This window comes from Phyllostomus discolor, chromosome 1, assembly GCF_004126475.2.
Source record: "Phyllostomus discolor isolate MPI-MPIP mPhyDis1 chromosome 1, mPhyDis1.pri.v3, whole genome shotgun sequence".
NCBI classification, from domain to species: Eukaryota; Metazoa; Chordata; class Mammalia; order Chiroptera; family Phyllostomidae; genus Phyllostomus; species Phyllostomus discolor.
In genome coordinates, this window is record NC_040903.2 from 23,390,499 (window position 1) to 23,534,677 (window position 144,179).

At 45.0% G+C, this 144,179-nt stretch overlaps 1 protein-coding gene and 3 long non-coding RNA genes across 7 annotated transcripts; 1 reads left to right on the forward strand and 3 right to left on the reverse strand.

Moving 5' to 3' along the window:
• Positions 1-27,981: 27,981 nt before the first annotated feature.
• Positions 27,982-34,424, reverse strand: LOC118499204. Its single transcript, XR_004901728.1, has 2 exons — positions 33,440-34,424; positions 27,982-29,390 (listed from the first exon to the last, which is right to left on the reverse strand). It is a non-coding gene; the product is annotated as an uncharacterized LOC118499204 (long non-coding RNA).
• A 35,762-nt stretch (positions 34,425-70,186) lies between these two features.
• LOC114491836 lies at positions 70,187-74,552 on the reverse strand. 2 transcript variants are annotated; one of them, XR_004901732.1, is made up of 2 exons: positions 72,256-74,552; positions 70,187-71,091 (listed from the first exon to the last, which is right to left on the reverse strand). It is a non-coding gene; the product is annotated as an uncharacterized LOC114491836 (long non-coding RNA). The 2 variants fall into 2 exon arrangements; XR_004901731.1 differs by having other exon boundaries at positions 71,216-74,552.
• A 96-nt stretch (positions 74,553-74,648) lies between these two features.
• Positions 74,649-108,305, forward strand: KLF3 (Kruppel like factor 3). 3 transcript variants are annotated; one of them, XM_028505786.2, is made up of 6 exons: positions 74,649-75,093; positions 89,177-89,272; positions 96,624-97,110; positions 97,788-97,938; positions 101,754-101,914; positions 104,651-108,305. In XM_028505786.2, exons 2-6 carry the CDS (start codon positions 89,216-89,218, stop codon positions 104,830-104,832), a joined length of 1,038 nt encoding a protein of 345 aa, XP_028361587.1. In that variant the 5' UTR covers positions 74,649-75,093; positions 89,177-89,215; the 3' UTR covers positions 104,833-108,305. The 3 variants fall into 3 exon arrangements, with proteins under 3 accessions (XP_028361587.1, XP_035875644.1, XP_035875639.1); XM_036019751.1 differs by lacking the exon at positions 74,649-75,093 and adding an exon at positions 75,630-76,491; XM_036019746.1 differs by lacking the exon at positions 74,649-75,093 and adding an exon at positions 83,801-84,477.
• Positions 81,294-102,383, reverse strand: LOC118499209. Its single transcript, XR_004901734.1, has 3 exons — positions 102,190-102,383; positions 91,499-91,502; positions 81,294-81,305 (listed from the first exon to the last, which is right to left on the reverse strand). It is a non-coding gene; the product is annotated as an uncharacterized LOC118499209 (long non-coding RNA).
• Positions 108,306-144,179: the final 35,874 nt, after the last annotated feature.

Genomic DNA, 144,179 nt, shown 5'->3' on the forward strand with positions numbered 1-144,179 from the left:
ACGAGGAACGAAGGGCCACGGGCAGGATTGTGGTTAGACTTTTAATTAGATTGGACATTTTAAATTAGGTCCGGCAAAGTTTTTTTCAAAGAGGTGAAAGCATTGTCTCCTCCAGTGAGTACCTCTCTGTCCTCTTTAGCTTCCTTGATTTAAAAGTTGGTCCCTCTTGAAATGTTTCTCTTGCACTTTGTTTATTTGAGGTTGATGGACTGGGCACTGGGCCCAGTGCAATGTAATTTCAGCTATCGCATCCCCATTCTATTGAGAAGGTTATCATCATGTTGTCTGAGACACCTTACTATGACAATTACCAGGCCAGGTGCACACCCATACTCACCTGACCCCACCCAACCCTCCCCACCCCTTTCTACTTCAAATTTCAGAAAGGAAGCTGATGCTCCCTCCCATTGCATTGACACAAGAGTTTGTGACTCTATAGCATAGCAAAGTAGGTAGTTGGCGAGTATCTAGATAATTTGATTGGGATAGGCAAAAGATATATAATTGAGTACTACAGTAAATTTGTGGGTCTTAAGAACATGAAAAACACCTCAATTGCTTATAATTGCTCCTGAGTTCTATAAACATAGGCTGCTTTTGCAGCAAATTTGCAGCCCTAATTATGTTTTACATAATCTAATGCATTCATATTAGTTTGTATTCTATAAGCTTATACCAGCCCAAAAGTATGTTGCCTGGTAGGCCAGAGAGGACAACTGACCACAGGTGATCATCAGGGTAGAGTTGAAAGTTGGCAATAAGAAGACTTCTGGCCAAGATGGAGGCATAGGTAGATATGCCTTGCTTCCTTGCACAACCAAAAGAAGGATAATAACAAATTTAAAAACAAAAACAACCATAATTGCCAGAAAATCAAAGTGTATGGAAGCCTGACAATCAAGGAATTTAAGAAGAAACATTCATTCAGACTGGTAGGAGGGGCGGGGACAGGCAGCTGGGGCAGAGAGGACACAGGGCAAGGAGGTGGCTGGAGGACCAAGATATCCCACATTCACACACGGATAAACTGAGAGTAACAACTGGGGAGTTAGAGAGACCATGTAACCTTGGGAGCCAGCACGGGGAAATAAAGCCCCAACACCTCTGACTGGAAAAGCCTGTGGGGGTTGTCGCAGCAGTGGGAAAATCTCCTGGCCTCACAGGAGAGTCCACTGAAGGGACCCACAGGATCCTAGAATGCACGCAGGCCCACCCACCAAGGAATCAGCACCAGAAGGGCCCAATTTGCTTGCAGGTGGCGGGGGAAGTGACTGAAAGCCAGCCGAGAGCTGAGCAAGTGACATTGTTCCCTCTGTGACCCCTCCCCCACATACAGCACCACAACCCAGCAAAGTGGGTTGTACCGACCTGGAGAAGACCTAAGCCTCTGCCCCTTACAACACAATAGGTGTGCCGAGACAAAGAAATATAGCACAAAAGAAAGAACAGATCAAAGCTCCAGAAAAAGAAATAAGCGAGGAGGAGATAGCCAACTAATCAGATGCAGAGTTCAAAACCCTGGTAGTCAGGATACTCACAGAAATGATTGAGTACAGACACAAAACAGAGGAAGAAGAGATGGCTACACAAAGTGAAATAAAGAAAAATATACAGGGAACCAACAGTGAAGGGAAGAAAATGGGACTTGAATCAACAATTTGAAAGGGAAGATATAAGCATTCAATCAGAACAAAATGAAGAAATTAGAATTTTAAAAAATGAAGAGAGGCTTAGGAACCTCTGGGAAAACTTTAAATGTTCAACACCCAAATCATAGGGGTGGCAGAAGGAGAAGAAGAGCAAGAAATTGAAAACTTACTTGAACAAATAATGAAGGAGAACTTCCCCAATCTGGCAAAGGAAATAGACTTCCAGGACGTCCAGGAAGCTCAGAGAGTCCCAAAGAAATTAAACCCAAGAAGGAACACACTGAGACACATCATAGTTAAGTTACCCAAGATTAAAGATAATAAGAAAATCTTAAAAGCAGCAAGAGAAAAGCAGAGAGTTACCTACAAAGGAGTTCCCATAAGACTTGCAGCTGATTTCTCAAAAGAAACCTTGGAGGCAAGAAGGGACTGGAAAGAAGTATTCAAAGTGATGAAAGGCAAGGACCTACATCCAAGATCACTCTATCCAGCAAAGCTATCATTTAGAATGAAAAGGTAGATAAAGTGCCTCCCAGATAAGGTAAAGTTAAGGAGTTCATCATCACCAAGCCCTTGTTGTATAAAATGTTAAAGGGACTTATCTAAGGAAAAGAAGGTGATCAAAACTATGAACAGTAAAATGACAACGAACTCACAACTATCAACAACTGAACCTACAAACAAAAACAAAAACAGCCCCGGCTGGTGTGACTCAGTGGATTGAGCACCGGCCTGCAAACCAAAGAGTTGCTGATTCAATTCCCAGTCAGGGCACACACCTGGGTTACTGGTCAGGTTCCCAATAGGGCATGCGTGAGAGGCAACCACACGTTGATGTTTCTCTCCCTCTCTTTCTCCCTCCCTTCCCTTCTGCCTAAAAATAAATAAATAAAATCTTTTTTAAAAAATCAAGCAAACAACTAGAACAGGAGAACGGCAGGCAGGGAGATACAGGGCATAAATGGTAGGCACAAAATAGACAGAGGGAGGTTAAAAATAGTATAGGAAATGGAGAAGCCAAAGAACTTACTTGTACAACCCATGGATGCACCACCCATGGACATGAACTAAGGTGGGGGCAGGGGAACACTGGTGGGATGGGGGTGGCAGGGCAGAAAGAATAAAGGGGAGAAAAGAGTGGGATAACAATAATAGCATAACCAATAAAATATACTTTAAAAAACAGGATAAAAAAAGAGAAAAGTTGGCAATAATAATAAAGATCCACCACTGACAAAATAAAAGGGAAATTGCAGCATTGGTTTGGAAAACAGTGTGTGTGTACCTAAGCTGCATTCCTGGTTTCAGGGAAGAGTGTGGTCAGACCCTTAGCCTGACTTTAGAAGGCAGGCCTTGGAGGTGAGCGATGGTAATGACACACTGCAGGGGCATGGACATTAGCCAACAGACATGCACCTCTGGCTCCACACCAAGACCTGAGGTGGAGCCGGCGCCTGGACTTGTCCAGGAGGTTAATACCTTCAGCAGATAGAGTCTTGCTACAGAATTGTATCACACTAACAATGAAACTTACTAGGGGAAAAAAAAACAAACAAATAAAATGCTTTAAATGTTTAAACGCATTTCCAAGTATTCATCCCCCAAATATTTAGACTCTGAGCTGACTGGGCCAAGAGGCCAAGCTTCCTGTGCATGCTGGACGGTGCCAACAATCTTTGCAAAATCAGCAAACATGTAACAACTTAAAATATCGTCCTCTTGGAGCCAAAAAAATAATTCCCCAGGTACTGCTCCTGGAAATCAGCTAAGTGCCTCTGTGCAACACCCTCCTTCACAAGGTCTACAAGATTAACTTTTTAATGTGTGATAAATTCTTACAGAGGCACCCATCAGAGCAGGGTCTGTGTCCACCGAGAGGCTACAACGTAAACAGGACTGGGAATGGCGATTCAGGAGTAGGAATGGGTAGGAGGAAAAGAAGGAAGCGGGAGAGAGATGTAGAAAGAGCAACAAACAACAGCCTACTGAGGGAACTGGCAGGCACAGAGGGCTTCGATGCCTACACCAAGTCTCAAAGAGGATGTCTGAGGGGGTTTACTTTTGTTTGTTCGGGAACGAGGAGAAGGGGGCAGTAGTGACAGAGATCAATTTCCTTTTGCACTTAAATTTCCCTAGATTCCGTAGTCCTATAATTTGTACTCCGTTTCCCAGGCATTTCCATACCAAAACTTCCTCTTTTTTAAGCCTCCACAGCAAAAACAATCCATAGCACTGCCAGCTAGCTCCTCTAATTCTAGAGTTTAGAGTTTGGCCATCTCGTCTTCATCTAAAAGTGTCACCAAAGAAAATAAACACATTTAATGTGAATTTTGAGTTTAGAACACTTTGTCAGTACTTAGTTCAGTCTTCCCATGACTAGGGAAGCAGTGAAGTCAAATCTTACATGCATTTAACTTTTGTAAGTTCAGTTACATGACAGAGGGGGGAGAGAGGGAGAAAAAGAGAGAGAGAGAAGATACTGGTTTTAAAAAGCAAGTGCCCCAGAGTGAGCAAGAGACGCAAGCAATGAATCTATTCTGCTGGGTTTTTCTCTATACCCACAAACCATCCACTGTGCAGTCTTTTACTTAAAATACACATTTTTCAAATACTTGACCCCAAAATTCAAGCTAGCTGCTTCACTGGTATTCAGACAAGAAAACAGCCATGTGCTTCCCCTGATGGAGGGAAAAGTGGCTGAGAAACAGCATGCGGTCTCTGGCCTGGTGCCTCCTTAACAGAAGTTCAAGGGCAGTTTTGATTTTCTGTGACCTTCATCTTGTGGCTGATTTAGAACCTAGCCCTCGCATCAGGCATACCTCTGCTGAATGACTGTCCCTTGGCAAATGGGAAATATTTTTAAAGTGAGGTCGTGTTTCGGATGTCTGAGTTTGTACCACAACGAGGAGCTCTGCTGTCGCCCTCTCAGTGTTCAACTGTAAGACACACCACAATTTCTTTCACCTTCTTCTGAATCTGGGGCACAAAATGGTCCACAAACAAAAGGTATGAGAGACAGAGCCATTCATTCATTCATTCATTCTTCCATCCATCAAATATTTACAGAGTGTCAACAATGTATCAGGCACAGGATTCCACACCGGCTAACTGTTGAATGGAAAAGGGAGTCAAAGACCTAGTCCAGGCTTAGTTATGTTTTAACTCACCTTGCAACATGGGAGGAATGGCAGACATATTGGTCTCAGTTGCTTATTTGGTCAAAGAGCTGAAAAAGTTGTGTCCGATAAGTTATAAAAGTCCTCAGTGATGGTATTTTGTGCAATCGAGTTAGAAAATTCGTATTTTCTAAAGACTAAAAAAATATGTCTATAACAAACTTTCTTTGAGCTACTTTATTCCTTGCAAGCACTTTGCCCTACACAGCCCTTGTCCTCCATCTTCGCCCTTCCCCCTCACCATCAGTTCCCCCCCACACCTCCACACACACCCCTCCCCCGCCCCCTTCCCACAGCACAGGGCAGCCCCGCCTCCCCGCTGGTCCTGGAGCACCCGAGCAAGGACCTACCGACAACAACGTGGGGGATTTCCTCCTTGTCTGTGCTCCCCCTCAGGCCTTGTTGTTCAGGCCCACTCAAGGTGATTCAGGCGTCAGTGTTTTGATTAAAAGTGAGATAACCGTGTTGTGCACAAAAGATATGGAAATAGATCTCTGGGAAGATTAATCATACTTTCGGATTGTGCAAATGCATCATTTTCAGTGACTGCAGCATTTGTCACGCAGCAGCCTGCACGGAGACCCGACCGCACCGAGTGGCTGCAGGCGGCAGGATCGCGGCTCCGGCACCACACCGGTTGCCTCCACTCGGTGGAACCTAAACACTAACGCGGAAGCACGTGGTTACTCTAAGGGGAGAACATACTCCTATACGATGCTGGCATATCCGTGATATTACATCAGGGAATGCCAACTACATATTATTTTATGCAATACCTACCTCTTGGCTGTTCTAGTCTGTCAATAAATGCGTATTTGGAGAAGGCCTGTTCAATAAATAGTTGTGCTTAATTCACTCCCTGAGCATTAAGGAGAAGAGTAAAAGTGTCACGTTTCCTGACATTTGGGGAAATCTGGTGGGAAACCAGAACACCTGAATTTGAGTCCCACCTTCGTCACTTGCTGTGTACTTGATTCCAGGCCAAGAGCACAGTCGTTCCGAACTCTCTGCTCCCACGGGGACGTTGGAGACTCCTGCTCCGTCTTCCTCGCGGATTGTAAGTGAGGAGAAACCGACAGTGTCTAAGAAAAGGAAGACTGTCATACACTTATTTGATGCTTAATTACCAAGCACTTCACATATATTTACTCATTAAATTCTCACAGTAGCCCCATTTTACAGAAAACTAAAGCACTGAGAGGTGAAGGGACGCTGTAGGGAGAGGTGGAACCGGCGTCAAACGGAGGGAGGAGCCGTGCATCTTCCCCTTGCCGGGATCAATCACACGAAAGCAGCTGCTAAGACTGCTCAATGCCTGGGGGTGTGAGGGGGGGGTCAATTAAGCACGGGGAGGTGGGGGAAGATAAATGTCTGCAATATTTTTAATGTGCGTTAATATGATTAAGATGACTTTGCTAGGTTAATAGCATTAAAGATCACATTTTGTGGTTTTCTTATAAAGCTGTATGTTTTTTTGACATATTAGGCTTACAAACATCTTGTACTTATACAACACTCCCACATTTCCCTCTTGAATTTGCATTCCCACTAATTAAGATCATCCTTTAACGTCCTGACACCACAAATTGGGGGACCCGAGGGAATCCAGCATCGCTTGCTTTCTGCCTGCTTCTATGACGCAGGCGAGAGCTTGAGAACCGAAGACACCAGCAACCTCCCAGCAAACAAAGGCAGGCATTATGTTTTCCGCACTCAAGAGCTTTTGCTCTGCCAGGCAGATACAGAGAACACTCATCTCCTTCCAACTCCCAACGCTCTCGACTTCCTCTTTCTCCTTCTCTGTTTGGGGCCTTTTCAGTGAAATGGCCAATAAGCCCCTTGTTTCAAACCTCTGCAGGAAGAAGTGGATGCTACTCTCAGTGTCCGTGAACTCTGAGTCCTTTGAGGATACAGGAAGACGTCCACCGATCTCAAGATCGGAATGCAACAGGAGGAAGTCTGCAGGCCAAGAAGGGGCCGCCCACCAGCGCTTTCTCTCTCACACACACAAAAGGCAGAAAACCTCTGGGGATGGTAAGGAAGCAAGCATTTCATTCTTGCCTGGTGTCTATATTGATACTTGCAAAAGGTTCAAGAATAGTGTCTTTACTTAGATTTACTTTCTGAAATGTTTCCGTTGCACAGTAAGCTTCACCATTAGGGGTGGGAGACTTGGATACATAGTCTCTGTCTGAACCTTATACTGATCCTTCTATCCGCATTAGCAGTGGCCAGTGATAGGATTTGAACCCAGGCCCAGCAGACTCCAGGGCTCCTGACTTCCTCCACCACAGACTGCCCCTGAATGGATGGATTCCAGGGACCAGAGAGTAGCCACTTATGATCATGGTTTCTTAATTATATTATTCAACATTCTAAATGATGTATAAGTCTACATTTTCAGAAAAAAAAAAAAACAACACAAAGAGACCTAAAAAGAACAGGAGGACTTTTCCCCCCTGAATTTTCCAGTTTTAATCTTAAAAAGTAACACATACACTCCAAGTACCACTCTCCCTCTTTGATTTTTATTATTATTATTATTCCTGTAATGTTTCCCTGGCCCCTACTGCTAGAAAGGGGCAACTGAGTAAACCCAGGGGGAGTTAACGACAGCACACCAAATCAACAGGAAAGAGCAGTTTGGAAATAAAATGGTTCAAATGAAATCGACCACTGGGAAACCAGAGCAGCCACCTTTCATTCCACATGTCAGCACACGTCCCAAATGGAGTTCTCCAGCCTACAATGTGCCTGCGTTGTCCAACAAAGGAGTGCCCGGAAAACAGGACCCTGCCACCTCTCTTGCTAATTCCCGTGCCTGCCCCTCCCCCCCTCCCACTGACAATCCCAACAGAATTTAGTCCCAAAGGTAGGACTCCAGTCTTGATACCTGTGGACTAGCCCTGGGCCATCCCACCTACCCTGGCATTTTCTTCAGAACTCCTCTCCACATGGCTCTGTTAAGACAAAAAACCACACTCCTAATCAATCATCCAGCAGCAACTGGGTCATCACAACCAACTGCCCACAGGTTGAAAGGATGAACTCCGGAGACAAGCCTTCTCTTCCAAACGTGAGGAAGGCTTGACGGCGACGTAGCGTGAAGCGTCCACAGTCACATTCTTCCCCCACAGGGAGGTGGTGGGGCGGGGTGCACCATCCCCAGGAAACTCCATCAGAAAAAGGGGAAGGCCCATTTAAAGAGCCTTAAAAGCATTTAATGCCGTCTGACAAGTCCAACTTCAGCCAGGAGTAGCCAATACTTGTAGGCGTAATATCTGTCATTAGTTATTCAGGAAAGCCACGTGGAAAGTCACTGCCAGGTCAGGTGGCCCAAAGCACGCGAGGCAATTAAGCAGACTGCTGAAGGTGACACGAGGCATGAGTGACGCCCCAAGAAGGTGACACACCCAGTACGGCTGGATCTAAAGCAAGCCACCTATAGGTGAACATGTTCTGAAACACTGGAAACTCCTTGGGTAAGCACCTCTTTGTGGTAAGTAGGAGCAACCAAAGGAAAATGTGCTGGGCCACGCAGCCAAAATACAAACTGATGAGGAATGGCAACATCCACAGTGCCGGACGGCCTCGGAGGCTCTTTGATCTGTGCGTTTCGATGTTTGGCGCAGGGCCTCATTAAAGCCAAGGAGTTTATTATGTTTGGGCCCATACGTAGAGCTAATAAAAGTTACCCTTGGCCTGGGCCTCTTTGCATGGGTGGAACGTGGGTCCCTTGCGGGGTTTGGGGACTGTGAGGGCACTACTGCCCAGGACGTGCGGTTCCCTTTCCTCCCTAGATGAGAAGGGCCTGCAGCACCTGCGAGAGTAAAGCCACAGCGAAGGCTACCCCAAGCTCCGGCCTTGAAATTTCCTTTGACGAATACTCATGGAGGGGTCGCTAGGTGCCAGCGTTGAGGCAGGAAGTGCACACATTTGAATAAGATATGGTCCCGTCTGCGAGACTCCAGACTAGGAAGAAGGCCCTCAGGTCGTCACGTACCCCCAGCAATGACACAGGTCGGACTGTGATGACGGGGGCTGAGCAGAGGGAAGGGCAATGGGTTCTGCGTGGGGAGATCCTGGAAGGCCTTACAGAGGAAGTGCTGTTTAGCTGAACCATAAAGAACCAGTAAAAAAAAGCAACAGTTAGAAAAGGGTGGTGTTCTGGGCAGGGGGTACAAACGAAGGATAAATGTTCTTAGCTAATCCTTTCACTTTCTTTCATCCAGTCCCCCCTTCATGATCGCCTCTGACAGCTGTCAGTCTGTTCCACATATCCATGCCTGTTTCTACTTTGTTCATCAGGTTCCACATATAAGTGAGGTCATATGGCATTTATCTCTCTCTGACTGGCTTATTTCACTCAGTCTAATAATCTCCTGGTCCATCCATGCTGTCACAAAAGGTAAGATTTCCTTCTTTTTTATGGTCACACAGCATTGCATTGTGTAAATGTACTATAGTTTTTTTATCTATTTATCTATTCATGGGCACTTGGGCTGTTTGCAGATCTTGGCTATTTTAAATAATGCAAAAGACCTGTATTTGGAAAACTATAGGGCATTTAAGAAAGAAATTGAGGAGGATACAAATAAGTGGAAGCATATACCATGTTCATGGACTGGAAGAATTAACATCATTAAAACGTCCATACTACCCAAAACAATCTATAGATTCAGTGCAATTCTTATTAAAATAACAAAGGCATATTTCACAGATCTAGGACAAATATTCCAAAACTTTATGTGAAACCAAAAAAAAGACCCCAAATAGCCTCAGCAATCTTGAGAAAGAAAAACAAAGTAGGAGGGATAACAATACCTGATATCAAACTATACTACAAGGCCAGTGTAATCAAAACAGCATGGTATTGGCATAAGAACAGACACCTAGATCAATGGAACAGAACAGAGAGCCCAGAAATCAATGCATACTTCTACAGTCAATAATACCTTTTTTAACAGCAGACCTGGAACACTCAGGATAATCTTCAATTAAATTTGTGCCGAAGTCTGACAGTAGGCCAAAAGTTTGAGTAAGAGAAAATTCTACTTCAAAGTGTAAGTACATAAACCGTGAAGAAGCTCCTCTGCTGAGATAAGTGTTCACTGGGAAAATGGTTTTCAAATACTTCTGTAGTACATGATAGGAAGTTCAACAACACCACTTTTTTAAAAGCTCAGATATCTCCGTAACCATGGCTCAAAAGTTTGAATACCGCAAAGTAAATGTTTTGTGATTTGACTCACAGTTTTGTTTCAACTTAACTGCTGGCATATTCTCAGCAAGTGTCAGCATGTGACACTGCAACCCCACATTGCCAAGTTCAGCTCATCCAGCTTCTTCTAAAACATCAGCCAGCTGATGTAACTCTTGTTATATCAAAGCTCTGTTTTGCTCAGTATCCTTTTGGAAAAAATACTGAGTGATTTCTTGCCTCAATTGAAATAGTGATAACAACACCTGGCCTTCAGAAGTGGATGAATGTTAGCAGGAAAAAAAAGTAAATTCTGGAGCTCAAAACCTATTACATTCCAAATGACTTGGAAAAGTCTGAAGTTTGAAGATCATGCTCTATGAAACTAACAATGTGGAGTATCGTTAACCGCCGTTTTAAAAGATGTTGCTATCTCCTTAATAGCTGGAGCTTTTCTCTGCAACTTGCCAGCATCTTTTCTGAAATCACACTTCAGCAACCCAGGTCCACAGCTCTTCGCACCCCTGTAGCCATTCTACACGGTTTTGTTTGTTTTGGGCGGATGACACGCTCCCTTTCCTGCACTGAGAGCCCTGTGAGGTGTGGGGCTCTGCCTCGCCCTGTGCTTTCTCCGCACACTCCTAGTATAGTGTATACCAGGAGCTTAGTACAATGTTTGATAGGAGGCAGGACTCAATCAATGTTTGGTCAATTACGTATTTTTTAATTTGTTTTATTTACAACAAAACTAAAGGGGAATTGTTTCAAATAAAATTCACGAGATTAAAAGGTTTTATGCCCTTTATTCACAGCAAATGAAATGAAAGACCAAAGAGTTGGTTCCTTTAGAGAAAAAATTTTCTGACTGAGCTCTCTGTGTTTCGATAGCTGGGCTACAAGCACACTTGTGCTGGTCACCGGTTAGTCATTCATCAAACAATGATTAAGTACCTACTATGTGTTAATGCACTGTCTCAGTTGTTGGGGGGTATTTTCCAAAAGGCATTGGACAGAATCCTTGACCTCAAGGAGCCTAGTCACGGAGAATCATAAAAACAAATCATCATAATGCCACCTGACACGTGGCAGAATAGAGATATGAATATTACATGGTGTTGATTAGGCTCCTCCGGGTTGCCAGGAAGAGAGAGGTGCTCTGGTTACTTGGGTTCGTGTGGTTCGCTGTAAGGATACCCGAGGAAGTAGGGAGAAGAAGGAAGCAGTTCTAGCAGCTGCCTGGCGGAGCCGGGAATGTCATTCAGGACATGGGATACCTCCAGCCACCTGTTTTTCTTGACACTGCTTCAGCAGGAGGCATGTGTTGCTCCCTCTCGAGTGCTCTGCCAGTGGAGTGACTCAGCGACACTCCGCCTCTGCTCTCCCTGCTCCCGCAGCCCAATCCTCTCTGCATTTTTTCCTTGGCTTCCTTGCCTCCTGCCTTTTGTGGCCATGTGGACAGGGCTATCTGACGTCTCTTGGGACATCTACCCATTTCTGCTCAACCTCTTGACTGAGACCCCCTGACCGGTCTCAAATTATGTGAAAGAGGCTTTGTTCGATTGGCCAGTCATCACTCAGGACACAGTGACCATGTTGGGTGAAGCCCTTGCATCAGCCCATTTCATTGGCTACTGGACATCCCATTTATGGCTGCCTTTGGGTCTGGCGTCAGTTTTCAGTTCAATCTGCCGTAGCCAGGGAAGCAGGGCTCCGGTTTCCACCCTGCGAACTCGAGCATAGAGCGCAGTCTGCAGCAGCTTCTGTCACGAGAGGGACGCGGTTCTCGCTGGCGGATCGACTTCGCTCCAGGGCAGGGTCCCACTGCATTGTCGCCGTACTGAGTGTGGCTGGGACCACTGCTCAGCCTCACTGCACATCATGTCAGAGTTTTGATAGATGTTTTTTAAAAAATGTGTTTAAAAGTTATTTTAATAAAGAAAATTAAAAGCAACTTGAATGCCCTTATAAGAGGAAAATAGGTGAACAAATTCTATTTATGAGAAGGAATATTACAGAGCCTTCTGAAGGGATCATGATCCGGAGAATATATCGTGACAAGGGGACGTGCTCACTAACATAATGTTAAGTAAAAACCAGACACAGGTTATATAGTCTCTTAGTGAATGAATTAGACACTCATCTGTGGAATTAAGGGAGAGGATAAAAACTGGAAAAATAACGTGGCGGGGACTCTGGATAGTTGGGCGATGTGTGAGTTTTATGTTCTTTATTATGCATTTTTTTGTATTTCTCAACCTTCCAAAGGTTAAAAAGTGATCAATTATAAGATAGATAAAGCAGTATAAAAGACCATCCTTTCTCAGTAGGCAAAACCCACTACAATTTGACAAAAATACAAGATACTTTGGATCTCACGTCCAGTACAAAAGCGAAGAAAAGGAAGGTGACAAGTGACAACAAAATCAAAAGCGTGACAGGAAAAGCAGGATACACAGTGGCTGATGGCATGGCCTGTGCTGTATAATCTTAGGAGGATGTCTTGGTTGTCAGAATACCGCTCCTGCTTGTCCCAGTCATGGATTCATAGACCAAATGGGAAGGGGTTCAGAGAGGACAAAATGGGAGACAGCCTGTGAACCACGGTAATCCCCCCCAAAAAGTACTAACAGGGTAAGGAAGGACTGTGGAAGCCTAGGAGAGAAGGCTAATGCTGCCTGCGAGCGTCAGGGAAGAATGTAGACAGTTGCTGACATTTGAGCTGAGCCTTAAGTGATATTAATTGAATTTTCCGAGGAACTCGGAAAAGGGCACCTTTCTTCCATTCCTGAATTCTAAGCTAATTGAGAAATGAGATAGAAGGAGAGGGCCGATGAGAGAACAAATTAGCGTCGTCGATATTGAAGAATAAGGCTTTATGGCTGCAGGTAAGCGGATTCCCAATTCTGAGCCCAGAACTGCACCGATTTATATACGCAGTCACAGAGATTGTGTGGCTGTGGCAGGGGTCCTGAAGGAGGGCGAGACTCCCGTGAAACCTCCAACAGGAGAATCAGGGCAGAATTCGTACTCTGTGCAGGCAGGCTACCCCAAGAAGAAAAAGGAAAGGAGGAGGCTAGAATACACACAGGTGGTGCCGTGAGTTGAATAGTAGCCCCCCAAAGACATGCTCACCCAGCATCTGTGACTGTGACGTGATTTGGGGGAGGAAGTGGTGTAGCTTCTTTGCAGATGTAATTAACTCAAGGATATTGAGGCAGCCCTACATCAAACGGTAAATGTTCTCAGAAGGAAAGGGCAGAAGACAGAGAAGAAAAAGCCACGCGAAGCTGTAGGCACAGGAGGAGAGACTAGAGTAAGGAGTCTACAAACCGAGGACCAACAAAAATCACAGGCAGCCACCAGGAGCCAGGAGAGAGGCGTGGGACAGAGTCTTCCTCAGAGACCCTGTCCAAACCTTGATTCAGACTTCTGGTCCCGGAACTGCAACAGAATCAGTTTCTACGGTGTTACTCACCCAGTGTGTGCTCACATGTTACAGCAGCCCTGAGAGACTAATACACTCTGTTTCTTCTTCTAAACTCAGCCATCTGCGAACAGAGAGAGGAGGGAAAGGCCAGATCACTCCCCTTGTGGGGCTTCCTCCACATAAAAGGAAACATAACAAATGGGGAAGACACATCTTCCCCTAAAATAACAGTAAAAGCTGCTAACATTTTTAAGTGCTCATCATACCAGCCACTGTTCTGAGTGGCTTCATGAAGAATACAGCAGGGCACTAGTCTGGGAAGGGAATTCCAGGCCCCGGAGAAAGCCCGGGGGGTTTTCCCGACACACACACTTCCCCCTCCACCCCAAGCCACTTTCACCCATCCCGCCAACTTGGGTCCGGGGCTGCTGTGGTTTACAGCTTCAGGTCTTCAGGTTCCCCACATCCGCTACTTACAAAAACAAGGTATGTTTTTGATTACAGAATTTCTGGAAATACGGTATACTGTTTATGACAAATATGGGTGCATGTTTTCAGACAATTAGAACCAAAGATCACTAATTTAAATGTTAATTGGATAAAAAAAAATATCTTTACAGCAATAGCTAGATGGGCAATTGACCAAACAATTGGTATTCTCATCTAATCAGTTGACACATAAAATTAACCCTCATGATGAGTTTAAAAAAAATTCATGGCTTTTAAAACTGTGGTGAAATATACATGACATAAATTTTACCATTTTAACCATTTGTAATTGAATAGTTCAGCAACATTAAGTACATATATATATTGTTGTGCAGAACTTTTTTCATCTTGCAAAACCGAAACTTTGTATCCACTAAAGAATAACTCCCAATTTTCCCCTCTTTCTTGCCCCTGGCAACCACCATATAATGTTCTACTTTCTATCTACTTCGTGTCTCTGTGAATTTGACTAAGTAACTCGCATGAGTGAAATTATACATGAATTGTCTTTTTGTGACTGTCTTATTTCACTTCAAGGTGTCTTCAAGGTTCATCCATGTTTTAGCATATATCAGGCTTCAAGGCCGAATCATATTCCACGTATGTTATTACATGGAATATTACACATAACACATTTCATTTCTGCATTCATCTGTCAATAAACGTTTCCCTTGCGTCTACCTTTGGGCTTCTGTGAAAAATGCTGTTATGAACTCGAGCGTGCAAACGTTTGTTCAAGCCCCTGCTTTCAGTTCTTCAGGGTGCATACCTAGGAGTGGAATTCCTGATTCTTATGGTGATTCTGTTTAATTTTTTGAGGACACCACACTGTTTCCCACACTGGCATCACAGATATACTTTGATGTAGCCAGCATTTTAAACCTGGAGTGAGAAGATAAGACTGACAGTGGCCTAAGAAAACACACTGTGCACACGAATATTCAGGCTGTGGCCACTCACCCAGAAGTGAACGACAGCACTCGGCAAGCAACCGAAATGGATTATGGGCCCTGCACACTGACCCCCAGCCCTACCCCACCTTCCTTCTTTGCTAGGAGAAGGCCAGTGTGATTCAGCTACCCTCCTCGCCTGGGCAGTGTCGTGCACCTCAGCGGAACTGATCTCAGCTCAGACCTGAGGAGAACTTGGCCCTTGTCACGACTAGGCCGTGCTTAGGCATGTGACCCAATTTTGGCCAATAAAATGAGAGTGTAGTCTGTAATGGGGCTCCTGGTAAATTCTTCCTCATTCTTAAAAAGGCTCATAGGAAGAGACCCTTTCCTCTAGACGGTTTCCTCTAGACGTTGTCATTTCTGTGTGTAACGCTGGGAATGGCTCAGCCAGGCTGCCACTGACCTGAGGGTAAAGATCAACCATGGAAGGGCGGAAAGAGGGAAAGAACCTAGGTCATTGATGTCAATGTCACTGAATTACTGAATGAACTCAGTCTGGAGCCCACCCTGAAGACTCTGGTCTGCTTGGTGACAGATGACAGTTGGTAAAAATATTTGGCCTTTCAGGAGAGCACAACCTGCTTATAAATATGTGAAAAGTGAAAACACAGGAAAGGATGAAGGAGAACAAACATAAATTGCTCAGAATGCCATTAGTCAGGGTTCTTGGTTGTGAGGAGCAGTAACCAACTATGTGTGGGCAGGTTTATCAAGGAAAGGGGCTGACAAAGCCAACGGCAGGAGAATGAGGAGGCTTGGCATCGGAACCAAAGGCAAGCTCATGCCACCATCGAAATCAGCAGCACCACAGCCACCACCGCCAACACCACCGCCCCTGCTGTCATTAGCGCCACCCCTGCCATCCCTCCACCTGCATCACCTCCACCCCCACTATGATGACCTGGCGAGTCACTGTTCAAGTGTCACCCTTTAGCTGGGAGTTGGGGAAGCAAGCCAGGAGCCTAAGGCACAAAATTTAAGGAGGCACTTACTTTCAGGATCATACAAATGCATGTGGTCACTAGCATCTTAGGACTCTGAGAATGAGTGCCTCCTTAAAGTTTACACCTGAACACCCTAGATGCCGCACCTTAGTCCAGGTCCTGGGTCACACACCCAAGTTTTGGGTTGCAGGTGGAAGCGTCAGTGTCTAAGCCTACTTCATGTGACCACACCCTAGTTATTAGGGTGAGCAAGGAGGGGGATCCCCTTTCAGCCCACAAGGACTAGGACAAGGCCCTCTACCAACACTAAGCACAATGGGGAAATTCCCCCAAGAAGGAGCCCCTCAGAGATCATCAGTGAGCACAGTTTGGGGTCAGTTCCTTCACGCCTTCTTCCATGCCTGCGTACTGAGAGTAGGTGCAAAACATGATTTTATGCTCCTTACTACAGTTTTTGTGTTCTTGGAAAATAAAGGTGAAATTTACCCCCAATTTTTTTACTAACCAGCCTTATACCTTGATGTCTGAACTACAGCACCTCTGCAATATGTGAGTCAAGAAGAGTATATTTTGTCCACTGTATTTTAAATGTATATATTCATTACCACCATGTGAGCATTGACCAACTTCCATATTGTTCATTCTTTTCTAAAATCGTGCAGTTTGCCTTTGAAAGTCCTGTCCTAGATGTGGAAGGTATTCTAGGCAAGAGGATTTGCAGCCCCCCAAGCCCCCAGAGCATGCTGATGACAAAATCTCACCGAAGGTTCAAGAATCTATCCAAGACATCCAGAGTGGGGCATTCTCGACGCACTTACCGCCTGATACCCCTTTAAGGGTGACACTTATAGAAAGAGGAAAAGGGATTGAAGTGTAAGCAGTTTAACGGGGAGAGAACACAGACACTCGAACGAGCCACGAGTGGGAGGAAGCCCGGACACCGCGGTGCTCGCGCCGGCCTTCCAGGGCCACTTCTCCTTTTTGAATTTAAACTGCGTACACTTTACGTCTGCACGGTCGGATCTCCAGTCATGGTGAAAAGTCACTTTTTAGAAAAATTTTTCTTTCTTGAATGGAAAAAAAATCGCTCAGGCCCCATCAGCAGCGTCGCTTGCAGTGTTCCTTTGTCTTCACGAAGCTGACTCACTGGCCAAGGCGACGGCCTTTTTGTAAGACGTTTTGTTGACGGAGAACGGTTAAAGCAGGGGCACATTCTACTTGAGACTTTCTAGAAAAACAATACTTCCATATATGTCACTCCAGGTCAAATTTTAAAGAGGAGAGAACTAATAGAGCTTGTGAGACAATTAAATTAAGGAGAAATGTCCTCTGAAAACAAAAGCTTAAAGTTTCCTAGCTGGTGGCTGTTTTTTTTATCCCTTTAACTCTTTATTTAATTGTTTAAGACGGTTAAACTCAGACCTCCTTAATGGCCTTTAAGATTTCAAGAAATGTGCTTTCTATTCTGTAGCTGAAGAAGCAAATGTAGGTACTTAAAATAAGAATCACATAACAGGAGATTTTTAAAAATTGTATGTTCTAACTTACTTGGAATTCCATGACCCGAGCACATCACCATCTACCCACTGAATTAGTTTCATGTTTGCATCGATATTTACCATCCATTGTTGCTGTTACTGCTTTTGTTACTATTAAAGAAATTACTGCAAATGGTAGAAATACCCAGAAGGATATACCCAAAGCTACTCTCTGGGTAGAAACTACTCATCCTACATTCAACATTCCTAAGCTATATTTCTTGAGGGAAATGTATCCATAACTCACCATCTCCAATTCCCACCTTCCTACCTCACAAGCTAGTAGCAGGAAGGTATGGAGCATTTCGGTCTGTTTAGCCTCAGGCACATATGTGTGACCTGGTGAGACCAATGGGAAGGCTACAAGGGCTTCTGAGTGGATTCCCCTCCTTTCTAAAAGGAGATAGAAGACAGAGACATTCCAGTTTTCTCCTCTGGACTTCATCACCTATAAATAAAGCCTGAAACTTTATGGACATCATGTTAAAATGTGAACAAAAAGGAACACGCTAGGAATGACAGAGCGGAAAGTCAAATATGAGAAAACCAAGGACCGTGATGGCATGCCAAGCAGTTGATATATCCCAGAAATCACCTTTCCTCCATAGTTCTTATTTTCTGAGATAACGTGTCTTTATTGCTGAAGCAACTTAGAGTTGAATTTGCTGTTACTTAAGCTAAAAAGCATTCTAATTGTGCCAGACTGCAAAGATGACCACAACTTTTCACGCCTCCCTGTATCGGCAGCCTGTGCAGTGCAACTTTGCCTCAACTTCCATCTTCCATCACGAGGCAATTGCTCCACCCCTTGAATAGGAGCTGACCTTCTAACCTGCTTTGGGCAATAGAATGTGGCAGGTGCAATTTTGAAAATTACAGAGCTTGTACCTCAAGAGGTTTTGCTTAATTACTTTCTTATTTGTGGAATCCTGCTACCACCATATAAAGAAACCCAGGCTAACCTAAGGAGGAGGGGAGACCCTGGGGAGAGTGACTTAGTTTTCCCAGGCACCTCTACTGAGCCATCAAACCTTTCAGCCCTAACCAACCCACCAGCTGATCACAGACACATAAGCGAACTCAGGCAAGATCAGCCAAGCCAGACCAGTTCAGACCTCCCTGGCTACTCCACCCCAAACTGCCAAACTACAAAATTAAGAATTGAATTAGTGGTTGTTATTTTAAACTACTATCTTGTGGGATTATGTGTCATGTAGCAAAACCTGGTGCATGGATAAAAGTAAAGATACAGATTATTGCTAGAACAATAACTTACCTTAATTGCATGTTTCATTAAGCAATCTTTGAATGTGTGTCTATCTTGGCATTGGAAATAGATACATATGTGTGCTGCCAAAATTAGGTCGTTAACTACATGATGCACGTGAGACTCTTGCACAGTTGTGGAAATGGAATAATTGAAGGCAATACTGCATCTTGGCATTCTGCCATCATTTCCTGCCATTGACCTGTTGTAAGGTCGTCTTTATTAAATGGAGAGGGGAGCGGGTAGAAAGAAAGAGCGGGTAGTTGTGTAAGGCTACACACAATCTGAAACCATTTATATTTGGCATCAGAAAACCATCTCTGTCTGTATCTACAAACCCAACGTTTCCTTCCTAATGAAAGTGTTCCTGGGGCTGGCGTGGAAGGTAGATTACGGTCTCCGTGCATTCCCCAGTCAAGTGCAGGACGTGGCACTTAGGGCGGTGGGGACGACTAACGTGCCATCCAACAAACCGCGAAATCTTAGAGCAGAAACTGGCCTTAGAGAACGCCTGGCTCAACTCCCCTACTCAACAATGTCTTCCCCGGAACACTGAACATCATTCACCCATCGTTCCCTGGGCGCCTCCTACGTCCAAGTCGCTATGCGTCAGAGAATTCAAAAAGAGGAATGCACACCTCTGCCTTCAGGAGATGAGCATCAGGTAGGAAAGACCAGGCAGTAAGCTGAATGAAGTCCGAGGTAAACCATTGAAGAGACTTAAACAGCAGCCTCAGTGGAGTCCGAGGGAAGAGAGACCTCTCCCGTGGTGGAGGCAGAGAAGAGTGACACTGAAGATGGGCCGCGAAGGGGAGATATGAACTGAGCCCTGGAAGCAGAGTGGGCGGAGGAAGTCCCAGACGGAAGATACCAGCATAGACAGAGAGACAGGATATAACAATGGGTCAGTGTGTCAGGAGCAGCAGATACTGATAATAATCCTTCAGCATTTATTAGGTGAACATTCTGGATCGTTACCTTCCAAACCTGTCCTCTGTCTTTTTCAGGGAAGTAAATGGCATGTCCATTCACCCAGCTGCTCCAGCCCAAACCCAGGAGACAGCCTTGATTCGTTTCCTTCCCTGAAACCCTACATCCAAACCTTCGCAAAGCCGCCAGGCAGCTCCAACCACCCAGGCGTGTCTAGAATCTAACTCCTCACTTCCTCCGTCACCACCGGCTAAGGCTAGTCCATGCTTTTTCCTGCTCCCCTCCTACATTTGGCTTGTTGCTTCCACTCTTTACCCCTTTCTGGTTTACTCCCGGCACAGCAGTCTGCGTGAGCTTTGTAAGTGGTAAGTCAGTTCAAATCACCTCTCTTCAGCTGTTCTTTTCCAGTGGTTTCCTATCACAGTGGGAATAAAACCCAAACTTCTTATCATAACGTCTGAACTCCAAGGGTTTGTGGGGTTTGACTTCTGTCGCCTGGTGTCATCTACTACTTTCCCGCGTGCCTACTGTCCCTTAGCCACATGGACCCTCCTTCAGCTCTGCAAGGCTTTTCTCTCCTCATGGTCACTGTGGGCCCTATTCCCCCTGCCTGGAATGCAAACCTGTGGTTGGTCCTCTTGTTTCATTCAAGCCTCTTTCTTCTCAAACGTCATCTCCCCAGAAATGGCCTCACTGACCAGCTAAAAGCGCCCCCCACCTCCATCATCTCTATCCCTTTATCCTGTTCACAGTCTTCCTAGTACTTACTACCTAAAAGTATGTCATAGATTCATTTGTTGACTTATTTCCTGCCTGCATTAGTATTAGCTCGCTACTGCTGTTGTGACAAATGATTACGAACTGGGTGGCTTAAGCAACACAAACTTATCATCTCACAGCTCTGGAGGCCTCTCGCGTCTGAATGGGCCTCGCTGGGCAGACGAAGGCATCAGCAGGGCTGTGTTCCTCCTGGAGGCTCTAGGGGGAGAGTCATGTCCTGGTCTTTCCCATTCTGTAGAGGCCGCCTGCAGTCCTTGGTGCACGCCCTCTGCCCCCGCCCCCCCGCCCCTCTCATCTTCCAAGTCCACAGCACCCGTCAAGCTCTTCTCACGTGCTATCACTCCGGCATGCACTCTCGTGCCCCCTCCTCCCTATCGTAAGAACCCTCAGGATGACACCGGGCCCACCTGGGCATTCCAGGACACTCTCCTTATTTTAAAGTCAGTGGATTAGCAACAGTAATTCCATCTGCAACTTAAATCCCCCCTTGCCGTGTAACATAACATATTCACCAGTTCCAGGAATTAAACAATGGACCTCTTAGGGTGGGGCATGATTCTGCCCCCCACCCCAAATATACTGGGACATAAGTTTCGTGGGGGCCAGAACCAGGTCTTCCTCACCATTCTCTTGCCCTTGGCACATAGCAATATACTCATCGTATATTGTTCCATGTAAGTTTTTAAAATGAATTCTCAAATGCAACACACTGTTCTAAGAGCTTTACATGTGTAAGGTCAAGATCACTTACACAACTACTCTATGGAATAAGAGCTATTACTATCCCCATTTCACATTTGAGAAAATGGAGGCACAGAGACGTTAAGTAACTTGCCTAATGTCCCACAGCAGGTGTCAGAGGCTAGGGCATAAGCTGAAGCAAACTCTGAGGCCTTTGCTCTTCACCAGTGTGCTCGGACCCCCTCATACGGGAGACACAGAAAAGGAAAGGGGGGCCCCAGGTGAGTAACTCTGGCCTGACTGGTAAGCACGGGGCAGATGCCATTCTCGTTGACACATGGCTACTCCGTATCTGTCTGGATACTGTCTGTCTAGAAGCTCACGAGGGTGAGGGGAAATTTATGTCAGTCTTTCAGCCAGATCTGGTGTGAGTCCAACTAAACACAGCTCCCCACAGGTTCCGGAAGATACTTTCAAGCTCAATGCAAACCCTTTCATTTTTCTTGCGTCCACCTCCTGCGTAGAATCTCTCTGTGCTTCCCTGCTCTGGTGAACTGGGCTGGGCCTTGAAGAATCTCAGGGACCACCACCACCTCAGGTTCAAGGCCAGATCAGAGCCAGCCTCAGCAGCCGACTTCTGCAGCTGCTCCCCTGGATCTCACCCTGATCTCATTCAACGATCCAAAACGTTCCCACACAAACAGCCCCCCTTGCCCCCACACTCAGCACCCAGAATGCATCACACGAAGGACAGTAAGTGAGAGCCTGTTATAACCATTTCCCTCTATTCCCCCAAATTTCCACCTCCCAGGCCAAGAGAGGGGGTGGGTAAGGCATTGTTCTAAGAGGACTGCATTGTATGATGAATACCAGGGCCCCCCCTCAGGAGACTGGGAAGGAGAATGGAGAGTGGGTGGCCAACAGACAGTACTTTTCTCTTTCTGGCAAATAATCCAGAAAATGGATAATTCCCAGAAATATAATCAAGTTAGCAATCCATGTGTAATTTGGCAATGTGCTTGCTAGTCCAATAATGACTTAAATTGCTTGTGGGATTTTTAAAGAAAAATTTACTTCGTCATATTAATAAGGACATTCCCTGGAGACAAATTTTGCAATGAATTTGAGGCAAATAAGAGTAAGGTCAAAGTATTATCTCTAGGTCTGTGTCATTCCAGCTGCTCAGAGTGCATTATTTACCCTTTAATGGTTCAGCTACCATACCCACTCATTCCCTCTCTCCCTTTCTCTCTCTCTCTCCCTCTTTCTCTCTCTCCCCCCTCTCCCTCTCACTCCCCTTTCTCTCTCTCTCCCTCCCATCTCAATGATATACACACATCCATTTATCCAGACACTTTCATACTTCCTCCTAGAATTTCCCAATCTCCTAGGAATTCTCCCAGCCCTTCTCCCGCATGCTGTCCCACTCTCCACTTAGACATATTATTCCGCTTCCACATGGCAGCATTGGGAGCACTGAATGCTATTGTGTAGACTGTTGACATCAGTCCTTATGCACAACATGGCACCCCGGCCACGATACTTGTTACCTGTGTGACTTGGGGCAAATTATTTCACTTCTCTGAGCCGTTGCTTCTGCATATGAAGCTGGCATAATAATAGTACCTAATGCATGCACAATACTGACCATCAACTATGCACCTGGAATTGTTCCAGGCATTGAGGGTACAGCAATAAAAATGTTGAACTCCCTGCTCTCAGGAAACATATTTTCTCGGGGAGCACCCTGGTGAGGTGGTGATGGAGGAAGCCTCTTGTCAACAGCCAGCGCCAACTTCGTCCGTAGCCAACAGTGACCTGCCAAGCTGAAAGCGATGACTGTGGCCCCAGCACATTCATAAAGGACCCCAAACTATAACCAGCCAGCCAAGATGCTCTAGAATCCCTGACCCACAGAAACTACGAGACTGTCGATGGTTATTGTTGTTTTAAGACAGTACGATTTGAAGTCATCTGTCACACTTGGATAGACGGCTGACACAGGGAGCTGTAGACAGGACGATCGGGGAAGGCTTCAGGGAGCGTCTCTGAGTTTAAGTATTGTGAGGGTGAAATAAACGAAGTGTACAAAGTGGTCAGCCCAGGGTCAGGCTTTCAGTACATGCTCAGTAAACATTAGTTATGGCTATTTTTATTGTTTGTGATGATATCAGTCTTCACCCAGCCCCTCATGTTACGGAGGAGGACCTTGGGACCTAGAGGATTTCAGACATTTGCCCGTATCACACAAAGCAAGTGTTGCCCGAGCCAAGCCTGAGAGCCCGATCTCCTAGCTCCTACCAGCACTTAAGCCAAACCTTTCTTCTGAGACACTCTGTCGCATTCCTTCTTGCACAAAATCTACTGGAGTGAGGATGTGGCAAGTCTGCCCACAAATGAAGACTATTGAATCTGCTCTACTGCTCTTGGTAAACAGAGCAGGGGACAGAGAGAGAGTGGGTGTGGTGTGTTCGAGAGAAGCTGTTCCATGGTTTCCCCATTTTCCCATGAGGAAACCCTTCAGAAAGCAACGGTCATGGCCAGTGAGCATTTCCAAAGTTATATGAAATGCTCTCTTCTTTGCTAATCCAGCAGCTGTTTTTAATATTTTGATACTAATCACCTGAAAGGCAATGGAGAGAAAGAAAAAGAAAAGAGGCAGATTGTGTGCAAAACCCCTGAGTCTATCTGTGCCTCAGCCTAAGAGATATTCTTAGAACAGGATGGCTTCCCAAATTCTGCTCTTCTCCTTCTGCAGGGTCAAGGATGCGACCCATGTTCCTCTCTCAATGGCTACCACACCCATCCTCTCCCTAGGCCTTTTGTCTTCTCCACCCCCATAACCAGCTGTGGAGTAGCACATGACCCCCACACTTCCCTCTTTCCTTGTATCCTTCAAAAATAAGTTCACAGGCCCCGCCTATGATAAAGAATCCACTGTTAGCCCTGACCAGTACAGCTCAGTTGGCTGGAGTGTTGGCCCATACACCAAAAAGTTGAGGGTTCAGTCCATGGTCAGGGTACATACTGAGGTTGCTAGTTTGATCCTCAGGCAGGGTAGGTATAGAAGGCAACCAATCAATGTCTCTCTCACACAGATATTTCTCTCTTTCTCTTTTTCCCCTCTCCTCTCCCTAAAATTAATAAACATATTTTTTAAAATTTTTTTGAAAAAGGAATATATGAAGTCTGTCCAGAAAAAGTCCAGCCATTGTTAATATAACAAGAAGAGTCTGCATGACATCGATGTAACCTGACAGCCAAGGAGAGTGGACTGGAATGCACATGTGTGAACAATAACGACTTCAGTGTACTACACAGTGGGAGTGGTAGATGCATTTGCGTGAGCGTGTGTACTGTGTGGCCGTCACATTCAAAATGACTGCGCAAGTAGAGCAACGAGTCTGCATCAAATTTAGCGTTAAGCTCAAACATTCCTCCACAGAAACTATTTGGATGATTCAGAAGGCCACAGCTATGGGCAACTGGTGATTGGCAGCTTTATCATGACAGTGTGCCCACTCATGCATCACATCTCATGCAGTTTTTTTGTGAAACATGAAATCACCTAAATGACTCAACCCCTCTACAGCCCAGATTTGGTGCCCTGTGACTTGTGACTTTTCCCAAAACTAAAATCACCTTTGAAAGGGAAGAGATTTCAGACCATCAGTGAGAATCAGGAAAATATAATAGGGCAGCTGATGGCAACTGGGAGAACTGTGTGAGGTCCCAAGGTGTCTACTTTGAAGGGGACTGAGAGATCATTGTCCTATGTATAATGTTTCTTGTGTATTGTACCTTCTTCAATAGATGTCTCTACTTTTCCAAGATCAGATGAGACCGGGTGTGCTCAGGGTGGTATGGCTATAAACAAAAATACCTCTTCTCTTCATACCACACGGCTGGACCCCTTCTGGACAGACCTCACATGTGTGTGTTTTGATTATCCATAACAGCCATTTTATTTATTAACAATTCTATGGGTCAAGAATTTAGGCAAGGATGGACTTGGCAGTGCTTCTGCTCAGTTTGGCGTCAGCTGAGATTACTCGCTCAGCTCATTCAGCTAGTTGCTCAGCCAAGGAGAAGGCTCCACTCAGTGGACTGCTTCAGTGCCTCTCTTATGCTCTCACTGCGTGTTGCTAGCTTGGGCTGCCTTCACAGCACGGTAGTCTTAGGGTGGCCAGGCTCCTTACATGGTGGCTGCCTTCCAAGAAGAGATAGTCTAAAAGTGACCAAAGCCAAAGCTGTAGATCTCCTAGGGCCCAGTCTGGAAAGTTACACAACATTGCTCCCACCACAACCTACTAGTCCAAGCTAGTGGCAGGACAAGCCAAAGTTCAAGGGAAGAAGTAAAAATAATGCATAGCCATACTGAAGACACCACCACAGGTCCCTATCCCAATAATATTCTGACCTCCTTGAAGGCAAGAAGAGAATTTTATTAGCCTTCCTATCCCTAAGACCTAATTGGGAAGAGTGCCTGGTCTGGAGGAGGTGCTTTGCAAGCTGTTGTGAACTGAACTCCCACACAAACACAGGAAGGCTCTAGGGGAGGACGAGCAAGCCTAACAAAGCCCTCGAGGCGGCTCCTCTGGGAGCTGCCAAGCCTCCCACCCACAACCTCTGCATTTTGTCAAATACATCTTTGGTTCATTCCTGGCACAGCAGCTGAGGTGTGCAAGCAATGCCAAAGTCACTAATCAAGTACCAGTGTCTTTCACTGGCTTTCACATGGATAAAGGGCAGATGTGAAAGAAGTTAGGGTGGTTGAAATGTTCTACATGCCTATCTAAAAAAACCAGATAAAATATGAAGTGTATCTGCGTAAACATGTGCAGTCCTAGTGCTGTAGGGATCCAGAGCATCCCCATCCAAGAGCGCTCTCAAGTCTCCTTATTTGGGAAAGACTCTCCCCCAAAACTCAGGCAATCGGCAGTAAAAGCCAGTGGCTACACCATGAATCTCTCTCCTGAACTGCCTAGAAAAATCCTTGTTGTTGTTGGCCACAGCTCATGGCATCAGCCTGAGATTGCTGCAAGAATGCCAGCCTCCCAAGACCAGATGCCAGGGGCAGAGCCATGTGGAGGTGTGGATAGAGGTGAGTCAGCTCAGACCACCAGCAATTGTCTGTAGAGAGAATGTCCAGGTCTTGTCTACACCCAGCATTGGCACAGGCACTCGGTGTTTAATAAGCAAACCATTAGGAGTGAAACAAATACAACTTTAAAATGCCTGAGTAAACAGGTTTGTTTCTTTCTTCACCCTAGTGGCCCATGTCCTCGCCAAGGAGATGGATGATGTCCAATCTTAACCTGAGAGCCCACACAGCTGGAGGCACCTGGGGGAAACAGCCACAGACAAAGCCCACCTGGCACACAACAGAGATGGAAAGCAGCTCTTCTTCCCTCACTGTTGCTGAGAACAACTTGGCAGATGCTAGCCACCCTGAAGAGAATCACTTATACAATTTAGGAGTGCTCTGGATGCATGAAAAACTGACCCATTTAGCAACTCTCTGGAATCCCTGAGAGTGAAAAGTATTGCCTAAGTCACCATCTTGTCTTGTTATGAGGCAACCGAGGCTATGGAAGACACTGCAGAGGCAGGGAAAATGCAAACCCCTGTCCTTCCCATCGCAAGCTGGGCAGGAGTCTGGCAGCTGTAACATGTGGGAAGGCAGGTAGGGGAGGGCCATATGCTATGGTTCTCTTTCAGTGTTCATTTCCCTTCAGAAACTAGGTTATAAAGTAAGATACCCATGTCAAACACCAGTGTTTCCAACCAACAGTGAGAACCTAGATTAGAATTTTCCAACAAGCAGATTCAAAGGCAACTCCACGTTATGGTAAGTCACATGAAAAGAATGAATTAGAAGAGTGGGAACTGTCATCGAAAATGGGTTCTTTAGGTGGAGAACATCTCTCTGGAAAGGTGACATTTGGAATTGGGCCTGCAGTGATGACACAGAGAGAGCCACAGTCTGAGAGGAGAGCCCTAGGCAGAGGGAACAGCAAGTGCAGCCTTGAAACCGAAATGGGCTGGGTGCCTGAGGAACAGAACAGAAGCCAATGTAAAAATAAGAAGCATAGTGCAAGATGAAGCAGATGAGATAAACAGGGGCCACATCAGGCCAGGCCTTGCATCACAGCCAAACACTGGATTGTATTTTACTCCATATTTTGCTTAAATATTATGACTTTTGATTTCTTAGCATTATAATTCTTTATTTACCAGAGACACGAGTATTCCAAAGCACGAGTTCTCAAAATGTGGTCCCCAGTCCAACCCATTGGTACCACCTTGGGAACTTGTTAAAAAAGTCATAGGCCCAGCCACAAACCTGCTGAATCAAAAACTCTGGGGCTGGGGTCCAAAGGTATGGAAGACACTGCTGAGAGCAGGGAAGAGTGCAAACCCCTTTCCTTCATACTGCAAGCATCTGAACACACACATACACACATGCACAGAACAAGGAAACAAGACCATATGAATAAAAATCAAGAAAACACAGAGTACGGGCCCTTGGATATAGAGGTTTTAGATACTGACTTTAAACATCTATACTAAATTTGTTGAAAGAAATAAAAATCAACCTTCAAATTTTTGACAGAGAACTGGAAACTCTTTTTTTAAAAAAGAGCCAATGAAAATGCTAGAAGAAAAATAATACTAATAAACTAATAATAAAATCATAATAACCGTATGTTAAACATACATACAAGTGGACACAACTAAAGAGAGATTTGCCACATGGAAGAAAATATCCAGCAGGAAGCATGGATGGAGATAAAAACAAAAGGAAAAATTAGAAGAGAATATGAGAAGCATAGAAAAGCACTTCTTTAATGAGTTTTTAAAATTTAAATGTCACAAACTGATACTTTTGTAAAATAAAATTTAAATAAATTGGACAGGTAAAATAAAAAAGGACATACTGAATATAAGACCAAAATTTTATTAGAGTCATAACACATAAAATTATGCTGCCAATTGCTACAAGACTTTAAAATGCTTACTCACAGTTTTTGTATTTACCTTTTTTCAGACCATGGCACTGACATAAAAGAGCCATAAAAAAATTGAATGTGTGGTGGATTGAAGTCTCCGAAGGTGAGGACAGAGACAATGGAACAGAATTGCAAATTGATAGAGTTAATAGCTGAGAATTTTCCAAAAATAATTAAATATGTAAATCAACAGATTCAAGAAACCCAACAATGGTAGATAAAAGGAAACTTAGGCACTTTATATTAAATCTGTTAAAGATCATAAACAAAGAAAATATCTTAAAGGCAGCCAGAGGAAAATACACAGATTAGCATCAAAGGAGCAATCGTTAGACTTACAGCTAATTTCTCAACACCAATACTGGGAGGCAAAAAATGATGGAATTATAGCTTCAAAATGCTGAAAGAAAATAATTGCCAACTCTGAATATATATATATATATATATATATATATATATATGAAATTTTCAGACAAACTGAAATAGGGGACATTCATCTTTAACATATCTGAACTAATATATTATGGCCTTCAGGCAAAAGGAAATGATTCTAGACAGAAGACCAAACATGCAAGAAGGAATGATAAATATGAGTATCAATTGTATAAAACAATAACAATAATGTAGAGAATTACATAGAAAATTATAATACATTGCAAGTGAAACAGAGGTATGTGTTTTCAGGTCCAGCACTGTCCAGGAAGAGAGGGAAGAACCAATTAATATTGTATTTTTTATAAATCAAGTGTGCATATTGCAATATTTAGTGTAACCATTACAAGAATTTACAGGATTGGAATAACTTTTTAAAAGCCTTCATGCATGCAAATGAAAACAAGAAATGAAAATACAGAACAAGCAGTATACATTGCAAAGCTAAAGTGGTAGATTTCAACCCCCAAATATCAGAAATTGGATTAGGTGTAAATACTTAAATTCCCAGATGAAAAGATAAAGATTGTCATGCTGAATCACATTAAGTTGCATGTGATGTTTATAAAAGACAAATCTAAAACATAATAATTCCCAAAGATACAACAATATCAATATCATTTGTACTTTGCCACAATCGACTTCTTCCCAGTCCTGCAGGGAGAAGCCTGGAGCCTGAGGACACTTTCTATGGCTTCTCGTTCTTCATCCGAAACACTCCATCGGCTGGCTGATATTAACCAGAACACATCGCTTCCGTTTTCTTCTCCACATCTGGATGAAACAAGATTCTTGACAGTGACCGTGACAACATTATGTTGCTGTCCTCAAGGCCTGCCTCTGCCTCCATTCATTGCTTCTGGACCAGACTGGGAGTCGGTGCCGAGGCAGCCCAAGTGGAGAAACACCGCCTGACTCAGAAGGAAACCTCCTCAGAAAGAGTCACAAGGCTTGGCTGAGACGTATCAACATGAACAAGGGAAACACGTGAGAGGGATTTCAAGGATGATACACAGGAGGAAAGGAGGGGAGCAAAATACGAAGGGGAGGGAGGGGTTCCTGACTTGGGACCCCCCTCAGAGTTAGTATTAGTGTGTTTGTGACTGACTCTTTGAAGTTTGGACACGATGACGCCTTCCAGTAAATTATAGGGAGGGGCTGCAGTACCATGGCAGAAAATTGAGAAAAGGGGTCAGAATGTCCACGGAGACAGGCATGCTAGAACAAATTGATCATGTGGGACTTACGATTCCTAGGAGGGTCCGGAGGACATTCCTCTCACTGGGCCACGGGGAGCATATCAGTGAGAGGCAACCACATCTTTGAGAAGCTCAGTGACGACTGTCCACCGTAGACCAGAGTGAGAATAAGGGACTCTGCCACATCACTGGGCTTCCTGGTCTCAGTGGGAATGATCATGGGGTTCCGGGACAGCAAGGGCCAGATGTCCGTGCTGACCCATCAGAGTCCAAAGGGACATAAATCACAACAGGCAGCATGGCTGGAAGCATAATCAGAGTGCCTCCAATGACAGAAGTTTTTATGGTGGCCAGTAGACCATGGTGGTCCTAGGAGTGAGTGGATGAGCAGCCAATAAGGATACTACATGCATGACTTTTATAATAAGAACAAAAAATCAAGAGCTAACAAGGAGAAGGCTGATGTGCCCACAATCTCCAGATCTAAGCCAGTTCTCAGCCCCAAAGCCTGGGTCCCCTTGTTGAAGGACCCTGCAGGGCCTCCCCACACTAGTGATGTTTCCAGGAGTTCGGTGATCTGAGGTCAGAACATCCCCTGTGAGGTCAAGAACAAGCTATTACACCCTTGTTGAGCACCACCGGGGTTTTTCTTGTTTTTTAACTTTTATTTATTTGTTTTTAGAGAGGGGAGAAGGGCGGGAGAAACAGAGGGAGAGAAACATTGAGGTGAGACGGAAGCATCAATCACTTGCCTCTTGCCTGCACCCCAGCCAGGGGCCAGGCCCGCAACCCATGCGTGTGCCCTGGCCAGGAATCAAACGGGCTGCCTTTCACTTTGCGTTAGCCACACCAGTCAGGGCGAGCCCTGCTGGATTTTGGAGAAACATAACTATGACAGGGAATGCTGCTCAAACCTACGTATTGGGTGATTTAAGAGATTCATAATTTTGAGGGGGCTCTGCAGTAGATCCAGGCTGTCATAAAATGCCCTTAGCTCCTATGAAATGGCAGATCTGATGATGCTAGGGGTACCTGTGACAGATAAGGATGCTATGTAGAGTCCTGGGCAAGTCTCAATAAGACAGACACAGTGTTGCCTCCTAGGGTTTGTCTGGGACTGCCCTCTTCAAAGGAGGATGACCCACTGTTTGAAAAGCAGCTCCCAGGGTGCTGTTGAGCCATGTTAGACGCTGGCATTTCTCCTGCCAGCGACGGTCTCAACCTGTTCTGCTTCCCCTCACAACAAACTTTCTTGAAAGAATCATCTACATATTCACAATCTCCACTTACATTTTTTCCATTCTGTTTTAAAACAGCCTTTTATCTCCTCAATTCCACTAAAACTGCTTTTGTGAAACACCAATGACCTCCATGTTCCAAACCCAATGGCTAGTCTTCAGCCCCCTTTGAACTTGATCAGTCAGCGGCACCTGACCCAATCAGACACTTCCGTCTTAAAATACCTTTTCCCTTTGCTCCCCAGGACCTCACTCTCTCTTCCTCTCACTGGTTGCTCCTCATCGCCTTAACTGGTTCTTCCCACATCCATCCCCTAACCATTAATGCTGGAGTCTCCAAGGCTCAGACATGGATTGCTTTTGCCCTCCACCTATAAACTCTCTTCCTAGCAGACCTCGTCCCATCAGTAGCTTTAATTTTCTATGTGCTTTCCATTCCCGAATCCCCAATCTCTCCTCTGAACTTCGGGCTATCATACCCAACAGTCTGTGGACCTCTCTGCTAGTTGTCTACCTGAGACTTAAAATTTCCCAGACCAAATTATGGACCCCCTACCTCCAAAGCTGTTTCTCCACCAGCCTTCCCCTCTTCAGTAAACAACAGGGATGTTCCTCCGGCTGCTCAGGCCCCAGACCCTGACTCATCTGTGTGTCTCTCATTCCAAACTCACGTTCCATTCATCGGGAAATCTTGCCAGCTATTCCTTCAAAATACTTAGAATCAGGTACATCCTTAGTTCATCCGCTCTCGTCTCTCGGTTAGATTATTTCACCCTGTTTCCCTGCTTCCACCTTTGCCCTCTTCAATGAATTTTCAAACCAGCAGCTGGAATCCTACCTCACTTCAGCTGAAAACCCCCCACAAGCTTCCCTTGCAAATCCGCAGGACCTGCAGTGACCCAGGATGTCCCACAGGCGCTGCTCAGCCCGGGCTTCCATCTGACTCCCCTCCCACCACTTTCCCTGCACTGTCTCTGGACACACTTCTCTGTCTCGGATGGAGTCAGCCTCAGGGCTCCCTCACTTCTGCTCCAAACTGCACTTCCCCAGCAATGCTGGCTCCTCCCTGTCTCCTGTGCCTTTCTTTATTGTGCTTCATAGTATGTGTCCCCACTTGCTATGTTATATAATATACTAATTTTTATTGTCCGCCCCAACCCAGTAGATTATAAATTCTAAGAGAGCAAGAGCTTGTTTAATTTCTCTGTCTCCAGACTTCACGACAATGGCTGGAATAATTAAATAATTAAATGCTCAAAAGATTTTTGTTGAGTGCATGCACAAATATCAGGTCCTTTGCTAAACCTAGAGTTTAGGAAGGGAAGTATAGATCAAAAGTGATTCACACCTTGTCCTGGCCAGTGTGGCTCGGCTGGCTAGAGCACTGAAGGTCGCAAGTTTGATTCCCAGTCAAGGCATACCCACGTTGTGGGTCCCATCTCCGGTGGAGGCACACAGGAGGAGGCAGCTGGCAACCAATCGATGTTTCTCTCTGGCATCTATGCTTTTCTCTCTCCTTTCCTCCCTCCCACCCTCTCTCTCTAAAAAGCAATGCAAAAATGTCCTCCAGTGAGGATTAAAAAAAGAAAAGATTCATAGTTGAAATGCCAAAGGTCAAAGATAAAGAGATAGGAGGGTGGGTGTGGGAGAATGGGTGAAAGGTGAGGGGATTAAGAAGTACAAATAGGTGGTTACAGAATAGCCATGGGAATGTAAAATACAGCATACTGAATAAAGTAGCCAAAGACCTTACACGCATGACCTGCGGACATGAACAAGGGTGGGAGGGTTGTCCAAGGGCATGCTGGGTGCTGAGTGGAGGGGGGCAAAGGGGGGAAAATGAGCATAACTGTAATGGCATAAGCAGTGAAATACAATGTTTTGTTTTTTGTTTTTTTTTAAAGAGAAACAGCATGACCCCTTAGAGAGTCGTGTTTGGGAAAGAGAACTACCAACAGGGTGCATTTACAATTCTATTGGTGAAGCAGCACCACAAAAAAAAATTGCAGAACTTAAATATCAAAATAAGTGTGGATGATTGTTCACTTAAAGACGACTTAAATTTATTTACTGATGTCACCACAATACATTCAATAATTTTTTTTTAATGATTCAGACCTTTAGAAGCTTCCAGTTTGCTATACCTCCCCACCGCACAGGGTATATACTTCACAGACTATAAGAAATAGTTATAACCGGGGAAGTGTAACCAAGCATAGCAAATAACCGGTGTTACTCCTCTTACTCCTTACTGTTGCTATTGCTTCTGTACTTAGGACATTACCTTATATTGAAGACTTAACATGGGTCCATTGCTACAGCAAATTCAGACACGGTCACGCTAGTCTACCTCCCTATGGTGACATGGGAGAATTCCACACGGCCAGGTCTGGTTTTAGACAGACGGCAAGAGTCTCCAGAAGCCTGAGTGACACATCCACGCTTCTCCCGCCAGCTCCCTCAAGAGGCTCCCGTTCCCTGGTTCAGCAGAACCTGGAATTACACAATGTAGAATCCACTGACCTCTGAGAAAAGCAAGTCACGCCCCAAGGAGAGCTGCAAACAGAAGCGTTCCTAAGCCTGAGTGAGTCTTTGTTGACACTGGTCTCTGGTTACACCCCAAGCAGAAAAAGGAGGAAATTCAGTCTTCAAAGCCAGTGCTTCCCCACTTGGGTCTGACCCCAGCCGAATCCCTTCCCCCACTCCACCCTGCGCACAAGGCACACACTGTGAGGTCACGGACACAAATGCTGGTGTGGGGGGAGGCATTTGCAGGTGACACACTATATATATAGCTAAAGTAACTTATAGGTTCCATCTCATGTTACGCGCCTTAGGGAGAGCTGAAAACTTTGAATGGTTTCTCTCAAGCATGCCATGTCGTGAATTCCCTCTCCTGTCTAAAACCCTTCCTTGGCCCAGACCTCGGGAGTCACCTTGCAGGAGAATCTGGCCATTCCCAGCACACCCTCTGTCAGCCTCCTGGTGAAGCAGACTTACCTGGAGGGCCCAGGTCTGCCCCGAAGAGGCGAGGCCACAGGGCTGACATCTCACGAACAATCACCTTGGCTCCAGAATTCCAGAGAGGCCTTTCCTCAGACCCTTCAAAGTTTCCTGGAGTGTGAGTCTCCTGTTTCTCCAAGCCAGGGCCAGGGGAGACAAGGGCTGGGCCTGGGTGCCGCACCGCCCCACCACACATCACCAGCAGATTTCATAAGTCCACCCGACATCTGTTCTCTTGGCCTCACCACCCTTCTCAGCATGACGCTCCACACGGCCCTGGCCCCGCGATGAGCCATACTTGTCATTCCCGGCTTGGACTGTCGGGCTCACCTATGCCAACCAACGGCATCATTTCTGCAAAGGAAGACTGAGGGCCCGAGAGTGGAGGCCGTGTGCTAAAGGTCAAAGAACCTGCTAGGGTCAGAGGGGGCAGGAATTTCCGACTCACGGTCCCCCGCACTGGGCGCTTCCAAGGAATCAACCTCCTCACTCACATCCCTCAGAGTCTTCCTCTTCCCATTTCTTTCCCTTGCCCTACCTTTTGATTCTTCTTAGGAGGTATTTCTTTCAGGGTCCCCAACAGATCCAGCCCACAGGTGCGTCTCAGTACTGTCCCCCTCGTTCCACTGAAAAAGCTCAGAGCTCTGTTCCCCTGCGCCCTCGGCCCCCTTGCTGGGCTCAGACCCCCACTGCTCCCCTCTTGCCTTCAGCATACTGTAAAGAGCCTCTGAGTCCTTAAAGCGTGTTTATGTGCATCACCTCGCTGGTGATCACTGCGGATCTTGTGAAGTTGTCTGAGAAAATGGGTTCTTTACTTCATTTTCACAGATGGGAGGCCAGCTGAGGGGCTCGTCTGCACTATCTGGTGGATAGGTCACAGAGTCCCGGGGTAGGGTTTTCACCCCCCATCTCTGCTTTTAAGGGGCTTCCATTCTCAGTGGCTTCTCCCCGCTATGGAGTGGCCCCCGGGGCCCCACCCTCACCCAGTTTCCTTCTGCACATTCATGCCCTTGGCCCCAGTCATCTGTCACCTTCCAAGTTTTCAAATGCACATATTTCTGTTTTTTTTCCTAGACATCTCCATACTTGGGTGATACCTCAGGAGCTGCCAGAATAATGTGGCACATAGTAAGTACTCAGTTAAATAGTGACCAGCAACAACATCGCCAGTACCTGGATGGCAGTGGTTTCCTACCTACACCCTAAGCACGCCCCTCCCCACTGTCCAGGCCATCTACAAGTCACCTCTCACAGACACACGAGCCCAGAAGAAAAATCTCGGAACGATGTTGCCTCCATACAAATAGAAGCAAAGGAATTTTTTTTAAAACCACTGAAATCCCATCTATACATTCATGCCCTTCACCCCAAAAATAAAACCCAGTTGTAAGTTCTGACCACGTTTCTCATTAAGAAAATTATCACTCCCCAGATAAAAATCCAACAGTCTCCTGCCATGCCTCTGCGAAGCAAGCTGGGCTCTAATTCTATCCAGCCACTCAATGTTCCCCAAACAGAGCAGATCCTTTGTGTGAAGAGGTTAAGAGCCTGCACTTAGGGGTTCAAATCCTGGCTCTTCCACTCACTAGCTGTGCACCTGTGGGCCAGTCACATAATCTTGCTTGGCTTCAATTTCCTCTTGATTAAAAAAGGAAGAAAATCTGCTCCACAGGTTTTATGTGAGAATCAAATGAGATGATCCATGTAGAATAGTTAGCAGGTGGCTGCACGTAATAAACTCTCGCCAAGCGCTAGGCACTCGATGTTATTATTAGAGTTCATACGCTTTTTCTCTTTGCCCAAACTAGTTCCACAGGATGTCATCACCACCACTCCCTCCTCACTTCCTGTCGATCTAGTCATCTGCAAGATGCCTCCTCCATGAAGCCCTTCTGGATTGACGTTTCTAAGTTCCCTCTGGGGCAGGTGCATACCCTTTCTGTCTGCAGCGCTTTGCCTGGAGCCTCCTGTACTGCATCAGGAGCATCCTGAAGACTTGTCTGCTGCCCATTGCAGGGGAGGGGGTGGGGGAGAGGGAAGGTGGAAAGAAGTGCTGATGTCTGGCTGTAAACTCGCCAACCTTAACCTTAACCTTAACCAAAACGTAATGTTAAAAAAAAAAAGCATTATATTGACACATAGATCCTTCCTACAAGTGTTCTTAAATATTTAAGAACCCTCATTTACATCATATCACATGTACCTCCAAGCCCACCCCTCAGTCTCTTTGAGGAAGGGTATTGTTTGAGCCACCCCCTTTCCTGACATTCTCTTTTTGAATGATTTGTTAAAGAAATTAAATTGTAAACTGCTATGAATTGATCGGATCCAGCTTTATTTACTCAAAGATGCTCCTCTGTCAGCAAGCCACTTGACCTTGGAGGAGCGGACTGTGGAGCGGGGAGCGCACAAGATTGCATGTAGAGGCTGCAGGACGGGTAACACACGTCCCCCCACACACAGAGTCTTGGCCCCGAGACCAGGACGTTTTATTTACTACTACGGACGTTCTCACCAGGAATTAAATGCCTCCTGGTAAATGAGAAAGAAGTCATTTTACCACATCCCCCCTGTCTTCTGCCACCAGTCCCACCAAGTTCATACTTTCTACACAACTGTTAAAAATAGGAGCTACATAAACACTTAGAGTAAAGGAAGAAACCTCAACATCTCCTAGAATGGACATTTCTGCATTTTGCAAAAGAATTAATGTATCTCATATCCTCTTTTGTCTGTCAAGGCACACAAAAAAAATATGGAAAACAACTAGATGCTGGTCGTTTCAATCCGGAAGGCACCAGCCTTCCCATCTACAATGAGCGCCTCAGAGAAATGGTGGTGTGCCAGGGGTACAGGCAGAGCTGTTTTTAGAGAAGCAAAACAAAACTGCAGAAACTGGTAGGCCCAAATGTGTGCAGTATCTAAACTGGCCAAGAAACCGTGGCGTGAAAGCCTGCAGCCCACACCTGCAGGGACCTGGGCGGCCCAGAGGCGCAGAGCGATCTGCACTGGGTCCTGTGAAAGGCAGGTGCAGTTTGCAGACGGGAGGCCTGGCCGTGGGATTGTGCCAAGGACGTCACAAAGCCCAGTTGATGGAAGCCAAGTTTAAGATCAGAGCTCAGAGTTAAATACAGGAGACAGCAATCACCATAGGATTTAGGTATAAAAGGAGAATTGTCATATTTTTTTTCCTATGAGTTTAATACTGAGTGGGGAAAAGTTGCATTATGTTTTCTTTTTCACGGAGTACATTTCCATGATAGAGTCCGCTCCTTAGAAACAAAACGATATTTTTTCTCATATCATTGAGTTATCCAGACACATCAGAATCAATCCTATCTTTGTCAAAATAAAAACATACTAGTTTTGTTTAAAGAATGTCTACAGATCCCTGGCTGGTATGGCTCAGCGGATTGAGTGCCAGACTGTGAACCAAAGGATAGCCAGTTCAATTCCCAGTCAGGGCACATGCCTGGGCTACAGGCCAGATTTCCAACTGGGGGAGCTCAAGAGGCAACCACACATTGATGTTTCTCTCCCTGTCTTTTTCCCTCCTTCCCCCTCTCTAAAAATAAATAAATAAGATCTTTAAAAAAAAAAGATTGTCTATAGAAACATGTATATTTAAAGTCCAAGTGTAAAATGAAGCAGCCAGAAATATCCTAACATTAAAACAACACAGTCCTAACTTAAATTACAGTGTTGCCTATTTGAATCTCCAGATTGACTTGTACTGCTGGAATGGCCTGGGAAAAATGAGAAAAGTATTTTCTTTGCCTTATAGTATGCTAGGCACTGTTGAGGTTCCTCACAGACATGTGAGCGAGGTATCATTATTGCTGTTTTACAGATGGGGACTCTGAAGCTCAGGGAGGTGAAATAGCTTCCCTGAGATCACACAGCTGATGAATGGCAAGATTCAAATGGTTAAAATTAGGGTTTTCCCTTGACACGGTTAGAGAGAGTTCTTGTACACCACTGAGTGTTGCAGAGGTTATAAGGTACTAACAGAAACACTGTTAAAGTGAGGTGGTCTGTGGTCAAATTTTACTACTTAATAGAGAATAATTTCTGGGAAAATGTTCATGTATTGATTGAACTTGGAATTTACAATAAAATTTGCAACACTTAAAAATACTACCTGCTTTAATTTGAAGGACATTTTCATGTTTTCCTTTTTTTAAATATTTTATGGCATAGTTCTGGAATTGAAAGTGAAAAAAGAACTTCTATTTTAGCCTGTTCTCTGCACCTCCAAAGTTTCTTAGCTATTACTAGTAGCTCCTATAAAAACAAACATGTAAGAAATTCGCTAAAGTGAAAATTCAGTTTTGAAAAACAACTAAACACATCAAAAAGGTAAGCACTGGATGATACTTTCTAGAAGACAACATTAATATATAACTACTTTAGTAAAAATTATGAATCTGTTTAAAGCAAAAAAAGCAAAACAAAAAAAGTTAAGTAACCTAATCAGATCACTTAGAGAAATGAGTATTTTTCTCTGCCCTACCCTGAGATCATATTGCTATTTAACCTGCTTTTAAACAAACAATAATTTCTAAGCATTTTTTCTATCCTGTAAGCAAATGTTCTTTGCTTCGCTAAATGACAATGTTCAAGAAATGCCTATCACAGAGGCGTAAAAAAACCCTTGGCAACATTCCAGAAGAAATTCACTCTGTGTAATGTGTTCCAGCAAAAGTTCAACAGCTTTCTGGTGAGCCTGCTGGCTCACTGTGCACTTGAACAGGATCTGGAAAAAAACAAAAGAAAAACTGATAGACATTTTCCTCTCTGTTAGTCTGGCAAAGTAGCCCTCAGCTCCTTTTAGCTAACTTCCCAAGCTTGGAAAAATGAACGCGTGTATGGTTAACTTGCAAATCCTGCCCTGGGCTCTGGTGTAAACTTTGTTTTACTACCTTCGATTCCCTGAAATTCAAGTGTAATTATACTGTTTGTCTTTTCATCCAATAAAATGTGCATTAGCATTTCGTTCACTTTGGAGTGTTTGTCTGGATGAATGTATGCTTTCAAACAGCTAGTGCTGCTGTCATAATGAGAATGCTTTAGATAATACACAAACTCTTAATATAATATTGAAAAGAGAGAGACTGGAGGGACAAACTTCTTCAAAACATTTCAAAAGTGTGTTCGTGATTGGCTGCTAAATTCTCCGGATATTTATATAAGAATTTCCCAAAGTGCAAAAGTAAAGACTTTAAAATGCAATCCATGTCCCATCTACAAAGTGACAGAGACACACATTTTAATGTTCTGTGCAACTCTTCCCTAGGATGAGCATTTCCCACTTGAGAAAGAAAACGGTTGGACACATTACAGGTCTGTGAAACTGCCGTGGTGCGTTTGGCCCCAGCTCTCCCTGGGGGTGGGGGAGGCAGGGCTGGGCTGGGCTAGGCGGGGCGGGGCTGGGCACAGGGTGTGCACCGAGGGCCTGTTTGACCTCAAATGTCCTGAAGGGAGGAAGGGGAGGATGGTTGGAAAGGTAAAATTTTCTCTATTTGATGTTGTAGGACCACTGCTTCGTGCTGAAACCACACCCACTTTGCAAAAGAGACACTGCAGATCCAAACGCCACGCCTGCGAGAGAACTTGAACCCGATGAAAGGACCAAAGGTGCCAGGACTTGCCTTCACAGGCCCTTCCACTGCCAGTCCCTCAGCCTGTCTCGAGCAGGGCTTTTTCCGGTTCCCTGGGCCTCTTACAGGAGTAGGACAGAAAGGCCACCGGCTCAAGACCGAAAATGTAGACGTTTGAAGGTGTCACAGAGATGCACCGACAGGATTAAAGAGAAAGGACTCGCATCACACAACTTTAATGCCTAAATATATACATTTAAAATATGCCATCCTGGTGGTAACATTCTTTTGGCATGTCTTCACTTATACTGTGCTGGAAGTCTCAAAAAAAAAAAAAAAAAATAGAGAGACCCAGCTCTCAGAACGCCTGCGAGGCCCTGGAAACCAGGAAGCTGTGTGGTGCATTAGGACAAGGCTGGCTGCTGCAGCTGGGCCCCCAGACTCGCGGAGCAAGTCACCAAAAGCAAAACCAGCACAACACAGATGAAACCAAAGATATCTGTGACTGACACCCTTATCCTGATCTCCTTTCCGTCCCCAAAGGTAGCCCTGATTATGAGTTCAATATGTTTCCTTCCAGATCTTTAAACAGACACACACACATACACACACTCAAACACAAACAGAATAAGTGAAGCTATTTCATGTGGCTTTTGTTTTTACATATTGGATACAAGGCTATCCATGTCCTAAAAATGCTTTATTCGTTTCACAATATCTGAGGCGTATCCGTGCGGCTACATAGAGATTTGTTTCACTACTTTTGGCTGCTGAATAGTACTCCATCATCTGAAACCACGGCCTTGACGTAACCACTCCCCTGTTGAAGGACATTCAGTATTTGTCTGCCGATGATCTGGTGCATTCTCCCAGCCCGCTTGATCTTTCTTTTCTCAGAAGTCTGACTACACGTTATTTTCCTTAGCTGTTTCATGTATGTGAGGCCTATCTCCAAACTAGGAGATAAAATTCTAGAGAGCAACCACTATGTCCGGCATCGAATAGGCATTAGATAATAATTTGGTAGAGAGATGAACAGCAGCTTTGAATTCACAGAGGCTCGACAAATTCTATTTATTTATTTCCTTCCCTTTCTTAAAGGAGAAGTTACGTATGTCAAATAAGGTTCAACTAAAATTCACTTCCTTTCCTATCCCAGACTTATGGTAGGGGTGTCAAACTCATTTTCACCGGGGGCCACATCAGCCTCGCAGTTGCCTTCAAAGGGCCGAATGTAATTTCAACTCCTTAACAGCTAAGGAGTCGTTACATGTACACAATCCTAAAAGTATTCCGGCCCTTTGAGGGCAACCTCGAGGCTGATGGGCCCACAGTGAAAATGAGTTTGACACCCCTGACTTCCAGTGTCCTACATGTCCTAAAGATGCTCTAAATCCCAACGTTGGTGACACTACAAAGGTTATACCTTTTAAAGATGAAGGCACACGTGTGTGTGAGAGAGAGAAGTGAGGAGAGAGAGAAGGAGAGGAAGAAAGAGGAGGCGGAAGAAGAGGAGGAGGTAGGGAAGGAGGAGGAAAGGAGTGAAGGAAGCCAAAACCTGCCTTGAGATGTGGCCCCGTGGCCCCTTCCGGCCTGGAGGCCAGGCCACACACAAAGGACTGATTCCCTTTGCAAATGAAGTCTGGAAGACAAGCACTGTTCCTTCTTTTCTTTCAAAAAATCTCATCCTGCCACTTTTACTTTACACTTTGAGGTTGTTGATATTGACACTGGTTTTCATTTCTTTCCATGGCAACCTTATTCTTCACACTTTAGCCTTCCTTCAAAAAATAAAAGAGTAATGCCCTTTCTAGGGATAATGAAAAGCACACAAAGTGTCTAACTAAACAGAGATTCTCCAGGCCATTCGATCAGACCCTGGCATTTGTCACAGAGAGCTACTCGGAAACGATGAGATTCAGCCATTCCATTGTCAGGGTGAAGGGGAAGATGTGGAAGTATTAAACCTGCAGGAGCAAAGAGGTCCTAGGGACCACTCCGTGTTTGTGTTGTGCCATTCTTTCTTTCATCTTGTGAAGACATCCCAATTCTTTCCTAGTCCACAACATCTGTAGCAGTAGTTTTGGGCTTTTCCAAATCTGATCACTTTGCTCTTCGTCCCCTCAAAATGTACATATGCTCATATACATGCAATTCCACAAAGAGTTCTGAGGATATTAAAATCCCCTAAGACCTAGCGAGCCCAAGATTAAGAAGATCTAAACTAAGGTGGAATTGTCAAGAAGCCAGATGTTTGCAGAAACAGTAAAAGTGGCAGGTGGGACAGACTTTGACAGTAGCTGTAAAATAAAGCCAATCTCCCTGGCTGGCATAGCTCAGTGGATTGAGCGTGGGCTGGGAACCAGTGTCCCAGGTTCGATTCCCAGCCAGTGTACATGCCTGGGTTGCAGGCCATAACCCCCAGCAACCGCACATTGTTGTTTCTCTCTCTCTCTCTCTCTCCATCTCCCTCCCTTCCCTCTCTAAAAATAAATAAATAAAATCTTTTTAAAAAAATAAAAATAAAAAATAAAGCCAATCTCCACATTTGGTTACTGGAGAAAAAACGGCTGATGCTGAGTTGGTTTTTTCAGACACACCCACATCTTTTGTGGATAACAAGAGTAACCATATATCATCAATATACTATCATCTTTGAATGTTAAGAATGACTCCATGTCTGGAAGAGAAAATGCTGGACAAGGCACAAGACTAAACTGAAAAGGGGGAGCTTTTCTCCTCAAAAATATCTAAACCCGTAACTAGTGCTAGAAATAAGTGAATAAATGAGCTGGTCCATCTGAGCCTTTCCCCTCAATTTCTTATTACATTCGCTGCATCCTTTCTTTCAGTGGGGTAGCCTGTTCTCAAAGTCATTCTTAGTCCCTCAGCTGCAAAGGCTTCTTCACATGTTGTCTTCCTTAGATGCACTCTATTGGAAACCCGTAGCTATTCCAAAACCCACAGACAGCGGGTTCCCCCATAACACCATTTCGTTGAAATCACTCTTTCATATGTCGATGAGATGCCATAGGAACTAGTTCTTGTTTATATCAATTAGCCAATGATAAATCAGTTTTGTCATACGTCATTTTGCTTAAAGTTGCAGAACCTATCAACAACGATTTTAAGTGAGAACCTACTGTATAATATTACTGTCCTCAGAGTCATCAGACTAACTCTCACTATTCACAGGGTGACTGACGCATCAGCTATGCATGCAGCCCTTAAAATGTACTACGTGTATGTATTAAAGCCTTACAACAACCCTGCCGCATAGTAGCATTTTCATTTTAAAGATAAGAAAACTAAGATGCAGGGAGAACTGATTTACTAAAGGTAACTGCAAGGAATTGGCAGAACTGGGTTCAGCCTTAATTCCATTGACGGCAAGCTCTATCTCAGTCCTGTCGACTGGCGCCAGAGTTCCATTTTTCCAGATGATTCGTAAAATCCCAGAATGTGCGGTGTATGTGTGTCCTTAGTCTTCTTTGGCTCACAGGCTATTCAGGCAGAAAAGGGTGGTAAAGGCAGACAGGTCTGACCCTCCCACCTGACAAACAAGGACACTGACATCCAGTTAGGAGGGTTCCAGGTCCGACTATGGCCTTCCCTTCTCTGGTTCTGACAGGGCAGGCACCATGTTCTCCGAGAAGTCACTTCCTGCCTCTTCTGGTGCAGCTCCAAGTGCACCGAAAGTCTTAGCAGGAATTGAAGTCCAGAACACCTGACCGACCAGAGCAAAGCAGGGCCGAACTCAGATGGCATCTACTGGTACTTCAAAGGGAACAGAACAGTCCAAGGTGTACCCTTCCCACTCCCCTCACAGGAAGCCAAGGATGTGGCCTGGTCTACAGAGCCAGGGTAGCAATAAAAACAGGCATGTAAAATCACAGCAAAGGAAGCCCAAGAAGCCAACACCTGCATCCTAAAGCCACTTCTACAGACAGCAGTGACAGGCAGCTCAGTCAAGCAGACAACTCAAAGCCCTTCGCTTTAAGACAGTGTGAGCTGGAACGAGAAGTGAAAGGACAAGTCGGTGCTTGAGAGCTTGCCTGTAGGTTTGTTATCAAGCTAGAATAACAAATGTGTTTAAAAAGCCCCAAATCAGATAACTACTGTGCCTTGCATTGTCCTTGAAAATGCAAGAATGGAAAAGGAAGAAATTATCTAAGGGCAATAAACCAGGGAAACAGAGCCGAGGCAGGGGTGTGGGCTGTGGATGATAATTACTAATGCTTATAAACACTTACTGTTGACAATAGCTGGCCGGCCCTGTTAAGGACAGAGAAGTGAACACAGTTCCAGTCTCTCCCCAGGAGAGACAGTTAACAATACAGCAAAAGAATAAAACATGGAACTGTCTAACTGACATGTTAGCTTCTAAAGGAAGGCAGTTCAGGTGACCCTAATGCCTTTAACATTAATTTTTGTCACTTCACTGTGTTGTTAGGGGACATCAAAACCCCAGAGTACTATGTTTAGTAGATCACATGTAAAAAAGAGGAAATATGCTGGTTGGATCAATGACCTAGGCTTGCCTGAATTAGTTTCAGTTGATTCCTTTACCATGTCTAAGCCTACCTGGGTTGTTCTGTGAGCAAGTATGACTGAATACAAGGTGCTACATACATGTTCAATGTAAGTATATACATATGTATATACACACATGCACACATACATTGAATATGTATCTGCATGTATAGTACATATGTGTATACACATATATATATTTGAATGTACTGTGACCACCTGAGACATCCAGGTGACAAGCCTGCTGTCCAGCTGAAGGAACTAGTCCACTGGGCTCTCAAAGTACAAATCCTGAGCCCTTTCAGGGCATATGCACTGTTTGCTCAATCTGTAAACACGTAATTATTTAACTTGCCTTCTAAAGTAACACCACACCCTGGATATGATGCAAAACCCAGCATTACAAGATAAGCTCTGTCTCAAGTTTCTGCTCGTTATAAGTGCCTGAAGTATTTGCTCATATGCTCAGGGACTGAAGCAGAAGTAAACAGTCAGGCCAGTATTGTAGGGACACCTGCGTTACAAAACCGACTTTCTTACATTGTGAAAGCCATGAATGAAGTTCAGCCGGACTCCCGTAAGAATGCCAGTTCGTCCCACATCACGGTTGGGCAGACAGGACTCCGACCTTATCGCCTACCTGCCCAACCACCCGGGACAGTCTGCTTTCCTCGGGTATCAGATCTAAGCTCCCAGTCGTGGGCCCCAGCTGCCACACCTCACCTCCTGCTTGTCTTCCGTCTGCATCCTCATTTGGCTCTGCCAGCCTCGCCCATTGTCCATTCGCACAGCTCTCAGATCTCCAACAAGGCCTTCGTACAGGGCATTCGGCATGCCTGGACTCATACCTCTTTTTTTGTTGAAAACTCTATAAAGTCACCCCTTTTGTGAAGTCTTCTCTAATTAGGCAGAACACAGTTTCCTGGACAAGAGGCTGTGGCACAACTTTGCATTGTGGTTAAGTATGATTTTTGATATCCTCCCCTCCCCACTGAGATGCGATATAGTTGAGTGATTAAGAACAAGAATTTGGAAGCCAGATGGCCAGGATTTGCATCTTTGATCCACCACAAACTAACTATGCTTCGGTTTCCTTACCTGTAAGATAGACAGATAGACAGATGGAAAACCCAAAGAGCTTAGATAGTGCCTGGTGTCTGGCAAATGCTACATAATAAGTGCATGCATAATAAACATGGTAATAAGTGGCAGCTCCTATCTGATTGGTGCCTGGGTGACACCAGTGGTGGTGGGTGCTGTCTCCATGGTGAGCTGTCAAGGGCACGCCTGAAACTGTGGAGGCTGCATTGGTCAGTTGTCCAGTGGAGGGACCTGGCCTGGACTGACCAGCTCTGCATGATTTCAAGAGAAGGTAAATCCATACCTCTGGATTTTAAATGATTGGCTTACACTTAAAAATTAAAATTTGAACCAAAGAGAGCATGTCTCAAGGCAGATTTATCTCTTAAGTCCGGGGTCCCCAACCTCCAGGCTATGGACGCGTATTGGTCCAGACCTGTTGGGAACCGGGCCACACAGCTGGAGGTGATCTTGGATGTGATGCAGTTGAATCATCCTGAAACCATTGCCCCCGCCCTGGTCTATGGAAAAATTGTCTGCCACAAAACCGGCCCTTGGTGCCAAAAAAGTTGGGGACCACAGCCTTCAGTCACTGTTTCATGACCTCTGACATTATGACTCTGCAATGGCGTGTGTGTGCTTCCATTTTTCTGTGTTCATCTTCTCTGCTTCTCCCTCACTGAGTATCCTGGGGGCAGGAGGGAGCACCAAAGAGGTGTTCGGTGAAGACCAGCTCACAAAGGAAGGTTTGTTAATGCAGAGTTTCTGAAAGAAAACAATGAATAACTGAGCATCACCACATTGAGTGGCCCTGCATCTGTCTTCAGTGCACGCCAGCAAACCAGGCCTCGGGGACGCTAATATGAATAGGACGTAGTCCCTGACATTGAGCAATATACGGAGCAGGCTGGTAAGGGGCACAGAAATGCGGACAGCTATAATGTCTACAAAACTCAGGGACCTGTATTTTCTCGGGGTTTTTATACCCAGTGTATAGAAGGGCAACTGAGAGGTTAGGTGTCTAGTCCAAGATCACTCCACAGGTAAGTAGATTTGTAACGAGGACCCAGTTCCACTGACCCCAAGCCCCAGGCCCGTCCTGCTGCATGCAGTGTTCTAGCATAACACGCCTGTCTCCCGGGCCCATGACACTGCAGAAATCATGCTCATTAAATTAAAGGTCCATGTTTGGTGAGTTAGGAGGGGGCATTGGTGGCATCATGGAACGCATCTGTAAAGCACCTGTGTGTGGTTAGGGGACTATTTTTCTTCCCATTAATTATAATTCTCCATCTACCAAGGAGAATTTGATACCACTTTCAACAACACATAATGCCATAATTTTTTAAGGGTTAAAAGAACAAGGTAAAGAAGGGAAACAGAGACGAAAAGCATATTTCAGAAAATTGAGGGTAAGAATAGGAAGCACAAAAGGGCACCAACCCCAGCTCGGAGCTCCCTGAGAGACCAGGCAAACCGGGAAGGGACCGAGTTCTTGTTTGTAAAAGGACGCATACTCATTTTAAGTTTAGCATCTACGATCACCATTGGTCCTCTGATTTCTGAGTCCCATAGAAAAAAATCAGTATTCTTATGGAAAACATTGATTTGAAAGTACAGAATGTTATAAAAAGAAAAGCTGGTTTGTTATATTTGTAAAGTCTGTGATGGATCAGATTTGGAAATTTATAACAACACACTGTGAAAATTAAGAAACAAAAGCCTCGTTAAAAATGGTGTCAGGAGACTTGGAGAGGGAAGACACACACACACACACACACACATCACTCACCACTACGACCGACCCCAGTGGGAGGAGCCCTACCTGGCACCTCCACAGGAGGTGATGCCACTTCACTCCCCTGGAGGGAGGAAGAACGGGTTCCCCCGACCAGTAACAGCTCAGCCAGTGAAAAGTCACTGTACAACCAATGAGCTTTTGGTCTTCTCCAGTGCGCATCAGCCCCTCCCAAGTCTATGAATGAACCTTCCCCTCCTTAGTTTTTCTACGGTTTTCACATGGTTCGCCATGAGGTCACATGGCCCAAACGTAATTCTTTTTTGCTACAAAAAAAAAATGATTTTGCTGGAGAAATATCTGGCTCTTTGTCAGGTGTCAACCATACAGTCTAGCACATGCAACAATATCAATGGTCTGGCCTGTTCTATAAAAGAAAGCGGGAGAGCTAGCGTCCAGGGTAGAAGGGTTGTGTGGCAAGGTATTGCAACGGTAATTTGGAGAAGAGGGTGAGCAGAGAGTTGCTCTCTTCATAGACAGTACGCACTTTAAGTTCCTAGCTGGGTGAACTGCAGCCAAAATGGCACATCAAACACAAGATGATATTCGACAGCCGTGAGGACATTTCAGCCTTCATTCACACAGTTGGACAAGTTGTTCCTGAGTGTCCTCAGGGTGGGCATTCATGCCCTGTCCTGAGGGATGGAGACAGAACAGAGAGCAAAACAGACAAACATCTCTGCCTCCACCGGGCTCTCCCGAGGCCGAGCGCAGAGGGCTGCACAAAGTAAAGATGGATGGAGATACCGTTCATGGCAGAGCTGGGGTTCTCACTGCTGGTCTGCATTCTAAAGCAGTCCTCCTAAAAAGTCTACAGCCCTGTGGTACTATAGACTTTGAAACAGATGCTTGGCTTTTGTCACAAAACTATCCAGAGCACAGGAGCAGCTAGAAAAGGCAGGAGCAGACACCAACCCTAACAGCCACAGAGCAGGGCTGAGGCCTGGGCCTCACCTTGGAGCTCACAGCAAATGGAGGGCAGACCTACCTTCCGCTGCAGGAGGAGCCAGCAAGCTCCTTCTTCAGTTTGATAAAATGGTCCTCTTCTGTTCTAGAAATGGCTTTAAGGAGTAGCTGGAGGGAGAAAGGAAGTTAGAGCGGCCAGAGGAAAAGCTGTTAGACAAAAGTGAAAAAAAGAAGAAGGGTTTTGAAGACCCATACAGGCATTTATTCAACCCATGTTTATTAAATCCTCACTACCGATGCAAAAGCATTGTGCAAGGCTCCGGGGAAATGGGGTGTGGGGAGTGAGGACTGGGGGCAGGGAGTCCAGTCTCGTGTCTTCCACACTTTAGAAAGAGTCAGACATTAAACAATTAGTGAACTAATTAAAATGAGAACAACTACTACGAAGAATGATTGGAGGCTATAAGAACTATAAAAGGGCAAATTTACCCAGTGCCAAAGGTACCAAAAACCCATCTGACACACTCCCTCTCACCTCTCTCTCAGTTTCTCCTCTCTCAGACACACACAGACACACACACACGCGTGCACACACAGGCTTACATAGCTATGACGTGATTGAGTGCCTCTTGTCTCCCTCGCTCAGAGAGACCACTTTGGGGCTGGAAATGCTAAGGAGGCTCTTCCTACTGGTTTTTAGGCCAAAATGCTGCAGCCCTGACAAGTCTCATGGCCAACATCCCTACTGCCAGCCAAGACACAGTCGCGTCTAGAGGAAAAATGAATACTTAGACTGGTTACAGCTTCAAATGTCTTCTAGACCTTCCAGTTTACGGTTGTGCTTGTCCCCACACACGCTGAGTGAGAGTGTACAGACCTCATACACGAACTCGCCAGAGAACGCACGGTCTAAAACGAAGACAACAGCTCTCCGCTGGTTGTGTGCTTCTCTGCAGCAGCTCAGGGGCAGGCGTCAACGTTAGGCTTAGCTACAGAATGACGGAAAATGTAAAAGCTAAGACTGAAAAGTTAAAACACAGTTCTTGCCTATGCTGAACTTTGGCTATCAAAGTGTATTCATAATGTAAAATTGGAAAACAAAGCGTTAAAAAAACAAAGAACATTATTTGGGATGAAGCAGTGAGGTAGGCTTAATTACCTAAGCACATGTTTGTGGCAGATAAAAAATGAAAAATGACAGACAAGTATATAAAAAATAAAAATATGTCCATTTTAAATAACCAAAGTACCTTCAGTGGAATGACTACTTCAAAATGTATTGAGCCAATTCTCTATTCTGGGGCATTTATTTTTTTTCTAGTCTTTATTATCACAAACATTTTAATAAACACCTCTCCATATACATCTCTGCACATACCTCTCATTGTTTTCTTATGAACAATTCTCAGAAGCGGAATTTCTTAGTTGGATGGTACTCAGATGCTTAAAATTAGAATTAAAGCAAATAGCAACTTCAAAGCCACTTTACATTCTTTTTAAAAAGTGCTTATAACACCTGTGAGCTCAGGAAGCAAACCAAAAGTAAAAGAAACTAGAAAGTAAAAGTAAAAGAAACTCAGTCTTCATTTCCATGTCCAAGTCAATAATAATATTACATGTATGTCATTCTGGACTGTAGCATGCCCTACACCCGCACCCGACACCGACAGCAATACCGCGTGGCTACAGGCGCCTCTCAGAGAGCAGGCCTCTTTCTGGCAATAACACGACACATGTGCTAATTGACTGTCTCATTGCTGAATTTAAAGTGCTGAAGAGAAAACCAGTCACACCAAATGTACAGAATATTTTTGTCTGTACACAGTTGCATCACACACAACGAAAGAAGGATACTGTACTGAAAATTGTTTTCTTTGGCCACGTGCAAAGCTCTAATCTCTGGTCTTAGTTCTGAGTGGACAGTCACAGGAGTGGGGGTTTCCAGATTTTTTTTAATAGACCAATTATTAAACAAAGCCTACTGGCACATTATTCATAAATAACCTTAAAATGGGAGGGAGACACAATCTCTGAATGAGAAAGTATCAATAAACTGAATGCATTTAACCTGATTTTTTTAAACCTGCTCCATTGCTCATAGTTTTCTTATTTTGTATTAGGCTGTGAAAATTCACACTAATGTGCAGACTCTTGATTGAAAATAACTCCTCTTGATAACGCCTAATCCTTTCCAATTCTGAAGTGCTACGATTTTGTGATTCTAAATTTTAGGTTCTATGTTTTTTTCGTAAGTGATCTGCGAGGAATTTAAAAATTCAGTCTCTGATATTTCTTGGAGGCTGCTAACGAGTAGCCCCAGAAAGAGGGTGTGAGCATTTTGCCCTCCAACAGCCGCTGGTGAGGGTCTCCTATGGCCAGCACTAGGGCGTATGCAATGCGGACACGGAAACACAAATCACAGCTTCTGCCCTCAGGGGGTTTTCACCTGGACACAAACATCAAGTGGCAGCAGGGTACACGGAGTTATGTAGTACAGGAAGTATGCCTGAGGACACGGAACACTCAGGACCAGTGAGCGCCCTGTCTGGGGTGGACAGAGCTGGGGGGCCGGACCCTCCTGAGGAGGCGGTGCTTAAATGAGTCTTGACGGACAGGACAGAACGAGTGTTGGGCAGCTAAGGATATCTTTACAAGAAATGAGCAGCCTGCACAGAGCTAAGGTGAATCGGAAAGCATGGTGAATTCCAGGAACTCCACATCCCAGTGAGTTACAGTTGAGGACAGGGTCTGAGTTGGACGGTTGTTGACGACACTGTACAGACGGGCGAGTGGCCAAATCAAAGAGAACCTGTTAATGACTTTGAACTTGATCCCCAGAACATTGAAATGTCACTGAAATATTTTAGGGGGAGGGGCGGGGACTGAGGCATATCTTACTGTTTGCCGCTTCCCCCATCTCCAATTTAAAGTAGAGTTGTACCACTGAAAAGTACCTCAAGGTGAGAAATTCCTATACTACCTTTATTTTTTTTTAGAATAAAAAATAATGCAATTTGGATTATTAAAAACAAATTCAAACAGTACAGAAATGCATTAAATAGAAGAGGAAAGTTTTGAGCTTCCCCCACGCCCATCCCTTCAGTTAAACCCCACTCCTCAGCTTTGCCCCCAGGAGGCGGGATTTTGGCCACAGTCGCTATGGGGCTCACATCTGGGATATATCTCAGGACTTGAGCATCGGTGTCTCAGGGGAGGCCACCTCCTCTGTGCTGTCACCCAGGCAGTGGTCTGTGCTTCCTCGCTGCCAGGATTTCCTGGAAGAAAGACCAGAAGGGAGGCCCTTGTTGGCAGTCGCAGGAGAACATGCTAGTGAGGGAGCTGACCTTGCTTCCCTCCCCCTCCGCACCGCCCCCACCTGTCCCGAGAGTAGAGAGGTATCTGAAGCCCCAGGTGTTGGGGGCCAGAGCTCATTGCCTTCACAGAGGGCTTTGTGGCCAGGGCTTGGAGAAGGAAGCAGCATTCAACGCGAAGGAGTGGGAGAGAGTGGGAGGCAGGTCTGAGCTCCACGAGCTTGAAGGACGAATTGAAAATCAGATCAAAAGAAATGTGCAGACGACACCGGGTTAGCAGTCTGGGCCAGCTGTAATAGAGCAGTTGCGTGGGTTGCATTGCCTGGGTGGCAGCCTCTCTGGCCCGAGGCTGCTTTTGACCCCTGGTTGGTGGGCTTCTCCGCTCTTAATGTGGCATATACCCATCCACTGCCTTCATGGGGTGCTGCCCCATGTCCCTCAGATTACTTGGGCTAGAGCTGGCCACACCACAGCTGAGCCCAGTGACCACTCTGCACCAGCCCATGGAGTCCCCAGACCACTAAATCTGTGGGAGTTCTAGCCCATCCACAGGCCAGGAGCTGTCTGCCCGTCCAGATCAGAGCCTGCAAGGGGCACCACCAGGGCCATCTCCATGGCCTGCTTCCCTTAGTGTTTCTGTAGCTGTCCACGGGGTTGGCGGTGAGCAGTAACAACTTGCAATGTTACTTGAACAGGAAGATCCCAGTCCTGCTTGCAAACACCAATTACACAAGATCCCCAGCACTGACAGCCCTGCTGCTGAGAACGAGGGGTCCTGTGAAGCCTTGCTGGGGGACGCCAGTGACACAGAAGTGCCTGTGGGTATTCAGGAGTTTGCGTTGGGGAGCGGCAGGGGAGGGGCCAGTGGACTTTTTGAAAGCTTTCCACTCATTATGGAAAAATAAAATAAAATAAAAACTTTAAAAAATAATACATCCTACTCCTCAGGGTTAATCACAATTATGAGTTTCATGTAAATCCATATATACAAAAATCTATACAAAACTATTTCCACGTAACATATATTTTTGTGAAATCTCTAATAGAGAATATATTGTACTACATAAGTTGGTCTGCGACTTGCCCTCTTCACTTAATTTAGTGTCAGTACAGATGAATCTCGTTTTTCTGGACTGCATAGTATTCCTCTGTGTGGTATGATTATGTGTCTTCTTTTTTAGATTTTATTTCTTTATCTTTAGAGAGAAGGGAAGAGAGGGAGAAAGAGAGGGGGAGAAACATCAATGTATGAGAGAAACATCAATCAGTTGCTTCTCATGTCCCCCCAACTGGGGACAGGGGCCACAACCCAGGCATGTGCCCTGACCAGGAATTGGACCGGCGACCTTTTCATTGGTGGGAGGGCACCCAACCCACTGAGCTATACCAGTCAGAGCAGGTTATGGGTATGTTTCAAATGTATTTAACTATTTCCCTATTGGTAGTCATTTATACAGTTTCTAATTTTCTTAGTTATTGCTGCAATGAACATCCTTGGCTATTTGCACACCTGTTTATTTTCCTGAAGGAGAATTTCTCAGATTGGAATCACTAGGTTAAAGGAATTTTGAAAGCTACTTCTTAGTTGCTTTCTAAAAAGTTTTTGTGTTTTATGCTTATCCAGTCTCTAAGAGTGTTCATTTCCCTTCATGATGGCCAAGTTGGGTTTTATCAAGCTTTTGAATCTTTGCCAGTCTGGTAGATGAAAGGTTGTATCTCAGTTTCCTCAACTGATTGTTAGTGAGCTTGACTGTCTTGCACCTATTATATTTGTTGGCTAAATATGTTTGTTTTGTCTATGAACTGCCTTTTTACAAACTCTGCAGTTCAGAGATTCTTAATCTGGGGTCCAGGGCCTCTGTTATATAATATGAAATTTTCTGCGTGTATTAAATGTGCATTCTCAGGATAAGACCCAAGGAACATGAAGAGTCACTGATCTTAAACTCTGTTGCTGAAAGAAGCCTGTGGAAAGAAAGAAGCAGGGCTAGAAAGGAGTGAAGAGAGAGGGCAGAGTTCTGTCACACACACACACACACACACTCACACACACTCACACCTTTTACAGTCTTACCTCTGTCTGTGCAGTACCTTTCCAACAGCACTCCCTCAGCCCCATCGGAGCTACTAGACCATTATAGACTAGGCTCATTCCTTACTAATATTTGTATACATATCACAGCTAATGCTTTCAAACAACTCCAGGTCACGTCTTTATTTATATTTTGGTTCATAGAAACATTCAAAACTTTATACAAACAAGCTATAACCTATTTGTTTGAAAGCCCATTAACTTCAATTTCATCTTCTAAATATTTCTCTAACTTACCCATGTCTCTCCGTCTCCCTCCATCCACCATGTCTTGCTGTGACCACTGCAGCGCTCTCCTAACTTAACCTCCTGTACCCCTCTGCCGTGTTCCCTAATCCACTCTCCACGCTTTAGCCTGAGCTGGTTTTTCAACACCCCCAGCTTACAACACGCTCAGGGCTCACCTCTGCTCTTGGGCTAAAGAGCCAACCAACCGTTTCGCTTGAGCGCCCACCTGGAGCTACCTGATCTACTCCGCCTACCGGCTCCCCACCTACCTCTTCTGTCAAGCTAAGTGCCTCTTTCCTCTCCGCTGCTCCGGCCACACCTGGAACACCTAGGCATTCTCTCTCCCACTCTGTGGCCTTTGTAATTTTTTTTTAATTTTAGAACACTATGTTTTAATTAAAAAATAAAAATAGACTCAACTGCAATATTAGACCAGGTTTACTTGATGGATATTTATAGAGCATTGCATTTAAACGTTCAGGGTACACATTTTTCTCTAGTTTACATGCAAAAATTTCCAAGATAGTTCTTGTGTAATTCTTTTTCTTCTGCTTGAATGCTTTCTATCCCACTCCTCTCTTTCTCTGAATTAATTTCTACTCGGCTTAAAAATAACTTCCCTAGCTTCCCAGGCCAAGAAATGTGCTACCGTTTTACGCTTTTTTTGTTTTAGCAGTTATCCCAATTTATAATTACATAGTCCATTAACATCTGCATCCACGCCAGCAGGTGAGCTCCATGAAGATAGAAATAGGATCTGTTTACCCTTCTCCGAAATCCCGGTGCTCAGAGGAGGGCTGACCCAGAGCAGGTGATCAATAAATACTGTTGAAGGGAGGGAGAAAAAGGATACTACTATAAATGGTCCCGTGTAGGCCTTTATTTTCCTTCAAATACGAGCAGATATTAATTATGTCCTGGATACAGAAATTCGCTAACTTATTCAGGTCACTCCAATTACTTACCAGGAACCTATTGTGTATATACTAGGCACTTTTCCAAGAGCTGGGGGCACATCAGAGGGAACAAAATAGACCAATCCCATCCTTCCTGAGCATACTTCTGGGAGGAGGAAGCAGATCATAAACACAATAAATAAGTAAATTATATAATATTTGGAAGGTGTAAAGTGCTGTGGAAAAAAATAAAACAGAGTAAGTTGGATGGGAAGAGAGGAGAAAAGGGAGCTAGCCTCCACTCATTGTATGTTAAAAATTTAGGTTGGGGAGACTGAAATCGAGGGGGTGTGAGCACTCTCATGAGGTTTAAAATAAATCCGAATGGGCAAAAACTTAGAGCTTTCCCATTAAGATCAGGAACAAGACAAGGGTGTCCGCTTTCACCACTCCTATTAAATATAGTATTGGAAGTCCTAGCCACAGCAATCAGACAAAAAAAAAAAAAAAAAAGAAATAAAAGGCATCCAAATTAGAAAGGAGGAAGCAAAACTGTCACTGTTTGCAGATGACATGATAGTGTACATAGAAAATCCTATAGACTCCACCAAAAAACTGCTCAACCTAATAAGTGAATCTGGCAGAAGAGCGGGATAAAATAAACCTGAGAAATATGTAGACACTGCTACATTGTCAGTGTTGGGATTGAGGAGACCCACGTGAGTGAGCTGCACTGAGCAGGTCCGCAGGGGCATTCTGTTTGCAGTAGCTCCTCCCACTCCCTGAGTGCTTCAACATCTTCCCCCAAAACTTCACATGCTGAAATTCGACTCTTTTCCTCCAAACCCTCTCCTCCTCCCTGGCAACGTTAGCGGATCTTTCTTCCCTGTTCCTACGACCATTTGATCAACTCTGTCCTATGTCACCCTTCTTCCTGTTCTGTAATGCCTTACTTTTGTGTGCATCGGCCCTAAGAGAATGCAAGAACCCTTCAAGGGCAGGGATCATATCCCAGCACCCAGTATTGGATCGTTTCCAACACTTGGTAATGTAGAAAATGCTCAAAGTATTTGAATGAAAGACTGGATGGTAAATGAATGAACAGAAACAGAGTTGGAACAAGGGTGGCTATGACAATTAGAATGCATCTTACTGACCACCTGAGTTCTCCGGAAAATCTCTGCATTTGTGTATGATACTCTTCAACTTCTGGCTCCTAGGAATATTGGAATGGTCAGATAAGTCATAGTATATCTTTTTCCATTCTTTGTGTTTTAACCTATCTGGTGTATATATTTAAAGTGGTTTTCTTGTACACAGCATGCAATAGGATCTTAATTTTTATCTACTCTGACAATCTTTGAATTTAATGGGGGTCTTTAGACCATTTACATTTAATACAATTATAAGTGTGATTGAGTTAAATCTACCTTTTACTATTTTGCTCTATTTGTCTTATCCTTTCTTGTTACTTTCTTCTTCTTCTTCTTCTTCTCCTTCTCCTTCTTCTCCTTCTTCTCTTCTTCTTCTTCTTTTCTTCTTCTGTTTTTTTAAGGTAATTGGTACTTTTTACTATTTCATTTTGTGTCCACTACTTCTAGCCCCCTCAGACTCCCCAGACTCCAACCTCCACCTCCTCAGTTCAGGAAGGCGGCCAGGATCTGTTCGGGTTGTCACTTTCTGGGTCTGCAGTCTAGAGATTGCTTCCAAGCAGAAAGCCAGGGCAATTATCAAACTCATTTTGCTTCTCTTCTTTCAGGGGTCACAGTCCTGTGAAGGCTGTTGTTCCATATTTTATCCAGCTTTCTAATTATTTTTCATGGGTTGTTAAGTGTGATCCTTCTTCCCCAACATGCCTTGAAGGGGAAACTCCTCCTATTTACCTTTTGATAGGTGGGATTTTCCAGATAGTATACTCTGGCTCTTCAGACTTTCCAAAGGAGATTTGTTAGATTTGACTGGCTGGGTGGAGATAGAAATAAGTATAAAAACTTTCCTGGTGAGTTTGTCTATGTAGCTGATGATACATTATATTTTTGCTGACCTGGATTTTTCATGTCCAGGTTACGACAGGAAGGGCAGGCTATGACAGAAGGGACAGAGATGACTTTATAAGAAAATCTGCAAGTAAGTTAGTCTTACCCTATTATGTACTTCTGAATGCATTTGTGCATTTACACCAGGGGCACAATAAACATATTAGTAAGCACAGAAAGGATGTGCCACCTTTAAAAACATGTAAAAAGTTTATGAAGTGATTACTACCAGCTCCAGATACTATGGTAAGTAAAACAGAGAACTGTCTCCCTCCAGGAGCTTGTAGTTAAAAGAAAGAACTGATCAAAATATAAATAGGTGGTTGGTAGGTAGGAAGAAAGAAAGAAAAAAAAGAAAGAAAGGATTTATATTCATGACATTTCTTTACTGAGAGATGAAAGCAAAAAAAATCATTAATTTTCTTGTACCTGATTAGAAAAATTTCAGAAACATGGGGCGTAAGAATCTATTTGTTGAAAATAGGGTGAGAAATGATAGTTTAGCCAAAGGTGTGAGAAGTGACAGAAAGGGCTGGAAGTGCATTACATTGAAGATGTGAGTCAAAAATAAGAGATTCAAGAATCAGATAAAGGGGCAAAAAAATTAAAGCAGTCATAGGTGACAAAACGAGAGAAGAGAGGAAATGAAAAAGCAAAAGATTTGGGGCACAGTAGTGCCAGGTTCATAGTAGTTGCTTAATGAACGTTACAAGGATGATGAGGGAGGATGGATGGATTAAATGCCTGGATGGATGAATGGATGGATGGATAGACAGACAGAAGAATATAATAGAAAAGGATAAATGCAGTGGCCAAGGGTGAGAATTCAATCTTGTTATAGACAAAGACATAATAGAAATAGAGGGAATTGTAGCGGTGGGTTTTGCAGGATGACAGTCTGTAACTATTTTAAGTGCAAATAAGGTTTCCTAGCTAACCAATGCTTTAGGCCTCAAACCAAAGCTCACTTCCTAAAAAGAAGTCTTCTCTGATCATTCATGTCAATTAATTTACCTTTTTTTCCCCTTCTCATAGCCCTATATTTTTGCTTTATAACACTTATCACAGTTTGTAAACAAATATTTTGGGTAATTATTTGCTTAATATCTGTTCTCCCACTAGACTGTGGGCTCCATGAAGGAAAGAATTATGCTTTTTTTTTTTTTTAACTAACCACTGTGTCTTCAGAACCTGGGATAAAGCCTAACCCATCTTAAGCTCCCAATTAATATTGTTGAACAAATAAGTGCGTGAATCCATGAATGAATGAGGCTGGGACCTGTGGAAATGTAGAGCCGTGAGTGAGTCCTCTCCAGCCTGACAAGGATTAAGCCTGTTCATCCGTTCATCCCAGGAGTGGCTGGGCCGAGCTGCAGAAATGCACAAAGCCCTGGAACTGGAGTCAGAAAGTCTGAGTTGAACGCCTGCCTCTGCTGTTTACTTGCTGTGTTAACTGGGGCAACATAATTTACCCAGGCTCCTATTTTCTGATCTCATATGGTTATTAGGAAGTTAGACTTTAAAAAGTGTACAGAACTTCTCCAAGTTTTCCTCCCTAGAACCGGTCAGGAAGGAGCAGGGCGTGGTCCGCATCTCTGTGGAACTGAAGGCACACTCAAAACAAAAGCAGCTTCTTTGAAATAGGTTTCATCCTGAAAATTCATGCGAATTTTGCATTTGGTACCCTAGCTATATACCTATATTGTTTCAATATTTAAATTATGTTTTAAATTATTCAAGGGTAATTTACTTAACTTTTTGCCATAATTGAATACAACTGATGCTCGTAAAAAAGCACATTATCCTTTGGCATTCCACACTCATGAGAAGCAGAAACTGATGCAAACAGGCCTGCCACACGGCACAGGGTCTCCACAATGTTTGCTGGGCCTGAGTCTGTCCACCAGAGGAGCAGCGGGATGGAATCAATGGGTAACACAGACAACACGGGGAGGATTCCCCCCCATGGGAGCGGAGGAAAGCAGGCTTGCTAGTCTGGAGGTGGATCAAGGGCACAGGCCCGAAACAACCTGCAGCTTTATTTGAATCTCCATAATCAAAGGGAACATCACTGCTAGGTCAAATGCAGGGTTTACGTAATAATTAGATATTCATTATAAATAATTATAGTTATTTATAATAATGTGTTATTACATATGTTATGACATAATATATTGGACTATCTACAGAGAACAAAAGATGCTTAATTATCAAAGATTACTCCTATCTGTGGTTTTATTCTTAGAACCTAATGTAAGAAACAAAAACACAAAAATCTTTCCACCGTCTATATTAACATCCAGATATTGGTGGGTTCTGTATCCGAATTAACCATCAATGTATGCCCCACAGGCCTATACATTTCAATTTCAGAGGCTTCAACCCAATAAACACATTAAACTCAGAATCACTAAGGCAAACCCCCTGAGCCACTAATGTGTTCTGCCCTCAGTGTCCACACTGTCAAGCAGGGATAACAATCCTCAGCTCAGGGACTGGCAGGGGCATTAAATGCAATGATTCACATGATGGGCGTGTTTGGTACTGGGCCTGGCACATTGCAGCCAGGACCACCCAAGTTCCAGGCCTCATGCACTGCTCTATCATTAATGCTCACTTGTTATGGGTTGGATTATGCACACCCCACCCCACCTCAAAATTCATATATGAAGGTCCTAACCTCCAGTATCTCATAGAGGCAACCATATTTGGAGATAGGTTCTTTACCGAAGTAATTTAAAATGAGAATTAGGGTGGTCCTTCACCCAATACGACTTGTGTTCTTACAACAAGAGCACATTGGGACACAGACCAGGACAGAGGGGAGACACTGTGAAGACAGGGAGAAACGGCGACGAGCCGGGGAGAGAGGTCTGGAACAGACCTTCCTTCACAGCCCTAACAAGGAACCGATTCTGCTGACTGCTTCATCTCAGACTTCCAGCCTCCAGGTCTGGGAGAAGGTAAATCTCTGTTGATCATGACACGTACTCTGGGGCAGTCCTAGCAAACGAATATATCGCTAGAATGAAAGCTCCATGAGGGCAGAGATTTTTCTTCTTATTCAGTGGTGAAGCAACCTCAAGGTCTTAGAACAGAGCCCGATGCACAGTGAGTACCTGATACTTGTTCAACTGTTACAGACATGTCTAGTCCTATACTTGGTGCAAGATATTCAACAAACGTTTGAGGACTACATAAATGATTCTACTTCCCAAATACCAAATCAGGACATAATCTGAAAAAAAAAGTTATATAAATGTATTTATACAAGCAATGTAACACTTCAAATATGAAATCGCATTTAACAAATCATCTTGACTGTAAAGGGCAAAATGTCATGAAATTCAAGTGGGTGTTAGAAAACTCAGCTTTGGTAGAGTAAGTTGCCAGTCATCTGGTGTCCCACATGGCTCTCGCTCGCCTCTCCAACCTCACTTGCCCAGGTCCTCCACAAGAACACTCTGCTGGAAGGAACCACAGGGGTCTTTGCATCGCCCCCAGCCATACCATCCTTCTAGGCTCAGCTCAAAGCTCTCCTCCCACGTGAAGCCTTTCCTGACCTTCCGAAGCCAAACTGATGCCTCTCTTAATTTGGAGTACGTTTATATACGTGGGGTCTGTCCAGAAAACATCCAGCCACTGTTAATATAACAAGAACAGTTTGCGCACTGTAAATGTAACCTGGCAACCAGGGAGAGGGGACTGGGATGCACATGTGTAAACAATGATGACTTCACTGCACTAGTCAGTGGGGGTGGTAGACACTGTTGAGCGAGCACGTGTACTGTGTGGCCATCGCATTCAAAATGACTGAGCATGTAGAGCAGCAAATCTGTATCAAACTTATTTGCATTAAGCTTGAAGATTCCTCCGCAGAAACTACTCAGATGATTCAGAAGGCTGCAAGTATGGGCAACTGGTGACTGGCAGCTTCATCACAACAATGTGCCTGCTCACACATCACATCTCGTGCAGAGTTTTTTGGTGAAACATCAAATCACCCAAGTGACTCAGCCCTACAGCCACGGTTTGGTGTCCTGCAACTTCTGGTTTTTCCCCAAACTAAAATCACCTTTGAAAGGGAAAGGATTTCAGACCATCGATGAGATTCAGGAAATTATGGTGGAGCAGCTGATGGCAACTAGAGAACTGTGTGAGGTCCCAAGGTGCTTACTTTGAAGGGGACTGTGGGCTCATTGTCCTGTGTGCAATGTTTCTTGTATCGTGTATCTTCTTCAGTAAATGTCTCTGTTTTTCATAGTACATGGCTAGATACCTTCTCAACAGACCTCATACAGATCACTTACTACTTCATACTCTTGGTTATCTTTGTGTGAAGATATGGGTCTGGTCTCCATTTTAGATTGAAAGTTCTCTAAGGAAAAAAAACTTAAAATTATTTAAGTCTACTCCTATCTAAGTAGGGGGTCCAGAAAATAAAATAGATTTTTAATTAACTCATTGGAAAATAGCACAGTCAACACCCACACCCAACCTCAGCCCTGACCGTACAAAGAGCCATAAAAGGTACTGGCCAATCCAAGTTTCCTTAAAAACATAGGCACAAGTCCTACGAAGAGTGGAAAATGGAAAATTGTAATTAACATAGTTAGCCTGCGCTGTGGCATCCAAAAGGTATAGCACCACCATTAACATCAGTCTAATAAACATAACATCATGCCCTATTTTTAAATAATGCCTATTTGATTAATGCTGGGAGTTCCTTTCCAAGAATTCTTACTATTCTTTCCTCTGGCTATTTTTGATTAAATAGCCACTCACCTCTGATAACCAAATCAGCAGCAGAATTCAGAAATATGTTTGAGCTCTGCCTCCTTGGGCCTTGGCAAACAGCTTGAGTGTGTTTATGCAATCATAGGTTTAAAAAAATACTGTATAAAGTTAATTACAATGGTCAATGATTTTCCTGATCCCCTTGATTTAATGAAAAGCCTTCAGGAAAAATGAGTGTGGTATTCCTCAAGTTGCTTTCTGGCCACTTGTCTTCATATGACCTTTTAAAAATACCTTTTTTATGCTTCCTTTCATTTCATTGGATCCAAGCAATAATGACAAAGATAATCGGAGGGGCAGGGTCCTAACCTCACACATAAGCCTAGATGTCACCACCTTTGACTATTTCAGTAAGCATTCCTCATTTAATCCCCAGTCTAACTTTCCATTCTCAAGTAGGTAAGGAGACATTTTGAATGGAAATTTTAATTATAATATTTTAAATATAATATTTTATTATAATATTTTCCTTGGGAAATTAGGCTCTAATAACAGTATTTTAAGTAAAGCTTATATTTTTAGGCATATAACTCAGAGATACTAAAGCAAGTGATATGCAATAAAGTATAAAATATTAAAAAACAAATCAATACTATATAAATCAGAGTAAGGCATCCTTTCATACATAAAATCAAATTTAAAAAGTCATTTACAGCCCTGGCTGGTGTAGCTCAGTGGATTGAGTGCGGGCTGCGAACCAAAGTGTCGCAGGTTCAATTCCCAGTCAGGGTACATGCCTGGGTTGCAGGCCACAGCCCCCAGCAACCGCACATTGATGTTTCTCTCTCTCTCTTTCTCCCTCCCTTCCCTCTCTAAAAAAAATAAATAAGTAAATAAAATCTTTTTTAAAATTCTAAAAAAAAATTAATAAAAAGTCATTTACATGGTCATGGAAATTAGTTGTTGGAATAATAGAAAACTCTCTATTATCTATAAAGAGTCATATCAGGAATTATAAAAATATAAAGCCCTTACCATAAAGTACTTACAAACAACTGCTGGAATTCAAGCTAAGTAGAAATATAAATTGTACTGGGGGCTGAGAGAGGAGCTAATTCTAGTGTAGAAAAACAAATTTTAAAAATTTATTAGAAAATTTCTTTTTTAGATTCAAAAATAATATGTGAATTATACACTTAAAAAGAAAAAAACCCCAGTGATACGAGTGAGGTTTTCTTTCAAGTGAACCAAACAAACTTTGCTTTCCTTCCCTAGTTTCTGAAGACTATAGAATAGAAAGATCGTTATCTGGAACTGAAGTAACACAATCAACAGCTCGATGAGGGGCATCTGACACAGCCGTCACCGTCTGAACCAGACAGTGCAGCTTTGTCGGGCCATCGACACCAAGCAGTCTACATTAAATTAACCAGGGTTGTTTTTGTCGTTTTTTTAAGGATCGAAATGTACTTTTGCTTCAAGAACAGAAGAGAGTAAAGGGAACTACAGCAAGGCAAACTTTGTCATCCAAGTGGTACTACTCCTTTGGCAGCACTACCACCTAATCACAACCACAAAGTTCTGAGGGCTGGACTTGAGGAAGGTACTTCCAAATGCAACAGAACAGGGTATACTGCGAAATATCTGATATTTGGTGAGGGAAAGCGAACTAAGATTCTACCAAGAGTATCTCTCTGGGGACATGGTCATAACAGGTTAAGGCGGAAAATAAGCCTCATAGACACAGACAACAGTGTGGTGACAACCAGAGGGAAAGGGGGCGGGGGAGGTAGAAGAGGGTGAAGCAGGGGCACGTGGTGACAGAAGGAGACTTGACTTTGGGTGATGAACACACAATACAACACACAGTTGATATACAATAGAACTGCACACTTGAAACCCATATAATTTTATTAACCAATATCACCCCAATAAATTCAATTAAAAACATTTTTTGAAAGACTTTTCCTGTCTCTTCCTGAACCTTGGGGGCTTTAAGACGCTTGCATCTTCTCAGCACCAAGTGAAAGTGAACTGTATTTGAAAAATTTGTCAAATGAACAAACTTATGGAAAAGGAGAGAAACTCTCATTTTTCAGACATTCACAAAGTAGAAAGATAAACAAGTGTAGGATTCTGCTTCTTTTGCACCTTCATTTTTCTTACCTTTGGCACAGAAAGGAAACTGATTAGATAAACGGCCAGCCATGTAGCAAAAGTTACATTTAATGAGTTTTGAAAGTGTTTTCCTCCTTCTTTTAGAAAATGAATTTTTTCTCCTATGAAGATACCATGACTACTAGGCAGAAGTATGTATCCAGCGGTAATACTGATTTCTTTTATTATAGTGTTCTAGAGTTTTAAAAAGTATTTCTCATAGGCCTACTAAATCTCTTCAAGAGATGCCACAATGCTTAATAACTAATAGAACCATTTGCTACAATAGTGAACAAAATTGAAATGTAAGTCTAAACAGTCCATATAAAATTGATGGGCTAAAATATTCTTTAAAATATAATAAAGATTATAATGATGTGAGCATAAACACAATATACGTTGTAGATATTGTTGCTATCATAACAGAGTAACGTTAAATAGGCAAAAATCACCAAAAAAGTCCTGTACATGGTCCAAAGTTCCCCATATTTTCCTTTAACAGCTCCTGGAAATACAGTGTCTTCAAGAAAAGTGAAGGGGGGGACAAACACTGGAATATACATAATTTGGAGGAATTAACAAGACAAGAAAGCACAAATCAATACATAAAAATGTAATATGCAGCATGCCTCCTTTGGTGTGACAACACTTATACAAAATAGAAATGTAACATGAACTAAGCGAGGGAAGAAACACATGGCTGAAGGAACTGGTGGCTGAGTGGGGGTGGGGATGGGGCGGGGGCCAGAGGCAGGGAGACAAACAGGATGCTGGGAGGTGAGAAATAAGGGTGGGGAGTAGTGGGCAATCTCAAGAGGAACTAACAAGGTCTGTTGCTTATAGTTACCCAGAAAACCTTAAGAACAATAACAGACAAACATGTAGCTTAGAAAGAAACATGCGACAAGCTGGAACCCCACTAGTCGACACGTGGCAGCCCCCACCCCGTATTATTGGCACTTTCAGGAGGCTGAAGGTGATCTCCCACTGTGTTCACATCCAGCACCAGTGCTCACGCTTCTGCTTCCCGTTGAATCAACAGATCCTGGCGAAAGACCACGGGAAGAGGGTGAGTGGACCTTGTGCTCCAGGAAGTATTATTTCTATCTCTTGAGAAATAGGAACTTCGGCTCTATTCAGTCCAGTTTACTGGTTTTTCTGTTGGCGTGTTTTTTTTTCTTTTTTTTTTTTTGAACTTTTCTTCCCTTGGAGTGGTTTTTAAAGTAAACACACATTGTTTTGAGGAAGAATTCCAGTTCCAAGACCCTGCACAGATCCAGCTGCTCAGGCAGCAGTGAAAAGCCAAAGAGTCACTAAAGGAGGGTGTTGCCCTCTCCCACCTCCCTTCCTTCCCAGAGCCCCTCCCTTCCCACCCTGCCCCCCTTCAAAACTCACAAGCGTAGAGCTACACCTCCGAGTCCAGGGTGCTTTCGAAAGGGGCCACCTTGCAAAACTGTGCTTGAGGTCCCACATTTAATTATCCACGGTGTGTACATTTATTCTTAGATGGTTTTAAAAGCACATTTCTTTCTTATTACAAAAGTAATATAAGCTCATTCAAGAAAAAGAAAAACAGAAGCGTGTTGAAAGGCAAAGAAAAATGTCACCCTCACTCCCATCACTATGGTACAACCATTCTTGTGATTTTAACATTGTCTGATGTTAGCAAGTCTTTTTGAATTATAAGAGCAATGAATAACTCTACTGTTCAGATGATCCAACCACATGCTTTTTTTTTTCTTTGTGAATGACATATTAGCAGAAGTTCTAAAGCATTTGTGAGTGTGGACTGACTTGCCAGGTCAGGAAGCGAAGGAATGAAAAAGGCCGAAGTCCTCTTCCCAGGCAAGTACCAGGGAAACCTGTGCAACCGAACTTTGGCACAGAGGGAGGGAGGCTCCTCAAAGACCAGGGTTTGGGGCGCAGACATGAGACATACTTGGAATGAGCAGAAAAAGGAAGGTGGCAAGGCCACTTCCCTAGAGCATAAGTCACACACTGTTCCTTTGCTGGCTCAGTTACTGAGCTGGGGTATGTGTAGTGTTTAAGAGAGTGTGTGTGTACAGGGTGAGAGAGAGAGAGATGATGCGAGTATATACACATCTAGTATACACGTATTTACCTGGACCATAGTTACTGCCTCCTGTACTGCACTGCTGGAGCTTTATATTAGGGTTATGTTTCATGTCATTTCATACACTGTCATGCAACTGACTTGTTCAGAAACCTTCCATGGTTTCCCAATATCTGCTGAAAAAATTTGCATCTCACCAGCAGCTCCACAACACAGCCACAGCTGACCTGGCCTCCCTTACCTCCCACCTCCCAAGAGGTTCATGTCCCCGCCGGACCCCTTGCCCTGTTCTCTTTCCAGATCCCAAAATGTGGCATAGAGCCCCCTCTCGCTCTAGCAGTGAAGTGCTAGCACTGGTATCACCTCTCTCCGTGAAGACTTTGGTTTTCCTGACCTGATGTGATTTCTTTTGCAAAACAGTAAGGTCCCCTGGCTGGCGTAGCTCAGTGGATTGAGCGCAGGCTGGGAACCAAAGTGCCCCAGGTTCCATTCCCAGCCAGGGTACATTCCTGGGTTGCAGGCCAGAACCCCCAGCAACCGCACATTGATGTTTCTCTCTCTCTCTCTCCCTCTCTCTCTCTCTCCCTCTCTCTCTCTCTCTCTCCCCCCCCTTCCCTTCCCTCTCTAAAAAACAAAAACAAAAACAAAAAAACACACAAAAAAACAGTAAGGTCCTTGAAGACAAGGACCAAACCGCCCAAGAATACCCATAGTTTTCAAATGAATCAATTTACCTTTTCAATTCCTTTAACTCCCATACCATAGCCCTTTCCTAAATTTTACTCATTATATTCTGCATTGTGCAATAATTAATCAAGCAATTATAATATACATATATATCCTCTCCAGTTCTTTGAATGTAAGGATCACATGGCATATATTTCTTGTACTTCTACACCCACCCCAGATCTATGGTGAATGTTCAATCAACATTTACTGAACATTTACACTAAATCCAGGATTTAAATGCCAATAATTTTTCTGTAACACAGAGGAGAGGGTTGAAAATATAAGTTAGCCTCATCCCAAAACAAACTGAAAAGCGGTGAGTAGTTCATCTTACTCTGTGGGTCTCCCATTCTCTACTCTGCCGCCCAGCACAGGAGAAATCTAGGTAGTCCTCAATTTAGCAGTAAGTTTCATTCTCCATCTTTATATGTATACGTCATTGATTTAAAAATTACAATTTATTTCCCTTTGGAAAAATATTATAAATAATGTTTAAGATCCCTGACAAGACCCCAAAAGCTGATTTGAACTCTCAGTGAAGCAGAAATGGTATATTTGCAATGAAAAGTAGGAAATATAACTACTGACATATTTTCCTAGTAAAAGAACCAATAAGCAACCAACTACAAGTGATTATTTTTAACTTGAATCATCACGCCCCGAGGAAAATCAGATTTAACCATAGAAAAAGAAAGCTGTATCTACCCATTCTCTCCCAGTTGCTGTCATCATCAGTTTTTTGGAGACTTTCTCTTACGAAATGAAGATGTGGCCTGAGAGCCTCAGTCTTCCTCTTGACCTCAAGGCCCGCCACAGCTCTGAGTAACTTCAGGATCCTCAGGGGACCACATTCAATATTTCAGTCATTCTTTTCCTTCATCTCCTCATCTTCGAGGATCTTCACCACCCCCCTGTAGTTTCATCCTCCCACGGGCACACCCCAAACCATACTATCCCCAAGGCTGCATCATCTTTAAATGTTGAGCTCACATGTGGAACCCGCTGTCTGGCTGCTTACCTCCTCCCCTTCCAGGTCATTTACTACATTAGTCCCAACATGCCAGCTCTTCAGCCTGTTTGAAACGTCCAGTTTGCTGTTCCTGGCTAGATCTCTAGAGTCTCCTGTTTCAGGTCTCCAAATTAAATTCCAAGATCCAACATTTCAACTCTTTTTGTACCACTGTCCTTCAACTGCATTGTTCCGTCAAACACAATCCAGGACAATTACAGTGTTCATCTAGTGCACTAGGAATTGTACTAGAAATTCTAAGAGCTCCTGAGAGGCTGGGGGGCAGGGAAGACCAGTCATACATCCAGTTTGGCCTTTATTGTAACTCTTGGTCACCTAACTCAACCTTAATCTTTCCTGGCAATCCTAAACTGGATGGACAAATGGATAGATGGAGGATGGATTATATGTGGACATGTAAAAATGCTGAAGAGAATCTCTGAGTCCTTTGTAATGCTTTCAAGGTGAATGGCACTTAGTCTAGCATTTCTAATTTTACTTCCAATCATATGGCTTTGCAATTCTGAAAAGGAACAAAGTTGGAGGTATCACACTTGTTGATTTCAAACTATATTACAAAGCTATAGCAATCAAAAGAGTATGGTATTGGCATAAAACAGACATATAGACCAATGGAACAGAACTGAAAGCCCAGAAATAAACCCACACATATAAAGTCAACTAGTATTTAATAAAATAGCCAAGAATACTCAGTGGGGAAAAGAGAATATCTTTAATAAAAATGATGTTGGGATAACTGGATATTCACATGAAAAAGAATGAAATTGGACCCTTACATCACTCATACAAATTAACTTGAAATGGATGAAAGATTTAAATGTAAGGCCTAAAGCTGTAAAACTACCAAAAGAAAACATAGGGGAAAAGCTCCTTGATGTTGGTCTTGGCAACAGTATTTGGATATGACACCGAAAGCACAAGCAACAAAAACAAGTGGAACTACATCAAACTAAAAGAATTTGCACAGGAAAATAAATAATCAGCAAAATAAAAAAGCAACCTACAAAATGGAAGAAAATATTTGCAAACCATCTATCTGATAAGGAGTTCATATCCAAAATATAAAAGAAACTCATACAGTTGAATAGCAAAAACAAAACAAAAACAAAAAACATCCAACTTAAGATTTGGCAAAGGGCTTGAATACAAAGAAGACATCCAAAAGCCGAAAGGTGTATGAAGATGTTCAACATCACTAACAATCAGGGCAATGCAAATCAAAGCCACATGAGATATCACTTCATACCCTTCATACCTGTTAGAATAGCTATTATTTAAAAAGGCAAGAGACAAGAGTTGGCAATGACGTAGAGAAAAGAAAACCCTGTTGCACTGTTGATGGGAATTTAAGTTGGTAGTCACTATGCAAAAAAGTATAAAAGTTCCTCAGAAAATTAAAAATAGATCTACCACATGACCCAGCAATCCCACCGCTGTGTGTATGTCCAAAGAAAATGAAATCGCTGTCTCAAAGAGGCACCTGTAGCCCCATGTCCATTACAGCAGTGTGGACAATAGCCAAGACATGGAGACAGCCTGAGTGACCATCAGTGAATGAACAGGCAAAGAAAATTTAACATATATAAATATTATTCAGCCATTACAAAAGGAAATCTGCCTTTTGCAACATCATGTATGGACTTGAAGGGCATTGTGCTACATGAAACAAGTGAGACAGAGAAAGACAAATACTGTACGATCTCCTTATCTGTGAAATCTTAAGAGCCAAACTCATAGAAACAGAGAGTAGAATGGTGGTTGCCCGGTGGTTGGGGGGGGGGGGGCGGCTGGGGAGGGAAGTGGGGAGGTGTTGGTCAAGAGCACAAGCTTCCAGCTGTACGATGAGTAAGGTCTGGTATCTAATGTACAGCACGGTGGATACAATTAATAGTACTCTATTAGATACTTGAGAGCTGTTAAGAGAGAAGATCACAGGTGGCAAACACAAGGCCCACGAACCAAATCTGGCCCTCTGCCTTGTTTTATCTGGCCCGGCACCTTGTTTCTACCAGAGGCAGCGCTGAGCTCTCACTTAACTGTTAAGAAGTAGTTACGTGGATTGAGTGCGGGCTGCGAACCAAAGTGTCGCAGGTTCAATTCCCAGCCAGGGTACATGCCTGGGTTGCAGGCCATAACCCCCAGGAACCGCACACTGATGTTTCTCTCTCTCTCTATCTCCCTCCCTTCCCTCTCTAAAAATAAAATAAATAAAATCTTTAAAAAAGAGTATATTTTTTTCTAAAAAACAAAAAGAAGTAGTTACACGTATACAGTCCTAAAATTACATTCGGCCTTTTGAAGGCAGCCTCTGGGCTGATGCGGCCCCCGGGGAAAACGAATTTGACACCCTGGAGTAGACTGTAAATATTACAGCCACACACAAAAAATGGTAATTATATAAGGGGGTGGCGATGTTAACTAACCTTACTGCCATATATATACATGTACCTAATCATCATGTTGCACACCTTAAACTTGCATATGTTATAGGTCGACGATATCTCGCTAAAACTGGAAGAAAATAAAATCATATGGCTTTGTGTTTTCTTTAAGGTAAATGTACCTGTGTGGCTCATAACTTCACAAGCATGTGACGTTTTTCTGCTTTCATAACTTCTTTGTCCATGATCACAGAGGAGGAGACACATTCCTGGGGAAGGAAAAGAAAAGCCCGAAAGAGAGTGCAGGAGGAAGAAGGGACGTCAAGACTATGCTCTGTGTTGTGCATCAGAGAGAGACAGCCTAAAACAGAACTGTGATATAAGCCACAAAAGAGAAAATAGGGGTTTGTAGTGGTTTGTGTCTCCTAGGCCCTGTGTCAGCCTCAACGCAGTGTTATTTTTTAGCTGTTGCCCATCGACCAACAAGTGTTTTTTGGAACACCTTGTATTCACCAGGCACTACTCAAGGAGCTCGGGAAATAGGGATGAAGAAGACAATATTCCCGCTGTCACGGAGCACAGGTTTCAGTTGAAGGGAAAGGGTGACAAAAAAAATGAGCAAAGATGACTAGACATTGAATGGGGAAGGGAGAAATATTTTATTTTTATTTATTTTTTTCTCCTGCAAAAAGCTTTATGGTTTCCATTTGGTCCAAGGCACGGGGGAGGGCTCCGGGTGGTTAAAAGCCGGCCTAGTGGTCGCAGGGAGAGGCTCCGGGCAGAAGTCAGACACCAGGGGGGTGCAGGGGGACCCTCAAAGGCCTCTGGGCTCCAAAGACTCCTAGCCGGGCTTGCAGGTGAGCTTTTGGACGAGTTACTCACCCAGCCCAGCCTGGGACCGGCCAACCTGCTGATGGTAGTCAGGTGGTCGCCCATCTTCTTGATGGGTTTCACCTGCTCTTCCAGGAAGTGGTTCTCCAGGAAGTCACAAGGTGAGGGTCTGTGCAGGTAGACCCCAGGGCCTGCAGGTCCCAGAGGGCCTGGTCCAGGTTCTCCAGCACCGTGGCAGACTCCCTGGCATCCTGCGTTTTATTTATTGCCTCACTCATCATGGGAGGCTTCTGCAAATCCTAGAAGAGGGTGCGGCTGCTGCACTGGTTTTGCACCCTCAAGAGACACCAGGTGCCCTGCCTCTGCTCCTCTGCCAGCTTGGTGAAGAAGGGGCCCACACCCTCCAGAGCCACACTGTCTCAGTCAAAACAGAAGCCCAGGCAGAGGTAGGGGTAGGAGGCCCACAGGTGCAGAGTGATCAGGCAGTTGATGGTGGCCTTCACCTTAGCGGAATAATTCTAACAAATCTGGGAGCTCATGGTTGCTCAGCAATAAGGAATTAAGTCGTCCCCACCCCCCCACCCCCCCCCCAAAAAAAGGTGTTGGCTGGTCTTAGAGGCCCAGGGTGGCTGAAACGGTTCTCAAAGTGGAGACTTGAGATGAGGCTGGAGAGGGGTCAGAGGCTGGTGAAAGGCGGGTCCCTGGGTCCCTTCTGTCCAAACGCTGTTGAAGTGAGACAGATCACCGAGAGCACTGCAAGGGGAGGGATAGTTTAGATTGCGCGGTCAAGGAAGTCATCCCTGAAGAGGTAATAGTTGAACTAAAAACTAATGATGAAAAGAGAGCTACCCATGTGGAAATGCGAAACCTTGCTTACCTCTCATGACGGCAAGATGGCTGCCAACGCTTCAAGCACCACATGCTCACATAACTTCAAAGCAGGTCCGGGGGGTTATCTTCGTAAGAGTTTCCTTTTATTGGGAAGAAAAATATTTCCCATAAGTCCCAGCACACTTCCCTTCAGGTCCCCCTGGCCAGAACCCTGTCACATATCTACTCTCCTCCCAGTCGGGGCAGAAGGGACTGGGACTGCAGAGACTGGTTAGGAGGGGTGTCCTTTCCCGAGCATCTGCTCCCCAAAACCTCAAGCAGACCGGCCTCCTGTCCTCGAAGAACAGGAGCAGAGCAGTTCCAAAGACCAAGCTGGAGATATTTCATTTACCCAGGATTTACCACACACTGCACGTGCGCCAGGCACTGTGTGAGTGTCATGGATAAAAAGGAGACCTAGGCGCCCCTCTCACCATTGCATTCTACCGCTTAAAAACCTTCAGTGAGGGGAGCTCCCTCTTTCCTCCTCTTCACCATTTCAAAGGTCTAGTTCATGGTCGCTTGCCACCCTGAAGCTTCCTCTCTTCTTTTTAGATGTGAAGGACTTCTCAATTTGCAGCTCGCATTTATTTATTTTACCAATATTCATTGAACACCTGGGTCATGGGAATACAATTTGGCTGAAAAGACAAGGGCCATGCACAGAGTTTATATTTCAGTGCCATAGAGAGTAGTAGCCAGTTACAAGAAAAAAATAAATAATGGCACAAGAGGTGAACCATGGGAGCCATCGGAGTACCGAGAAGGAGGGCCTCTAGTCATCCAAAGGTGAGGTGAGGGATGGTAATAAAAGAAGCTATATTTCGTTGAAAATATCATTTCACACAGCATTTCAACAATGAATAGAATTTAGGGAAATGAGGGTGGCGGTCAGGAGTTGGGGGAGAAGGCAAGGCTAGCCCACCTAGAAAAATGAACATGAGCAAAGAAGGGTCAGAGGTGGGAAGACAGAGTTGGAAAAAGCAAAGGAAAGCTCTGTGTTGCTGGAGAAGAGTGGGCGGGGAGAACAGGGAGAGAGGAACCTACCACGACAGCACAAGGCCAGGTCAGCTCAGTGGTACACTCTTGGGCTCTGTCTGGAGGGAAGTCATGGACGGGATTGACGTGGTCAGTTTGCATTTTAGAGAAGGTATTCTTGTTCCTTTGCTGCGATTCCCACACTTCAGCCATGCTACAAACAGGATGACCAACAAGTCACTGTGGCAACAGGCTGGACCAGGACAGCAGCCGAGGAGTGGGCAGTGACAGGGGAGGTCCAAGACTCAGGGCATAACAGGGCTGTGACTGCTTGGAGCGGGGAGGAGGCCAGGGCGACTTCGGGTGGCTCTGGATGGGCACTGGGGGTACCCTTCCCTGGATGGCTTCCTTTCTGTACGAGTTGTTTGAGCAGCCTCCCACAGGGCCCTGAACACAAACTGTGTTCGTTAATTCACCTTTTGGATGACTTTTCTCCTCCTCCTCCTCCGCTTCCTTCATGCCAAAACCACTGCCACTTTTCTCAGACAGACCCATTTCAAGCTTCTCCTTTGGATCCACACCCTCAGGAACCACGTAGAAAACATGGCTTCTGTGCTTCAGGTTTCTATCATTCTGTCCCTTGAGCAAAGCCTGTATTTTTTGAGCCCCTACTGTGAGGCAGGCACCAAAATGTGAAGTGATTCCAGCAGTCAAAAGTTAGATTCCAGCTAACAAAAGTTTTCCAGCTAATACAAATGTAAGACATCCGATCAGACATTTCAAGAAGTCAGCGATCAATGAACTGCAATTAGTAATTGACACGAATTCAACTCCCCCCCTTGCATTTGTATTTTATTCGTTAAAAAAAAAAAAAAAACCCTCATGTCTTTCCATTTAAAGATTACTCTTGAGAGACAGCAGGATAGCACACGAACCAGTGTCAGTTCTGGGTGTTCTCCATGTGGTCTTTCATGTGCCTTTTGTACCATCTGCAATTCTACTACTTGAGGTTACCGGTAGTAATTTTACGTCACCGTATAGCTACATGATGAGGTTCCGAATATGCTCTATCTCTATGTGTTAAGTAGTCCCACGCCTGGATGGAGCATCAAAGTGAGAATGGTGAGCTTAAAGGGCCTTTAACACATCTTGAAGCAATAACGAGCCATAGACTGAAGCAGGGGCGTTTTTAAACATTGCACAGGACTAAAACAATTGAACCAATTTGTCTTTTGTTCTTTTTTTATTGCATTATTACATTAATCCTGTTTAAAAAAAAACTCGAAAAGCATTGAACTCGGGTGCCACGCTATATACAAAGTCCTCCACAGGGCCCGGCTTGGCCCGAACGCGGGTTTCCGCCGCCCGGCGCGGAGCGCTGTGAAGGCCATCGCCCTGTGGCCATCGCGCACCCTTGCGCTCGGTCCCAGGGAAGCGGCGAGAAACGAAAGGCTGCGGGACAGAACCCTCAGCTCACCCGGAGTTCTCCCTCCGGGCGGGAGGATCCGGAGCGAAGTTTGCCAAGTTTTCAGGCAGGCCCGGCTCAGCAAACGCCGCTGCTACCGGCCGCCTTCTCGCTCCAGTGGCAGGCCAGGCCCGTGGGAAGTTTGCTTCGGGGGTCTCGGGCCTTCAAAGAAAAACCCTGGGAGGCGGGGTGCGCCACTCAGGCCATCCCTCCGGGGGCGGGGGGGGCGACGAAGGGGACCCTGCGCCCCGGGGACAAAGAAGCTTGCTCACAGAAAGTGGGATGACCTTGGAAACTCGGGACCTCTGTAGGGTTTCAGTCACCCCAAGTGCCCTCCCTTTCCCCGCGGCTCCTTCCTTCCCGAATCTGCCCAGGTCCGCCCGCCCCTTCGCCACCCGTGCTTTTTCCTGCTTTTTCTTTAAGAGAGTTCTATGCACTAGGTGCAGGAGGGGCCGCGCTGGCTGCGGGGCCCAGCCCTTCCCGCCGCGCCCAGGGCCGCCCTCCCCGCCGGTGCCGGCTGATTGATGGCCCCGGCCGGCCCCGGTCCCCTCTCCCCACCCCCGCCCCGCCTCGGCTCGCCCGCGAGCCCGGCTGTGTGTTTTGGAAGCGGCGCAGCGGGCTGCAGCCCTGTGACGCCCGGAGCGGGCAGCGCCGCCCTTCCTTCCCCCCGGGCTCGGGCGGCGGCGCGGCGGCGGGGCCGGGGGCGGGCGGGGCGCGGGCTCCCGGGCGGAGGGTGCAGGGAGGGGGTGCCGTGCCGGGCGCCCCGGGCCGGGCGGGGGCCAGAGGGCGGGGGCTCCGGGGCGGGGGCCGCGCCGGGCCCGCCCAGCCCCACGGCCGCGCCGCGCCTCGCGGGACAGGTTCGGCCGGCGGGGCGGCGCCCGGCTCCGGGGGAATAATGAGTGTCTGTCAGGCCGTCCCCGGGTGACTGGGCGGGGCGGGGCGGAGGCGGCGCGGGAGGCGGGGGTGGCGGGGGAAGGGCGCAGGGCGGGGTGCGTGTTTGCGCGAGTGACTCGGTCGACCCCTCCGGCGGCTGCCTCCACCCAAGTGGGTGGGGACCCGCCCAGCCCGGGCGGCCGCCGCGGCCCCATCTCCCCTCCCTGACCCTCCCACCCTGGGTCCCAGCCTCTACTTACCCCGCCAGCCCCGGGAGGCTCGCAGAGCGAGCGGCGCCGGCGTCATGTGACTGCCCAGAGTTGGTGCCAGGAGCCAGAGGGGAGCCAGGAGCGAAGCCGCGCGGAGCAGCGCGCAGCCGGGGCCCGAGCCGGAGCGCAGGGCGAGCGTCCGCAGCACGCGCGCCCGTCTCCGTCCCCGTCCCCTGCGACCGCCGCCACCGCCGGCGCCCGGACTGGAGCGCTGACACTACTGCATTCGCGGGGTTCGAGGCAGCCCGGGGCCAGGCCTTTTATTTCTCGTCTGCAGCGCTCAGCACCGCTCCTCGAAAAGTAAGTCCCCTCTCCCTCACATTTCCTTCTCGCCCGACTCCCGCGGCCCCCCTCTTTGGCTTGTCCACTTTTCATTTTTTGTGGGGGTTGCTCCTTGAATGGGTTGGGGTGCAGCGTGGGGGTGGGGGTGCCTTGTGGGCTTGGGAAAGTGCAACAGCTCTTTGCAGCCAGGGGTGGCGGCGGAGAGGGAGGCTAGGGGGAGGAAGCCCCCGGGTTCAGCGGTTGAAAGTGTGGGATTGGGGGGAGCCACCGTGCGGATCCGGGGGTGTGGGGGGGGGGCGAGGCTGGCAGCGCCCGCCGCGGCCTCGGCGAGGGCGCGAGCGGGGGCTCACCTGTGTGGTCGCCCGGCCGCCGCCCGCCCGCTTTTTCGCGATTCTCTCCGAAGCCCCCAAAATCTCAGTGCTCTCCGCGTGTGGCAACGTTGTTTGGAGAAAGGTAGCGTCGAGGCCGCGCTCCTGCTCCTCCCCCTCCGGGTCCCCCACCCTCCTCTCCCGCGCCCTCCCCCTCTCCGCCCTCCGCCTGCGCCCCCCACCGCCCCCCTTCTCGGATGGGGCGCGCGGCTGCTCGCCCGTCCAAGCAAACTTGGAACAGCCTCCTAGTCCCTCTGGGAAGAAACTTGGGGCATTTGGGACTGGAGGCAGCATCCCATTCACAGTCCTGGAGCCCAGGAGCCGTCAGGGTATCCGGATCCCCGAGGGCTGGCCGGATTTGGAGCGTCCTTCTCGGGGACACGGGGAGAACCTGCCGCAGTGCCTGGAGCAAGGATTGCAGCTGGGCTGGAGGCTGAGACCGCTTGAGGCAGCTGCCCGCAGTTAGGGACCAGAGGCGGGCGGGGACGGAGGGACTGATTCCGAGCGGCTTTCCTGGAGATGGCAGATAATACTAGGAATTGTCATAGCCACTTCTTTGGCAGATAACAGGGAGAATCTTTTCTGCTTTAAATTTTGCAGCAACGTGGGAGAAAAAACATGTGAATGGGGCTATCTTTTCTGTCAGGTTGAAAGGAAATTGCCAATTGCTCACCTTCTTGTATTTCACTCAAATAAATATTTTGCACTGAATTTCTTACTAACTCAGAATGTATTTTTCCACTAAGATCACCAAGACACTTAAGAGATATATTGATTGTATTACAAGAGGAGAAAGAGTCTGTAATTATTTATTTAGACCTAGTACCTGTAATTATAAGAAAAATCCAGCGAGGCATGGGGCAGCTGTGCATTACAGGTTTTCCCACAGAGCAGTGTGGTAACGTCCTTTCGGGAGTGCTTTGTGTGTGGGTCTGAGGAGCATTTTATTTTTAAGAGAACTCCATCCGGATGGTAATCTGCCTGACCTGAGGGAAGACTTCCAGGGAAGCAACAATCTGATAGCATTAACGTCTGCAAAATTTTGCAAGTGGGTATTTTTTTAAAACAAGAGTGGAGGAATACGTTTCTTCTGGCTTGCAACATGGAGTGTGTGTTAGTTGACCTTAGGCTGTTAACAGAAACCTGAAATGAGATGTTTGATTAATTTAAACTCTCTAGAGAAACATCTCAATTTCTACAGTCAGTGGGCTTTGCTGCAGAACCATTAGGAGGAAAAAACCTAATGTACTATTAGTGAGTTCAATGAAGAGATACTGTCTGTAAGGGACATTTGGCTTGCAAGAAGGGGAATGCAAGTCTAAAAACTTTACTGTGACAATAACAAAGAAAAGTAGCTGCTTAGACCACAAAATCTTGTCAGATATGAAACAGCAAAATAGCTTTGAGAAAGGTGTCTTTTTTGTTTTTTTTCACTGCAAAGTTTCTAAATTAAAATCCAATCTTCCGGTTGCTATAGGCCCTGTGATGTCTTCTCCTTTCTTTTCTTTCCTTTTTAACCTGGAGTTATGTCTACACACAGATTCTTCAATCCCTGATCATGGAAACCTGCGTTTAACAGCCCTAACAAAATTAAGAGAAATAATGAGAAAAGGAATATGCATGGATTTTACTTCCTTAAAAACAACTAGAGGAAACAATTTAGCATGTTAAACTAAATGTCAGGGGCAGGATCATACTCCCGAAAGGTGGATTTCTGTAGGTGTGTGTACGGATGTGCAGCTGTGTGCAAATATGTTTGTAATCATGCAGTTAAAGAGGACTGAAAATTTGAGGGGACTCTAGCTGTCCCACCCTCTCATGTCTTAGCTTTAGTTCTGTGGCTAAGGGACACTTAAAAATGGTCCAATTTTCAGTTGTGTTGAATAACCCAATAATAATCTGAATTCTTAACTGCAGTGTTTTGTCTTTATTTTCCTACTGATGCTCTGAGGCTGAGCAGTAATTATTCCCCTAACCCAGAATTTGATCATGGCTGGAGACCAGCCACTGGGGTGGGGGATGAAGAGACAAAAGAAATCGGTAGGGAGGCTGCTGTTAATGAGGAAGGTCTCTGCTGCTTGAATATGATAAAATCCCATGTTCACTTACGATGTTTACTGGATGTGGAAGCTCCTATTTGTAAATAGGGCAGGTCCCTTGTATAAAGCTGGTGTTATTATTCACACCCATAGAACAAACACCTCCACCCCCCTGTTGTTGTCTTTAAAAACTCCAGCTGCTCATGAATATAGGGTCAGGGAGGGCCGGCTAAATGTTTCTCTGTGCTTTCTCTCCAGCACAGCCAGCAGAGCTGTTTCCTGTTCTTTGTTTCAAGGCTGGGGTTTGCGTCATACATTCCAAGTGGCATATGTGTGCTCTTTCCTGTTTCAGGCTGTTTTCTGGTAGATCAGTAGCCCGGACCAGGCCTCGGTCCCTGCCCCTAAATTCCCTAACTCCACCCAGGGGGTTATCATGTCTCTACACACTTGCTGTTGCTTAAGACGCCCATGTTATGTCATAATGAGAAGTCAGTTAACCTTTTTCCACACACCCTTTGCTCCAGTGTGTTTCTATGGGTGAATGAAGACTTTTTACCTTTGCAAGTTCATCATTGCCCATTGTGATTTTGAGAAATTGATGTGTGTACTGGCTGGAAGTCTAAAGGAGGTTGCTTTTGTTTGGGAGGTTGGTTTTTGTTTTGAGGTGCACAGGGTGTTTGTTTTGAGGTGGGCATTTTGCCCCGAAATGGTGGGTTGTGGACCAGGATTACCACCTTACAGTGTAGAAGACCTAGTGTTGTCTGAAAGGTGTGGCCTGTCCTTGCGCATTCAACAGGGGCGCCCAAGGCATGGGGAGCTTCCTAGGATGGAGAACTTCAGCCGTCTTGGCAGCCTGGGCTGACTTGAAAGTCTTATTATGTTAAGGAAGAAATCTTCAGAAAAAGTGTCAAAACAAAACAAGATCTACTAGGGGGGAAAAATCCCAGTTTCTTTTTTTTTTTTTTTTTTTTTTTAAGACAAAAACTTGAGCACTAGGATAATTTTTTAAGGACAAAGATTTTACTGTCTTCTACACCTGATTTCCAAACTGAAAATAGTTAGAATAAAAAGATCAAACAAAAGGAGAACTGAAGATAAAAAATTCATCTAATGATAGCTTGGAAAATTTTAATCTTGTATTTTGAAAACAAGAAGAAGAATGCTGTTATTTTTATTGTTTTACAATAACTTTTTCATAATGCCCCCCCTTTTTGTGGGGGGGGGTATTCTGTCAGTTGTGGGTTAACAAATTTCTGGGTTAACTATTTAAAACCTACTTTAATAAGTTATTTTTCTCTTGGTTCTCCAGAGACTAAGATTGAGAGAAATGGTTGGAAAAGAAAACTTTTGGCAAGTTTCTATTTTAAAGTTCTTATTTATCTAAAGGAATTATTTACAATGTACTCTAATGGAATTAATTGAAAGAGTTGCTGAGGCAGCAAGTGAGGCCCTGGCCTTCCAAAAATTGATAATAGTATCTGGTTTTAATGTCCTGTTCCACCACATTTTTCTTTATGGACAAATAAATACACAATATGATGTTAAGAAAACCTCTAGGATCAAATAGTAGACTACTGATAACTTTCCTTGAAAAAAAGATGGGAGTTTTGGAAAGTTTCAGTAAGGGTTTTTTTTCTTCTTCTTCTTTGGAGAAGAAGAAAAAACTTGAAATATTAATCTGACTTTTAGGACAAGAAGCCTTTAAACTAAAATTTGTAAGTAAGCCAAATTGAAGCAAGTTTTTTGTCTTGTTTGAGTTCCAAAGTTGTTAGCAAGCCAGATAGATTTGGTAGACTGAGGTTTGTTTTTTGTTTTTGGTTTTTTTTTTTTTTTGGCTTACCACAAATCCTTTCTCCCTCCTCATTTGTGAGAAGAGGGAGATAGGTGTTTAATAGAGATGATTAGGATCTAATACAGTCTATCAGAAAAAAAAAAATTCTGCAAGTTTCTAAATGCTAGGCTAAACAATAGTGAAAAATGATAACAGTCTGAAAGCTATTATAGTTAGAAAAATGGGAACAATAGTTTTGATCTCTTGACCATTTAAGTCATCATTCCTAATTCAATAACATTTTATCTCCACCCCCTTTTAGATACTTGCCATCTTACTGTTTCCAAAGCAACATTTTTGCTATAAAATGAACAGCTTTAAGTGGTATTTCTTACTCTATTTTCACACTCAGTCATGTTCAAGGATGGATAGATAGGTAGGTAGATGGATAAAGACACACGACCCCCCTCCTCCTTTCACTGCTAGGAATTACACTGTTCTGGAAACTGGCTTTCTTTCTGAAGTGCTTCATTTATCATTGGTTCAAGCTCAAAAAAAAAAACAAACCCCTTAGAGTCATAAAACAATGGTTACCTGCTTTGCTAATAATGTAATAAATACTTGAATCGAAATTCAGCTTGGAGTGAGGTGGAAGGGAAGGATTATAATGGGTTTTGGCATTCTCATTTCCCAGCCAGGTCTGTGCTTTTCTCAGACGGGGTCTGCTGTCCGGAGCAGAGCCGGAGGCAGGAAACCAGACCACAGTCTGCCCCACAGGGGAGAGCCTTGTCCAAAGGGGGTGGTAGCCCTGCTCCTCCCCCCACCCCCAGCCACCCCTTCCTTGAAATTTAGCAGTAATGAAAGAGACACCATGCTAGAGAGAGAGTTTCTGAACCAGAAGTAGGACTGTTTTCCTCCAAAGCAAAAAAAAAAATCTTAACTGGCTCTCTGCTTTTTCTGGAAGGTCACCGTAGTTCAATGGAACATTTAAAAAACTATCAGTATATTTTGTATCCCTCAGTCAGAGTGTTTAATAGTAAAGTTCTTTCTCTAGCAAAACAGGTTCCTGGAGCTGTTTGAAACTCACTCCATTGTGTTGGCAGGTGGAATACATTATCATTTCCCCCATCTAATTATTAGGGGAGCTGGAGACACAATGTAGCAAGTTCAGTGGCCCTTCAGCCAATGTATCCCTGGTAACCCTGGGACTGGCTCTTACCCTCATTTCCATGAAGCGGGTGTTTCCTGAGGCTGCCCCCTTCCAGGAGGACCCTGAAGAACCCAGATGAGCCTGAGACACGCTCAAGAAGGTTAACAATCTCTGGCAGGCCCGAGGATCTCCAGGGATGGCCTGGAGCGAGTCTCAACCCAGATCAGTGGAGTTTGGCCAAATCTAGACACAGGAGATCAAATGGACACTGAGGTCAGCGCGTCTACCCTGGAGAACAACCTGTGAATCAGGTGTGGGTTTTTCTCCTTTGGCCTATATGCTCCTCTTTCTACTAACTACTGTTCTTTGAGCCTAATCACTGAAACCCACTCCTTTATCTGCTCCTGCACGCTACACCCTGGTACCTTCCAAAGGGTTGCACCCTAAAACTACTTAACATTAGTCAGTTCAAGTTCCTGTTCCACTTAGTTCTCCAAACAAGGGATTATTTCTCTCCAGAGCCTCCGAAAGTTTTCACATTTATTTTATGGCTTGGGTTTTAAAAGATGATTTTTCACGCTCGTTTCACTGCCTCCCCTTTCGCCATCCCCACCTTGCCCACTATCCCCCCTCCCAGGCAAATTCTGCGTGTGCGACACTTGGTAGAAAGAAGGTCATTCTGAGGCTCTTGCCCTTCATTTTATCCTCGCATGTGAGAAGTGTAGACTGACATCCATTCATTTATTCACCCCACAAGTATTCATCTGAGCACCTACTCATTAGAGCTAATCTCAAATTATGTGCAGTCATTCTTCTTAGTTATGCCACAGGATGGAGCTGGTCCAGAGCTCTGTAACCTGAAAAGGCGTTTTGAAATCTTAATTGCCCGCTGGAACCTCCCCCTGGCCCTGCCTAGCATGGGCCGGTGTGGCACTGCCCCGGCTCACACCCTCCGTCCCAGGGAGGGACCCTAGCGTGGGACGGTTTTCCTTCGCAGCACAGGCTGCAGCCGGGCTGCAGCACAGGCCGAAGCAGAACAGAAAGAGCCCTGGTCAGCAGGCAGACGCCCTTTTGCTCTTGGCTGCAGCTCCAACCAGCTCTGCGAATCGGGGCACGTCGCGTCACCTCTGTTCCTTCATTTCCTCATTTCTAAAACGGGGATGAGGACCTGACCCTTCCACCTTTGTGCAGTTATTATGTGATTTCCGTATTTATTTGAGTCAAGCTGCCAATTTTTCTCAGCAGTTTTATGGACCAGTTGCAGGTGTGTTGGCTAGGAAGAATCATGGCCTAATTTGGGGCCTTCAGAATGTCTTTTGATCTTGTGTCCAAGCATGCACTCCGAGAGAGAGGGTAGGCATCAGGGGCCGGCCAGGAGGGGCTGAAATCGCAGCTACTGTAAATACAGAGTCCCCAGTTCCGCAGGATGCTCACAGAAACTGCTGTCCCACTATGGCTGTTTGTGGTGTGATGGTGTCCTCTGCCCCTGGGGGGGGGGGGGAGGGGCAGTAGAGTGGGGTGCCGAGTCCACCAGCCTTGAAGTCGGACTACTTTGAGTTCAAATCGCCGCTCTAGAATTCAGCAGCTGTGTGATCTTGGGCAGATCACTTTGCCTCTCTGTTCTAGTGTTGTCATCAGTAAAATGGGAAGGTAGTACCGACTTCATGGGCTTTAAATGACACTGTCCACGTAAAGAACAGCACCTAGAGATTGGCAGTCATAAAGGTTGTAAGGAGCAACAGGAATCTCCTGGCTTTCCTTGGTCAAGGGGAGTACCCTTTAAAAAATAAACAACTACTGTTCTTTTTGTTAAGCATACCTTCCCTCCCTCCTTGTGCAGTTGCTGGTTCTCTCTCTCTGTCTCTCCCTCTCTTCTATTTTAGGCTATAAAACAGGGTAGAGACCTTTAGAAGGTCTTCCTGGATGGGTAATAAAAAATTCTTTGAGGATGACACTGATAAAGTCTCTGGAGGACCCCTAACAGGCAAGGTTAAGGTTAGGGGCAACCTAACCTTTTGTTTTTTTTTTTTAAGAGGAGTTTAGTTGTCCTTCAGGGTTAGGTCCCCTTTACCTCCATTAATTACTTAAGGAAGATTTCAAGTGCATTCAAAGGGAAGGGGAAATGACTGTGAAACTCCTGCCATGGACTAAGTTCTCTTATATTAGCTGCTTCTGCCTGACCCAAAAAATGTCATTTAGTGAACAAGCCAGATCTCCTTTAGGGAGTGGGGAGGGGGAATAATGCACTCCTGTCCCTTAGGTGCTCAGGTGCTAGGCTGAGACAAACCTTTGGCAAGTTGAAAGGCCCAGCCTATCTAGGTAAGGAGGCCGCCTCAGAACTAGCAGGGCGCAATCAGCCTGCTGCACAAGAGTGGGGAGGGCCTTGAGCTGGTCTTTGAAGAATTAGGAGGATTTAGATAAGCCGGAAGGGGAGGGGGCATTCCTTGCTGGTTGCCCAGCATCGGGGCCAAAAATGAACAAAGGCGTTGGGGGTGGGGGGCAGGGCACCTAGCATGAAGGGCGCTTGTTGGAGCAGGGGGCAGCTGGTTAGGAGCGGGGTGCCCGAAGCCCTGGGGATCCCGTTGGAGGGAGGGAGGTTTGTGAGCTTAGGCAAGGCTGGGTGAGAAGAGAGGGCTTAGAGAAATATAGATGGCGAGGGGACCAGGATGGACTGGAGGGGCCTAGGGCTTGGGGTGGGGCGGCCAGAGGAGGAACGCCCAGCAACGGAGTGGTGACGCACTGAGGGGACCTGGCCCTCAATGGCAAGAGCAGAAATGGAAAGAAAAGTTGGGCAAGGAGGCTTAAAAGGTTTCCAAGCTGAGTGACCAGAAAATAAGGCAAATGGGAGGTGGGGGGCAGCCTGGCAGGCAGCCCTTCTGAGGCAGGAGCGAGGAGGAGGATTTGGATCTGGGACATGTTGAATTAATTCTCATACAGAGCAGTGGTTCAAGTGCATTTCTGTTTCCTTTTTGTTTGGTTTTGAAGGGAGAGGGCAGTGTTAGCTCATGGTTCACATCTAAAGGGTCTGGGGTGCTATGAGATAAACTTTTAATGGAGAATCCTCAGGAGTCCAGTGAATTCACCGCCACCCTGGCGATTCTTGCTGGTTATTTTTAAGGTTCCAGCCATCGCTGCTGAGGCCAGAGTTTCCAGGAACTGGCTGCTGACTGGAGCCAACTGGTCCCTCCCAGCCTCCCACTCCCTCCAGGGTGGAGCCCCATGGGTGGAGGCCCCTCAGGGTGGGGTGGGGTGGGTCTCCAGTGATAGGGCACCAGTGGAGAGGCGGCCTGGCCTCACACAGCCCTTCTGGATTTGATTATATAACACTCCACAGAAGGGAACTGCAAGGGCTTAGGCAGGCCTTGTGAGATGTGTGCACAGCAGGATTATGCATCGTGGGGATTTCTCAGCTGATCTTGGGTTGCTTGCCCTTAAAACTGAAATACACAATTTTCAACCTAAAGAAGGAAAACAAGTGTGTAACTTAACTTAGTAGGGAAAATGATGACAGTTTGCTAAAAATTTCTTTTAAGAAAAGTATGGAATGTCACTAACCAGGTGGCTATGAACTTGAGAGTTTACCTTCTGGGTATGGGTTGGGTTTTCCCACCCCCACCCCCACCCCTGCTTTGCTGGGCCTCCTGCAAAAGCGTAGGGATTCTGCTGGGTTGTTACCTTTGCACCTGTCCTTATTTACATGCAAAATCAATTGCTTCACTTGGTCTTTCCGAAGTACAGGGTGTGGGCAGAATCTTATCTGAAGCCATGTCCTGTTTGGACAAGTTGGACTCGCCTTGGCAATTCTCCATAGGGTGGAGCAGATGGGTGGAGGCAGGAAAGTAAAATTGGGTGGCTTGCTAGCCGGGAGAGGAGAGAGGGCGGATTGTTTGCTCACTGGATCATTATATTTAATCTGAAACTAAATAATTAACTTCTTTCCCATTTACAAAACGTTTTAATACAAAATAACTAATTTATGAGGGTCAAAGACTTAGAAATACCCCATGGATTTTTTTTTCTTTCGAACCGACTAGAGAAGACCGAAGGGATACGAAAACGGGACGCAGTTTCCAGGTAGGTGCCAGCAGCATTCGGCTGCTCTGGGAAGAGCCTCCGACTTCAAATGCCTGCTTCCATCTGTTGCCTGGCCCCTTGTATTTCTGGCCAGGGCAACTGCCATTAAACATTCAGCTCCTCGGGAGCCTGAGGAGTTTGGGTACAGAAGTGAAGAAAGAAAAGTTTCTTTGGAAAGGAAGTTCAGCTACAGGGATGTTGCCTGCCTGCCCTGGTCCTCTTCCTGGCCAAGAATTACACACACACACACACACACACATCAGGTTGGGGTTTGTTTGTTTTTTTTTCTTTCTCTCTTTCTTTCTTTCTTTTTTTTTTTTTTCTTTTTCCCTGAAGTTCTTTTGGGAGTCAAGAGTGGGGGGAGGTAGCATGCTTCCTCCTTTAACATCCAAACACTTGGGAAAGTAAAACGCTGGGAGGCAGGGGAGGGAGCACTTGCAGGTGGTGTATGTTCGTTCGGTCCTGCTGTTTTCCACCTTACACCTGGCTGAGGTCAGCTAGGAGACAGGTTTGCTTTGAGGGAGGCAGGTAATTTGGAGCCTTAGGGTCAGGTCAGGCTGGATAACACAGGAACCCTTTGAGGCTATAAGTAAAGAAATAAAGATCTGGAGGAAAAGGCAAAGTAGTTGAGTGGTGAGAAGGTCCGAAGCAAATCGTGCCGTGTTACCGGGAAACTTTGCTTCAGACACACATGCTCTTCACATCCATGTTCTCCCTGCCCCCACCCCTGCAAAGGAAGGGGCAGCCATTTATAAAGTTGTTTTTATAGTAAACATGTTCCAGCTTAAAAACAAGCCACTATCAAAGGAGATTTGGTAAATCACAACCTCCTAACATGAAGGGCCACATGCATTTCCAAGCTCTGGAGCACATCTGTGCTCCCCCGGCGCATGGAGGGACTGGAGGGGATGGTGACAGGCAGCTATGCTACTCTTGAAACTTCGTGTGCATGATTCACTCGCTGGAGCTTTTTTAATACATAATCACGCAGTTTTCCGTCTTGGCAAAAATCTGACCCTTATTTCAACATCTGAAAAGTCAGAAGTATGAGTGGGGAGAGTGTGAAGGGAAATGTGTTTCTTCCTTTTGGAGGAGAATTCAGCTGTCTTGGCCCTTCCCAGCAAAATAACATAGTTGGGAAAGATGACATTTGCTCCAGTTACGGAAAATTATTTTGGCAGTGATGATGTTTCTGTATTTTTGCTTTCAAGCACCTTGATAATTTAGAGGATTTTTAAAACCAGTTTTGCAAACACCCACCCTCTCTGCACGTGCCTTTTTTTTTTTCTCTTTCAAATGCAGTTTTGTTGTCTTGGAATTGCTTAGTTTCGAATATAGGTCTTGCAGGCTACATATAAGTAAGATGTAAATGTGTTTATGATTGGAAAATAGTTGTAAGGAAAAGCAGAACCACATTTGGGGCCTCCTCGTGTCTGTGGTACCCACATAAAATGATTAACAGAATTCCTGAGCCTGCCTAAAACCCACTAGGTTTAAAGACCCTGATGTTGGCAAACTCTTTCACTTGCCAGGGTCCTACTCTCTTAATACCTGTTTTAGCGCGCCACCTACCGGTGGCGCTGAAGATTGCTGTCAGTGTTGTGTAACCTTTTCTACAGCATCTGTAGTTTTTAGCATTCCTTAAAAATGATGGTAACGTCCCCAGAGAACCGAGTTGCTCGTGGAGAACTGAAGCCACTAACTTAAGAGGCCCTGTTTCTTCCATGGCTTCGGTTACTTCACATTTATACGGAAGGTACTGTGGAGACATTGCAGCCTCTTTTTCAGGACCCACAGTCCAAACTAGTGGCAGAAGTGGTCTGTCCAGAGATCAGCACAGCAAGTAGAGAGTATACAGTTTTTTTGGAAGTAAATAGAATCCCAATTTGTGATAATATGTTGATTCTCTTCCTGAATTTGGTTCCTTTCTAGCTTCGCTTCCTTTGCATGTTTTTATTGGAAGTTTGTGTTGCAGAATTCATTTAAAAACTGGCATACATGTGGACAAAACTGCGCCGCCCCCACCTCCTTTCCCGAAGTGCTCTAGTTAACAGATTATTTCGCTGGTCCTGTGTTTTGTTCCTTATCCTGTGATTATCACCAAAAGTATCACTGATCACCTAGGGGCTACCGGGTTGGGAACAACGTGATGTCAGGCGTGTGAATTTGATTCTGTTCCTAGTGATGATTTTTATTGTCCAATTTCCTTAAATTTAGGTAAGACATAACAATTACGGAATGAAAAGCAACTTAAGGTCTTAAAATGATACAAGAAATAGCAGCTTAATGTGTAATTTACTTCTAAATGAATTCAGTGGTCATTAGGGAAATTCATTGAAGGCTTTATGAGCTAAATGGTGACATTAGCATTTGAACCAAAATGAACCTCGGAGCCGGTCGTCTTAATCCCACTGTGCTGCCCTTCCTGGTGGAGAAGGGTGCATGGTGAGGTAAGGAGATGCCAGGAAGCTATCTTGGTGGTACAGTTGTAAAGTGACAAGGCACTAGATGAGATCTGATAGCAGACACAGATAGCTGTTGACTTTTAAACTGACTTTAATCTGAGGAGTGTTTGGTTTTCTTAAGGGTGGAGGTAAGGCTAGGTCTGTTAGCAAAGAGGCAAATCCCTGACTTTGCTCCAGAAGTTGGAACCAACGAATTTAGCGCTCTGTATATGGGGTGCGTATCCAAAAGTTATGTTCATATCTGTTGGTATAAACTATTTAGAGGGCAAAGGAGCTTTTTGTTGTCAGTTTTTTTTTTAATTCTAATTGTATCTTTCTAAAACATTGTGGTTAAAGATTCTAGGAAGTAGATAAAAGAGGTGTCATCTCACTTTCCATGAGAAAAGAGTTGCCTTATGGCAGGGCTGGGATGCAGTTCTTGCTGGGCCCTTTCCTTAAACACCTGAGAGTATGAGTGCTTTTATTTAGAAGGGTTTGCATCACGGTACTGTCAGTGGGGTAGGTGGATCTGTTAGAGTTAATTCCATGTGAAGGCCTTGGGGGAGGGGTGGCCAGCAGGGAGTCCGGGCTGCTGAATTCTCTGACCTCCTTGATACAAGCACATCTCACATCTTTTGTTGAGGGTCCACTCTAGGGCACTGGGCAGCAATTTTTAGAACCATATCCATCTGTACAACTGCTGGGCTGGGAACTGGTTAATAGATCTCAAGGCACAAAAGAGGTTTTCATCCTTCGTTATGAAATCATCCATTTTTCACTGATTGTTGGCGTTTGTCCTTGCTGGAACACAGAAGAGGGTGGCACCGCCGTTGATTTAGCACACTGGCATCAGATTGTGCTCACACATTGCATATAATGCAGCCCGTGATGTAGGAAAATAGGATTTTGGAGTCGGAGCCTTGTGTTAGTTAATGATGATAGTCACATGTTGTCATGAGACCCAGAACTACACGGAGATCTCTTGGTGTGAGCACAAAGTGTGGGCAGAACAAACTACAGGGTTACTGTCATGGAGGTGGCATGGGCTGGGGAGTTCTTGTGCTGAAAAACAGGCAGTAGTCTAGAACCCCCGGGACTTGTACAGCTTTTTCAGGTACAACTCAATCTGGAACCTGTTCACTTTTCCACCCCAACCAAAGTGATCTGTAAAGACCTCACCTAACCAAAACACTGATCACTGAAATCCGATTTGGAGAGTAAGTGCCTGAGGCAGGTTGTTGGAGATGTGAGTGGCAGAGCTGGGCAGGGAGTCCATCCCATGGGAGACGCAGCTGAGTGTCGAGCGGACGGGATATGTTGTCCCGTGAGGAAGCAGTTGGCTTTGTGCAGGCTAGCGCTGGACATGGTCTAGGATTAGAACAGAAGAAAATGCATGGAGAATGTGAGCAGAATAATAGAAGCAGAGAAGAGAAAGAGCAAACAAGACCAAGATGCATCCAGCTAAAGAATGGCTGATTTCCTAATGAGAAATGTGAAAGGATGGGAGTGAAGACAAATACTCCTCATATATAGAAAGCACTCAGAAAACAATAAGAGATGGGGTGGGGGGAGCTAAAGACTCAAATAGGCGTTTCTTAAAACAAGAAATGGAAACAGTAAATAGAGACGAGAATTTTGTTCAGTAATTTAGAATAAAAAGAGCTTGCCATGTTGATACTTAACATATTGGTAAAGTTTTTTTGTTTGTTTTTTAAGTGATAATACACATTGCTGATTGATGGGAAACAGGCCCTATTTTATTGATGGAGATAATTATTTTAAAAGCTTAGACGGATATAAACGAAGATCAATGATGGTTGGTTCTAGGTTTTCTTTTTGCTCTTCTTCCTCCGGCCCCTTGCCCCCCTGCGCCCCCCCCCCACCCCCGATTGTTCTGTGAGGAGAAGTGTTTCGCGTTCATGCACAGCGTGCACTTGTGTTGAGCGGTGCTCCGGTCCGGAGGAAGCTGTGCTACTTGGAAGGAGCTGCACACGCCGTTCCGGGGCTGTTGGGGTTTCTGTGTGTGAGCTAGGAATGCCCGTTGGCTCTCCTCGGGCTGTGACTATGGGGTCTGGTTTTAATTATACAAAATGGTGTCTTTCATAGGTAAGGGAAACAATTCCCAGCCATTCTGGGGGCGGGGGAGAGGAAGGTGTCAGGGAAGGGGGGTGAGGGGACATTATATTTTATTTTTATGAGTTGGCATTTAAAGTAACCTCGGGGTTTTTAGATGGACACCTTGTTTTGTCTTCTAGGCCCAACACCAGAGCACCCTAGAAAGTTCAACTAGAAGAATGCTCATGTTCGACCCGGTCCCTGTCAAGCAAGAGGCCATGGACCCTGTCTCGGTGGTAAGTTTCCCAGAATCGAGCATTTTCTTATCTATTCTAAGCGGTAATAACATGTCATGTGTTGTGTTTTTTCTTAAAGTTACTCATCACTTAACAGGCATTGGACAGGCAAATCTGTCCAAGTTCCCAGTAGTCAGGGAGGGTGATACCTTACCAGCAACTGTGTATCCTTTAGTAAATGGGATCCAGTTTCCGTAAGGCCTGCGCCCCATACCCCTCCGGGTGCGATCAGCACAGAACTTGGGCCACAGGTGCATCTTGTCACCCCAGAAGTAGGTTTGCAAAACTCCTCAGCTACCAGTTTTTTAGTTTGAGCTCTCAGAATTATTGGTGTTGGCCAAAAAAAGAAAAAAAAAACTTGAGCTAGACTGGTGGGGTTTTTTTTTTTTTTTTTTTTTTTAATTAATGTGCACCCAGGGACATGTTTTTAAAAAAAAAAAAATCTGTGCACAGCATCTGTCATGGTTAGGAAGCAATTTCCAAATGTACTTACCAGAAATCTGTGTCAAGAACTTGATGACTGAGAGATTTTTTATTTCACTTAAGATCACCACCCTCATTGTCTAGAACAGTTTTATGTAAAAGTAAATATATTCGGAATAATATGATTTGCTTAAAAAACGATGGCAACAGCTCTGTGGAGCTATGACTGTGGGAGATGGCTGAGGAGAAGCCGGTGAAAGAGAGAACTTGGCGGCGAGGAGTAATCCCACCTCACTTGGAACGGTCTGGGTGGGTGGGGACTGCGTTCGCTGCCTTTTCAACACCTAGTGCTGCGCTGGCCCCTCTGTGAGCCCGGCCCCTCTGGATGCTCTTCAGCCACCAGGAGACGAGTGAGTAGTCCAGGTGTGCACAGAGGTGCCGTGCCAGTGCTGTGGAGGTGAGGCCTGGGTGAGAGAGAGCAGGAGGGCGCGTCCCACTGCGGACGGAACGTTTTAGGCGAGAGGGGATCTGGTTTAGTGCACAGGAAGCAACGGGGCAGCGCTCACTCCATCTTGCTCTTTTCTTCCACGGGCTTGGAAAATACTCACAAGGGGGAAAACTTGGCTGGAGCTGTACATGAGAAGGTTGGTAATGACACGCTTGCAAAATTAGATCATCCTCATGCCTTGGCTGTGGAGGTTCCTGCCAAAAACATTTATACAAGACACGGGGGTCACTCGAAGGCCCTTGGAACTGGGTTGCCATGGATATTACTAAGCCAGTGAAGTGTTTATCGCTGTGTGCAGTGAAAAGTTGTCAGAGTAGCTTTAAGGAAAAAACATTTACATCCCAGCATAATAACCAGGTAACCGCATATCTGAGTAGGATAACTGAGCGACGAGAGTCTTACTGATCAAAAAAGTGAATGGACTTCTGATGCTGTCCGGTGCTGTCGTCGGGTTTGTCAGCCCCTCTCCCCCAACTACGGAGTGATCACGTTGGAGGAAAATTAAGGTTTAAAATTTCTCCATTAATTACATCCTTGAACTATGAATAGGTTTTTGGTGCTGGAGATTATGATTAGTTCTATAAATGATGCAGCACCATCAACGATGCATTTTACTATTCAGTGTACTTTCAGTGCTTTTAATCAAGCATGAAAATAGGAGGGCTCAAGAGCCTAATTTAAAGCTAAAAACGGAGATCCACGTGGCTAAGTTAGAATACAAGGAAATGCACTTAACTAGAAAGAAGGAAGTATTTCATTTGAAGTAACAGTTATGCTTGTAATGCTGTGACTTGCATTAATACATAAACTTAAAATACATAGAATTTTTTTTTGCAATTAATAGTCTTTTTCTCCTTCATGCTTGAATTTTCAACTTCAGTTAATGCTTATAGAAATGTATTAGATTGTTTCACCAAAGGGAGTGCCAGTCCTTACAACAAAGTTTCTTTTTACTTCAGTGAAATCTCAGTTAACTGAGAAATTGGGAAAGTAGGGTGTGATTATTTTCTTAACAAAACTTTAAACATTTTTTTACTTTTAAATTTTCAAATTTCCTTTTTCCTACCTTCATAGGTAGAGTGTATTATAAACCTATTGTAATTTCTCATTTAATTCCTTTTTTCTTTTTAACTCCATCTTTGAGCTGAAGGTTGAAGTCTCTGACTGTTCACGTCCGAGTTCTAAGAGTTCTACACTGACATTAAGTCAGGATTGGATCATTTATAAGAGGATTTTTGTTTTAATTCCACATACGAATAAAAATATCTTACAGCGACTTAACCCTCCCTCCCTACTCCCCTTTCTTAAAATGAGAGCATGGCAGAAGCAGTGTGCCTCTTTGGTGTTTTGCTGTAGTTTAGAGAAAGTGAGGAAAAGTCATTTCTTACCCAAATGTAAGCCCTCAGGCCTTCCTGTGCTTTGAGGAGAAGGGTAAGTCTTTGTGTCGTCTTGTTACGGTTTGCAAGAACAGGGCTGCAGCGTGCACCCTGCCTGCTCAGGTCTGCGGCCAGGTCTGCGCTCCTAACTCTCCCTGCAGTGTCGGCAAAACCACCGGCGGCTCTCTGTGCCTTCGCTTTTATTTTATTTTTTCTTTAATTTGTAAAATTGGAGATTATATTTGTAAACTGTGGATAGCATGTGAACATAAAATGTACATGTAAAGGAATCACTTTTACCCATACATTTTCAAAGACAGTTGAAAATTAAAGAATTTAACTCGGGAAGTGAAAAAGAAAATAACTTATAAAATGTACCCTTTTTTACTCTATTCTTTCTCATTATTTTTAAGATTTTATTTATTTATTTTTAGAGAGCTGGGAAGGGAAGGAGAGAGGGAGAGAAACATCACTATGTGAGAGATTCATCGTCCAGTTGCCTCTCACACGCCCCAACCAGGGACCTGGCCCGCAACCCTGGTGTGTGCCCTGAGTGGGAATCGAACCAGTGACCCTTTGGTTCGCAGGCCGGTGCTCAGTCCACTGAGCCACACCAGCCAGGGCCTTATTCTGTTTTTCTAAAAGATTATTTTTGAGGAAAGTGCATTCCCTTTTTCTTTCTTTTTTTATAATGAAAATTATTATCCAACAACAGACTTCTTACAGACTGAGAAGTGCTTAATCAATAGTTCCTCTGCTCTGTTCCAGCAGGAACTTTTCGTGGCTCTTCTGAGCCTGGTAGAAAGAGAGCTTTCTACTGCTGTTTGCATGGAGGGACACACACGGGCTGTTTCCAGAGCGTTTGTTTACAAATGCACCACGCCTTCCTGCTCCGGGAACCCCGCCCTGGGCACGCAGACTCCTTTGCCTTGCCACCGCCCTGTCACGGATGTTCACTCCCCCCCCCCCCCCCCCGCATTAATGAAGAGTGAAATAGAGACTTCATCCACTTAAACTGTCTTGTAATGGAAAACTCATCAAAAAGTATTCCCAGTAAAATAAGGAAACTGTTGAAATTCTCACTTGATGATAAAGTGACAGCTTTGGAAAATGATGCAGACCAAAAAAGTCTTTTTCAAAAAGTAAACCCAGTGCCACCCCCAGTGCGGGGGTTGGGGGGAGGGCTAGTTGGAGCCTTGTCTTCAGGCTGCTGTGCTCTGGCCCCCAGAGTAAGCAGTACAGAAAGTGTGTGGCAGGGGGTTGGGGGGGGTTGGCATTGGATGTCCAGCAGTGGCCAGGGGTGCTTTTTTGGCTTCATCAACGCTCGCCTCTGGTGTGAATTAGGGGCCAGTGTGACCTTGCTTATTTGCATTGCCCAGATAGATAGAGGAGAGGAATGGTCTGGAACGGAAAAGAAGCAGCTCTTTACCACGGCATACGCACCCCCGGGCACACACCCCGCGCAAACCCTGCATCAGGCCCCACACTGTAGCTAGCCAGATTGTTGCAGGCCGATGGCAGTGGCTGGTGCACGCCACCCAAATAATTAAACATGTCTTATAGACGGTTCTGATAAACACTGCTAGGGAATTGGCTAGTGAAGTTTGTGGAGCCACATTTCTTCACCTTTTGTGAGGCCGTTGGACTGGAGACAGTGAATGCTGTCCTCGGCTTTGTGCCTACCTGTGTCTCCTTGCTCAGAGCCCTGTGGCCTTAGGAACACCGCGTGTCACTCTGGGGTACCCACTCCAGGGCACCACAGTCATGCACTCACTCCAGCAAACTCACAGCAAAACTGCATCGTGCTTAGAGAACTTGGCTTTCTGTGTGGCTCTCCCTTGATGGCTTAAGAAACCTGGGACTGGTGTTAAATTTGCAGTTCTCCCAGGTTCTGAGTCCCTCCTTTCCTTAAACTCACCCACGGACAGAAGAATCCAGCAATGACAGCAATAACAGTGTGTCCTCATTTTGCTTCCTATTCAGCTGCCAATAACTTGGTGTTAAAATCTAGGTCATAGGGAGCTCTTTGAAGAACAGGGCTGAAAATGAGGGAGAACTACATTTTGGCGAGTAGGGACAGCCAATGCTGCTTCTCAGTTCCTGCAGGTGTCGTGTCTAGTACCAGAACTTTTGCACTTTAGAGAATTACATGTAAAACAGGTTAAACCTTAGAACCAGGGGGAGTTCTTCCCCCTGTGTCTAATTACTTCCTTAGACCCTCATTGTACATAATTTGTAATTCGTCCTTTTGGTTAGTGAGCCTTGTGCCTCTTTCAGTATTTAAATGTGAGTATACTTAATGCTGCTGTGTGTTGGGGGCCTTCACATCCTTTGGGGTGCCCCTGTGTGCTGATTCTAGAGGGAGTTAGAAATAGTCTTGTCTTCAATTGATTCTCTGTGCATAACTCAACGCTGTTTTTAAAAACAGCAGTTTATATAGTTTTGTATTTCCCGATTTTGTATCCTTCATGTCCTTGTTTTTGAGCAGTATTCACGGTGAAAAATCTTCCCTCCCCCCTTTAAATTGTATGTAAGTGATTTACCAGATTGTAATACTAAAAATTAGTGGTTTTTATTCTATATTTCTGTCACTGAGAGCTGAGCTGTGCAGAAGGCGGGCTGTGCCCATTGGGCCACTCCCCAGTCGCTCAGAATCCACAGTCTAACGGGATCCCCAGGTGAGCACGTGTGCACGGGGAAGCTGGAGGAGCTCAGATCGGGAGGGTCAGAGCCCACGGAGCCTCTCGTGTGAGAAGCAGGAAGGGAGTCCTAGGGCTGCAGTGTGTGTTTAAGCCCATTACAAAGGTTTCCTCCTCAAATCCAATTTTAATTTTAACCTCACAACCTTCTAGGAGGAATTTTGCCATGTCCTGATGGGACCTGTACTTCTAATATTTAGTTAGTAATTTTTCTTGCCCTTTTTTATAGAACTGCTTTTGTTAACATAATAAACTTATTTTAACAGGAAACATATCCTTACTATTTCTTAGGCATTTAAATAAACGCCTAACTATGTTAGAGCGCTGGGTGTTCACCATGTACCATCCGCAGCAAGGGTGTCAGACTTATTTTCACCGGGGGCCACATCAGCCTCGCGGTTGTCTTCAAAGCGCTGAATGTAAGTTCAACTCCTTAACAGTCAAGGAGTGGTTACATTTATCCAGTCCTAAAATGATTTCGGCCCTTTGAAGGCAACCGCAAGGCTGATGTGGCCGCCAGTGAAAATGAGTTTGACACCCCTGATCTGTAAGTGTCTTCAGTACCCCCAGAGAGAGATGCCCCAGACTCCAGGCCTCACTGTTCTAGGAGACCATGAAGATCATGGTGATACGGATAAAGAAAGAAAGGACAGAAGAATACAATATCTTAATGATGAGAAACTGACCACCAAACAGATGGAGATAAAAGCCCCTGTTCTCGGATTCTCTGATGCTCAGTGGGCCTGGAGTGGAGACCAGGCATCTGAGTAATAGGAGCAGCACAAGTGAGTCTGGTACGCAGCCAGGTGGGGCGGCGCCAAGCAAGGCCCAGGGAGGCAAGGCTGTGCTCCCCGTCGCAATCCCGGTCAAAGCCACTGCTGCCTCACAATCCCTTACAACCCACCATAGTGGCCACTGCAGGGTCCGGGGAGTCTGAGAAATTAACAGCGCATTTATAACGTTTAATTTTTTGTAAGGCCCCATTGGTGGATTTTCTCAGTTGCATCAAGAGCTAGTATTGCCTCAGAACCATAAACATAGGGTGTAAGAGCTGGAAGAGAGGCACAGCGTGTTGCTTATCATTTTGACTGTAAAACATTCCAATGTGAGTAATTTTCTGCAGGAGGACTTGACATGTTATCACTAAAATTTTCCCTAAAATTCCTACATTTCAAGATAAGGGTTTATATTTAACTTCTAAAAGAGCATTCTACAGCAAAGTTTTTTTTTTTAATTTCCGTTAAGGAATAGAGTCATTTTAGTGAATGCTATGGCCAAGGACATTAACCAGAGTATGAAATTATTATGATTGATCTATATTTAAAGCTGGTAGTGAGGGTTAAGATAGCCTTATATTAGAAGAGAGAGGCGTATGTGTAAACAAATTAGATCATTTGTAGAATAGATCTTAGATTTGGGAGGAAACAAATCTTATTTCATCAATCTCTTCCAGTATCGTGGTAGCTTATTTTCCAGCTTCTTTTGATCATTTCTTTTGATGGTTTGGCGGGGGGCTGGCCAGATGTAGGGAAGAGAAAACGGCCTCAAATTTTGTGCAAGTTGTTTTGAGCATCAAGTGGCCTGCTTTGAGTCATATTGTATTCGTTGTTCCTTAGTTCTGTGTCATCCACATATTGGGAAATCAAGTCACCTTCTAAAGCTTGGTTCACACTGAGTAAGACCACAGGCGGGTAGGGTGGCTGACCATCCTGGTTTGCCTGAGGCTGAGGCATGTGTTAGGTTGTGGGGCTTCAGTGCTAAAGCCAAGTCCATCCCGGGCACATCAGGGCTGCCGGACATCCCGGGCCAGGGCCCGTCAGCGGTCAAGCCCACCCAGAGGTGATGCCGTGCAGCCCGGTTTCTTCACACTAACCCGAGTGCATCACGAGAAATGCCCAGTGCCCTGCTGCTGAGTAAAACCCTGAAGCCAGAGAGGGCATCTCCTGCCAGTTAAGAAACCACTTGAGAAAAGCGACAAGGTTACCTGGATTGGCTGGTTCTTGGTGAACCCCCCAAGGCCAACTCTGAGACTTTGGTTTTAGAATCTGGTTTAGAACTTCACCAGGTATCCACCTCAGCCTTCAGATTCCACATGAGTATCGTCTTAGAATTAAATGTGAGATTTTTCATGTGACACGGCTATCACATTAACCTTCGTTCTTAATGTTTATTAGACCAACTCTGTCATAGCGTTTTTTTTGGGTCCAGCATCTATCTGAACCCACACCACTTATTCCAGTCCGTGTAACTAAAAGCGCCTTCTTGTGTATTCTCATCATAATTCATGTTAGAAGCAAATGTACTTATGTGGCCGTTTCCACACTTCTGTTTTTCCTTTCCAATAGTCGTACCCGTCTAATTACATGGAGTCCATAAAGCCCAGCAAGTACGGAGTCATTTACTCCCCGCCATTGCCGGACAAGTTCTTCCAGACCCCGGAGGTCCTGTCGCACGGGATGCAGATGGAGCCGGTGGACCTCACGGTGAACAAGCGGAGCTCACCGCCCTCGGCTGGGAGCTCTCCTTCCTCGCTGAAGTTCCAGTCCTCGCACCGGAGAGCCTCACCCGGGCTGAGCATGCCGTCTCCCAGCCCGCCGATGAAGAAGTACTCCCCGCCTCCCCCGGGCGTGCAGCCCTTCAGCATGCCGCTGTCCATGCCGCCGGTGATGGCCGCTGCCCTGTCCCGGCACGGCATCCGCAGCCCAGGGATACTGCCGGTCATACAGCCGGTCGTGGTGCAGCCCGTCCCCTTCATGTACACCAGTCACCTCCAGCAGCCGCTCATGGTGTCCTTGTCCGAGGAGATGGAAAACTCAAACAGCAGCATGCAAGGTAAATCCCGGCGCTGACCCACCCGCCCTGCCGCTCTCTGCTCAGTGCGGCCAGGGTCTTCCCAGACAGCCCGGCGAGGGCAGAGGCAGCGGAGAGCCGGGGCCCTTCGAAGGAGCACTCCGTGTCCAGTCCGCCTAAGGCATTTCCTTCTGGGTTCTTTTCCCCCTTTAAAGTGTGGGTCCTGGAAGAGCTCCCCAAAATCAGGCTGTCTGTTTAAAGCTGTGAAATGATTACTTTCACAGTATCATTGTCAACTTTGAGATAACAAGATTCTTGACTTTGTATTTTGCTTCATGGAATGCCTACACGGTTCTCGGTGCAAAGAGGCATTTAGTAAATACCTTTATATCGTGCTCATCATTAATGGCTAACAAAAGCACCTTGGTCATTGGCTAGTCGTAGGCAGAAGACTGGGGTTAACAGGAGATAACCAAAAAATCATAGGAAGAACATTTGGGGGCTGATGTCTTTAAAGTCGCGTTTCCTATGCTTACTGGCAAAATAATGGTCCAGAGAAACTCGAATCCCTCCACAGATTCATTGCTGCTGTAATTTTGCCAAAGGCAGACAGTCACACGTTTTATAGGGAGTGTTACAGATAGGATCTGTGCGTTAAGATTTTAAAGGCTGAATTGGTAAATTGTGCGTAACGTGGCTTTTCTGTTTTTATTTTTTAGTACCTGTAATTGAATCGTATGAGAAGCCTATATTACAGAAAAAAATTAAAGTAGAACCTGGGATCGAACCACAGAGGACAGATTATTATCCTGAAGAAATGTCACCCCCTTTAATGAACTCAGTGTCCCCCCCGCAAGCCTTGTTGCAAGAGTAAGTATACTTAGGCCTGCCCGGCATTTGCGTGGCCCCGTGCACCTTGGGACCTGGAATGGAGGAAGCGCAGGCTTCCAGCGTATGACGCATGGAATACATGTGGCAGCCACGGAGCAAGATGAGAGCATCTCTCCAAAAACAATGCTGTTAACACGGACAGCATCATAACAGTGACCTCAAGCCTCCGTGTTTTTGCCAGCTTACAACATACATCATTTTCATCTTGTTTTTTCCCGCCACTCTTCCAGACTGGGCATACATAGTCCTTCCATAATCTTAAAGTGGACCCGTGAGCACACTGGTCTTGGATCCCCGCTGTGCTCTCTACCATGTGTATGACCTTGGGCCAACCATTGAAACTTGCTGCCTCTGTTGCCTCTTAATTTTCATTACTAGTTGCAGTTATTTTTCTTGCTGTAATTGACTTGTGTTATGGTGCTTTCGACATTGGATTCAGCGGCCAGCTTCCTAGTCCTGAGGCAGCAGCTGTGGTCTCCTCGGGTCTCCTCAGGGTCCCTTCTTCCATCATCTGCTCCCCATGTCACCTTTTCTGCAACTTAAGCAAATGATCTGCCTGCACTTGTACTTTATCATCTCCATCCCTTCCCCTTAAACAGTTAATGCTGTAACAGAATGTGAATTCTCTGGTTTCAGAATAGCTATTTTCTGGAAACTCCAAATATTCTAGTTGAATCCACATTCAACCTGAGTAGGTGCCATCATAGTATCTCACATATTAATTGCGCATTGCACCAAACCATAGTCATTTTTTGTAGTTTTCATATACCCCCTGATAGCTGGAGAATGACTTTTCTTATGGCTCCTACTGGGAACCTGGCCCACAACCCAGGCATGTGCCCTGACTGGGAATCAAACTGGCAATTAGGTTCACAGCTGATGCTCAATCCACTGAGCTACACCAGCCAGGGCTACCTGTTATTTATGATGACAGACGTCTCTGGCAAGGTGACTGACAACATGACTTGGTGGACTTGAAATTGTTCCTGCACGGATGATGGAAAAGATGCTATGAAGCCAACTGCTCACATAGGGAGGGACCCATTGACTGAAAGGGGTTACTCCAGCGTCTAGGTTATTATGAACTACAGTGTAAAACATTATAGAAGAGTATTTAAAGGCAATATGCTATGCTCTGAATGCTGGTGAGGAGAAAATATCTTTCTCCTTTCTCATTTTGAGTAATGTTCTTTTGATGATCTCAAGCTGGATAGCTTTTAATGATTAATGAGCAATATGCTTAGTCTAATGCTGTGACCTAAGAATGCATTTTGCTTCTCAAAAAAATTCGACAGATTAGCCACAACTGGGACATATACTCTTCAAGAAATTTTCTCACAGATGCGATTAAGTAATGTCTTGGTGTGCGGCCAGTCGCAGCCCACATAGGAAGCCAGCTAGCCAGGAAGGGATCGCTTGAAACCAACCACCCAATACCGTTGTGAGAATGCAGTCCCAGTATTTGCCTTAGGAAACCCTTCCTTTAGAAGCGGACTTTAAAATACAGCTTTGAAATCCATTTGCTTGATCATAGGGCTACTGCTCTGGAATGATTTGTAAAGGCACTCAAATGTATATCGAATTCCTTTTGCTGTATGTATGTATGCCTGTGTGAAAATATCACAGAACGCTTAAGGATCGGATTTCCCTATTTACTTGTGTATGTGAATGGTAGCAAACTTGAGCGGTCAGCTTAGCTCAAAACGATGACCAGGTCTCTGATATTTAACAGCTGTTCTAACTTTTTGGTTGTGATGATCCCAGACAACCTCTTTAAAAATGAGCAGTTGAGGAGACTGGGAAGGGTGCGATCCCGAGGTCCTGATCTCTAGCCTCGGCTGTACTAACATCTGGCTCTTTAGAGATGGGGGCGCTAAGCACCCTCAGCATGAGGCTGCCCTTCGAGGTAGATGTTAGCTGGTATAGAGATTTCCTGATACGGTGTTGGGATGTCCCCAGAAAACTCCTCATGAAATTAAACAATGTAGGGGCAAAATTAGCAAATAAAGTTCTGAACCTCAACTTATGAACAGCTACCATTGAGAAAGATGTACATCTGGAACAGATCCTGTTCTTAAATGCTTTGTGTACGCGACCATCACCTTCCAGATCATACCGTCAGTCCCGTTTCCCAGAGAGGATAAACCCCTTGCCCAGGCTCACAGAGACTGTCAGCCTCAGAGCTGGGGTTTAAAGCTGGAGCACATATAAGAACTTTACCTGTCTGTAAACCTCTCACGTCTTATTTTCTTCACTGTTTGTACGTTTATAAAGTGTAAGTTCTTGTCTTTCCTCCACCTCACTAGTTCGTGTTTACTTTCCATGGATCCAAACTTGGCCGTCTTATTTTCCTGCATCGCCCCCCTAAGTATCAGGGTAGGAAGGTAAAGTGAGATTCAAAACCGACAGTTTTCTTTGGTAATAAAAGTGAGAAATAAGTATGGTCATTTAAATACACCTTTTATTCTCTTTTTAGTCACTTCCTAGCATGTCTAAACATGTACTGATACAGGATATGTGATTATCTTTTCACCAAGATAAAAAACCAACTTTTATGTCAGAGACTCCTTTTTGATTTATCTCAAGTTTGGGTGTTTACCCTCATTAAATTCTTTTTCTTTTTTCCTTCTCATCCATCTTTGTTCTCCCAATCATATAGTTGTCTAAACATTCTATATGTTATCTGTAACACCTTAAGAACTTTAGGTTCAAATTGTTTTTTTAAAGAAGTCTTCTGTTACAGTTGGAGGCCAACTACATAAGCTTGTGATGTATCGAGTAATTAGTCGTTAGGAAAGCAAGGGAATGGATTAGAATGAATGAATGAATGAGAACTTTTAATTACTTAACATGAATTAGCAGAGGAAGTCCGAGAAACCTACAGACCCTTCCCAGGCTGTCCCCATCTGCCTTTACTCCCCAACCACCTTTCTGAAAGAGAGAGAAAGTCCCTAGGACTGAGGTTTTACCCATTTGGGTTTGTGCAGCTGCAGGCAGGTGAGACCGGGTGAGAGCCGTCGAACGGATGTTGGGGTCCCCAAGGGAGTTCCTGCACCACAGTGTCTAGGGCACAGCCTCCTCTCCTCACCTGACTGCTGGCCCTGACCCTCTGGCAGGAAGGATGGTAACAGGAAAGGGTTGAATTGTGAAAGCAGCAGGGCCAGTTTGCTTGCTTGCTTGCTTGGCTTTTGGAAGAGCCAGCATTTGAAAATCAAATGTGAACTGTCAATTTTTAGAAGACTCCCACTGAAGGCCAGTTATGGGAAGCATAAAATGTAGGGACCTCCCATCGTGTGTGTGCCTGGCACGCAGGAACTTGACCTTTCCCTAAGGAACAGTAAATGAAAAGAGGACGGCCCGTGAACCATAGTGGAGTGTCCGGCGTCACCTAGAGCCGCAGAATTCTGTCTGTAGGCAGCTGTCGAGTCAGAGACTGCTAGCGCCTGGCACCTCCCTGCAGCGTAGCACCTAACCCTTCTCACTGTCGTTACTTATCTACATGTCTGTCTCCCCCTAGAGTGTGAGCTCCTCGAGGGCAGGAACCCTGTTTTTATTCATCTTTGTGTCCCGGTGCCAAGCCCAGTGCCTGGCTTATGGTAGGTGCTCGCTCAATGTTTGTTGAATGAATATAGCAGTGCTTCTTGGGCTGATCAGCTAATTTCTTTTTCGTTTATTTTATTGGGTTTTCTGTTTGTTTGTTTTTTGCCCAGCGTTGTTAATGCTTTTGGTAGACCGCAGAAAAGGAAGTGCCTTGCTTTCACTCAACGTTGTGCATTTGACATTGGCTTTCGCAGGAATCACCCTTCAGTCATAGTGCAGCCTGGGAAGAGACCTATACCTGTGGAGTCTCCGGACACCCAGAGGAAGCGGAGGATACACAGATGTGACTATGACGGATGCAACAAAGTGTACACTAAAAGCTCTCACTTGAAAGCACACAGAAGAACACATACAGGTATCAGAAATAGAAGACTCACTTTCTCCTTAAGAATTAGAATAAAATGTTAAGTCAAACTTTCTAACTTTCAGGGATTGTTATGATGAAATTTTTTTTTGGTATCTGCAAGTTACTGTAGTCATTTACAGATGGTCTGTCATGAAAAATGAAGTTTTTGATAATGACTGACTTCTGTGATCAGTAGAATAGATTCAAGGCCATGTGTGGCAAAGCCCATCATTGGCAGTTCTGTGCTCGGCAGTGAAGGGGAGAGAGAGGGATGGAACTTCCACGGGAACAGGGGGAGTGCTCGTAACCGTGGGCCTGTTTCATCAGGACGTGGTCTGCATGTGGGCTCCCATCTAGTAAATGTACGGGGTCTGTCCAGATCCTGTACGTTTGTATCTGGCAATGTAATATGGAAAATAGAGACATTTATTGAAGAAGATACAAGATACATTGTACATAGGACAATGATGCCTCAGTCCCCTTCAAAGTAGGCACCTTGGGACCTCACACAGTTCTCCCAGTCATCATCAGCTGCCCCATCATATTTTCCTGAATCTCATCGACGTTCTGAAATCTCTTCCCTTTCAAACATGATTTTAGTTTTGGGAAAAGTCAGAAGTTACAGGGCGCCAAATCTCGGCTGTAGTGGGGCCGAGTCACCTGGGTGATTTGATGTTTCACCAAAAAACTGCCTAAGATGTGATGAATGAGCAGGCATGTTTTTTCTATGAAACTGCCGATCGCCAGTTGCCCATAGCCACGGCCTTCTGGATCATCCAAATAGTTTTCACAGAGGATTGTTGAAGTTTAACTCAAATTTTGATGCAGATTTGTTGCTCTACTCAGTCATTTTGAATGTAACAGCCTCACAGCACACGTGCTCACTCAGTGGCATATATCACCCCCACTGACTAGCACAGTGAAGTCCTCATTGTTCCCACAGGTGCATTCCAGTCCACTCTCCTTGGCTGCCAGGTTACGTGGATGTCATACAAACCATCCTTGTCATGTTAACAGTGGCTGGCCTTTTTCTGGACAGACCTCATATATTATCAAATTCACAATAGCAAAAATCAGTTCTTTATGCAGAATAAATGCATCAGTTCATAGGAATGAAATCTGGGTCAATCCTCTCTTCTGAAACTGAGGAAACTCCGATGCAACTGCCACCATAGTTTGGAATATTTTCCATCTTTGACCCATCTTGAATACAGATCTTACTTACGAAATTCTTGCATAGGTGGAGAAAATGTAAAAGTTGTTTTGTGGGCCCTTAAACAGTTTGTAGCAAGACATCTAAAGGGATTTGTATAAAATTGTTTTAGACAATCTGATCAGCTGCACTGAGTATTGGTGATTAATGTTTACTGTATGCCTCATCTGACCTGAGCCTCAAACTCGTCAATGTGAAATTCTAGTGTGATAAGAATTTGTCTTCATGTGTATTGTTCTTCGCTCAGAATGTAGATTTTTAATTCGTACACGTCATTCTTATTAGGAAAATTTTAAAAAGAGACGAACCTGGGATTTGGAAAAGAATAGGGTAGGAAAGTGTGTGGCAGAATGGGAGTGGAATTTTTCAGTGAATTTGGGGGAGGAAAAAGGGAAAATCGGCCTACCTACAGCTGTTCTTGGGCCAGGGAGAGAGCTGAGGGTGGTAGATGGCCTTGTGTTTAGAGAAACTCCTAGTCAGCCTAGCTCTATGTCAAGTAGTTTCATAAAAGCATCCCCAGCACATCAGTGGGACCTCAGAAGTGAATGCTACCAAATTCCAGCCTAAGATTTAAAAACCAAATTGAATATTGCGTAAGAATTCAGATGTAGGAGAAAATACCTCTTAGCATTTATCTCCTGTGCTGCAAAGCAGTTAAGACAAATTCTGAATATTACACCGGAAGGCCAAGGAATGACAGGTTTCTAGAGAACAGGCAATGGGAATTAATTTGCGATACCCATTACCTATTTTTACTAACGTGAATGTGTGAGACAGCCACTAAAAGCCTTTTTCTTTGTAAGGGTCTTCATCATGGCTGTCCCTAGGGTGTCCCCCCAGCGGTCTTAGGATCCTCCTCTGCAAATCACCCCCCTCCCACTGGAGGGGACTGGAGAAGCCTGGCTTCTGGCAGCGTGGGGAGGAGTCGCTGTATTTTCAGTGCTTCCGATCACAGCATTAGTCTTAGGCAAAGTTATTGTTGATTGATCAAAAGATGTTGGAATCCCAACAGATATTTTAGTTCATAGCAATTCTAGATTTTTGGAAAACTATTCAAAAGAACATGATCATTCCACAAATTCTGAGTTTGGACTTTTCGAATGGCTAGAACTGCAGGTAACTGAACTCCTGAGCAGGTTTAAGACTTGACAGTAGACAAATACAGGTCACCAGGTGTTCCTTAAGGTATTAGTCCCCACTCTTGAGGACAAAACCAAAATTATTCAGCCCCTCGGAATGGATTTCTGCACCTTTCTGCTTTTTTAAGCACTCTTAAAATTACCTCCCTCCTTTGGGGGGCTGGGGCAACAAGCCAGTTAAATATTAAAGAGAATTAATTAAATTTCTATTGCCTGTCCTAGAGTGGCTTACAAGGCGCTGTTATTGAGGGACAAATGGATAAACACACCTTTGTGATAATATGTCAGGAGCTTTAGCTGAAAAATTGAATGTTACTGCCTTTACTAACAGTCTTTTGCTGTCCAAAAAATATATATATAAATAAGCTCTTTTCATTTGTTTTCTTTTTGTAGGAGAAAAACCCTACAAATGCACATGGGAAGGATGCACATGGAAGTTTGCTCGGTCTGATGAACTCACAAGACATTTTCGGAAACACACTGGCATCAAGCCTTTCCAGTGTCCGGACTGTGACCGCAGCTTCTCCCGCTCTGACCACCTCGCCCTCCACAGGAAACGCCACATGCTAGTCTGAGTGTCTCCGCCTCCCGCCTTGGCACCCCACCCGCCCGGCTCTCTCGTCCTCCCCCCAATTGTCTAACTCATTTTTTACATGTACATTTTAATTTTGATTCAGCTGGTCTGAATCTCTGAATTTATATCATTCAAACTTCCATATGGTCAGTAGTAGATATTCTAATCCCCCCCTCTCCTTACCACGGGTCAGACCTAAAGAATGTGAACACTTTTTTTTTTTTTTTCCGGGGATGCTAAGCAAACCCTTCTTACAGATACGTTTAATGTAATGAGAACAAGGGAACATGTAAACTAACAGAACCAATTGTCGGTTTGTCCATGTATTCCTCTAAAGAAGTAAATGTATTAGAAATACAGTATCCAGCCTGGTAGTCCTTGCCAGAGACATTCATACCTCTGAGCCCCGTGATCACGTTTAGTGCTGCGCAGCAGCAGATGGGTGGACCCCTTCCCGGGTTAGCTAGAAGGGCAGCAAGACTCCGGGCTGGTGCAGCCAGCTCTTTCATCATCCTTCAGCAGTCTTGCTTGTCAGCTTGGATTTATCACGCCATCTAAATTAAGTCCCTTACCCTCCTTGGTGCCTGCAGCTAGTAAGGAGATCTTTGTCACCACTGGAAGATGGGCTAGAGCTGTTGATGTAGGTGATTCTCAGTTCAAAGGATGTGTTTGCATCGCATGGAGTTGGGGCAGAGGGGCAAACAAGGAAGCCAGCCAGGGATCCCCGGGGAGATGTTATCATTCAGTTGGCTGTGCAGGGCGTTCCTAGAGCTTCAGTCTCTGTGCATGTCCAGCCGTGTTAAGCTGTCCCACAAAGCCAAGTACTGATGGGGTCCCCCAGGCACCGGTCTCCTTTCCTGCAGTGTCCTTAATGGAGATTATCAAGCACAGATAGTAAGGACACCACAAAAATAATTGCCTAGTAATGATAAAAAAAAAAATCTTTTGGATAAGGTCTGAATGGCCTTTTACCCAACCTACTTAGAGCTTTTTATCACAAGCAAGGAAACATAAGCAATTATATCCCCATATCAGATTTCTCACACAGCTTTCGTACGGAGGCTGTGTGAGCTATAAGGTGCCAAATTGGCTGTCATTTGCATGCATGACACGTATCATGAATAAGCATCTGCTAGTGCTTGGGTCGGTTCATTAAGACCTGAGTGATGCTATTTGTGAATAGTTGTGAAGCACAAAGACCTTTACTTGGGGGACAGATTTCTGAAAAATACAGAAAAATCACAGTTCAGGGATTCATATATGTAGCTCAAAAACTTGCAAACGTTTACCATCGGGGCTGGCAATCTCCTTTCACTATCAAGTGTCCTCCTGTCCGAAGAACAGGCTGAAAATGACTCGTGTTTATGTTGAAGATAAATAGTACCATTATTTGGGGGAAGTTTTTCAAAAGCAGGCTTTTGAGCACCGTAGTCTATATGCCAATAAAAATAATTCATGTGTAGAGATGCTGTTGGTCCTAAATTTGAAGGAATTAGTGGCGGTGGTCAAACGGGGGTGCGTATGACCAAATGGCCCTTCGTAGAGGATGGAGAAGAATGGCATCCAGAAGATGCATCCCAGCCACAGCTCAGGACCCAACACGGCCTCACCTGGGAGGAACACACTATTTCTAGCGCATCAGTGAATGAGTGATTCTGGAGGCCTGCGGAGCGGATTGTGTGGGAAGCTTACTTTGGCGTTGTGTTCATAAAAGTTCGCTGTAAGGACGGTGCACCTGAGAGATCTCACTCAACAGCTCTCTGAACCGACTGAAAGGAAATGTGATTGAGAAGCGAAAAGTAATGTGTTATCTGGCACTTGGGGTTTTTTGTTTTGTTTTTTTAAGCACTGCAGAATTTGCTTAGAACAATTTGATTAAAACATCCTAATTGGGCTCTTCCTTTCTTTCATTTTTTTTTTTGTTTGTATGTTTGCCACTAAGATACGAATCGAGGGATAAAAATGGCTCTTGAATCATTAGTTTTGAGTCTGAGTCCAGTAATAGAAAGTTGCATGGGTTCTGAGGAAATTGTGCGCCATGGCATATAAAAATTCTGTTCAGAAGTGCAAGCAAGACCCTGCAGAGACTATTACAGGATTATTTAGCTTGCTTCAATTATGTTAACAGTTCATTAACAAAGTTCCTTTTTAACTTGGGGGGGAAAGCAACCCAGAGAAGCCATTCTCTGTTCCCACGCTAGGCTACATACTTGACCAATCGGCTCTTTCCAAATTTTACTTTTTTTATATATATTTGTATTTTACTAAGATAGTTGAGAAATTTAGTCTCTTAGTCATTTCTAGCTGTAATTGTGGGAGGCCTCAAACAAGATGAGATGCCCTTTGAATGTATGGTTTTCATGATGTGCCACGCTTCTATCCGTGGTGATTTTAACTGCAATATTTACGTGGGTGAGAACGATTTGTAAACATGGAGTTAGTGTATAAATTGCTAGAGAATTTCTTCAGTTATTATCCAAGTGCCATCTTGAGGAAGAAGTCAGGAAGATTCCATCTGAACCCGTCATGTTTTCGAGTTGTAAAATATGAACCTGCATCAGAAATGGGCATTAACGTTCTGAGTCGCCTGGTCTGGAGAAGGGGCTGGCAAAGTAGAGCTACGTTCATCTGAGGAAATGCTAAACATGCAGAAATGTCAAGAGCCTGGGGACAGATCTACAGGGGAACTACATATGTGTATTTTCTTACACCCATCTGCACTATCAGTGTTGCACTAATGCGGGGTTTGAGAGAGTGTTGCCGATACTGTATATGTCTGCCCATCATTCCTGGTGAGATTGTGTTAAAGACAATCTCAAAGACCTAAAGTTTTACAGTAAATCTGCTGGTTTGAAAATACAGTCATCTTGTGAAGGAATTTCTTTCATACATGAAGTTGCTCAGAGTGGTATTTATTCTCTTCTTGGTCAAGGATAATAATTTCTAAATGATTGCAAATTTACTTCAGAAATAATACATTTACAAAGCCATTTTCCATGCATTAAACGAGGGCTACAATATTATGTTTTACAAATACTAGCACTTTTTTTTCGCTGTTATGTACTTAGTGTTAGAGGGTCAAAATAATCTTTCTGCTTAGCATCTCTTAACCCATCCCTGCAAGTATAGCAGGATTATTACATTGACAGTACTTTAATACTTGTATAAACTATGCAGAAATTTTTAATAAAGTGTAATATATTTTATAAGCTAATAAGACTGAATGGGTAAAGGTTTTTAGCATGCATTAGTATACTTGCAAATACTGAAACATTTTGGTAATCTTTCTTACTAAAGATGTGAATGTTTAATGTACCTTCTCTGTTTCTACTCTGTAGTCCAATGGGAATTCAGTAATGACATTTTGTCATGTCAAACTGTGAACATGAATTTGTACTGTACAGCCCTCATATACTATATACAGTATGCAATATATGTATTATATACTTGTTAATAAAACCATCAGACTATTAAGTGTGATCATGTGATTACTATATATGCAGGGATCGCAAGGAACAAAGCTCAGCGACATCACATGAAGAGACCCTACTTAGAAATTTCCAAGTAAATCGCTCTGATAGGCAACCATGGTTGATGGAGGGAAAGGGAAACAGAGTAACTGAAAGATGCACTAAAGAAAATGAACTCAGCCCTAAAGCGGATTCCCCTGTTTCCTGATAATGGCCAATAGGAAACCCAAGCACAAACTATAAACCTGCAGACAACCCAGCATATGGCTGCAAACTCACCTAATGCATGTCTTGGAGTGGCCATTTGTTTGTGACATTTACCTGTTCCCCCAAAATTTCAGTGCTTTGTATTAAAAGGCGCATGTTAAATACTTCATTTTTTAAAATAAAAGCTCAGGATTCTTTGGGAGTTGGGGAATCAGGCATGAGGCAACAAATGCACTAAAGTAAATATTTCTGGACAAACATTTTTGCGTAAGCTGTGTCTGCAAGCACTGCCCAGCCCACAGTCACGAGAACAAGGAGTTTCCGATGAGGATTTAGAGTTCTTTCGTTTAGAGCGAAATGTAACCTACCTCCCCCACTCCCGCTAAAGATACTGGCTTTTTAGATCTCGAGCAGCTTCCAGCCCAGACTGCATTGTAACAAGTTGTGAAATAATGTCTGGCTGGCACTTAATCACATGACTCACCTTCACAGGTTGGAGAGAGGAAAGAGGTTGGAAGGTTGAATTCAGCCTTCTCCAGGAAACTGCTTTTATCCTGAGATAGGGGACTGCAAGCTTGAAAAGATACTGCATGAAGCTAGCATCCTAGTGGAATATTGGCTTGGACTAGTCTAGATGGTTGGCTGTAATGCTGCCATGCCTGATACTGCAGATATGGGTGAGACGACACTTGCTGAGTTCAGGAGACCCAACCCAGGAGACAGTATGTTAAAGCCGGATTCTGCCAACGTGCATGGTGAGGACTGGGGCAAATGCAGATTTTATGAGGAGTCTGGGAGGAACAGTTGAACAACACAAGGATGTTCACTGCACGCACGTGCTCATTCACAGTCATTGCCCAATATTTTAGACGCTGTTGGGTCGAAAGAAGGGATTGGGAGCCTTCCCCGGGCAAGTTATCAGTCCTAGTGTGCGCTAGAGGGAAGCAGGGGCTCTCTCAGGGGAGAACAGGTTGAGATAACAGTGAGAACATGCAGATGTGTGAGTTACACTATTAAAGACCAGAATGGCCTGTGTGTATGTTTGCAGCACAAAACTCAGTAATAAATTGCCCTTCAGGGGTACATTCATTTTCATGTAGAAACTGAACCTGTTACCGTTTCCTGTCATCTGAGGTGGCCACGGTCGTGATGGGTAGCAATGGTGCTGTAGTGCTTAGCTGTCTTCAGCTTAATTAGAGACAATTTTGTTAGATTGTATTGTGACAGCTGTCACATCAGCGTGCATTAAAAAAAACTTAACTGAAATTGGTGAATTTTTGTGTGGCCATTTTCATATTGAAGATGGAAGAAAATGCACATTTTCAGTATATTGTGCTTTATTATTTCAAAGGTAAAAATGCAACTGAAACACAATAAAAGATTTGTGCAGTGACTGGAGAAGGTGCTGTGACTAATCAAACAAGTCAAAAGTGGTTTGCAAAGTTACGTGCTGGAGATTTCTCACTGGATGATGCTCCGTGGTCGAGTAGACCAGTTGAAGTTGATAGCGATCAAATCAAGACATTAATTAAGAACAATCAATGTTATACCATGCGGGAGTTAGCTGGCATACTCAAAATATCATCAATAAAGTTATTGGTGAAAATGAAAATTGTGTCTTTTAGTTTATGGAAAAAATAAGAAAGAGAGAGAGCACTCCAAATTGGAAAGATACACGTTGTAAGTCAGAATTCTTTTTAAACTTAGTACTTGGGCGATGGGGGGCTGTGGTTCTCACCAAGCCTAGACAGACATGTCGATGGCTGTGAGCGCTTCTGCGCATGACCTCTCTGAGCATCCTGAGTGGTCCGGGTGAAGGACGGAAGACCGGCGCTACATCTTCAGGCTCTTACACCGTAACGCATTTGCTGTTTCTTCCTCCTGTCGAGACTCAGTGCGTTCGTGTTCTCCAGAGAAACAGAACCAGTATTCATTCCCCTGCCCGGCTCCAGCCTCTGTGACCCTGGCAGAAGTCCCCTGACTTGCCTATGTCAGACATCCTGCTCCACAGCAGCCTCCAGCGCCACCCTTCCAAAACAAAGGTCTGGTCACACGTGGCTGCCACACCTTTTAAAATTAAGATCCTTCCATGGACCTCAGTGGCACCCGAACTGGTTCTTCTTAACTCAGCCCTGCCCCTTCTAAAGCCTCATCGATTGTCATTAATTGAGCACTTACTGTATACTCAGCACTCTTCTATGCACTTGAGGGTATTAATTAGTTTAGTCCTCAACACTGTAAGGCATGTAGCTATTAGCATTCTCTTCATGCAGAAGGGAATTGAGGCACAGACAGGGTAAGTGACTTACCCAAGGTCACAAAGATGGGAAGTAGATGAGCCAGGTTCGAATTCAGGCTGTCTCACTCCGGAGCCTGCTCTCTTAACTGTGACCCAGGCTTCTGCTCTGAGGGACCTCCAGGTTATTTTAGCCCCTCCTGTCACCATTCAGCCCACATGCTTTAGCCTCTGCTCACACGGGGCCATCTTCTGAGATGCCCTGCCCACCACCCCGGGCCCCACTCATCCCTTCCCTAACCAGAAAAATGCTGCGGATTCTTCAGTGATCGCACAGCCAGAACTCTCCAAGGGCTGAAAGAGGGGGAAATTTGCCGATTTCCATAAATGAAGCTTCATGCCTTTTTTTAAATGTCAGATCTATGGAGGTATAATTCACATAAAAATCTGTGTGTGTGTGCATTTACCAATGAGTTTAACAGACACATGCACACATGTAGTCACCACAATCGAGACCCAGGACAATTTCTTCCTCCCCAAACTCCCTCAGGCCTCTTCGCAGTCGGTCTGCACCTCCAGGTCCTGCACTTCTGCCCTTTTCAGGATGGATGGAGCCTTTCTTCTATCACTGGGTGTTATGCGTTCACCCACGTTGCTACGTGTAGCAGTAGTTCGTTCCTCTTCATTTTTCAATATGGATACACCGCAGCATGCTTTACGTTCTCCATTTGAAGTGTATTTGGGTAGTTTCTAATTTGAGGCCACTAAGAATAAAGCTGCTACAAATATTCACATACAGGTTTTTGCGTTAACATAAATTTTCACTTCTCTTGGACAGTTGCTTAAGAATAGGATTCCTGGATGGTGGGTAAGTGAATGTTAGTGCGATACCCAACTGCCAGGCTGTTTTCCAGAGTCGCTGCACCATTGTTGTGAGCACCAGCAGCAACGCGTCAGGGTTCCAAGGTGCTCCACAGCCCACCGACACTTGGTAGTGACCGGTGTTTCGTTTGGTTTTATCCACCCTAATACATAAGTGGAGCAGCACCTCATCGTGGTTTTAATTTGTATTTCTCTTGTGGCTTACGATGAGCATCTTATCACATGCCTGTTTGCTACCCACATCTCTTCTTTGGTGGAGGGTCTGGTCAAGTCTTTGGTGCATTTTTTATTAGGTTGTTCATTTGCATATTGAGTTTTGATACATCTCTATATATTCTGCATATAGGTCCTGTTTTGCTAATATTTTCTCCCAATCTGAAGCTTGTCTTTTCATTTTCTTAACAGTGTCTTTTGAGTAACAGATGTTTTTAATTTTGATAAAGTTTAACTTATCAGGTTTTTTTTTAATGGATCATGCTTTTTGTGTTCTATCTAAAAAGCCTTGACCTAATCCAGGATCACCAAGATTTTCCCCTATTTCTTCTCCTAGAAGTTTTATAGCTTTAGGTTTCACATGTAGTCCTGTGGGCTGCCCCTGCCACATTTAATCAATGTGAGCGAAGGCATCGCTGCTTCTCACCACCAAGCACAGTGGTGAGACAATGTGGGGTGGGACCCTGTGGTCGAGGCTGGCCCGGCACTAACCACGAAGAGGCAGCCTCCTCTTCCCCTTCCAACTAGAGAGTTGGAGGAGGATTATGGGAAGAGGGAGCAGGAGAAAGAGACCATTTAAATCTAAGTATGAAGACTCAGACTCATCTCTGAGTGGCCCAAGCATTAAAAGTGACCAAAAGCAACATAGCAAAAAAAGCTTTGAGACCTGAACTGCAGTGTGGAATTGCAGCCAGGTTTCAGATGCTCCTCTCAGTCCTGCACGGTAGGGCAGCCCAGAGCAGCAGTGCAGAGGTTCAAAAGGTAAATTAATATTCAAACCACAGCCCACAAAAGTGGGCCAGGATGTGTGTTCTAAATCTAAATGGGTTGACTGCCTGCTAAAATAGAAGACTTAAAGAGGAACCAAAGTCTCGTAACACACCACACAGCATTTCTAAGATATAATCCAAAACTACTTGGCACAGCAAGAACCAGGAAAATCTCATCTTGCATTAGAAAATAAATCAGCAGATGCTAGTGCCCAGAGACAGAAGTGCTGGAACTATCTGATGAAGATTTTAAAGGAACAGTCATAAAAATTCTAAAGGTAATTAACAACATTCTTGAAACAAATGAGAAACTAGAATATCTCAGCAAAGCAATTGAAGATATATATTAAAAAATCAAATGGAAATTTAGAAGGGAAAAATACAATACCCAAAATAAAAGTACTCGCTGAATGGGTCGATAACAAAGCACAGATTGCAGAGGAGTCGGTAAACTAGAAGATAGATCAATAAAAAGTATCCAATCAGAGCAACGCAGAGAAAACAGAAAAAAAATGAACACAGCCTCAGGGGCTGGGGGAAAATAACCACAGATCTAACACTCATGTTACTGAAGTCCCAAAAGGGAAAAGAAAGTGTGGGCCTTAAAAAATATTTGAAGAAATAATGTCTAAAACTTTCCTAATTTGTTGAAAGACAAAACAAACCAACCAACCCTACAGATTCAAGTAGCTGACTGAATCCTGGAAACAATAAACTGAAAGGAACCCCAGAAATGATAAACTGAAAGACACATCATAATCAAACTGCTAAAGATGAAGGACAAAAAATGTAGGGTGAGAATATAGCATGCATGAACCACGGTGTTGAACTTTTACACTGGCAACTCTGTGGATCTTAAATACTAGACTTGTATTCATTTTACAAAAATATTTAATAACATATTATAGTTTATATAATATTAATTGTATATATTTTATATTTTATAAAAACATTTAATAATATCTCCAAAAATTAAATAAAACTTCTCAGCTTCTCCCTCTGTCCCGTCCTGTCTTTCTCACTCATGCAAGACTCATTCTGTAGCACAGGTGCTGTTCCCCATTGAACCACCTGCACACACATCTCTGTCTTGGAGAGCATCTCCAAGGAGCCCAATCTAGACAGGTGACAATTGGCCTAGTGGCAGAAAGAAGCATAGGCCCTCTGTCTCCTCTTTCAGAGGGTGGCGCGGTGAGACAATCAATGCTAAGCTTGCTGGTAGACCTTGCTAAATGTACTCTCATTTTATAGCTTTGATTTTTTAATTGTAGATTTTTAAATGTATGATGTGGTGTTCATTTGTTGTGTTCTTGCCCCTGGTGCCACAACCGTCTGGAGCAGGCCTGCTGCCTGCTCGTCCCTCCTTATTTCCATTATATTCTCTAGTTTCTGTGATAGAGGAATATGATGGGTTTGTTAAATTTTTTAAAATATGTTTATTGATTTTTTTTAAAAGATTTTGTTTACTTATTTTTAGAGAGGGGGAAAGACAGGAAGAGAAATATCTATGAGTGAGAGATATATTGATTGGTTGCCTCTTGTGCACTGAGGATCTGGCCCACAGCCCAGGCATGTGCCTTGACTGGGAATCACACCAATGATCTTGGGTTTACAGGCCGTCACCCAGTCCACTGAACCATACCGGACAGGGCTGTTTATTGACTTTTTAGAGAGAGAGAAGCACTAGTTGGTTGCCTCCTGTATGTGCCCTGACCGGGAATTGAACCCTCACTCTTTTGGTGTACGGGATAATGCTCTCACCAGCTGAGCCATACCAGTCAGGGTGAACACTATTGGTTTTGTAAGATGATCTTGAATCTGGCAAAAAGGATGAACTACTTATTAGTTCTATTACTTTGCCTGATGATGCTTTTGAGTTATTTTTTTATGAGGACATATATAGTTCCTGCAATAATAATTATTTGATTTTTCCCTTCAATCCTCATGTCTCTTATGCTTTTCCCCTGTCTTATGGTATTGGCTAAATTCTGCAGTATCATGTTAAGCATGCATGGTATCCTTGCCTTATTATGATCTTCATGGAAATGTATCAAAAATTCATTTAATAAATATGAATTCTGCTATGGGATTTTTTTGTATACTAGCTTTTTGGAGTGAAAGAGGTTCCTTTCTTTTTCTAGTTTCTGAGTGTTATTATTGTAAACATGTGTTAAACCTTAACAAACATTCTTTATCTATTCAGATATTGTTATGGCCTTTCTCCTTTAGATGATTAATATGGTAAATTACAGCGATAGATTTTTTTAAATGTGGAGCCATCTCTTATATGAAGCCTGCTTGTGCATGGGATAATATAAATATGTGTATGTTAATGAAATGTAAAATTTGTTCAGTTGATGTTTTATTTAGGATTCTATATCTATGACAGTAAGTGAGATGAACTTATAATTTAACTGCCTGAGCAAGGTTTCACTAGCTTCCCACACTGCATGGAAATAAATGAAGACCAAGATTTCCGGCCAAGATGGAGGTGTAAGTAGACACACTGTGCCTCCTTGCACAACCAAAATAAGGACAACAAAAATTTAAAAATGAAAAACAACCAGTACCGACAGAAAATTGAACTGTATGGGAGTCCAACAACCAAGGAGTTAAAGTAGACACATTCATCCAGACCAGTAGGAGGGGCAGAGCTGGGCGGCCTGGTGGCTGGGCGGAGAGGGCTTGCAACAAAGCAATGGCTGGAGCACCCAGCAAGGAGCTTTGGTGGAAGGACACAGTGAGGTGTCAGATTGTGGCGGGGTGTGGCGCACAAGGCAGCTGGTGGACTGGGCGGTCCCACATTCATGCATAGATAAACCAGGTGAAACCGGGGAGAAAGACACACCCTGTAACCCAGGGTCCCAGCACAGGGAAATAAAGCCTCAAAACACCAATTGAAAACACCTGTGGGGGTTGAGGCGCTGGGAGAGATTCCCAGCCTCACAGGAGAGTTTGTTGGAGAGACCCACAGGGTCCTAGAATGTACACAAGCCCACCCACCCGGGAATCTGCACCAGAGGGGCCCAGTTGGCTTGGGGGAAGTGGTGGAAGAAACTGAAATCCAGCAGAGAGCGGAGCAAGTGCCATTGTTTCCTCTCAGACCCATCCCCAATGTACAGCACCACAACCCAGCGACTGGGTTGCCCCGCCCCGTGTAGTAAGGCTCTGCCCCTCACTACATATCAGGTGCATCAAGACAAAAAAAAAATGGCCCAAACGAAAGAACAGATCAAAGCTCCAGAATAAATACAACTAAGTGAAGAAGAGATAGCCAACCTATCAGATGCACAGTCCAAAACACTAGTAATCAGGATGCTCACTGAATTGATTGAATTTGGTCACAAATTAGACGAAAAATGAAGGATATGCTAAGTGAAATAAAGGGAAATGCACAGGGAACCAGTAGTGATGGGAAGGAAATTGGGACTCAAATCAATGCAGTGGACCAGAAGGAAGAAAGAAACGTCCAATCAGAAAAGAATGAAGAAATAAGAATTCAAAAAAAATGAGGAGAGGCTTGGGAACCTCCAGGACATCTTTAAACGTTCCAACATCCAAATTATAGGGGTGCCAGGAGAAGAAGAGGAAGAGCAACAATTGGAAAAGTTATTTGAACAAATAATAAAAGAGAACTTCCCCAATCTCGCAAAGGAAATAGACTTCCAGGAAGTCCAGGAAGCTCAGAGGAGTCCCAAAGAAGTTGGACCCAAGGAGGAACACACCAAGCTACATCATAATTACATTAGCCAAGATTAAAGATAAGGAGAGAGTCTTAAAAGCAGCAAGACAAAAGGAGACAGTTACCTGCAAAGGAGTACCCATCAGACTGTTGGCTGATTTCTCAAAAGAGACCTTACAGGCAAGAAGGGACTGGAAAGAAGTATTCCAAGTCATGAAAGGCAAGGAGCTACATCCGAGATTGCTCTATCCAGCAAAGCTTTCATTTAAAATGGAAGGGCAGATAAAGTGCTTCTCAGATAAGGTCAAGTTAAAGGAGTTCATCATCATCAAGCCCTTATTATATGAAATGTTAAAGGGACTTATCTAAGAAGAAGATAAAAAACATATGCAGTAAAATGACAGCAAACTCACAATTATTAACAACCACACCTAAAACAAAAACAAAAATAAACTAAGCAAACAACTAGAACAGGAACAGATCCACAGAAATGGAGATCACATGGAGGGTTAGCAACAGGGAACTGGGAGGAGCAGAGAGGGGGAAAGATACAGAGAATAAGTAGCACAGGTGGTAGGTAGAAAATAGACAGGGGGAGGGCAAGAATAGTATGGGAAATGTAGAAGCTAAAGAACTTATGACACATGGACATGAACTAAAGGGGGAGAATGTGGGTGGGAGGGGGTGTGCAGGGTGGAGGGGAGTGAAAGGGGGAAATGGGACAACTGTAATAGCATAATCAATAAAATATATTTTCAAAAAAAAAGAAAGAAAGAAATGAAGACTGACAGAAAGAGAACAGGCAAAGGCTACTTATCCAGGACCTCCTAGAGCAAGAGGGTCAGCCACCACCACTTGCGTTTTGGCAGAGACTCAAAGAAGGACAGAAGAGAAAAACAGAAGAGTGGATTTTTTTTTGAAAGGAAGGGCTTCAAGTATATCCCGATTGGAGGCTGTTGGCATGGGGAAGCTGTAGGCAGGCTCACTAGACGCAGGGTGTCCTGCATGATTGGTTAGGGGTGTGTATTTGGTTTGGTCTCGAGTTGAACCTAGGTTAGACCTGCAGACCAGTTGGTTCTAAGCTGGAAGTGGAAACAAAAATGAGGGAGTTGTCAGTTATTAATCAATCCCTAGTTATTTGGGCCCAGTGGTTATGGAAATCCTGGTTTGGCTTCCTGTACTGTTTGCTCGAGATGTTAGTCTGACTTCTTATAAGTTGGACTTGCAAATGGTAGGTTGGCTCCCTGGGCTGGTTACTGTAGATAATGGGTTCATTTCCTGGGATGATTACTGTACATTGTGGGTCAGAGTTCTATGTTCGCACATGATCTGACCATGATCTATTTGTATATTTACTCTCTCAACTGAGTTGTGCAACTTTCCCTCTTTTAAAATATTCTGGAACAACTTGTGAAAGATATTCTTGAAAGTCTGGCAAAATTCCTCTGAGAAACTGCCTGGGCCAAGTCCTTTTAAAAAATGTACAAGATTTGGGAGCACACCTGGGTACTAGTGTAAACCCCAAGAACTGGGAAATCTGTGCTCACAATCCTCGGTGCCAACTGATATTTTCGGTGGTGGAAAGGTTTCTTTCAAAAGAGGGACAAACCTTATGTTACTGAGGAATTCCTAGAGCCACTTTGTAGTGAAGGCTGCTTTGGTGTCCACTGGCGTTCTCTATCGCACCCACGAACCTGCCATGCATGTACTGAACATTCATGATTTTTATTTTTTAACCTGAATTACGTAGTAGTATTTTCTTCAGTTTACAGATATCTGGGACCACTGGAATGGACCACTGGAATGGACTACATCAGACAGAAATACATCCCTGTATGTGTGTGCCCTTGGTGTGTAGGTTATGGGTATTAGCACGCAAGAACATGTGAAAGCTGTTTAGGAAATGATTTGAAAAGAACTGGATCACTATGTAGAGGAAAATAAGCTGGATTTTCTGCCTTATATCATATACAAAAATGAATGTCTGAAGTAAAAAAACCCCTGAAAATAATATAGAAAACCCTCGTTATGAGCTCTGGGTTAGGAAAGATTCCTTCAGCTAGACTGAAAATGTATAAACCAGATGTCAAAATTTTGATGGACTTTATTGCACCACAATTAATTTTTTTTCAGTAGACTAAGTCAGCAATAGTTAACAGAATGGGAGAAAATATTTCCAATATCCATACGAGAACCGTACAAAGAATACATGTAAATCAATAATGATAGATCTCAAAGAGCAAGAGACAACAATAATTTGGCATGCCATTTATATAAATTAGATGCACATAGCCATACAAAACAAAGGGCATGTTTTATAGGAATACATGCATATGTAAAGTCACAACTTAAAATGTGTATCAATGGAAGTAGAAGAAAGAGTAAAGACTGAGGAAGAAGGAGAAAAAAGAAAAAAAAGAAAACATGCCTCAGCTCAGAACATAAGATCATCATTAGTCCGTATATAATTAAATCAATTCTGAGGAAACAACTAGACTACAAAACATTTATAAAATGTCTAGTCTAGTAACCCACATACCAGCCATGTGGTTGTCAGCTCCCCTCCCCCACTGCTACCTTCACAACTCAAAATCCAGCCTAGGTTTGTTGCACAGATTCCTCCCCCCTCCCCCGAACAAAAAACAGAAGCTTTCGGCCTTTGATAATCAGAATTGTTTATTAAAAATAAAATGGTAAGCAATCAACTGAACTCAACATTTGAAATGGCTAATATTTTCCAAGGACTCTCTTTCCTGATTAAGAATGGAGTGAAACAATGGGTTGCATTTGAGCTTTTAATTAGATCACATTTAATATAGTTTTAATTTTGCCTGCCAGGCATTGCAAAAATCACTGCTGCTGATTTTACAAGAATTTAATACATGGGAAGACGAGTTGGCTGGGATTAAATCAGAGATTATCTTGGTAAGTGAGAATGACAGAAAAATCAAGGAGAGACATAACCTTATGGGAAGGGCTGGGGGGTTGGGGGAGAGGCAGCTAAGCAGGAAATGGGTCTCAGAAATGCAGTGCAATCAAGCAAGAGTGGGTACAGGCTTTGTGGGACTTAAAGCTTACCCATTTGAGGGACAGAAAGTGACTTCTAAGAAAAATAATATTAAAAAAAGAACACAGAATTAGCTATGATTGCGAATATTTCAAGTGAGAAAAAGAATCCCAGTAAACTATACAATGTCAAAGCTAATAGATGCCATTGCAAGCGACCCTCTGGGGCAGATGGTCAAAACGGCCTGACAAAATCTGAGCTTGCTACAGCAGCGGAGTCCAGCCTGCTCAGGTGCTCGCTCCTCTCCGAGACAAGCCATTATACAAACACAGACAGCATAAAAAAATAAAAAATAAAAGCTGACAGATGTTAAACATTACAAAATTTATAAATATAATGTCTCTTAAACTGCCTGACCATCTCTACAACTCTCGTTTTCTGAATTTTGGGGGTGGGGGGCGCATAGTCTTTGCTGGCTCTTTCTATGACAACAATTTCATAATCTTTTAGTAGAAGGACAAGTAAGTCTTTTCCTCTAGTGTGGATGATTACAATTTGTTTTTTTATTACTAACAATTGGATATACAAAACATGTGACTGCATGCGCAGCTGTACTCACGTTTGAAGGACTGCTATAGGTTTTTGCCCTATAAATAAATTCTGAACAAAAATCTATTTCTTTTTTTTTAAGATTTTATTTATTTTTAGAGAGGGAAGGGAGGGAGAAAGAGAGAGAAACATCAATGTGCAGTTGCTGGGGGCCGTGGCCTGAAACCCAGGCATGTGCCCTGACTGGGAATCGAACCTGCGATGCTTTGGTTCGCAGCCCACGCTCAATCCACTGAGCTATGCCAGCCAGGTGAACAAAAATCTATTTCATGTGGTTCCATCAAAAGAGAAAGACATACAAGCTTCACTTAGCATTGCATTTGCTGCATTACTGAGCAGGTTGTTGACAGGACAGAACTTCTGCCTGGAGCAGGTGTCGGTGAGAACTCTGCCTATGACTTGACATGCCTGGTGACGGGGAGAGTTTTCTGTGGATTAGCTTCTGACCCTGCACATCTCCAACCTAACGTCTCTTCCGCTGGCACATCTGGACCAAATGCCGCAGGACACACAACCTCTGGACCCACAGCTTCTCGTTTCCATGCAGGCTGAGTCCGCAAGGGTGTGATAAAAGTGTTCCTGGGCGGTGCTCCCACCTGGGGAGGAGCTGATGACAGCACAGCAGAGAAGTGATGTGAAGACCTGCCTGTGTCCTACTGAGCCCAAGTGAAGTGAAACTGCCCAGTGAATATCCCTTTAGGGGAACCCCAAAAGTGTTCGAAGCCACTCTCATCAAATTAACACAAGCAGAAGTTGGAAAGAAAGGCAACAGTGGTCTTGACCGAGTGCCACTAAAAGAGGGTACTTCTGCAAATCCCACAAAACCCAATGTTGAGGGAGAGCAATGCTGGCGCCCTCCCACAAACTGGAGGGGCCCTGCCAGTGAGGCCTTTGCGGCTTCATTAGGTTCACAGTCCACCCGCCTCTGACCCGATGGGGCTGCTCAGTGCGAAGGGAGGTGGTGGTTTGGGAAGCTAATGGGATGGGGTAAGGTGGGTGTGGAGAAGAGAGGTAGGAGAGAACAGAGGGGACTCACTGAGCTATCATCTTAACTTAAATAAAGGAAAGAAATCATTACCTCCAGGGCTGGTCTTAGCATCCTGTGAACTCGTCATTTTTAAGCTCGTGGTGTTTCAGACAATGATGGCTAGGGCCAGCTTCTCCAAATTGCCATCACTGCCCGTCCACAAACCCATACATCCTACACTCCTTTCACAGTCCCCTTCCGACCCTTTTACATAAGGAGTGGGTACGCGTGCACATACAAACACACACACCTTGCATCTTCCTCTAAGTTACCACCATGAGGGCAAACACTAAGTCAGAGCTGCATCTACCAACTGGAATCTCACACTGGCCCCTGGGAAGCCGGAGCTCTGGGGTCTTCTCCCTGCGTTCTATCTAAAACGGAGGTAACTCCGCCTCCACTCACCCTCTGCACAAAAGGATCAGGTGAGGGATCGATCAGTTGGGAGAAGCCATCCATTGGGAGCTCCTAAATCTGAAGGGAGATTTTTCTTCTAAAAACAAGCCTTTATTGTGGCACTTTTAGAGGCTAAGAGATTTGATATCATAACTATAACCTTGAGGTGCCATTTGAATAATCAAATGCCAATTACATTTTATTTTTAAAAGTTACAGGCCTTGTCATGAAACCTCTTTCCTTCCTTCCTTCCTTTCCTCCCTCCTTCTTCCCTCTCTCCTTCCTTCTCTCCTTTCTTCCTTCCTTCCTTCCTTTCTTTCTTTCTTTCTTTCTTTCTTTCTTTCTTTTTCTTTCTTTCTTTCTTTCTTTCTTTCTTTCTTTCTTTCTTTCTCTTTCTTTCTTTCTTCTTTCTTTCTTTCTCTTCTTCCCTCTCTCTCTCTCTCTCTCTTCTTTCTTTCTTTCTTCTTCTGCTCCCATGCATGCAGGCTTCAGAACAGTTTGCCTGAGTTCACCATCTGCATTGTCCCTCACCACTCAGAACCCCTGGCAAGCTTTTTAACCTCTCTGAACTTCCATTGCCTGGTCTGCAAATAGGGGATGTTCATATCTGTAGGGTGGGGCTGTCAGAATTAAGTGAGATATGGTTTGCAAATTGCTTAGTGCACTGTAGCGCTTCACTCCATAAAGCACAGTTACTGTTTTCACTGTACTACTACTTGTGCTTTCAGAATGAACAAGGGAGGCATGCAAAGGAGAAGAAGACCCCTGAGTTGCTGAGGATACAGGAAAAGAACATTCTCCGCCACTGTTCATGGGAAGATTGATAAAGATTTTCAGAAAGGATTTTGATAATGTTTATCAAAATTTATATGACACGTCTAATTTCTAGGAATCTGTTGCAAATTGACCCAAACTAATCTGATGAAGCAACAGCTGTCAGGTTTCCTGGTGGCATCCTAATGACTCCAGTGAATACAGGCAGATGATACAACTTAACGTTTACACCTTGACCGTGGCTTTCTGGTCAGGGCACGTCACACACTGACTGACTGCCCTGTAGGTGCACACCTTGGCGGAGAGGGAGGAGGTGGGCATGTGCTGGCAACCCAGGGCAGAGGAGAACGGTGTTCCTTGCAGACAACTCGCTCCTAGGACAAAGAAAGGGAACCCCAGCACTGAGCACACCTGAGTTATTGTTCCCCAGGTCACCACTAGGTGAAGCCACCGCCAGCCTCTCCAGGCCTGGGCAGAAAGTGAGAGGGGGCCAGGGGCCAGGGGAGTCACAGCTGCACATGAAGAAGGCTTCCCCCTTAACAGTTACCTGTTGGCAGAATGTGGTGCAAAGGGGGACAAAGAGAATTGTCCCAGTTTATTCTGTCTATGCCCATTGTTTTACATTTATAAAGATACTGTATTTGTGTGTGCCACATAGTTAAAAAAGAAAGAAGAAAATGCATGAAAGGAAGTCATGGGAGTTCACTTCTATGTACAATGGGATAGCCTATGGCAGAAGATACAATTTTTAAAGTTGTTCTATTGTAAAAAGTTTCGGAGGGCTGGATGAAGCAACTGGAGAGAGAAGAGACCTGGCTCTGGGGAAGGGAGAAATAAACGCAGGGAGCTAAGCTACTTACTGCTTGGCAGGCGCTTTGCCCCTGTGGGCTCCTCATCCTGCCAGCTGCGGGGGAGCAGCCACTTCCTCCGCGACCCCACCTAAAGCCGCTCCCCCCGCTCCTTTATTCTGTCACAGCTGTCTCAGAGCAGGTGTAGTCAAAGGCTGATTTAATTGTATTGTTTGTCTGCCTCTATCTTTAGACTATACTCCTCTTGCAGGCAGGGACAGTTTGTGTAACTCGTCCATTGTGGTGCTCTTGACTTCCGTCACCCTGCCAGGTACACAGAGGTGCCGAGTTGAATTTGCTGAATTGAGCTGAACTGGATAAAAGTGACTGCTTTCTGGCTCTTTCCGACTTCCTGGATTCCAGAGGCACCTTCCCTGCCCCACCCCTCCCCTAAAGACTTTTCAATAGCTTGAAACCCAACTCCTTTCTAACTAGAAGTGCATTCTCTGTGTCTGGTACTGATACCTCTAGGGCTTGGACGTGGGTGGGGTTGGGAACCTTATCTTCAACCTTCTGAACTCCCAGGCCACACCCAAGCCCACACCCCTAGGGCCCTAGGCCCTTCTCTCCCTAACCACAGAAAACCCTGAGACTAACAGAAAAACTCGAAGAACCTCTGCTCTGAGACCCTATCAGGTGTCCAGTTTCTGTTTAACTTAACCCACTTTATTATGTCTCCAAAGCCCCACAGGCTGCTCAAGTCCACCTGCTTTCAAACAAGGTTCTAAACCAGACTCACCTTATTGCCTGGCCTTGGGGCCCCACCTCCCTGGTTCTCACTGGGGCCGGGGCTCCCACCCCATCTAGAGGTTCCACAAAGGCCCCACCCTGAGGGAGCCTACGCCCCACAAACGAAGGGGGAAAAAACTGCAGGATACCCATTTAACTCCTCAATGTGGGAGAACTTTAAAAGTATGTTTGTAAACGTGGCTTGATGCTCTCAGAGCTTTATTCCTGCAAGATGCAAGTCTCTCCTTCCCTTTCTGAGAGTATTAAGTACCACAGCTGAAGTCAAGGAGGCTCAGCTCTGGCCCTAAGTCCTGCTGCTGTGTGATCTCGGACCATCTGTTTTCTGATGGGACCCCGACTCGATTGCCTTGGATTGTGGTCTTTCCATGATCCTAAGAGGGAATTTTATTTTCCCTGAGTCCCCTGAGGCAGTCAGGCCCACGGACACCGACACGTGAGGCCCACCCACACTGACACGAGGCTAGGGTAAAAACTCAGTGCCACACGCGGGAGTAAGTTGCAATGACAGGCATGCCTGATTTGGGTCCTCCCTACCCAGGATCGAGCGGCCAAGGAACCCACACCACTCACGAGACCCTGTTCCGGTGCCCATGGAAGGACCAGTGCCGTGCGGTGAGGGCGGGGCCCCAGCTCCAGATCACCCTTCTCTACCGCCTCGCTGGTTGTGTGAGAGCCCCACCTCTCAAGGCCTCAAATTTTGCAGCTGTTGTGGGGACAGTACATCTATGCCACGGATTTATTGTGAGGGTTAAAGGAGCCATCAGGTGCCAGGTGCTTAGAACAACCCCGGGCACAGAGGGAGCCTCCGTAAGTACTAAGGGGACACAATTCCCAGGTATGGAGAGTCCAAGAAAACTTCCTCTGGCCCAGGCAGCTCGCACTTCTGTTTGGAACTGATCCTCCAGGGGCTGGGTAGACACTACAGGAGCGGGCTCACACGCCTCCTTTCCGGGGCTCCAGGCTGGCCACACACTTCTACTGTCACACCAAGGCTTTGAACACTCAGGTTAATGCAACGGATTAGGTGACACCTTTCTCTGTTTACATTTAGTCCCAGATTATACTCTGAGGCACCTGGGGGCAGGGGTTGGAATTTGTTTTATCTTAAATCCCCTGATGTGTAGCACAGCGCCTGTAGGGTATTCCATACGTATCTGTTTCATAAATGCATGAGTTGCGTTTTGGTGTTCCAAGCTTCCCTGGACAGCCATCCACAGCACATTTTGGGGGTGGGTTACACCTGCAGAGAGCAATCTCATTAACTGTTTTCTCCCCAGTTGCTCAACAACAGATGTTTTCCTGACCTCATTCTCCAATCTGGAAGCAATTTTCCAAAGCCCACTGCTTAGAGGAAGCCCTTGCCCAGAGCGCTGTGTGCCCTGGGGGAAGGGTCTTTCCTTTCCTGAGACGCATTATCAAACTATTCTTGTTTTTCAAGGACAGACTACTGACAAAAGTCTCTTCCTCCTTCCCTCCCTCCTTGCCTTCCTCTTTATTTAACAATCTACTTTAAACCTCAGCCTAGACAGGGGAATTTCAAGCAAAACCAGGTAGCCATGTCTTTCGTTAAGGTCCTCAAAAGAGGTAAGGAAGTTCAATAAATTGTCCCTACCTGGCTGGTGTGGCTCGGTGGGCCATGAATGATAAAGTCACTGGTTCCATTCCCGGTCAGGGCCCATGCCTGGTTTTCGGGCCAGGTCCCCCCAGTTGGGGGTGTGAGAGAAGCAACTCAATGTTTCTCTCACACACGGGTATTTCTCTCCTTCTGTTTCTCCCTCTCTTCCCCTCCCTCTAAATAAATAAATAAATAAATAAATAAGAAGAAGAAATTCTCCTGGTGGGGGTGCAAGCAGAGAGAATCGTTAGACTTAGAGAGGCGCCCAGTCCTTCGTTGGCAGTTTGGCCTGGGAACCTGAGCTCCTCGTGGGCAAGACCAACACCCTCCCCCTCCACGATTCTAGGACCCAACCCAGTGCCCAGCTGGAAGAGCTCATCACGGCTTAGGAATTCAGTTAAATTGGGACTTTTAATGAATTAAATTAAGTCACAACAGCTGGCCTCAGTGAGGCGCTCTGTCAGTGTTTCTTCAAGTGGATTTGTAAAGGAAAGGCAACAGGAAGGCACAATGGTTTGGGGCCCAGAATTTGGGATTCAGAGTCGGACAGCCTAGGGATCAAATCCCAGCTTTGCTTGTTTCTTTCAGTGTGGCCGAAGCCTCTGATTGGCCGAGGACCTGTTTCCCAGGACTGCGGTGAGATTGGCGTGAAATCTACGTTGGGCCCCCAAAGCATTCTGGGGCTCTGGCAATTAGTCCTCCCACGGCCTGAAAAGGAAGGTGCATTTTCTTTTTTCAGTTTTTTTGTTTGCTTGTTTTACAACTAATGCATACCATATGTTATTTACTTGATTGAAAACCTTCTTATGCTACATAACATGCTTCATGTAGTTGACCTTGGCTTTGTTCACACCGACTTCAATGAGCCATATTTTGGTTTTCTGGGCTCAGGACTCTGCTCAGCGACTGCTGGGTTCTTTCATATAAAATCTTATTTTTCATTCCTTCTCTAGCAATTCTTTCCTGGATTCTTAGCTTGGCATACTTAATACCTACATGGAGCCAGCATCCTAAGGTCACCAAGGTAAGTTCCCCTACTCCGACATCACATAATCTCTTTCTCCCTTCCCCTCCCGGGGCCCCTGCACCTCAGCTGTGGGGTCAAGTGGGTACCTCCAGCCCTCCCTCAACAAGGTGCTTGTAACCACTCCACTTGCAGATGAAGACGTTGAAGAATAAAGAGGTTAAATAGAGTCCCCGAGTTCACACAGCTTGTGAGTGGTGGTGCCAGGACTCACACAGAGCCCATGGTCTTGACAATCAAGAAAAAACTGTGCTCCCTTCCTGGGGTGGTTCAGTGGACTGAGTGCCAGCCTGAGGACCGAAAGTTCACTGGTTCAATTCCCAGTCAGGGCACATGCCTGGGGTGCAGGTGGGTCCTCAGTTGGGGGCGTGCCAGAGACAACAGATCCCTCGCATCTGTGTCTCTCACATATTGATGTTTCTCTCCCTCTCTTTCTCCCTCCCTTCCCCTCTCTCTAAAAGTAAATAAATAAAATTTTTTTAAAGCTGGGGAGCACTAGCAAGTACTCAGTAAAAGAGTGCTATTATGACTGCTGTTGCTGTTGCATTGTGGAGGAGCAGAGAACCTGAGCCCCCGCAGCTGCTGCACCACAGAGCAGGGGCCGGCAGCGGCCTCAGCCTGCAGGCCTAGGCCACCGTGGCTTTTTTCTCGGCTGCCTTCCCCAAGGCCTGTCCCGGGCAGCCACACCCAGTGTTCTTACCACACCCTGGCGCTCCCGCCACCCCAGAAGTGCTGGCCACACCCTGCCTGCTCCCGGAAGGTAAACGGGGACACTGGAGAAGGGCCGCATTGTTGCGCCTGCGGTCTTGGCCCTGGAGGCCCAGTGCTTTGGCTTATAAACGCCACCAATCAATACACAGAGCAAAAGTCAGATGGGAGGCCTTCTTGAACTTCGGTTGACCTCAGCTCCAAGCCAGTTCATCACGCGGATAAATGCCCCGGGTCCTGATTCCAGGAGAGAGAACTTCCGCGTGGCGTCTAGTCACCTACCTGGAAGGAGGGAGGAATGAGCTGGGGGTGGGGGGCGTCCTCTCCTCCAGGGGAAGACTGAAGTTGGCCAGCATCACCTAGAGTGAAACACCCTGTCCTGGTATCAGTAAAGACAGCAATAGTGAGCGAGTGAAGGATTCCTTCTCCACAGGGTGCTGGCCTGCATGAAGTACCTTAATCAGGGACAGCCGAGATTCGGGGTGCCCCCGGTATGCCAAGCACTGTGCTCAAAGCTTTGCATGAGTTAAGTCGTGGGCTGTGCTCCGTGGTCTTCTGGGGTGGGTTTTTCTTTCTTCCTCTGTCCAGGCGGAAACCCCGGTACAGCGGCCAAGGACCCGTGCCGGGTGCTGCTTGGCCCAGGAGAGGCAGCACTGGGATCGAATCCCAGGTGATCTTCTTCAGTGCTCCCCCTCCTCTGTTTTCCCTCTCGTTTAATTTTGAATCATTTTTCTTACACTAAAGCACCTCCAGAAAAGGGATCACCGGGAGAGGGGATGAGGGTGTCCTGACGCCTGCTAGGGCTCCTCGGGGATCTGGGGATGGACCGCAGGGGGGAGGAGCTTGTGCAGCCAGGCAGTCTGCTGAGGGCCGGGGTGGAAGTTAGGCCCCTCACCCAGTCTGTGTTGCAGAGTATTACCAGTGCGGGGAGGGTGGGGGGGAGGACCTGGAGACCCCCCCCCTGGGAGCTGTTCTCCGCCTACCCCAGCACCACCCCCCCCCCCCGTGAGAGATACAAATTCTGCCAGCCTTGGTCTCCTCCATTTCTGTCTGTGGTGCTGGTTGAAGTTCAGCCTTCTGGGCTGCTCCTCCAATCTGCTTCCTGCCAAGAACGTGACAAAGGTCTCCAGAGAGAAAACAGCTCAGCACAGGTTCCAAAGGGGCAATGCAGAGAGTCCAGCATGGGCCCCACAACCTTGTGAACCGGGCGGGAGGACTGATCTGGTCTGGGTAGTGTGCTTTCTGCGTGTGGTAAGCAAAATCCCTGCCGCTGGGGCCTCTGCGGTTTATCTGGAGTCAGGAAGTGCTGCTGTCAGCTTGGGGCCTGGGCAAGTTTATTGCGCTTACGGTTGTCGATTACCCATTGCAGGTCCTCCAAGAAATGTACGGGCTCATTCGCTTGATTATGCCATGAATTGGGTAAGCCCTTTGATTAGTGCACTAATAATACTTCAATTTATGAAATACGTAAATACTTCAAGAATGATAGATAAAGTTTTAAGATCAGGGCTTTACCTACATGAAAGTCAGGAGTCTTGGATCTGAGACTTTTGCAGTTAAGAGGGAACTCAGAAAATGTGGACTCTGAGCGCCCCCTGCTGAGAGGAGGACCCAGAAATTTGGGGCCTCAAGTTCAGAGCCAGGGAGGTCTTCTGAGGGTTCTGGGCACATCTCCTGTTCCTCTCAGTTGACTCTTCCAGTACTGGGTCACATAAGAGTAGTTCCAAGCAATATGGCTTAGCGGTAAGGAGGGTGAACTCTAGAGCCAGACTGCCTGGGTTCAAATCCTGCCTCTGCCACTGCTGTGTGACTTTGAATAGGTCATTAAACCTCTCTGTGCCTTACCTTCCTCAGCTGTAATATCAGGATGATAATATTAGAATGTATCTCATAGAGCAGTCAGCATCATTATTCTCACTTATAATTAATAAAATCTAAGAAAAAAACCCTTTCTCTCAACTTTAAGGATCACTCATGACCATCAAAAATCTTAACAGTTTGGGAGTCACTAACAGGCATGTACCAGCAGGAGGGGCCAGGGTGGAGATGATGATGTATTAAAATATACCCCCCACCCCACCCCTCAGTGAACCTTCAGTTACCGCCAGTCATTCACACTTCGGCGTGTATCACAGAGGCACACCATCCTAGGCAGCGCAGAAAAGGAAGAAATCATTAGCGACATTTCAATAATAAAGCTTTCTCAAAGGGAAAAGGTAGAGTAATTCTGTATGAGCCAGGTACCTCCAAAGCTTGTTGGGTCTGCTGGCTTCCTGGGATTGCAAAGGAAGAAGTGTAAGAAGCGGTAGGCTGCCTTCTGTTTCTGCTTTTGGGGACATTTAATAAAATTTGATGTCTGAGGTAGCAACAGGTAACCACCAACTGAACAATTTGTTCTCTTGGAAATTTGGAAATTATACATGTGTATATCTATATATGCTTTGTGTGTGCGTGTATGTATGCAAACACATATACCTATATATTACGTCTCAAGGCATTTGCATATGTACACTGAACATTTCTGAGACCATGCATACATACATACATACACACATAAAGCCTTACAGATGTTTACGGCCCTTTGAGCACACACTGGTGGTCGTGGGGAGGGAGGTGGGCGCGAGAGAGGTGTTGATAACTGCGGGGCTGCACAGAAGTCTGGAAGTGGGGCAGGGCTGGCCTTAGATCGGGAGGTACTGGTGCTGGTGGTGCTAGTGACGATGTGTCTAAATGATGCAGTCGCCGAGTGGAAGGCCCCAGTAGCTGGATCTTGCAGGTAGCTGGTAGTTGTGGCAGAAAGAACTTTGTCCTCCTTTTGCCCGGAGAAACTTATGCTTGGCATCACTGCTTGTGGAGAGCCTTTCCCAAGCCTCCGCAGCACCCTGCATGGGCCCTGTGCTTGTCACTCTCTTCTCTGACCTCTCCTGAGAAAGGGAGCTTTGTGGGAATGAGCGTGTGCCTCTCCTCTTCACTTCTGTATCTCCAGCACAGAGCTGGCATGTGATACACATGTGTGGTATGGATGAATGGAAAAGCAGACGGACACGTGTATCAATAGATGAGTGAATGAATGAGTAAATGCGTGAATGAATAAGAGCACAGGGCCGGTGCCTGGCACTGAGAATCGTTCCTACCTGAGGAGTGCCAGAGAGGCGGAATGAGAGCCTAGGGTCTATCGAACGCATTTGCCTCCTGGTGAAAAGAGGACCAATGGCAACAGCGGTTTGCTACAGCCCAAGCACGTAATTCAGTGTTCTGAGTCAGGAAGGCCTATTTTTCTCAGACTGAAGAATCTCCTAGTTCTCCTGACATGTTCTAAAGTGGCCAGAACCAGTGGGAAGTCATTTTGGATAAAGCTACTTTGTGGCAGTTTGGGGGAAAAAAATACTATTAACACCTTGAATCTGCAGTAAGAGCATCTTTAGATACCTTGTAGAGTTCAAACTTCACCTGAGCCTTGTACAGTAGGCGTGGCTGTCCTACAGACAAGAAAACTGCATGGCAAAGAGGTTGGGTGACCTGTGTGAGGTGACATTGCTGGTAAGTAGCAGAGCTGGGATTCAGCCCCAGCTCTGCTGGTTCCAGGGTTCGCAGACAGCCATTTAGGAAAACAAGAATGAGGGAAGATGAAGAAAATGAGAAAAGTCTACCTGTTGGTTAGGGCAGCACTTGCTGCTGTAATAAACTCTGAAATTGATAATCACTCCTCCAACAATGGAGGCTCATTTCTCCCCCACGCAAAGTCTAAAATGGATTTCCGGATGAACAGATGCTTCTCCTCCAAGCAGGGACCCAGGAGCCTATCTATGCTCTGTCCATCTTGTGGGCCCACCACCTTCAGTGGGTGCCTTCCAGCTGCCCATCTGCACCCAGAAGGCAGTAAGAGAAAGAGTGGAGAAGGTGGGAGGCCTTAGGGGTCACCCTTGGAAGTGGCACATATCTCATCCAATCACATTCCTTTGGCCAGAGCTCAGTTATTTCATCAATGAGTCAAGGGACGCTGCAACATACAGTTTAGGGCTATGCCCAGGAAAGAAAAAGAAATTAGGTTGGCAGAGCTGGGGAGTCCCTGCCACCACCCATTTTCAACAAGTAGGAACATGAGATTCCCGAACAGAGCAGAAGCCCACACCAGAGCTCCACTGGGGACATTAGCCAGTGGAAAGGAAACTTTCAGGGGTACCTCAAGCTGCAAACGTGCTCAAAGCCCTTCTGTGATAAGCCTTGCTTGTTTTGTCCCGTTCTTTGGGGAACTACTACTCTCCAATTTCAACCTTGCCAGTCCCAGGACCCCCAGATCCAATGGCTGGAGATCGGCATATGCCCCAGGGGGGCCCCGATCATACTTCCTCCTCACCTTCAAATCAGAGGTTGGGCATGGGGAGGTCACATGATCCAAGGACAGCCTATTATAGCATCTTTCTCTAACTAAGAAGGCTCTTAGTTCTCCAGTTACAAGGCTGTAAGGATGGAAGTGTACAGTGCTCTAGCCACATCCCTACAGCCTCAAGGAGACAGCCAGAAGAATGAAGGCAGCATGCGGAAGAGAGCAGGGGAAGAGAAAGAGATTTGACAGCTTAAGAAGCTCCTGAATCCCTAAGGCTATTCATTCCTTCCCTGCCATTTCAGTAGTTTGATTATATAAGCCAATACATTCTTTCTTTGCTTAACCTAGTTCAAGTGTGCAATACAAAACATTCACAAGGTGTCATTTCATGCTCAAAGCGGGGAATCATGCAAGTGTCCCCAAATTTAAAAAGTTCAATCCCCAAACTGCTTAGACAAGTGAATTGCAAATTTTGTCACTTTGGTTCTAAAACATAAATACATTCTCCCTCTCTCTCTCTTTCCCTCCCTCCTGGACTCTACTGCTGTCCACATGGCACAGAACTTCATCGAGTGATTTTGGTGGCAATAGTACAGTTATTATAATTTAGAATACTTTTTAAATGTCCTGTGACCATGCCATCTGAGCATTGATAATGCGGTAGTTCAAAGAAACAGCAAAAGCCACGCATTTATTCCAGACCTTCAGGGTCATTCGAAGGTTCTGAAGAAGTCTTCGCAGCTATTATGACACAACACGCAGCAGTTGAGCAGATTCATTCCTGCAGAATATCAGAGATCACGCTGAGGAGATGCAAAGCGCCACTAAAAGGAAGTTACACGCCAATGGGTGTAGATTTATATGCTCTGGGAACACACTCCACCATACTTGAAATTTATTAATCTGGGATAATTTGCTTTGAATTTCATGAGTCTTGAATAATGCAAAGTCTTCAAGAATGCATCCAGTGTGAAAAATGAACACAGACTAATGAAATCACCACTGGCTCCCCGGGGAGTTAAACATCCAGTGCACTCCGGAGCTGCAGTTTTCGTTATGATGTATAATTGAAAGTCTGATTCATACATCAGTCCTCACTGAGCTTGATGATCAAGAGTCGCCTCTGGAAATACTAAAGAAGGGCGTTTTCCTTGTTTGTAAGCTGAGGGCCTGCCACATTACTGCGGCCCTGCAGCCCCTGTCACGTGACAGCATCCGGCACGCCCAGCTGGGCCTCAGCTCCTCCCTTCACTTTACCGCGGGGTGCACAGACAGCCAGGGCTCCGGAGAGGCGAGCGGAAGAGGCGCAGTGCCATGTGTGGCCTTTAGCTTATAACAGTAGCCCCCACTTATTAGTTGCTTTTAGTGTGTGAGACATAATCCTTAGTACTTTACATGCATTATTTGGTTGTATTGACCCAATCATCCATGTGTTGAATAATTTTTTTCAGGTCACTAATCAGAAGGTGGCAGAGATGGTTGTTTCAATGTCTGTAATTTACTTTTAAATAGTTCCGTAGACAGGGGTGGGTAACAGTAGGTTAAATGAGCAGGCATCATTCCCTAAAAGGTAAATCATAAGTAAGGATACAAAATAATAATACTAATAAGACAAATAATACAAATAAATAATACAATAATTCATAAATATGACAAGAATAAATGGTTGCACATACTCACAACTGTAAGCCTACGGTGTCAGCCCCTGTGCACTGTGTAATACATGTATTACTTGGGTTGAGGAGCAGCTCAGGTATTCTATTCTAATAAAGAATCTGCAGCCTGGTGTGTGCATACACACTCACACCACTGTCGTGATCACTGGCCGGCAGTGATCACGGAACACTGCGGATGGCTCATCAACATGTGACAAAAACATACACAGAGGCAACCAGGTCCTGTGGGGAAGTAGGAACGGAATGGCCACTCTCTCTGGTGGGGAGAGTGCCCCGTTCCCCCTCCGGGGAGGCTTTTTATTGGTTTTGTTTGCATAAGAATTCAGGTAAAGCTCATTAAACATTGCCAGGAAGTAAGGATCAAACAATAGGTAATAAGGAAGTCTGAGGACCTATTTTGAGTCAGGATCAAAGAGCTGTAAAACTTTGAGGAACAAAGTTACTTCTTCCTTGGACCCTTATCATTCGACTGAGAGCATTCTAAACAAAGCAGGTTTCGCAGGATCTTACATACTCTTTCTTAGGCCTGATCACGCGGGGAACCCGCCCTTTTCAGTACAGAGCGGCACCACCCTGTCATTGTTTCAGGCTTAGGTGGAGCAAGGGAACTAAGGCAACCAAGAGATAAGGAGATTTTCTCCTAGACAATGAGGACTCAGGCTATATCAAAGCCAAGGAGTGAGGGTCCATCACCCCTTTTTGCTGTAGCCCCCAAAGTCCTTCCTTGGGGGCCTCCCACGTGATCGTGCCTGTCTTAGCTCGTTCCCCCCTTGGGGAATCTTACCCATCTTTGGCTAACTGACCAAGCATTGGGGTTCAGTTATAAATGAAGCAGCAGAAGCAGCGTTCCTGCCAGGGAAATAAGCTTTTGTCTCCTTGCTGGTTTATAGTCCAAGGCCACTCCCTCAGCCTTAGCCTTGGCTGGGGTTACAGCTTCTGATACCAGCCAGGGTGGTCCCCAACACACCACAGCTCGCAGTTAGTTTTTTAGTGCTTCACTCTCAAATATGAGATGGTTGCTAAAGGCGGCCAAACATCTGAGAATACAGTATAATAATAAAAAAAACAAACCTGAGATCATAACAATCCTTTTTTTAAAGAGTTGATAAAAAGAGAAATAATGCAAGGAGCAGAAGGTTCAAAAAGCTATCATGAATATGCTCAGAGGAAAAAAAAGAAGGAATTTAGGAAATTACACAAAAGCTCATGGGAAGACCAAAGACTGAGCTCTTGGAAATTAGAGCTATGACAGTAGATAGGCAAAATACAATAGGAAGGTTGGAAAGCAGAAGAAATATCAGTGATTAAAATATAAGAGAAAAAAAGAAAGAAAATCTGGAGACCAGGCCAAGAATTATAATATTCAAAGAAAACAGGAGACCCAGAGAGAGAGGACACAGCACATGAGTTCCTCAGAACTGAGGGACATGAGTTTTCATGTTGAGAGGTCTCACTGAGTCCCCTGCATAATGGGTTTAAAGTTTCACAGCAAGACACATCATCATCAAATTTGGCATTCCCAGGACTAAGAGAAAATTCTAAACACATTCAGAGAAGAAAAAATAAAAAACAGCCATCAAAGATAAAATAGCAGATTCCCAGTAGCTGTCCAGGAAGCTAGAAGAGCAGTGCCTTCAAATTCCTAAGAGAAAAAAATATTTGCAGCTTAGAATTCTCTCCCTAGCCCAGCTCTCGATCATGTATAGAAGTGAAATAATATTTCAGACATTCATGATCTGGAAGCTACTGAAGGATGTCCCCACTCAAAATGAAAGTGTAAAGCAAGAGAGACAATTCTGTGGGAGAGGAAAGAAGATCCAATGTGGAGGAGAACTTTAAGGAATATTGAGGCTGATAGTGAAAGGGCATCCCCGGGCCACAGCTATGCAGCAGAAGAGCCAGTCCAGGCTGCAGCAGGAGGAGGGGGAGTTCCAGCAAGGATATCTCGCCCCCCGAATTTTACAATGTTACAACATAGCAAGAAGAAAATTTACATTTCTGGTGGAGAGTTTGGGAATGATTCAATTAGTTGGTACGTAGAAAGCTAAGTATGAGACTGTGATTTATAATAAGGAATATACTATATTTGGTCTTTATCTGCATTTCTTGAAATTTCCTGAGTGATGAGAGTGACAAAGGTGTCTTTTGTGACGTGAATGAGGTGACTCTTGGGAAGCCTCCAAGTCACCTGAAGATGGGAACTGGTTGCCAGCAGAACCAACCACGTGATTAAGGGGTTGGGACTTTCAGTCCTACCCCCTGGCCTCTGGGGAGTAGAGAAGGGCCAGAGGTTGAATCAGCTGCCAATGGTCAATGACTTATTCAAATATGACTGTGTGGGGAAGCCTCCATAAAACACAAAAAGACATGGTCCAGGGAGCTTCCTGGCTGATGGACACGTGGAGATTTGGGGAGAGTGGCCCACTCACTAGAGCATGGAAACCATGTGCCCATTCCCCATACCTTGCCTTGTGTTCTCCTCCATCTGGCTGTTCCTGAGTTAGACAGCCTCTTATACTAAACTGGCAGTCTAGTAAGTAAAATGTTTCTGAGTTGTGTGAGCTGCTATAGAAAATTAATTGCCAAGGAAGGGGTTGTGGGAACCTCTGATTTATAGCCAGTCATTCAGAAGAACAGGTGACACACCTTGGCTTGTGACGGCCACCCGAGGTGGGATGAGTAGGGGGCCGTCTTGTGGGACTGAGCCCTGTGGGATCTGATGCCATCACCAGAGAGACGGTGTCAGAATGGAGTTTAATTGCAGTACATGCAGCTGGTGCCAGAGAATCACACTAAGCAAACAAAGGGGGGAAAAAAAAGATAATGATTAACTCCAATGAGGAAGAAAATGTAATCATAATATTTCATATGGTTTAGCTATAGGTTTTCAAGGTTAAAATATATAAACACTAAATATAGATCTTAAACATGTATGATAGAAAAGCACTGGCCAGAAAGCAGGAGGGGAGCTCTGTGTGTGTGAGAGAGGGTATTGTAACGTAATATTTTACAGTAGGAAGATGACAGATTGTAACAAAAACTGAAAAGTTAATGCAACCACAGTGCCCAGCACTTTTGAAAGTACTTTCTCTGAATGCATTCCCTTTCATGCTCATACCAAACTTGGAGGTTTGTAAACTCACTTTACAAATAAGAATATGAAAAATGGCAACACAAGCGTGATTTAGAAATAGGGAGACAAACGCCACAAGAAACAGCTTTCAGGAAAAGAAGCAGTTGCCCCTGCGGAGAGGAAATCGGGGTCCGAGGAGGAGACTAGGAGACGGCTGGCCTTCAACAGAAGCTTCATAAAACCCTTCGACCTGTTCATCTGTGTCCATGCTGAACGCTAGTAAAACTAAAACGCTAATTAACCAATCCACACTCATAATACATTCTTTCTAATTCCTCAAAAGAGTCTACCTGTTGTAATCACTTCAACGGGAAGAACCTCACAGGAAGCAGCCCTCAGACTCGCCTCCTGCCAGCCCAGGCTCTCGGCGACACACTTCTCTGCCCTGCAGACCCCCAGCCCGGCAGACCCGCCATCGAGACCCCCCCCCCCCCAGAGACAGCGGGAGGCTCTGTGGCACAGACTGAGGACCACTCTCCTTCCAAGATGTTCAGCAAGTGTGCGCCCATACCCACATGCGTATAAATCAGACTAAAGACGACTTAAACCAAACACATTAATGCCCATCGTCACAAACCTTTGAAAATTGCAAAAGTCCTGTGCAATCACGTTCCATCCAAATAACCAGTCGGGGAGCTCTGTGGCCTCCTGCTGTATTTTCTGAGGAGAAAACTGTTAAACAGACTGACATAGTAAGCCCAGTGACAACATCTAGTTTTATCTTCTTTTTTTAACATCTAGTTTTAGTTAAAATACAAAATCGAACACCACATTTATCTTGGCCAGTTCCAAGGATGATGATCCTACTGGTATTTTTCTTCAGGAAAACAGTTGCTGATTAATACCCACTAGAGAGAGAAACAAAGAATGATGAATGCTTAATTCATTATCCCAGCTGCCCTGGAGTCCTTGTTTTAATCTCACGTTAAGCCATTCTTTTAATTCTGTTCCTTTTAAGGCTGAAATTTTTTCGCTGTCACTCAAGGCAAAGACAGAAGACTCCTTAAATTATGTTAGAAACAGATCAGCTCCCAGATAACATGCTTCCATCAAAGAAAGGAAGGAAGGAAAGGAAAGAATTAACCCCTGATGTGCACGGTGGAACTTTGCTCTCCAGCTCCAGTGCAGAGAAGCAAACCCTGAAAATGGCACCCACGGTCGTACAGCGGATCGGTGAGGAGTCTGGGGAGAGGGAGGGAGGAATCCCTAGGCTCTTCTATTCAAATGAGCCTTTTCGAAAAACGGCCTTTATTTTTTTAGAGAAGTTTTAGGTTCACAGCACATTTGAATGGGGAGAAAAAAAATGGCTGAAGAGAAAGGACAGCGATCTCGCACGCAGCCCCTGTCCCCACACGGGTACCGGCTCCCTGCCCCCGTTCCCAGAGCAGTACCCGCGGGACAGACAACCTGTGCACGGACGTGGACACGTCGCTAACGCCCAACGCCCGCCCTTTGCATTACCGTCCACTCTCAGGGCTGCCCCGTCTGCGGGTTTGCACAAATGTCAGACACCACGCATCCCCTGGGACAGTATACCGTGGAATGGCCCCCATGCCCTAAAAATTCCCCCCGGGGTCTGCCCGGCACCCCCTCCTCCCTGGCCCCCCGCGACATGCAGTACGTTTTACTTTTTCCATGATTCTGCCTTTTTCAGAATGTCATACTAGTTGTAATCACACAACCTGTGAGCTTTTCAGGTGGGCTTCTTTCACTTAGTTTTATTAATATGCATTTAAATTTCTTCCATGTCTTTTCAAGGCTTGATTTTTAAAAGAATCTTAGCATGTCTACTAGAGAATATATGTTGACACTTTAAAACTTCAGAGAAAAGCAATATGCTTCCACCCATGTCCTAGAATAGTTCTCTCTCCACACTCTAGAGGGTCCGGGATCAGACAGAAGCCATGCCAGCCATCCACTGATGTGTTTAGTCTGTGACATACCACTGTCCTGATTACAGTGTTTGCATGACTAAGGGCCCCAATACTTCGTGGTGCAGTACCAACATTTACTTAGTATGGTCCCAGATTCCATGGGTCAAGAGTTTGGGATAGCTTGTCTCTGCCCGCTGGGGATCAGGCCTCGGCTGGAAGGCTTGAAGCCTGGAGCCCGGCATTGTCTGAAGGCTCCTACACTCAGCCGGTGGTGGGAGCTGGCGTCAGCTGCGGCCTCCGTTCCCTTGTGGTTTAGTTTAGGCTTCCTCCTCACAGTCTGGTCGCTGATTTCAAGGGTGAACGTCCTGTGAAAATCAATAAACAGAAACCTCATCCAAGGTGGGGTCGGGCTCTGGCCAGCGTGGCTCCATTGGTTGCCACATTGTCATGCAACCGAAAGGTTGCAGGTTCGATTTCCGTCAGGGTGCGTGCAGTCCTGCTCCAGGAGCCTATGGGAGGCCGACAATCGATCGATGCCTCTCTCTCTCTCTCTCTCTCTCTCCCTCTCTGTCTAAAATGCAATGAAAAAATGTCCTCAGCTAAGGATAAAAATTTTTAAAGGAGTCTGGACGCTAGAAGACAACTCTCACAAAGGTCACTCACTCAACACCACTGCTGACCCCAGTGGGAAGAGACCTACTGGCCCCTCCCACAGGAACTGACACTACTTCACTCGCTCAGAGGAAGCAGAAAGGATTCCCTCTGGTCAATAGCAGCTCAGCCAATGGGAGACTGCCGTAACTCAGCCAATGAAAAGTCACTGTGCAGCTGGAACTGTCAGTTTTCTCCAATGGGCTCTTTATTTACAATGCCCACTCCAAAATTCATTAAAAAAAAAAAAAGCATTCCTCTCCTTTGTTTCCCTGGGCTTGCACATGGTTCACTGCTAGACTGCATGTCCTGCATTAAAATTCTCTGTTGTGTCTGATAAACCCAATTTGCTAGGAAAATATCTGACTATCTAATGGTTTAAGATCAATAGTCCCAAGGAAGAGAGCATTGAGCATCAGGCATAAGCCTTGTTGCTTGTTGTAATCTAGCCTTGGAAATCAAGCGTTCTGCAGCATTCTGGTCCCTGAAACGGTCCCCAGGTCTGCTCTCCCCCAACCCTGGATGTCGGGGGAGGGGAAACAGATTCTGCCTCCTGTTGGGGAGTGGGGAGTTTGTGGGAGAGCACTTGAACCTGAAAATAATGCTGTTGCTAATTTCAGAAAATAGAATCACTTTTGTATCGCAGGGACTTTGCTAGGTCCTGGGAATTGCTGGTGAAAAACCTGGCTGCTGACTGGAAGACCAGAGAAGGGATGCAGAAGGGTTGGGTGAGCAGGCAATAACACTTACAACTTGAACTTCTAGAGTAGTGAATAACCAGGGTGTTTTGAAAAACAGAGAAATGGCATCTTAACCCAACTTTGGCTCTCAAGAGAGGTTTCCCGGGGAAATTGTTGCAGAATTTGATGCGAAATCATGCCTGCATTTGTGAACATGGAGCTGTGGATCTGAAGGATCCACACAGGCTACGGGGCTACCTCCCGACACCATGAGCCCAGCGCTCGTGGGCACTCACCTCTGAGACCGTGGCCCCAAGTCTTCCTCAGTCTCCTTGAGGAAGACACCGTGCTAGCAAGGACCTTTCACGCCTCCTACAAGGTGGCAATGTGGACCAAACCAGTGCAGAGGCAGTGGCTCTGATCTCCGGAGTCAATGGAATGGTTGACAGGATTGGCCTGTCCCAGAAACAGGGTTGTTAGACTTAGCTGCTCCACCAGGTTATGCTGGAAATGGTCTGAGGTCAAAGGTAACGGAAGCAGACATGGGCTACATGGCTCCGTTACTGTTTCCATTTCCCTCTCTTTCCCCCGTTCCAGGATTCAGAGAGGACTCAGGCGAGTCTCCCTGGGAGACAACTGATCAAGTTTGCACCTTTGTTTTACAGCGAGGAAACGAACAACCAGCCAGATTTAAGTGACTCATTCAAGATGACCCACACCCAAGGCTGGTTTGTTGTTGCTGTTGTTTGTTTTGGTTTTTTGTTTTCTTTTGTTTTTATACTGTGTAAAGCGCTAGAACACTTTCCTTTGAGATGCGTCAACAAATGTCCAATTTGTAGTGAGGTTTTGGAAGATTATCTCTAAATCAATTCCCTAATTCACTAATTAGCGTTTGGGATGCTTCAGAGAGAAACACAGGTGGGCACTCTTACTTCCTAATCATTGCCACCCCTCGGCGGGGAGACACAGTCCCCCTCCCAGTCCCCTACTGCCCTGGGGCATCCTCAGTTCTGTCAGGGCTGAGAGGTGCTTGAGGCGGCATGAACGAGACAGCCTTTTAATTTGCTTTTAATTATTGTGGCCTGCTAACCCTTCCAAAGACCCTTCACAGAGAGTGGTTTTATTTTTCCACTTATTAACCTCATTCACTAGGCTGGAAAAAGAATTCCCATCGCTCAAGACCTCTCACTTTCATTCTTCTAATTCCTTTTTTCCTTTCTTTCCTTTTTTTTTTTTCCAGCACCAGGAAAGTAATGTGTGTAAGACCGGAGCCAAGTATATTGTGGTTTCAAACACAAGCCTGTTTGGAGCAGAAGCCCGTGGGATTGTAGCGTTTCAGCCTAAGGGGATGGCCCCGGTGGCCTCAGTCTGTGAAAGGGAGGGGCCTGAATGGGCCTTTGATTCAGCCCAAATCTGGGGGTGCAGGCTGGGATAGGGGTAGGCCTGTCATTTGACTCTCTCTGTTGGGCTTGGCCCTGGGCCTCTTTCCCCATTCAGGCCTCCCTGGAGCCCGCGGCCCCTCTGAGAATGCCCTGACGTGGCGTGGCAAGAGCTGCTCTGCCTGAAATTCCTCACTCCTGGGGAAGTATAACAGCAGTCCCAAGAGTCTGTGAATGCCATTCGTGTTAAAAAAGCTGCTCTTCGTGAAGTTTCCAACACACACACACACACGCACGCACACACATACAGTCTTTGCTCTGCTTTAACAGGGCCTTAACCACGAGTTTTCTAGTTAATTTTTAAAATATATATTGTTTCTGTTGTTTGCATGGCAAACCTAAGAGCAGAAACAGGCAAATGATTAAATTAATGCAAGAGGTTAGCACAGGTTAAGAGGTGAGTATAGCGTTGTGGTTATAACCTGGAACACTAGACTGTGAGTTTGGATCCTGGCCCCACCACTTACAATCTCGGACAACTTCCTTCATCTCTCTGAGCTTCTCTGGACCCCAGTTACGTCATCTGTGAGTAGTCACAGTAACAGTACCTGCTTCACAGAGTCACTGTGAGATTGAATGAATTCCATCATATAAGAGGCTTAGAAGAGTGCCTGGCACTCGGGGAGGATTATACACACGTTTGCTATTTATAATACATGTCACTGGTTTTGAGATCAATACACAAAATTGATTATATTCCATACACTGCCAAAAATAGTTAAAAGATGTAATTCTTTAACGGTCAAATTTATATTATTGGTAACAGCATAAAAATAAAATATCTAAGACTAAATCTAACAAGTGATGCGAATAACCTTTAAAAAGAAAATTATTACGTTTTTATTGAATGTAATTAAAGACAACCTAAATAAATGGAGAGATATTCCATGTTCATGGAGAGGAAAATTCATGATCTTGAAGCCCCTTTTCCCCACATTAATTTTTAATCCAAAGAAATTGCAAACAAAATACCAATTGATATTTTTAGGGCATACATGTGGAACTTGAGAAGTTGGTTCTAAAGGAAGGGTGAAGACACATGACTGAGGAGGGCAGTACCAGCACAAAGGTTGGTGAGCAGGATAATGAAGCAGACCAGAGAGTCCAGAGACACACTTCTGCGTGTATGGAAACTTGATACATGAGCAAGGTGGCATTACAGATCAGTGGGAATAGGGTGAGTTATGCAAAAAAAAAAAAAATGCTGGGGCAATTGGTCAGTCACAGACAAAACCTCAGAATTGGATCCCTGACTCCCACAGCGATGCCCTCCCTATGGTGACTGCAGGTGCCTGCTTGGAGAGTAGGCAGAGTACGTACCTCCACACAGTTGAGTTTGAGCTTGACCGTGGGACTTGCTTTGGGCAATGGAATGTAGAATAACATATAGGACACTCAACTAGAGATTTTTTTTTTTTTTACAAGAGGACAAATTCATTTTACTTATTTGCTTTTCACTGAGATTCATTTCTTTTTTATTTTAATATTTTATTTTTTCCGACTTTTTAAAAAAAGTATTTATTTATTTATTTGAGAGGGGAAGGGAGGGAGAAAGAGAGAGAGTAACATCAATGTGTGGTTGCTTCTCATGTGGCCCCTACTGGGGACCTAGCCTGCAACCCAGGAATGTGCCCTGTCTAGGAATCGAACCTGTGATGCTTTGGTTTGCAACCTGCACTCAATCCACTGAGCTATGCCAGCCAGGGCCTTTTCCCAACTTTTTAAATAATTTTATTTTATTGTTCAAGTACAATTTTCTTTTACTCCCATCCCAGCCCACCCCCCACCCCCCACCCCCCACCCCCCCCGCCCAGCCCTCCCCGAGATTCATTCCTGGAGAGGTACAGCGTCACACATATTCTGTGTCCAAAGGCCTTAGCAGGAAGGTTGCTTTGGAGTTTAGCAAGAACCAGCCACTGTTTCCTTGAGCATGAGTTACCTTTCCCCAGGTCACCCTGGTTTCATTCCAGTTGTCACCAGGAGTCACTGTGTTGTTCTTTGCTTTGTACACGTGAGCACAGGTCTTGTCTAGCTAGAATTCAGTTTCATCTCGAACATAAACACCTTCAATTTTAAGAAGAGCTGTGTGCTTCCTCTGGTTCCAGAGACTCTGCCTATAGCTGCAGCAATGGCCTTGGAGCGCAGCCTTGCAGACACATTTGTGGTTATAGAGGACCTACTCCCAGCAGGTCTCCACGGGCTCCAAGGTGCCAGCAGAAAAGTCAACTAGAGATTTCAAATATGTTTTTGTGGCTTCCTTGCCCTCGACCATCTATCATGGGAACCGCGTGCTCTGAGCAACCGTCGTCCAATGAGAGGTGCCTGCAGCAGACCCGCCCACTCATGAAGTCTGAACCGCCCAGCTAACCAGCAGGCCTCTGCGTTAGGAAAATAAAATTTTGTTGGTATTAACCACTGAGGCTTTGAGGGTTTTTTTTAATACAACATATTCTAGCAATAGCTGAGTAGCACATTAACTTAATAAAAAAAATTCTGAAGGATGTTGGGGGCTCGCAGAATCAATAAGAAGTGCGGGCTTGGCAACAGGCAGGAACTAGAATGTTCCTGGAGGATAGGATTCTAAGACCACCAAGAAGTCTAAAAGCAGGCAGTCGAAGGCTGGGTCACCACTTCTGGGATGGAGTAGAATTGTTTTCTGCTTCTTTGATCCTCTGGTCAAGATTCAAATACTCTCTCTTGAGAGAGCATGCAACTGTGTTAGGAGCTTGAGCCACCTCTCTGCTAACTAGAGACTGCTGGAGTCCTGTCTCCCAGACTATACCCAGTGGGAAGAAAAAAAAAAGTGTCTCAAAAGGAAATGGCATGATTTTAGGAAGAGAAGATGTCACTGGCAGGCAGAAACAAAAAATGGCCAAGACTCATGCTGGCCAAGCAAGCTTCCACCAGGGGCCTGTGGAAGTTACTGCCCATCGGCACGTGCACTTAAATAAGTCAACTCAGTGATTCTGATTTGCCAAGTAAGCTTGTACATGGTCTTGAGAGAACGCCCTCTGACTGTTACTTGCCCAGAACTGTTTTCCTGTGTCTGTGTAGCACCTAACTCTGCATCCCAAGTGACTTAATCACTGGAATGCTTCCTGGAAGGGCCACCTTAGCCACTAACTGGTCTCCTAGAGGTCTTGTGTGAGGCCGTCACTCTCCACAGGCACCGTAGAGGACAAGAGGAATGGTCTAGGCAGAGCACAGGGGACATGACGGGAGCAGCGGCAAGCAGGTGGGTCGGTGTTAGATTTTGCTTTGGAAACCTAGGTAGTCAAAATAGGCTTTATCTTACGTAACCCGTTGGACATAGTTGGAGGTAATTCTGAGTTGGGGAATAACACAGACAG

Bases quoted from the DNA above. Each gene is read 5' to 3' on its own strand.
- KLF3 (XM_028505786.2), top strand. From the start codon at position 89,216: ATGCTCATGTTCGACCCGGTCCCTGTCAAGCAAGAGGCCATGGACCCT. The intron at 89,273-96,623 runs GTAAGTTTCCCA...CCTTTCCAATAG, and splicing joins CCATGGACCCTGTCTCGGTG to TCGTACCCGTCTAATTACAT. The intron at 97,111-97,787 runs GTAAATCCCGGC...TTTATTTTTTAG, and splicing joins CTCAAACAGCAGCATGCAAG to TACCTGTAATTGAATCGTAT.